Source organism: Monodelphis domestica, chromosome 2, assembly GCF_027887165.1.
Source record: "Monodelphis domestica isolate mMonDom1 chromosome 2, mMonDom1.pri, whole genome shotgun sequence".
NCBI classification, from domain to species: domain Eukaryota; kingdom Metazoa; phylum Chordata; class Mammalia; order Didelphimorphia; family Didelphidae; genus Monodelphis; species Monodelphis domestica.
Window position 1 is genome coordinate 210,728,174 of NC_077228.1, and position 104,461 is coordinate 210,832,634.

Genomic DNA, 104,461 nt, shown 5'->3' on the forward strand with positions numbered 1-104,461 from the left:
CATGCCTGGAATGCACTCTCTCCTTATTTCTAATTTCAAAAGTCTCTCCTTTTTCATGAAGACCCAAGTTGAACATAGTAAATGCTTAATAAATACATACTGCTGGGCAGCTGGGGAATGTTCCAAGCAGGGGAACAACAGGAAGAAGAGCATTTTAAATGTCTTCAGAATTTATTATCACCCATGGATAACCAAGGACATGGAGCTCTCTACACTCAATGTCCAAGAACAGACAGATACTTTAGAAGACACTTTGAACGCTTCTTCCAACTCAGTTGGTAGACTTTGCAGAGCTGTGTAATTGGTTTCCACATGTCACTTCCCTGACATAATTGGAATAAGTAAATAATTCTTACCCCACGGGAAGAAAATTCACAGGATTATTTAGAGCATCAAAGAGAGGGATAAGGCATTAACATTGCTACTAAAAACTGGACAAATGTCTCAGGTGAAAAGCACAGGATTTACTTTTGAGCTTGACTAAATTCTAAAAAACAAAGGCAACACAAAAAGAGATAGGAAACAAAGACTTTGCAGAGCAACATTGCAGAGGAAAGAGAAATAAGAAATCCATTTAAGAGAACAACATAGGGTAATTCGGTGGCTCAGTGGGTAGAGTACCAACTCTGGGGTCAGGAAACTTGAGTTCAAATCTGACTTCAGGCTCTTCCTAGCTATGTGACCCTGGGCATATCACTTATCCCCAATTGCCTAGCCCTTGCTACTCTTCTGTCTTAGAATTGATACTAAGGCAGAAGTCACCTTCTGTTTTTTTTTTAAAGGAACAGCACAATGCCAGCTTAATGATAGAAGATTAATTAATGTAAATCAGTGATGCTCTGACAAGTATCTCTGTATCTGACCTAGATGATTCTATGCAGTTCCAATCTCTCTTGGTTACTCTAGGTTTGAAGGAACACAAGCTACCTAGCAAGAGTTAGTCTTAGAGTGAGAATGTAAATGATGTGGAGGAGAGAATTTGCAAGGCATGCATGCAAGACAGAAAACTGTCAGTCAAAATGAAGATTCCATTGGAATGAGACTGGGAGACAGTTGAAGCCAAGTCAACAGCTGGACTGGATTGAAGGAGGCTTTTTGGCTTTTGGCTTCTGGCTGATGGTGGTGGCTGACGCTGAAGGACTTTTGATTTTTGCTGGCTGGCTGATTTGAAGGCAGAAGGAAGAAGAAAAGACAGTGACTCTGTTTCACAATTGTGACTGATTGCCATTTCCCTCAATATCCTCCAAACACTCTCTATAGAGAATAACGAAATCCTACTCCTCTTACCTGATCCTTCATCCTTGTCCTGTCTTCCCCAAATAAACCCTTATTTGAGAAAAGAAGAGAAAAGAGTATTTCCTCTGAAATCTCATAGCTCACACTGAGTGATCTGAGGGAGAAGAAGAAGGGGGAGGGGAAGCTGAAAGGCTTCTGAAGAGGGAGAAAAACAGGGAGGAGGGTAGGCAAACTTTGATCCATTAGTCATTTAGTATCAATCAATATACATCCCAAAATATCTATTAAAATGAGAACTAAAATGGTCAATATCATGAATCCATGAAACTTTTGCGATCATACATGAAGCTTATCCTTATATGAAACTGTTAGTAGATTTGTCCCAGCTATTACTGCCTCCCCCAATCCACTTCCAAATTCAAAATTACCTTGTATTTATTTATTTTTTAAATCTTTACGTTCTCTTTTACTAAATATTGATTCCAAGACAGACAAGCAATAAGGGTTGGGCAATTGGGATTAAGTGACTTACCCAGGATCACACAGTCAGAAAGTGTCTGAGGTCAGATTTGAACCCAGGATCTCCCATCTCCAATGAACATTTAATAATAATAGTAGCTATCATTAATGTTGCAAAAGGCTATTGCAAATATTGTCTCATTTTATCCTCATAACAATCTTGAGAAGGTAGGTATCATTGTTATTCTTATTTTACATATAGGGAAGTTGAGGCAAACAGGTTAAGTGACTTGTCCAAGGTCACTAACAAGGATCCGTGGCTGAATTTTAACTCAGGTCTTATACTATATTAAATGATCAAAATGAGGATTTCAGAGAATCTTGGGTAGTATGAGCTGACCCAGATTAAAGTAAACTGAACCAGGAGAGTGTTATACAAGGTCAGCAACCCTATAAAGAACAACTTTGGAATGCTTCAGAATGCTATCATAACAGTGATCAACCATATGTGTAGAGGATCTATGGCAAAGCATGTTACCCACCTCCTGACAGAGACAGAATGAGTTTCAGGGTGTAGAAGGAAACAGATTTTTAGACATGGCCTCAGTGTAAGTTTGTTTTATTTGACCATTCTTATTTGTTGCAAAGGTTTCTATTCTTTCTTTCACTTGGTTTTTAATTAAGGAAAGAGGCAGAATTAGCTGTAGTCATGCTTCTCAAAAGAGAGTCACTGAAATATTTATTTTTAAAAATGAACAGAATGGGGGAAGCTAGATGGTTTACTGGATGGAGAACCAGGCTTGGAGTCAAGAGATTCTGGGTTCAAATCTGGCCTCAGATACTTTCTAACAGCGTGATCATGGGCAAGTCACTTAACTCCAATCACCTAGGCTTTAGGGCTCTTTTGCCTTGTAACCAATACTTGGTATTAATTCCAAAACAGAAAGGTAAAGGTATCTTAAAAGCAATTTGCTGTATACTTTTATGAGATGGATATTGATGGTTTCATATTCAATCTTATTTTTGTGTTCTGTTCTAATAAGGAAATTTTTTGATGATTTAAAGTTTATTTTGATTTAAAATTTTTTTATTTCATTTTATTTTCTTTTCAGTTTGTATCTAAGGCAACGAGACATAATGATCAGGATTGAGGTCTCGTGAAGCAGGGGAAAAAGTACTGACTCTGGACTCAGAGGATCTGGGCTCAACACTCAGCCCTACTACATTGTAAAAAGAAATGTTTTTCTTTGGGGCTCTCACTCATGATTAGTGAGGCAAAACTCAGGACAAAGAAAATTAAAGGAGTTTATTAAAAATAAGTCAAGGTAGCAAAATGGTAACAGACTAATTCCTGGGGATTAGCAAGGTTCCAAAGGAGATCAGTTTTTTAAATAAGATAATTTGGATAGGTCCACATAAGTAAAAGAGTTTGGATCAGGTGGACTGTATGTGACAATTCTTATATAAGTGGGGCATGTAAATTGCCTATGTGACAGGTAGGGGGTCGATCTGACTATATGATAGGTATTAGGGAATACTGAGCTGCAGACTGGTGATGCCTTCTCCCCCAACACTCAATGACAAATAGTTCTAGAAATAATGAGTTAACATAACTTTTAATAATAGGACAAGTTACATAACCTCTTTGAGTTATAGTTTCCTTGAGTACAAAAGAAGGTGATTGGGCTAGATTATCCCTAAAGACTCTCTTAAAACTAAACCAACAGTTTTATGATGGCAATTAGATCTCAAATTTGTTTGAGTCTCAAAATTAAAGACTGGTCCTTCTCAGGAATATAAATTCTGAATAAATGTAAAGACAAGACCATATGCCCTTATTCCTTACCCATTAGACTACCTTACCTTATTCTGATGAAAATGATACTAAGTACCCATTAGACTGTCAGTTTCTTTTTTTTTTTAATTTTATTTAATTAGTTAATTTAGAATATTTTTCCATGGTTACAAGAATCATGTTCTTTCCCTCTCCTCCCTCCCCAACCCAATCCCATAGCTAATGTGCAATTCCACTGGGTTTTACATGTGTAATTGATCAAGACCTATTTCTATATTATTGATATTTGCACTAGGTGATCATTTAGAGTCTACATCCCCAATCATATCCCCATCGAGCCATGTGATCAAGCAGTTGTTTTTCTTCAGTGTTTCTATTCCCACAGTTCTTCCTCTGACTGTAGATAGCATTCTTTCTCATAAGACCCTCAGGATTGCCCTGGATCATTGCATTGCTGCTAGTAGAGAAGTCCGTTACATTGAATTGTACCACAGTGTATCAGTCTCTGTGTACAGTGTTCTCCTGGTTCTGCTCCTTTCACTTCCTGGAGATTGTTCCAGTCTCCATGGAATTCCTCCACTTTATTGTTCCTTTTAGCACAATAGTATTCCATCACGATCATATACCACAATTTGTTCAGCCATTCCCCAATTGAAGGGCATCCCCTCATTTTCCAATTCTTTGCCACCACAAAAAGAGTTGCTATAAGTATTTTTGTACAAGTAGCTCTCTTCCCCTTTTTTATGATCTCTTTGGTATACAGACCCAATAATGTTATCACAGGATCAAAGGACACACACGGTTTTATAGCTTTTTGGGCATAGTTCCAAATTACCCTCCAGAAAAATGCTATCATTTTAAGAAAAAAGAAAAGTATATTTTACCCCATGCAGAGATTATAAATATGCCCCTAGCATTGTATGAAAATGATGAAGTTAGAGCTTCTAACCTGCATAAATGAGCCCTCTCTATCACCCCTCCCCCATATATATACACACATGCCACGGTATTCTGCTGGATGAAGCTCAGACAAAAGAACTCAATACCATGCTCCCCACCAGCTTGTCCCAAGACAGCAAAGAAAGGAGCACACCTAAAATAAAGTGCTTTCCACCATTTTGGGGTTTGTAGTTGTACCTCCTCTGCATGTCTTCTGGAATTTGGGGAGAGCTCTGTGCTGTCACCAGTCACTTTGAGCTACGAAATTCAATGGAAAACACTTTTCATAGTCAATTTATGTATTTAATCAATCAGACAATATTTATTAACTGCTTTCTATGTGCTGGGCACTGTTCTAAACTCTGGAGAAACAAAAACAGACAAAGGATAATCCCCACCCTCAAGGCATTTACAATTTGATGGGAGAGACAACATGCAAACAAATATGTAAAAAACAAGGTATTTATAGGATAAGTGGGAAGTAATTAGCAAAGTGAATGTTCTAGAATTAAGAAGAGTTAGGGAAGGCATTCAGCAAAAGAAGGGATTTAAAGGAAACGAGAGAGGTCAGTAGAAAGAGCAGAAGTGGAAGAGCATTCCAGACCTGGGGGACAGCCAGAGAAAATGCCTGGAGGGGAGAAATGGAGAATCTTATGTCTGACACAGTCAGGAGCCCAGTGTCACTGGACGCAAGAGAGCCTGGCACAGAGTGAGATGTAAGAAGCCTGGAAAGGTAGGAAGGGGCTAGGTTATGAAGGGTTCTAAATGCCTTTTTTATTTGATCCTAGAGGCAATAGAGGGTCACTAGAGTTTATTAAGGGCTGATGGTGGTGTGTGGCATGGACCTGATGCAGAGTGAAATAAGCAGAATTGGAGAACATTGTAAACAGTAACAACAATATTGTATGATGATCAACTGTGAAAGGCTTTGCTACTCTCAATAATGCAAAGATCTGGAACAATTCTAAAGGACTTATGTCAGGGAATACTATCCATCCCCAGGAAAGAAGTTGGATCTTGGATGGATGCAGATCAAAGCAGACAATCTTTCACAACAGTATATTTCTAATTTTACTTTGAAGTTTGGGTTTTGTATGAGTGTGCTCTTACAGCAATGACCAATATGGACGTGTATTTTACATGATGATACATGTATACACCAGATCAAATTGCTTATCATCTCTGAATGGGGGAGAGAAAGGATAGAGGGAGATGGTTTAGACCTTATAATTTTGGAAAATATTTGCTGAAAATTATTATTGCATGTAATTGGGAAAATAAAAAATCTTTGGATAAAAATATAAGGTTTTCTCCCAGTTCCCAAAAGTGAATAAAGTTTTATCACATGACAGAAATTGTACTTAATAACAATTGAAGGAGCTTCTGGGTAAACATGGCAGCAGTCTAGATGCAAGACTTGTCCTCTCCTCAGCACCCACCGATATAGATTACCTCAAAAGACCAAAAAAAACAAATTCATAAGAACGAAGGGACTCTACAGTAGGGTGCAGAATTGAAGGTATGTGGGATTTGGGCATTTCCACACTATAAGGGGGTGAAAAGGCTCTCACCAAAACTGCGAGCTGATCTACCCTCCCCCACCCCACCTATGGAGCCAGAGTCAGAGCCAGCTCGTGACAGAATCAGTAAGCGAGGGGCACCTCTAGGTCCTTGGGAGCTGACTAAGACCACCAAAGACCTACCCCTGAGAGCAGCTACACCTGAAACCCCAGCAGGCTGAAGAGCGCAGACTGTAGGCACTTGCAGGAAAATAGCACAGAGAAGGGCAGAAGCTGTGGAGATTTGAGAGCTTGTCTCAGGCAAAATCCTTGCTCCTTAGCTCCATACACAGAGAGCCTGCCAATCTCACTCAGATTTCTGACTAAAAAGAAAAGGAAAAACCTCCACAGTATTGGCAAATTGTGCCCAGTAGCAACAGCCTCCCTCCAAGAAAAACAGATTGAATCTAGAAAATTTTTACAGAGGAAAAACTCAGGCTACAGAGGAAATACAGGAGGAAATTCAAATAAACCCAAAACCTTCCAAAAAATGGAAATTGTCCACAAGCTCTTGAAGAATTTAAATTGGAGCTTATCAAAAAGATGAAAGCCTTCTGGCAAGAAAAGGGGGAAATAATTCAAAGAGAAAATATCAGTTTAAAGGACAAGAACTCAGAATTGGAGAAACAGCTGGAAGCCACAAAAAGCAGGATACAACTAATCGAAAAGGAAAATAAAAAGATAATAGCGGAAAAATAAATTCTTAAAGACCAAAATTAAGCAACTGGAAGACAATGCTCTTTCAAAACAGCAAGAATTAATAAAGCAAAGTCAAAAGACTGACAAAAATAGAACAAAACATAAAATATCTCACTGACAAGATGACAGATCCAGAAAACAGATGACGACAAGTGTTACAATTAAAGTATTGGTTGGTATAAACTGTTACAGATAAAAGAGTGGTTGCCTTATACTGTGACCACAAAGATATGCTTTTTATATTAAAAATAAAATGGTTGCCAGGGGGAAATTCCCAAATATGAAATATACCCAAGTCAGCTGGGTTTTTATGGAGATTTTAATTAATACAAATAGGAATTAATGAAAGAGAGAGCGTAAGAGGAAACAATGAGAAAAGAGATAGGCCAGCCTAGGCTTTTAAGCCTTAAGAGAGAGATCAGTCAGTCTTTTATCAACTCACCACAAGATTTGTCCAAACAAGATTCTAGTGTTCAGAGACCCACCAGTTCAGCTTTGGCAAGCTGCACTAAGTTCGGCCACCAAGCCCTTCAAGGCAGCTCTGGCAAGCTGCCTCTCTCCAATCCAGCTTTTGCAAGCTGACTCTCAGCTGAATCTACCAGCTGAATGATCCCCAGAGCCCTTTCTTAGCTCCTTTTTAAAGCAAATTTTCTCCTATGTCACCTCCCCTAAGTTCTTACATCTACCAATCACAGTAGATGTTTTCCAAAGGACAGACCATTCTTAATTCACACCTGAGTAGACTAAAACCTCTGAGTAAGTTCTCACCTCTTTGCCACTTGCAAGTTTACAAGTTGCCTGACCTTTATAGGTACTTAGCACCCTTTTGTATTAGATTTAAAAATAGGCACAGCTTAAGGACTTTTGCCTTACTATAAGTATGGGTTAAGTATTTTTCATTGTTCAGCAAGGAGTTTACAACTTTATCTTCCCCTAAGGCATGCTTAAGTATGGGTGAAGTAGAGGTCTCACATTCCTGATCAAGTACCTTCATTGTTTAAAATGGGGAATGGTCTTAACCAAGTGTTCTTAAGTAGGGTCTGAGAATTTTTAAGATTCACACAAGACAATTTGAGAATCATTGGTCTACCTGAAAAGCCAGAAATAAACAGAAATCTTGACATCATACTATAAGAAATCATCCAAGAAAACTGCCCTGATGTTCTTAAACAAGGGGGCAAAATAGACATTGAAAGAGATCATAGAACATCCTCTACATTAAATCCTCAAAAGACAACTCCCAGAAATGTAATTGCCAAATTCCAGAGCTTTCAAGCTAAGGAGAAAATTCTACAAGAAGCCAAAAAGAGACAATTCACATACCAAGGAGCACCAATCAGGATCACACAAGACCTGGCAGCTTCCACACTAAAGGACTGCAAGGCTTGGAACATGATATTCAGAAAGGCAAAAGAATTGGGTCTTCAACAAAGGATCACCTATCCATCAAAACTTACTATATACTTCCAGGGAAAAGTATGGGCATTGAACAAAATAGAAGATTTCCAAGTATTTGTAGAAAAAAGACCAGAAATAAGTGGAAAGTTTGATATCCAAAAACAAAGATCAAGAGAAACATGAAAAGATAAATTTGAAAGAGAGGGGGAAAGGGGGGAAAATGTTTTTTTATTCAAACTTTCTTCTTTAAGGGTTATAATTAGACGAAATTTTATATATTAATATATGGAGGAAATGTTATTTGTAACTCTCAAAAATTATATTCACTATTATAGTAATTAGAAAGCTCATTTACAGGAAGAGATTGGGATAATAAGTGCTATAAGGTGATATTAAAGAAATAAAATAAATAGGATAATCTTTATCACACAAAGATACACATAGGAAGGGGAGAGGAAGAATACTCTCATAAGAAGGAGAGGAAGAGAGTGCTAATAGGTAATACTCAAACATTACTCTCAGTGAAATCAATTCGGAGAGGGAAGAACATATAGATCCATTGGGGTCTTGAATTCTATCTTATCCTACAGGGAAAGTGAGAAGGAAAAAATAAGGGGGGGAGGGCCAAGAGTACAAAAAGGGAGGGAAAGAGAGAGGGGAGGGAACTTAACAGACCCTAAAAAACAAGAAGGGAACAAAAAGGGAGAGGCCAGAAAGGGAAGCATATCAAGGGAGGGATTAAGAGGATTGATTAGAAATAAACTACTGGTTTAAAGGGATATAGAAAAAGAAGAAAGGACAGAACTAGGAGAGGATATCAAAATGATGGGGAATACACAAGTGACAATCATAACTTTGAATGTGAATGGGATGAACTCACCCTAAAACACAGATGAATAGGAGAGTGGATTAGAATTCAGAATCCTATGATATGTTGTCTACAATAAACACACCTGAGACGGGTAGATACTCACAAGGTTAGAATCAAAGGTTGGAGCAAGACCTATTGGGCCTCAACTGATAGAAAGAAGGCAGGAGTTGCAGTCACGATATCTGATAAAGCCAAAGTAAAAATAGATCTGATTAAAAGAGATAGGGAAGGTAAATATATCCTGATAAAAGGGAGTATAGACAATGAGGAAATATCAGTAATCAACATATATGCACCAAATGGTATAGCCTGAAAATTTCTAAAGGAGAAACTAGTGGAATTGAAGGAGGAAATACATAGTAAAACTATACTAGTGGGAGACCTGAACCTACCACTATCAAATTTAGATAAATCAAACCAAAAAATAAATAACAAAAAGGTAAAAAATGTGAATGAAATATTAGAAAAATTAGAGTTAATAGATATATGGAGAAAGATAAATAGGGACAAAAAGGAATATACCTTCTTTTCAGCAGCACACAGTACATTCACAAAGATTGACCATGTACTAGGTCAGAAAAAACAGGGCAAACAAATGCAGTAAAGCAGAAAGAATAAATGCAACCTTTTCAGATCATAAGGCAATAAAAATAATGATCAATAAGGTTACATGGAGAGCCAAATCAAAAATTAATTGGAAATTAAATAATATGATTCTCCAAAATTGGCTAGAGAACAAATGATAGAAACAATAATTTCATTGAAGAAAATGACAATGATGAGACATCGTTTCAAAATCTATGGGATGCAGCCAAAGCAGTACTCAGAGGAAAATTTATATCCTTGAGTTCATATATTAACAAATTAGGGAGGGCAGAGGTCAATAAATTGGGCATGCAAATCAAAAAACTTGAAAGTGAACAAATTAAAAATCCCCAGAAGAAAACTAAATTAGAGATCCTAAAAATTAAGGGAGAAATTAATAAAATCAAAAGTGAAAGAGCTATTGAACTAATAAATGAGACTAGAAGCTGGTATTTTGAAAAAAACAAACAAAATAGACAAAGTACTGGTCAATCTAATAAAAAAAGGAAAGAAGAAAACCAAATTAAGAGTATCATAGATGAAAAGGGAGACCTCACCTCCAATGAAGAGGAAATTAAGGCAATCATTAAAAACTATTATGCCCAATTATATGGCAATAAATATGCCAATCTAGGGGATATGGATGAATATTTACAAAAATATTAATTGCCTAGATTAACAGAAGAAGATATAGAATTCTTAAATAGTCCCATATCAGAAAAAGAAATTGAATAAGCCATCAAAGAACTCCCTAAGAAAAAAATACCCAGGGCCTGATGGATTCAAAAGTGAATTATATCAAACATTCAAAGAATAGCTAATCCCGATACCATACAAACTATTTGACATAATAAGTAAAGAGGAAGTTCTACCAAATTCCTTTTATGACAAAAATATGGTACTGATTCCAAAACCAAGCAGGTCAAAAACAGAGAAAGAAAACTACAGACCAATCTCCCTAATGAACATAGATGCAAAAATCTTAAATAGGATACTAGCAAAAAGACTCCAGCAAGCCATCAGGAGGGTTATTCACTATGAGCAGGTGGGATTTATACCAGTAATGCAAGGATGGTTCAATATTAGGGAAAATATCCACATAATTGACCATATCAATAAGCAAACCAACAAAAATCACATGATTATCTCAATAGACAGAAAAAAACACTCATTCCTATTGAAAACACTAGAAAGTATAGGAATAGAAGGATCTTTCCTAAAAATAATAAACAGTATTTATCTAAAACGATCAGCCAACATCATCTGCAATGGGGATAAACTAGATGCATTCCCAATAAGATCAGGAGTGAAACAAGGATGCCCATTATCACCCCTATTATTTAACATTGTACTAGAAACACTAGCAGTAACAATTAGAGAAGAAGAAAAAATTGAAGGCATTAAAATTGGCAATGAGTAGACCAAGCTATCACTCTTTGCAGATGATATGATGGTCTACTTAAAGAACCCTTGAGAATTAAGCAAAAAGCTAGTGGAAAAATCAACAACTTTAGCAAAGTTGCAGGATACAAAATAAACCCACATAAGTCATCAGCATGTCTATATATCTCTAAAACATCTCAGCAGCAAGAATTAGAAAGAGAAATTCCATTTAAAATCACCATAGACAATATAAAATACTTAGGAATCTATCTCCCGAGACAAATACAGGAACTATATGAACACAGCTACAAAACACTTTCCACACAACTAAAACTAGATCTGAGCAATTAGAAAAACATTAATTGCTCATGGGTAGGACAAGCAAACATAATAAAAATGACCATCCTACCCAAACTTATTTACTTATTCAGTGACATACCCATCGAACTACCAAAAAACTTTTTTATTGAATTAGAAAAAACAATTTAAAAAATAACAAAGTTCATTTGGAAGAACAAAAGATCAAGGATATCCAGGGAAACAATGAAAAAAATGTGAAGGAAGGTGGTCTTGCAGTACCAGATCTCAAACTATACTATAAAGCAATGGTCATCAAAACAATATGATACTGGCTAAGAGACAGAAAGGAGGATCAGTGGAATAGACTTGGGGTAAGTGACCTCAGCAAGATAGTCTATGACAAGTCCAAAGATCCCAGCTTTGGGGACAAAAATCCACTATTTGATAAAAACTGCTGGAAAAATTAGAAGACAGTTTGGGAGAGATTAATTTTGGATCAACACCTCACACCCTACACCAAGATAAACTCAGAATGGGTGAATGACTTGAACATAAAGAAGGAAACTATAAGTAAATTATGTGAACACAGAAGAGTATACATGTCAGACCTTTGGGAAAGGAAAGAATTTAAAACCAGGCAAGAGTTAGAAAAAGTAAAAAAATGTAAAATAAATAATTTTGATTACATCAAATTTAAAAGTTTCATACAAACAAAACTAATGCATCCAAAATTAGAAGGGAAGTAACAAATTGGGAAACAATATTCATAACAAAAACCTTTGACAAAGGTCTAATTATTCAAATTTATAAAGAACTTAACTAATAGTACAAAAAATCAAGTCATTCTCCAGTTGACAAATGAGCAAGGGTCATGAATAGGCAATTTCCAGTCAAAGAAATCAAAACTATTAATGAGCACATGAAAAGTGTTCTAAATCTTGTATAATCAGAGAGATACAAATCAAAACAACTCTGAGTTATCACCTCATACCTAGCAGATTGGCTAACATGACAGCAATAGAAAGTAATGAATGCTGGAGAGGATGTGGCAAAGTTGGGACATTAATTCATTGCTGGTGGAGTTGATCCACCAGCATTGATCCAACCATTCTGGAGGGCAATTTGGAACTATGCCCAAAGTGCACTAAAAGACTTTCTGCCCTTTGATCCAGCCAAAACACTGCTGTGTTTGTACCCCAAAGATATAACAAAGAAAAAGACATGTACAAGAATATTCATAGCTGCGCTCTTTGTGGTGGCAAAAAATTGGAAAATGAGGGGATGCCCTTCAATTGGGGAATGGCTGAACAAATTGTGGTATATGTTGGTAATGGAATACTATTGTGCTAAAAGGAATAATAAAGTGGAGGAATTCCATGGAGACTGGAACAACCTCCAGGATGTGATGCAGAGTGAGAGGAACAGAACCAGGAGAACATTGTACACAGAGACTGATACACTGTGGTACAATCGAATGTAATGGACTTCTCCATTAGTGGCAATTCAGTGATCATGAACAACCCAAAGGGATCTATGAGAAAGAGCACTATCCACATTTAGAGGAAAAACTGTGGGAGTAGAAACACGGAAGAAAAACAACTGCTTGATTACATGGGTCAATGGGGATATGACTGGGGATGTAGACTCTAAATGATCACCCTATTGCAAACATCAACAATATGGAAATAGGTTCTGATCAAGGACACATGTAATACCCAGTGGAATTGCGTGTGGAAGGGTGGGGGCATGGGGGCATGGGAGGGAAAAATAGAATATGATTTTTGGAACCAGGGAAAAATGTTTGAAATTGACCAAATAAAATTAAAAAACAAACAATTGAATAGGAAAGAAATTGAGCTAGCTCCAGAATTGAGTCCCAAGATGGAATCAATGTCTTCCCTCAGTTCCCACTACTGCTCCAAACCCCTCATTCTCTCTCAGTCTTTCTTGTTCTCTTCTCCTCTGACAAAACCTGATAAATGTGGCATTCATAATAGTTTTATATTAAGACAAAGAATGTGAACCATATGGTCTTAGGTACAAACTGAGAGCAAAACCGCTCACCGCACAGGTAAATAGGCATGATTGAATAATCCTGCTCAGCACACCACTGCTACTCAGAAATGTGTGGTCTAGACCAGTCTACCAATGTAAAGACCTGCCAGTGAAGACACAAAAGCAAAAACAAAATAAATCTGTCTTAGGGGGGCTTGTATTTTTGTTGGAGTTGAGGACTGGGGAGCCACATATATACAGATAAACCAATGCAAAATATATATAAAAAGGGGAGGGAGGCAGCTAAGTGGCTCAGTTGATAGAGAGCCAGGCCTAGAGACAGGAGGTCCTAGGTTCAAATCTAGCCTCAGACACTTCCTAGCTGTGTGACCCTGGGCAAATTATTTACCCCCCTCCCCCCAGTCCTAACCACTCTTCTGCCTTAGAACCAATACCCAGTATTGATTCTAAGACAGAAGGTAAGGGTTAAAAAAAAAAAGAGTATGTTATTGACCCAGAGTCCCAGATATCTGAAGAAAAAGATTGCCAGGATCATTGATTTAGATGACCTAAAAGTGACCATAGGAGCAGTTAGATAGCAAAGCAAATAGAGAGCCAGGCCTGAAGATGGGAGGATCTGAGTTCAAATCTGATTTCAGACACTTTCTAGCCATGTGACTCTGGGTGAGTCACTTAACTGCATCTACCTAAGAAGATAAGGGTTTAATTTTTTAAAAAAGGAGGAGAAAGAAGGAAAGAAAGGGAAAGAGAGAAAAAAGAGGGAAAGAAAAAAGGAAAGAGAGGGGGGAGAGAGAGAGAGAGAGAGAGAGAGAGAGAGAGAGAGAGAGAGAGAGAGAGAGAGAGAGAGAGAGAGAGAGAGAGAGAGAGAGAGAGATGAAGGGACAAATAGACCACAGACATGACCTAGATCCATTTGCTAATTTGACAGATGAAGAAACTAAGGGCCTTAGCTAAAGCCACACAGATAGAACTAGGATTTGAATCAAGGTCTTATGTCTCAAATCTAGTGTTCTTTTTACTATCATACAAGATAAGGCAAAAAAAGTCAATAGAATAAACTTGGGGATGGTTGGAATAGGAATGTTGGGTTGCTCCCCATTAGAATGTAAACTTTTTAAAGGTAGGGGCTCTTTTAACAATCCCTAAAACATAAGATGGTGCCTGGTACATGTGTGGTTAGTTGTTTTTCAGTCATGAAATTGGGGTTTTCTTAGCAAAGCTACTGGAGTGGTTTGCCATTTCCTTCCCCAACTCATTTAACAGAAGAGGAACTAAGGCAAACAGGGAAGTGACTAGTCCAGGGTCACACAACTAGTTAGTGTCTGAGGCTGGATTGAACTCAAGTCTTCTTGACTCCCAGTCTAGCACTCTATCCACTCTACTACCTAGCTGCCCATCTGGTACATAGTAAACACAATAAGTACTTATTGAGTAATTGATAGAGTTCTTTGGTTCCCAAAGAGTGAGACTCCCAATTAATAGTCTGTGTCCCTAGGATATCCACTAATTTCCCTTCCTTGAAGGGCATTGGGATTCTGAAAGGCTGAAGCATATGCTACCTGACCAGATCATAGAAAAGGATGGCATGGAAAAATGTTTAGAGTAAGACCTTCCCCCTCCCCCTTACTCTATGAGATTAGAGCTGGGAAATGTTTAACAATTGGCTTTCTATATAAAAAATGTAAGCAGGATACTCTTAAATTTAATCTCTGTCATTATCATTGTCTTCATTTCTTACTAAAATCTAGACAATAAACAAAATAATAAATTAAGCCTTGATCTGCAGCTTTCACTGATTTTGAAGGTGCAAATGCTCACCTTTTCACTAAATTTGAAGGTGTAAAAATTTAACAATCAGCTCTCATGAGCCAGAAAGAACTGGTTCCAGCATACCTTTGGGTTGGAATACTAGGAGACTGGTCATGGTGCAGAGGTTTGGGAGGAAGTTTTGCCTGCAGCTATCAACCTGCCTAAGCTTACACACTTTATCAGCTATGTAACCTTGGGTGGTCAGTCACTTAACCTCTGTCTGTCTCAGTTTCCTTATCTGTAAAATGGGAATAATAATAGTACTTAATGCCCAGGGTTGTGAGGATAAAAAGTTGTACATAATACCATCTAAGGCTTTGGGGGCAGCCTATATTTATGTGACTTTAAAAAACTACATAAATACTAGTTATAAAAATGATTATTTACAATCTGAATATGACATGTTATATGAGTTCTCCCATACTAATCCATCCCAGGGAACCAAAATGGACTATAAGAAAGGGAGACCTTGGGCACATTATTGAGTTTCTTTATGCATGAAATGAGGGAGTTGGGTTAGAGGACACCTAATATCCTTTCCTGTTCTGCCTGTTATCCTATGAACCCCAGGTTCCAAGAGGTCAGTTCCCTCCTCCAGTCTGAGTGGCCTGGTTCTGACCACCAATTCAAACCATGGGATGCTTTTTCCTTATAAAGCCTTTCCCTTCATACAGGTATTTGCTGATGCATCCAGACTTGTTTCAGTATATGAAGAACAGCTGAGAACAAATATCAGCCAGAACTGATAGAGCTGTGCTCCTTTCCCATCAGAACTCAGGCTGCCTCTAACAGTATTGGCATTGCCTCTGCTCACAGGTTTTTGCAGTTGAAGATCCTTGATACTATCCACTGGAGCACCTTTCTGCTACTCACTGCAGCAACTGTGTGATCTAGTAAAGCTGACTTGGGGTAGTGGTAGGTAGATCCCCTCTGTGGATACTCTCAGATCTGCCCAGCTGAGAACAGCTGTTCATTCACACCTAGTGGGGGTGAGAGTGCACAGGGGTTGTGTGCTCAGGATAGGAGGAGTTGAAGGGAGGGACCAAGATAAAGACCTTTCATGTCATAAAAGCAGAATCCAGATAGTCATAATCTGAATTCCTTTTCTTCCCTCAACACCCTCTCCACAGGTAAGTGCCTTATGGTTTCATCATGAATATCAACAATTTACTAATCACTACTATGACCCAAAGTAGGAAAAAAAATGCACTTCTACTTCAGCCATGACTTTATTCTAGAGAAGAGGTTGTCAAAACAACTACATAAAGAAGGTCCCAGAGCCATTACACCAAAAATGGAAGAAAATGCTCAGAAATGGTCAGCGTATACTTCTTCATGATCAAGTAAGAGGAAAGAAAATCTTGTGAAAGAAGTGGGACCATGTTCCAAGCCTTCGTAGCTACTCAAACTGCCCTTACCTATCTCAACCTATTAGAAAGGGCTCACTTCTGGCCAAGACAATGGGGACTGAAATTTATGCATCTTTTGAAAAGAAAATTGGAGGGTCTAGTGGGTTCCTGGATTTGAAGGACATGGGCTTATGAATGAAAAATTAATCCTAAGATTTATTGAAGCAAGTACACCTCTTTTCTCTTTTCTTTCCAGAGCACAGGTGCATATCCTTTCCTTGTAAGAGCTTATTTCTAGGTTTGCAACCATAACACAGGGAAATCAATGAGTTGAAAAGTCACACTTCCTGGGGGAGCTGACTGGCTCATTAGACTGAGAGTCATGCCTAGAGATGGAAGGTCCTGAGTTCAAATATGACCTCAGACATTTCTTCCTTTTGTGATCCTAGGCAAGTCACTTAACCCCCATTGCCTAGCTCTTACCACTCTTCTGCCTTGGAACTAATACAGAGTGTTGATTCTAAGATGGAAGGTAAGGGTTTTAAAAAATAAAATATAAAATAGTCACACTTCCACGGTCAGCTTGAGCGCTTGAAGGTGCTGCATCCTTGGAATGGGACTGTCCACAACGGTCTACTTTTCTGCATCCACAACAGAATGAAAGTTTAAAGCTTGGTCCCAGGACCAAAGGCTAGCCTAGGCAGGGTGGGGAGGCATTGACGGGGCGCAATACCAGGAGGAGGCACGAGGGGTCAGCACCTCCCCATGACCCTGAAAGCCCATTCTATTACATCTACTACTAGCCAAGACCTCCGTTTTACAACAATTTCTAACTTCCCGCAAGTAGAGCAGAATGGTGAACCCTTGGGACCTCGGGATCACCCTCGTCCTGAAATCTTGAGGAGACGGGTAAAGACAAACTGTCTGAGGAGGGCAGAGCTGAAAGTGAGCCAGAGATTTACAGGAGAAGGGCATCCCTGAGGGGCACATCAGTAGAGAGGCGAGGAGGAGCTGCAAGGAGGGTGAATCGGCTAAGTTTCCCTTTTACTTGAGCACCTTGCTCCGTAAGAGCATCTGCTCCCGGTGCCCTTAGCCGCAGCCCCAGTGGCTTCCCGCTTCTCTCCTTTGAACCAATGGGCTCACAAGCCTAAGCGTTGGAATGGAGACCCAGGGGTTTGGGAGGCATGGGCAGAGAGTCGAACACCTTCAGACTCAATGCTTCTCTCATCCCTTTCCCAAAAGTCTGCTGAGCCCTCCAGCCTAACTCTCTGGGGTAGGGGTCGGGGAGAAGGGGAAAGGAAATTGTGTTGGGGAGAGGAGGACTAGGGAACAGCCGAGAAGGGGGCGGGGAGTAGAGGTCAGCACGGGAATTCCTCTCCTCCCTGCCCATCTCATACTGACTACTCCTTGAACCTGAGGTCTATCCCAGGAGAACGCAGCGCAGGGAGGCAACGCGATGGAACTCTAGGTCGGTGGGATGCAGGTGACAAACTCGACGTGGTTCTGGCTTTTGCTACTGGTCTCGGCTGTCACTTCGGGGCTGCTGTACTCCTACTCTACCAAGATGTTAACCAACATCAACCTGGGTGAAATCAGGTAAGGAAATCCAAAAAGGGCGTCTCTGGACCTGAGAATGCTTGAACTGCGACTTGTCCCCTCCTTCTTAGCATCCTTCCACCCGGCAGCAGCCTGCCTTCTTCGGGGGACTCCCCTACACCCTAAGTTCTTCTCTTCTTCCTGCTCCAATGCAGGTGGTACCCACTCATCGGACTCTTCCTCAAATTACCTCTCTCCTTCGTAGATCCCAGAGCCTCTTTCAGGGTGAGAGCCAGACCTGAGAAGGATCGTTGGGGGGCATCTACAGGGGTATGTGGGGGGAAGGCGGGGATAGTGTGAGTAGCCTGTGCCAGGGCTAGCAGCATGAGGATGTCCAAGTGAGAGCTGAATGAAAAACATTCCAGGGTTCTAGAATTTTCCCTGACCCCTACCTTTTTTCTATTTTTCCTCAACCTCAACCTCCAAGACTTGCAGGATCATCCAGGACATTGTGCTCTCAAAGTTCTGAATAGCTGCTATCTGAAAGAACCCAGTCCTACCCCATCCCCTCCTTTTCCTCATTTCCTAGACAGCAAGAAATACTCATACCCTGGAAGGAGAAAAAAAGGTAAGACACTCAGGCTTGGGATGAGACCTTTGCTTCCTATATCCTTCAAGATTTCAAGATCCCTGACAGCCAGAGCCCCCCTTTTTTTTTGTAACCCAGTTAGCACATAGCTCTGCACACTGGACCCTGGGTGCTTAACCAATGTTTATTGAATCTTTATCCAAATCTCTAGATTCTCTTAATCAGGGAGGTGGGAACTGCAGGCTGAGCCTCTTTCAAAGTTAGGTTTGTAATAATTCCCCTCAGTACTGATCAGAGGTATTGCTTTGATAATAGCAGGAAAAACTTGAGAGATGAATTAGAATCCCAGTATTTGAGAGTTGGAAGGGACCTCAACAGCCACTGATTTATACATACATGGCTATAACAATATTTGATGAGGTCCCATCCAGTCTCTGATATAAAACTTTCAAGGACAGAGGTATCCACCACACCCTAAAAGCAGCCTATTCTACTTTTAAATGTGCTTTTTTTTTTTCTATTTCCTCTAGGGCCAAAGCAACTAAATCTAAACCCTTTCTTACATGATAAACTTGCTGAATACTTGAAGACAAACTATTATTTCTCTCTTTCCCCTCCGACCACTCCTAGTCCTCTCCAGGCTGAATATGTCTAGTTTCTTCCTCATCTGAAAGAAAAACTAAGTAGTCTTTGACTTGGTACATCTATCAGAAACAAATTTATTAATTAAATTATAAGCATAGATTTGCTTAGAGTAGGGGACATTTTTGTATCACAGACCCTTTTTGGCAGTCTGCTTAAACCTATAAAATACCTTCTAAGAATAATATTCTAACTTTAATTTTTTTAAATTTAATTAATTAATTTAGAATATTTTCCCATGGTTACATGATTCACTCCCCTCTTCCCTCTCCCCTCCCATAGCCAAAGTGCAATTCAACTGGGTTTTACAAGTATCATTGATCAAGACCTACTTCCATATTATTAATATTTGCAATAGAGTGATCATTTAGAGTCTACATCACCAATCATATCCCTATTGAACCATGTAATCAAGGAAAGGTCTTTCTTCTGTGTTTCTATTCCCACAGTTCTTTCTCTGGATGTGGATAGTGTTCTTTCTCATAAGTCCCTCAGAATTGTCCTGAATCATTGCACTGCTGCTAGTAGAGAAGTCCATTACATTTGATTATACCACAGTGTATATCAGTCTCTGTGTACAATATTCTCCTGGTTCTGCTCCTTTTGCTCTGCATCACTTCTTGGAGGTTGTTCCAGTTCACATGGGATTCCTCCCCTTTATTATTCCTTTGAGAACAATAGTATTCTGTCACCAACAGATGCCATAATTTGTTCAGCCATTCCCCAATTGAAGGGCATCCCCTCATTTTCCAATTTTTTTTGCCACCACAAAGAGTGTGACTATGAATATTTGTGTACAAGTCTTTTTCCTTATTATCTCTTTGGGGTATAAACCCAGCAATGCTATGGCTGCATCAAAGGGCAGACAGTCTTTTAGAGCCCTTTGGGCATAGTTCCAAATTGCCCTCCAGAATGGTTGGATCAATTCACAACTGTATCAGCAGTGCATTAATGTCCCAACTTTGCCACATCCCCTCCAGCATTTGTTACTTTCCGTTGCTGTCATGTTAGCCAATCTGCTGGGTATGAGGTGGTACCTCAGAGTTCTTTTGATTTGCATCTCTCTGATTATCAGAGATTTAGAACACTTTTTCATGTGATTATTGATAGTTTTGATTTATTTGACTGAAAACTGCCTATTCATGTCCATTGCCCATTTATCAATTGGATAATGACTTGCTTTTTTTGTACAATTGAGTTAGCTCCTTATAAACTTGAGAAATTAGGCCTATGACAGAGGTTTTGCTATAAAGATTTTTTTCCCCAATTTGTTGCTTCCCTTCTAATTTTGGTTGCACTGATTTTGTTTGTACAAAAACTTTTTAGTTGAATATAATCAAAATTACTCATTTTACACTTTGTAATATTCTCTATCTCTTGCTTGGTCTTAAATTCTTTCCTTCCCCATCTAAAAAGTATACTATTCTATGCTCACCTAAATTATTTATAATTTCCTTCTTCATGTTTAAGTCCTTCACCCATTCTGAATTTATCTTGATATAGGATATGAGATGTTGATCTAGACCTAATCTTTCCCATACTGTTTTCCAATTTTCCCAGCAGTTTTTGTCAAACAGTGAGTTCTTGTCCCAAAAGTTGGGATATTTGGGTTTATTGTATACTAACTTCCTGAGGGCATTTAGCCCCAGGTCTATTCTATTGATCCTCCCTTCTTTCTTTCAGTCAGTATCATATTGTTTTGATGACCACTGCTTTATAGTATAGTTTGAGATCTTGTACTGCAAGGCCACCTTCCTATGCATTTTTTTCATTATTTCCCTTGATATTCTTGATATTTTTGTCTTCCAAATGAACATTATTATAATTTTTTCTAATTCAATAAAAAAGTTTCTTGGTAGTTTGATAGGTATGGCACTGAATAAGTAAATTAATTTGGGTAGGATTGTCATTTTTATTATGTTGGTTTGTCCTACCCAGGAACAATTAATGTTTTTCCAATTGTTTAGATCTAGTTTTAATTGTATGGAAAGTGTTTTGTAGTTGTATTCATATAATTCCTATGTTTGTCTTGGCAAATAGGTTCCTAAATATTTTATATTGTCTAGGTTGATTTTAAATGGAATTTCTCTTCCTAACTCTTGCTGCTGAGTTGTGTTGGAAATATATAGAAATGTTGATGATTTGTGTGGGTTTATTTTGTATCCTGCAACTTTGCTAAAGTTGTTGATTATTTCTACTAGCTTTTTAGTTGATTCTCTAGGAATCTTTAAGTAAACTATCAGATCATCTGCAAAGAGTGATAGCTTGGTCACCTCACTGCCTATTTTAATACCTTCAATTTCTTTTTCTTCTCTAATTGCTGCTGCTAGTGTTTCTAGTACAATGTTAAATGATAGAGGTAATAATAGGTATCCTTGTTTCACTCCTGATCTTATTGGGAAGACTTCTAATTTATCCCCATTGCAGATGATACTTGCTGATGGTTTTAAATATATGTTGTTTATTATTTTAAGGAAAGGTTCATCTATTCCTATACTTTCTAGTGTTTTCAATAGGAATGAATGTCATATTTTGTCAAAGGCTTTTTCTGCTTCTATCGAGACGATCATATGATTCCTGTTGGTTTGGTTGTTGATATGGTCAATTATGTGGATGGTTTTCCTAATATTAAACCATCCTTGCATTCCTGGTATAAATCCCACCTGATCATAGTGAATAATTCTCTTGATCACTTGCTGGAGTCGTTTGCTAGTATTCTGTTTAAGATTTTTACATCTATGTTCATTAAGGAGATTGGTCCACAGTTTTCTTTCTCTGTTTTTGGTCTGCCTGGCTTTGGGATCAATACCATATTTGTGTCATAACAGGGATTTGGTAAAACTTCTTTGCTTATTTTGTCAAATAGTTTGTATAATTTTGGAATTAGTTGTTCTTTAAATGTTTGATAGAATTCACTTGTGAATCCATCTGGCCCTGGGGATTTTTTCTTAGGAAGTTCTTTGATAGCTTGTTTAATTTCGTTTTCTGATGTGGGATTATTTAAATATTCTATTTCTTCTTCTGTTAATCTAGTTAATTTATATTTTTTATAAATATTCATCCATTTCACCTAGATTGCCATATATATTGCCATATAATTAGGGGAAATAGTTCTTAATAATTACCTTAGGGGCAGCTGGGTAGCTCAGTGGATTGAGAGCCAGGCCTAGAGATGGGAGGTCCTATTCAAATCTGGCCTCAGATACTTCTTAGCTGTGTGACCCTGGGCAAGTTACTTAACCCCCATTGCCTAGCCCTTACCATTTTTCTGCCTTAGAACCAATACATACTATTGATTCTAAGATGGAAGGTAAGGGTTTTTTTAAAAATAAAAAATTATAATTATAATCACCTTAATTTCCCCTTCATTAGAGGTTAGGTCACCCTTTTCATCTTTGATACTGTTAATTTTATTTTCTTCTTTCCTTTTTAAAATTAGCTTAACTAGTACTTTGTCTATTTTGTTTTTTCAAAGTACCAGATCCTAGTCTTATTTATTAATTCAATAATTCTTTTACTTTCAATTTTCTTAATTTCTCCTTTGAGTTTTAGAATTTCTAATTTGTTTTTATCTGGGGATTTTAAATTTATTCTCTTTCTAGTTTTTGAGAGTTACAAATATCCTTTTTCCATATAGGAATATAAACAATTTCACATTACTGAAGCCCTTAAAAAAGAATTCCCCCTCTCCCCCTTCTTATTTATCTTTTCATGTTTCTCTTGAATTTTGGATTTGGACATCAATTTTTCCATTTAGTTTTGGTCTTTTCTTTAGGAATACTTGGAAATCCTCTATTTTGTCAAATGCCCACACTTTTCTCTGAAAGTATATAGTCAGTTTTAATGGATAGGTGAACCTTGGTTGTAGACCCAATTTTCTTGCCCTTCTGAATATCATATTCCAAGCCTTGCAGTCCTTTAATGTGGAGGTTTCCAGATCCTGTGTAATCCTTATTGGTGCTCCTTGATATCTGAATTGTCTCTTTCCGGCTTCTTGCAATATTTTCTCCTTAGCTTGGAATCTCTTGAATTTGGCAATTATATTCCTGGGGGTTGTCTTTTGAGGATTTAATGTAGAGAGTGATCTATGGACTCTTTCAATGTCTATTTTGCCCTCTTGTTCAAGAATACCAGGGCAGTTTTCTTGGATAATTTCTTATAGTATGATGTCAAGGCTTCTTTTTTTTCCAGGTTTTCTGGTAGACCAATGATTCTCAAATTGTCTCTCCTAGATCTGTTCTCCAGGACTATTGTCTTCTCAATGAGGTATTTTATGTTTCCTTCTATTTTGTCATTCTTTTTACTTTGCTTTATTAATTCTTGATGTCTTGTGATATCATTAGCTTCTCCTTGCCCAATTCTAGTCTTTAAAGACTGATTTTCAGCTATGATCTTTTGATTTTCCATTTTGGTTTGGTCTATCCTGCTTTTCATGTCTGCCAGCAGGTCAATTCTGGTCTCCAATTTATTTATTACTTTGTGTGATTTCTGTGTTTCTTTTTCCAAGTGGGAAATTCTGTGTTTTAAGCTGTTGTTTTTTTTAACTATTTCCCACTTTTCTTGCCAAGTTTCTTCTATCTTTCTTACTTGGTTCTTGAATTCCTTTTTCAGTTCCTCATGCACTTGTGACCAATTCCCTTTTTTTTTTTGAAAGTTTGGATGTGTTTGCTTGTTTGTCATTTGCTCCTGTCACCTCTGTAGGCTGTTGTTTTTTCCCTATAGAAGTTATCCAGGGTCAGAGGCTTTTTTTGGTAGTTGTAGATTGTAGTTCTTGAGTATTGGTGGCCATTGCTGTGTTAGTTTTTTTCTTCCCTTCCCAGTCAGAAGTCTCTCTGTGTATCAAGCTACAGAACAGTTTTTGCCCTGAGGCTATTTTTCCTGTCTCTGCTGCATCTGCTGTGGGCAGCCCCTCTCTGCCCTATCTCTGTGCCCAAGATCCTCATTCCTCAGGCTCTTTGGGTCCCAAGTCTTGCTGCCCTCAGGGGTAAATCTGTGGTGCCCTCAGCCAGCCCCTGAGAACCTAAAGATTGCCCTGTGCTTACTCTGACTCTGGTGCGGTTGGAGTTTGGTGGAGTGGGGGAGGGGTGATTGGCTCACACTTTGATAGGTCTAATTTTACCCCCTTATAGTATAGAAATGCCCAAATTCTGCCTACCTTCAAGGCTGCACCCTACAGTAGAGCCCCTTCGCTTGTCTGATTTTGATTTTTTGTCCTTTTGAGGCTCTTTATATTGATTCGTTGTGAGAAGACTTGCTTCTACTCTGTGGCCATCTTATACTGGAAATCTCTAAGAACAATATTTTTAAATGAATAAAGTAAAATATATGGAAATATGAAGGAGTTATCAAAATATTTTTATTATTTTTCCATGGTTACATCATTCATGTTTTCTCTTTCCCTTCCTCCCTCTCTCCTCCCCCCTCTCAGAGGTGACATTCTAACCCTAAATTTCACTGGGTTATACATATATCACTTGAACCAATTTCCATATTATTAATTTTTGTGAAAGAGCAATCCTTTAAAACTAAATCCCCAAATATTATACCCATATAAACAAGTGATTCTGGATTTCTACTCCCACAGTTCCTTCCATAGATATGGATAGTATTCTTTCTCATAAGTCCCTCAGAATTGTCCTGGATCATTGCATTACTATTAGTAGCAAAGTCAATCACATTTGATTGTCCCACAATGCTACAGTCTCTGTGTATAATGTTCTCCTGGTTCTGCTTATTTCTTTGTACCTCAGGGCATATCAGAATATTTTTAGAAAAACAAGCAAACATAGATCCCAAGTTAAGAATCCTTGGCTTTGAGAGGAGTGTGTGTTGAGGATAGTTTTCTCCTGGCTTAGAAAATCTCTCTGCTAGAACCTTTATAGTACTTTTGAGACAAAGGCAAGTTCCATTGTGAGATAAAAGTAGACTTACAAAGTTCAGGTTGAGTGTTTTGAAATGTTAATGTTGGAAGGTATACTCTTAAGAAGTTATCTTCCTAGAAAACCAAGTTCTAGTCCACAGTGTAACCCAAGACCAAGGGCTACCTCCTTTGGTTGACAAAAGTGCATTCCCTCTAATCTTAGTTTCAAGGAATTCTAGCCTCTCTCTGAACCTGATCATCTTCTAAAAAGTAAGCCTGGTTATGTTTTATTCAACTGAAACTCAGGATTTTATACTAGAACACTGGAATAATTTTTAAAAAATTATAAAAGATTTAATATGTTCCACACTCATAATGGAGTTATTTCCTGATATAACTAGTCTTAGCTAGCCTGCTTCAAAGTAAGCCCACTCCATATCTGATGACAGGGTGCAAGGAACTAGATGATACTGGGGTACTCCTAGTTTCTAAAGCCTGGATTCTTTCTGTCTTCACCGTCCCTATCATTTCACTTGTGAAGAGTGAATCAAACTATATCTTTGTCTATCAATCAGCAACTTTTAAGTTAATCAATCAGAAACTTAAATACCCCTACTTAGTACCTGACTAGTCACTAAATATGAAAGTTCACAAGTCACTTGCTAAAGTGGGTGACAACTCCAGAAGCCACTGCCCCACCCCTGGGCAGTGCTAGGCAAATTGAAAGACTGTGATTGGTTTCCATTAAGTGGGGAAGGAACAGGAAGTGATGTAGAAAAAGGACTATTAAAAGTCCTGAACTTCCTGTCCAAGGAACTTCTCCTTTGAACTTCTTCCCCTTTGGAGTTTGTCTTTGGGGACTCTGCATGGGTGAGCCTGACTGGTGGAGGAGACTCTTTCCTTGGATCCTGTGGTAGTGAGTGGAGTGGTTCCTTCCTTGGTTCTTCAGTGAGGAGGAGACCCTCTCTGCTTGTTGGCACTTCAGTGGGACATTCCCTTCAGCATGAGTTCTGGTGATATTCTTGGTGGTTTTAGCCTCATGTACACTGAAGGTGCTTGGCAGATTTTTCAATGTCTCCTGGCTCCTCAGATTTTTACTTCCTAATTAGGACTTTGGGTTCTGGTGAGGTTTGCTTTGGGGTTCCTATTTGAGGTCTGGAGACATTAGGATTAAACTCAGGGTATTTTGTAGCTAGGCAGTACTTTCTGCCTCTTTATCTACATTTTCCCACTTTTACTCTTTCCACCTCTTTGTAAATAAAGCTGTTAAAAGTCATTAAGATATATTATTGTTTAAATAGGTAACCACAATATTACTTTAGAATTTTCATATTTAGCATAAAACCTAAATTTTAAATTCTTACATATTCTAGGGATCCCTGACTGTCTATTCTTGCCTTCCTCTTATTGTCTTCAGTTCTTAAACTTCATTGCTTTGCTATCAATGATTGATGAATTCTTTCACTTCCCTTCTTACAGAGTTCTTGTGGCAAGGAGGGTTAGGGTTCCAGGGACTAGACCAGGTGTCTCCATTTTAGCTTCATCTCTCCCTTCATCAGTGCACAGATTGTTCATGGATAGGTTGACAAAGAGCAAAGGGAGGAATCCCTCCCTCTGCCCCCTTGGGAGGCTGGTGAAATCTAGTAATTGAAGAAAACAGGTTAATGAAAATAAAGAACTAGATTTTTTTGCCCTTCAAATTCATGGGACCCCCCCCCTAAAATCTCTTCATGTTATACAGAAATGATGATGAATCTATGACATCATGCCAAAGATAGCACACATGACTCACCTATCCCCCCCCTTCCCCAAAGAGTTCATTACTAGAAAGGCAGAGGGACTCTGGCAGAGCTGTACTACCATCACCTGCACTGAAGACATTTTTCTCTTCACCTGCCCTTCTACCCAGGATCCCAATGGGAGCGCTCTCTCCCTCCCCTGTGTGGAGTAAGGTGGGGAAATGCACCTGGCACTCATGGGGGTAGGTGGGGGGGCAGGGCATGACACTTGGTGTCTTGAGAGAGCAGGAGAGGGGCATGGCAATGGTCTCTAAAAGGTTCACCATCACTGTTATAGAAAAATAGTCTTTCTTCTTAGGGACCTATCAGTCTAAGGAAAGAATACATGCAAATTAATAAGAATAGATGATAATGGGGGCAGCTGGGTGGCTCAGTGGATTGAGAACCAGGCCCAGAGATGGGAGGTCCTGGGTTCAAATGTGGCCTCAGATACTTCCTAGCTGTGTGACCTTGGGCAAGTCACTTGACCCCCATTGCTTAGCCCTCATCACTCTTCTGCCTTGAAACCAATAAACAGTATTGGTTCCAAGACAGAAAGTAAGGGTTTAAAAAATAAAAGGACTAGATGATAAGAAAAACTGTATGTATAACAAATTCAGATCCTTGCTCAGTGTTCTACTGGCATTAATCAACAGATGAAATAACTAAATTCTAGTATTAAATAATAAAAAAGAATAACTGATATTGATATAGGTTTTTATTTTGCAAAGCATTTACATACATATGTATATAATCTTTACACTTTACAACCTTTGGTCACAACCATCCAGTGACTGTTGTCTTCATCCTCATTTCATAGATAAGGCAAGAGAAAAATTAATATAATTACTAAGTATCTAACCCAGAAGACTCCAAGTCCATTCTATTCAGGACCCCAACTCCTTGAATGATGATAGGAGAATTGAATTCAGTTCAACTCAACATTTATTTCCTGCTTTTGCATTCTTGGGATCATAAGCATTTGGGGGCATGGACCAATTGTGCCCAGATGCATACTCTTAGATTTGAGATTCAAAGATGAGCAGTGGCAACCCCTGCAATTGGGCTTATGGTCTACTTGGAGGAAGAGAGAATGAAAACACACATACATGTTGCAACATTCCCTCTTCCTCCTCCCTTAAATGTTAGGAATTTTTCCCCCCCTCAGTATCCTAGGGGTAAGTCTGAAAAAAAAATTAGTATTTCTAAAAGAGGAATGGGAGGAAGGGATGTTAATGTACTCACATACATACCTTTGTGTAAATATAATATAGGGAAGAATGTCATGCAGGCAAAGGAAAGATCCAGACAGAGTGTCCCAGGAGAATTTGAGAGAGGAAAGAACATTTTCATTGAGATAATTGGGGAATGTTTTATGACCCCAGATGGTATTTGATGGAAAGGAAGGATTCTGGCCTGCAGAGATGAGAAAGGACTATAGTCTAGGCAAAGGGAGTAGGAAGGTAGCCAGCTAAGATGGGGTGATAGCTAATATTCCAGTGTGTCTGGACTCAAAAATAAAGGAAGGGGACCACTGTGAAATAAGCCCAATCTGGGAGGTTGGAGCAATATTAGAGTCCCGGGAAGATTTCAGAGAGGAAGTACATTATCCAGCAGAAGAGGAAAAGACTAGTTGGGTGGGACAGAGGGAAGTGGCTGCTCCAGACAAAGGATTGTATTAATATGTGTTAATACATATGGAAGAAAGTCTTAAGACCTTTGAATGAGGGGTGTGATAAATTGGCTTGCCTCTTTGCAATGGAGATTAAAGATGGAATAAGAAATGTGACGAATATGATGACAGAAGTGACCATTTGAAGTGAACCTGAAGGCCAAGTTGGCAGCAACTAATGCCAGGTATAGGGTGAGATCCAAGTCTAGGCAGCAGTAGCTTCTCCTAGAGGCCAAGGTTTGCAGGCATTTGGCCTGGGATTTGCTGCCTGAGGGCAGGGTTGGCAGTGAATCCCAAAGCAAAATCTTAAATGCTGCAGGTGTCTGTAAGAATAATGTCTGCCCACCAGAGTATAAATGAAATGCAAGCTGGCAAAACCATAGGAGTTAAGACTGCTGTCCCCCTCCAACACTATTATCCCTCCTTCACCTTTAGCTGATCATTTCAGCTCCTTTCAGCCCTTTCTCTCGGTTCATTAAAACATTCTTCCCTATTCCTTCCCAGGGGGCACTGCCTTTGTTCTTAAGAAGAATGATCTTATTTCTGATGGACAGATTCCCAAACTTCTATGCTCCAGCTCCAGGAGAGTTCTCTAACAATACAGCCTTTGTTTCTCTGACAATAACCCTTTCATCAGAGCAGCCCTGTCAGGAAAACATTTTTGAGCATGTACCTACAATATATGTATGCTTATTTACTCCTGTATTATATTCATGTGCTACTGTATTCATATTCTATAAATTATTAAACTTACCCACAAGATAATTTGAAAGTACAAGACAAAGATGAAATAAGCCATAGTTTAAAATTTATTTAATTTTGTTAAAAATTTTTATTTTAATACATTTCCATATAAGTTTTCCAATGTCATATGATCCATATCATAGTATATGGCTACTTCTCCGTCTTCCTTTTTTTTCCCATTTTTTTATGTCATGCAAAACACACTTCTGTATAGGTCATTGTCATAAGAGTAGTCACACATAACCAAAACCCCAAAATAAAACCATAAGTACACTGATGAGAAATATGACCCTGATAGATCTTTCTCTGGAAATGGATAGCATTCTCCATAAGAAGTCTTTCAGGATTGTCCCAGATCATTGCATGGCTGAGAGGAGCCAAGTTTTCAGAGATAATCATTGTCTAATATTGCTGTTACTGTATCCCAGTTCTCCCAGGTCTGCTTATTTCTCTTTATCAGTTATCACAAATCTTTCCAGCTTTTTCTAGAATCATTTTGCTTTTCATTTCTTATAGCACAATAGTATTCCATTATCATCCTGTACCACAATTTGTTCAATCATTCCCCAATGGATGGGTCCCTCCTCAATTTCCAATTCCTTGCTACCACAAAAAGAGCAGCTATAAATATTTTTTTTTACATGTAGGTCCTTTCTCCTTTTTTATTATCTCTTTAGGATATAGACCCAGTAGTGGGTAAGGGATAAAATTAATATGGTTTTACAAAATATAAGAGAATGTGGTCACCAATATCATAACTCAAATCAAAATGACTTTTTATTTAGCAGCTTTATTTATAAAATAGAGGGAAAGAGTAGAGAAATGTGAAAGAGGGTAGAGTAAGCAGTCTAGCTTATCACCCTAAATGTTTCTCCAGTGCCTGGCTCAGCTCAGGTTGAGCTAATTAGCCCTCCACCAGAGGGCCCTCAGCTGGATGGCCAGGAAGACCCAGTGGTGAATAACTCCTCCAGAAACTAATCTCTCCAGAAGCCAGGAAAGGAGTCAGCTTTTCACTCACCCATATTGTTGTCCAAAGGGGAAGATCCAAGAGCGGTCTTACCAAATGCTATAGTCCCAGGTCCACACTGGAGAAGGTCCTCCACCAGCCTCCAAAGCCTCAAAAGAGCTCGAAAAACCTCATGACAGGAAGTTTCAGCCACTTTTAAAGACCTTTCTTTGCATCGCTTCCTGTTCCTTCCTCCACCTTAGGGGAACAATTATAGTCTTTAAATTTGCTTAGGACTGCCCAGGGGGATCTTATAATATTCTGTCTCTTATTTAGCTATAAATTCTTCCCTTCTCCAAAGATCTGCCAGGTAAACTACTCTGTGTTCACCTAATTTAGTTATGGTATCACTCTTTATGTCTAAATCATATATCCATTTGGAACATATTTTGGTATAGGGTATGAGATATTGGTCCATACTGTGGGAAGGAAAGAGAGAGAAATGAATTGAAATATAAGTAGGGAGAGGGTTTTGCAGGGGAAGATCTAGCTATATGCCAGGAACCAAATGACAAGGGATTCTGGAACTCAGAGAGAGGATTTGAGGAGTCACCAACTGCTCGTGGGAGCTCTTTGCTTCCTTTTTCCAAAGCTGAATGGAGAAAAAGATATCTAATCTCTGTTGGTTCCTACAGTGATAACAGCTGCAATGAATTTGAAGTGAAGTGTTCCTACCTGCTGAGAAGTACCTGCCTTAATAAGAAGATAATCCTAAAAAGGTCTATGTAGCCCAATCTGATCCAAACACAGTGTTGGTGAGGGCCTGAGGCAAAACTCTGGCCTGGCTCAACTGGGTTGAACTCAGCCATCAAGAGTTCAATCCTGATTATATTTGGAGAACTGTTTCATCTAATAAACCAACCTGGGAGGATTGATTAGATTCAGGTGTAGATAGTAAGGTTTGGGGAATCTTAGCCAGAGATAGGCCAGAGCTTAGGGAACCTCAAGCAAACGAAGCATTTCCTGTTAGGAAAATTTAGAAGGGGAGGCTAGTAAAATTTTCTTAGAGTTAGGGAACCCCTGTTCCTTAATCTTCCTTTCCTAATCCTGTTAATTATAATAAATCCCTTTTTCCTGTTCAAAAACCATTGTCTTGGAGGCCTTAATGCACTGTTAAGGGCAGAAATGGGAGGTTTTATAAAAGGTTGGACTGGATTATTTAAGAATAGGGTCACCAGGAATTTAATTAATTCCAAAGAGATTTAATTTAACAATTTATTTATAAAATATACAAAGAGTGAAAGTAAGAAAAATCAGAGCGAGGATAGGGGAAGATATCTAGCCTATGTACTAAGTATTTTGCTCCAGCCCATGGCTCAACCCAGGCAGGACTAATTAGCCTTTAGATGGAGAGGCCTTGGCTTTGAGCCAAGGACCTGGAGATTCAGGGAGCCTCTCTCAAGAGAGTAGGTCTCTCCTGAGCCTAGTCCCTTCAGAAAATCCAAGGAAAAGAGTCAGCCTTTTTTCACTCCCCATGTGTCAGTCCAAAGGAAGAGATTTAAGAACAGTCACACCAAGTCCAAGGTCTCAGGTTCAGTAAGCAGATTCTTCACCAACCTCAAAATTGAACTCCAAACTACAGAAGAATGAGAGAACTTTCTCACAGGAAGTAACAGCTCCTTTTAAAGAGGCTTCTTTGTGTCACTTCCTGTGCCTTCCTCTACTTTACCCCTATTACAGCTAAAGCTTTGCTTAGGACTGCCCCGAAGGGAGGGGGGCACTTCGGGGGGACAGTCAGTTGATTCTGATTGGTCACCCACTATTGAACAATGGGTCACAGACCTCCCCCACTCAAGTGTGATGATTAAATCTAAAGTGGGGTGATTAAATCTAAAAATGGACAGGGGAGTGTTAATTTCATTTTCACAATTAATCTTCACAGCACACAGGTCCCAGTGAGTGAGGCTATCAGCCTTACTTTACTGAGGGTTACTAAGGAATCAAATAAACCTCAGCATTCCAACTTATTTTTTCAATACCTAGTTTCTGCCATACTGTTTTCCAATTTTCCCACCAATTTTTGTTAAGTAGTGAGTTCTTATCCCAAAGGTGGGAACTTTGGGTTTACCAAACACTAGGTTATTAAGGTAATTTACTCCTATATATTATGTATCTAATCTATTTCATTGACCTACCATTCTATTCATTAACCAATACCAGATTGTTTTGATGATTGCTGCTTTACAGTTTGAGATCTGGTACTGCTAGACCTCCTGCCTCCACTTTTTTTTTTCCATTAGTTCCCTTAATATTCTTCACCTTTTGCTCTTCCAGATGAGTTTCATTATTATTTTTTCTATCTATAGAAAATAATTATTTGGTAGTTTGATTGGTATGGCACTGAATAAATAAATTAATTTAGGTAGAATTGTCACACTTTTTATATTAGCTCAGTCTACCCATGAGCAATTAATATTCTCCCAATTGTTTAGATGTGATTTTATTTGTGTGAAAAGTGTTTTGTAATTGTGATCATATAATTCCTGTGTTTGCCTTGGCAAGTAGATTCCCAGGTATTTTGTATTGTTTAGAGTAATTTTGAATGGAATTTATCGTTCTAAGACTTGCTGCTGGACTTTGTGGTAACATATAGAAATGCTGATAATTTATGTGGATTAATTTGTATCCTGAAACTTTACTAGAATTATTATTTCAACTAGTTTTTTAGTTGATTCTCTATGATTCCCTGAGTATATCATCTGCATAGAGTGATAGTTTAATTTCCTCACTGCCTACTTTAATTTCTTCAATTTCTTTTTTTTTCCTTATTGCTAAAGCTAGGTTACAATATACAAGGAATCACAGATGATGTTCCAAGTATAATATAGGACCAGAATGAGGTCACCTACACTTATAATGGGGAACTCGAGAGAGAGATGTGTGAAGGAGCTAAAGAAATGGAGAGAGGGGAGAGATTGAGCCTCCCCTCTCTTCCTCTTGGGGAAGTCAGCATAAATTGTCTTCTAGAGGATCAGAATATGTCCTTTCAGAGATTGGGTTGAATATGGAGTTTAAAAACTGAAGGAGAGGGTCCTAGAGAATTGACTCACTGCTTCCCCTCTTGATCTTGGCTGTTGTTGAAGGGCAAAGTAATTCTCCTGCCCCTGAATTTCCCAATCTCCCAACTGCCACATTTCTCCCTTTTAGACCTGAGTCACTCTACAGCCTGGTTTGGAGCTAACGCCCCTCCTTGGGGAGAAAGATATAATTTCCCCCAAAGCTTCAGTCCCTTTCAGTGATATTAGAAAGCAGACCTGATCTAAAAGGATAACTTGTTATTCTAGGGGACACACAAGGGAGGGAGAATGGGGTGGTTGAATGAGGAAAATGGGAAGTAGGAATCCCTATGAACTAACAACTGACCTCCCTCCCAAATCCTGAGGGTTCCGGCTGTCTGCCTGACCCTCTTTTGGTCAGTTGTTGAGGTTGTCCTTCCTCGTAATCTAATCTAGTTGTAGAATGAAGTTCAAGGACAATTTTTGGGGAAAGAGAGAATCTCCTTTAGTAGAGGGCTTTCCACAAAGTCCCAATCTACTTTTATCATCTTTAGCTGGAACCAGAGGGATTTGAGGTTTACTGGAAGATGAGCAATGTCCAGAGAGGCTCCCTGTCTCAGAGGTTTCCTCTCAGACCATCCATTCCAGGAGGGCTACCAAGAAGAAGTGAAGTAACTGCTTTGAATCCTCTTAGTTCTTCTGTTCCTTTTTTGGAATCTTGGGTCTTCCTTGCCCTTCCCCAACTTGGGTTGGTCTTTTGCATGCTGGATCTGATTTTTCTCTCTTACACAAGGTGCTGTGATATCCTTAAGTACATTTCTGACTGCTGCTAGTTCAGCTTTTGGGGGAGAACTATATTGTGTGTGTATTAACATGACACAATTGTTCATAGCTGATGATCCACATTGGATTATGGGTCAAAAACTTTCTTCTCATACCTGCTATATTCACTGGTCAAAGTCTCTAATACTGAGGCAAGGAATTAAGGTATCAGAGGCTAAGCTCCAAGCATTATTTAAGGTTATCTTAAAATGGTATCCTGACTTCCCAACACAAATGGGGCCTTACTATGCAAGAATGGGATTTAGTAGGGCAGACTATGAAACAAAGTCATGAAAAGGGACAAAGAGTATCCCTAGCCATTTGGAACATGTAGAAGCTTGTCTGTATGGCATTAACAGAAGAACTAATCTAGAATTCCGTGGTTCAGCCTACCCTCTTATCTAACTTTCCTACTAAAAAGAATAACTCTTACCGTACTCCATTCCTTTTGCTAATCCCTTTACTTCACAGCTCCATACAGGTGGAGCTTCCAGCTGATTCTCATCTTGTGCTTCCCCCCCCCCCCCCCCAACCTTTCACTATTTCTCCTACAACTTTCACTGCTTCAACTGACTCTTCTCTCACGGTTTCTCCTCAATATTGTTCTATTACTTCTCACCCTATTACCCCCTCACACATGATTGCTGCAGTCACACTTGACTCTACCCCTCCCCCAAATTTGGCCATGGATTCCACAGCCACAACTCTGCTTTTACCTCCCCCTCCCCTACTTCACCCAATCTCTCCTATCTCAGCTAATCCGTTTACCATCCAACTTGCTCTCCTTGGACACTTGTTACTTCTTCCCCACCGAAAGCTTCTAAGGCAATCACAGGCAAGCAGGCAATAGCGAGCGCCCCATGTTGGGTGCCAAATATGTAGCTGCCAGCAGCCACAAAATATTATCTTCCTGGGTAAGCACCTGAGAAGGGAAGCTGGAGACTGAGGGAAAATGGGTGAAGATAAGAGATTAGAGATAAGAGAGAGGGAACATGAAGAAGAAAGAAAGACATAAGGATGAAAGGTTCAGCAGCATGAGATTCTGTATGTGCTCCTCTGATGGTGGAAAGAGAGAGCAGGAATGGGGAATGGGAGGTAGTTAATGAACATGAGACATGGCAGAGAATTTAACATTGGCTTGGTTAACAACCACAAAATAAAATAGGTGTAGGCTAAGATAATTGAGGACTTAGCAACCCGCCCAGAGGTCAACTGACTTTTGGACTGGAGACTTAGGGAGTTCCCAAAATGATGACAAGAGGAAATGTAAAAAATGGAGACGAACCCAGGACTCCAGTCCCCAGAAGTCCTTGCTCACTTCCCAGAATGCTTTGTAATTGCACTGAATTCTTACCTGGGCGAGATCACAAATTATTATTTAAAGGATTTCTCTGCCTACTGAGGGTCTTTTCCTGTTTCTGTTTCCAAACAGACACATCTCTCATGATGTAAGTGAAATTGAATTGGGCCTCTTGGCCCTCCTAGACACGTGCTTTTCTTACTTGTATTTTCTTAAGCTCTTAATCTTTAATAAACCTCATAAAAATATAATACTTCTAGCAGAGAGAGACTAACTTCTACCTGCCTCAGTTTCCCCTAAATTTTAATCATAACAGTTGAATTTTAACTGTTACAGAGTGGTCAGCATATCATAAGATCAGTTACACTTTGATACAAGGATTAAGTAATCAATTATGAGAAATATAACCATAAATTTGTAACATGAATACATTGATTATGATAGTCAATTTTTTAATGCATCAGCAATACTTTCAAGATTAGTTCATACCTGGATCCTCATGTTTATCATACTTTTATATTCACAAGATATAATGGGAATTTGGAATACTCATTGCTCCCCTTTGCCACTTCCAGACTTTCCTTCTAATACTCAGCAGCTTTCTCTTCTTTGAGGTTTGCACCATTCAAATTTGTCACCCAGTCAAAATCCTAGTGTCTGTTATCTATTGATGTCAGGACATTTTCCCTTCTTCCCCTATTGAGTTTAATGCTTGACTCACACTTTCTCTTTATTCTCCTAACTTATACAGCCATGCTAGGAGATTTCCACATATACATACTAATTTCCTCTAATACTTTAATTTCCATTTTCTCAATTTACTCAACTCTTATGACCTACTCTTCCACTCCCACCTCATCTTCACAGAAATATAGTCATGCCTTTGATCTTACCATCATCTCCCAGCACCAATGATACACTTCCATGTTTATGAACTCTGAAATTCTTTTACCTCATCATCATATTTTTATTTTCCCATCTTTCTTTCTGCCTTATAACTTCTAACCCTATTTATTATCCTAATCATCTCCTTTAATCACTCTGACACTCAAGTCCTTCCCAACAGGCCATAATTCCTGCTCTGGCCACACTCTCTTCCTATCATAACCTCTTAGAAAACTATTTCAATTCTCCAGTGTCCTCTATCCAAGAGTCTTGTCTCTTCATCCTATAGCCGATCATGTCCAATCCTAATCTTGGATTGCTCCTACCATCTATGGTCTTCACTTCTATTCATCTGAATGGGCTTGAGAAAATTGCTAAACTGATCTGGATCCACTGCAGAGAAATATTACATAATCTCAACTGGGCCTTCATTGGAAATAAGGCAATCCTTTTCTACCTCTCTGACTTGAGTCACTATAATGCTGATCATAGTCATTTTTCCAAATCTTTAATCTCTCTAAGAGAAAAGGATTACCAAAATATTTTAGCAGTTCTTTTTGTAATGGCAAAGAATTGGAAATTGAGGGCTTATTCATCATAATAGATTAATAAATTGTGATATATGATTGTAATGGAATATTATTGCACCATAGGAAATGACTGATGAACAGGATGAGTTCATAAAAACCAGGAAAAGATTTTTATGAACTGATGCAAAGTGAAGTGAGCAGAACTAGGAGAACAGTGTATCCTGTAGCAGAAATATTTTATGATAATCAGCTTTGAAAGACTAAACTATTATTGATAGAGCAAGTTTCCAAGATAACCACAAGGGACTGGTGATGAAAATGTTATCCACAACCCAAGAAGGAATTATTGAAGACTAAGGAAGCTCAAAGCATTTCATTTTCTACCTTATTTCTTCATTGGATTTTAATTGTATGTATGATGTATCTTCTGTCATGGCATGAACAATATGGAAATATACATTGCATGAAAGTACTGTTATAACTTATATCAGACTATTTACCACCTTGGGGAAGGAGGTGGAAAGGAGAGGAGAAAATCTGAATTCTAAAATATCAGAAATCATTTGTCAAAAACTATATCCTAGTGCAAACATCAACAACATGGAAATGGGTTCTGATCAAGGACACAAGTAATACCCAATGAAATTGGGCGTGGGCTGTGGGAAGGGTAGGTAGAGGGGAGGGAGGGAAAGAATGTGATTATTGTAACCAAGGAATAAAGTTCTAAATTAACTAAAAAAAAAAAAACCTCTTTCTACATGTAATGGAAAAAATAAATTTAAAAAATTAAAATATTTTTAAAAATTCAAAGGTATTTTATTTTTCCAGTTACATGTAATAATAAATTTCAACATGTTTTCCAAAATTATAAGATCCAAACCATCTCTTTCCATTCCTTCTCTCTCCCTACTTGGAGAAGGGAAACAATTTGATCTGGACCATACATGTATTATCATGCAAAACACACTTCCATATTGGTCATTGTTGAAAGACCACACTCATACAAAACCCAAACCCCCAAATAAAACTGTAAATACACTGAAAGACAGTATGCTTTGATCTGCATCCATCCAGCTAAATAGTTCTTTCTCTGAAGTGGCTAGCATACACTTCCATAAATCTTTCAGAAATATTCCAGATGATTGCTTTACTGAGAGAAGCCAAATTTTCATAGTTAATCATCATTCAATATTGTGGCTACTGTGCACAGTGTTCTTCTGGTTCTGTTTGTTTTGCTCTGCATCAGTTCATGCAGATCTAAGAAATGTATATATTTTTTAAATCTTTAATCTCTTCTCATATTTTCCAAAGCAAATCTGCTACCTACTCTCTTACCTGATCGTGTAGTTTTATACATCACTGAAAAAAACAATGAAGCCATTTACTGAACTCTCTCTTTTTGCTACTTCTTTATTTCAGGTCACTCAAGTGACCTTTTCCTGCTATTTCCTCTTTGTACATGTCTCATATTAAGAAGTTACCCTTGTTCTCGCCAAGGCTAACCCCACTACATTTCCAAGTGATCTCATTTCATCCTATCTGCTCCAGCAGATTGCTCCCTTCTCTCTTCCCCACTCTCACTAATCTTCAATCTCTCCCTGTCTACTGACCATGCCCCTGCTGACTACAAGCAGGTCTTTCCCTATCCTCAAAAAACCTCTTATTTGAGCTCTCCATTCCCACTAAGTATTGTGTCATTTCTCTTCTGCCCTTTGTGGCTAAACTCCTTGAGAAGGCTATGGACAATAGATTCCTCCACTTCTTCCCCTCTCATTCTTTTCTAAATTCTATATTGGCTTGGCTTTTGACTTCATTATTCAACTGAACCTGCTCTTAGCAAAGCTCCTAATGATCTCCTAATTGACAAATCTAGTTCTCAATCTTCGCCCTTCTTGACCTTTCTGCAGCCTTTGAAAATGTCAATCTTTCTCTTCTTGAAATTCTTTTCTCTCTGGGTTTTGTAACATTGATTTTTCCTGTTTGTTTGTTTTTTAAACTCTTATCTTTTGTCTTAGAATCAATACTGTGCATTGGTTTCCAAGGCAGCAGAGCAGTAGGAACTAGGCAATGGGGGTTCAGAGACTTGCTCAGGGTCACACAACTAGGACATGTCTGAGGTCAAATTTGAACTCAGGACCTTCCATCTCTAAGCCTGCCTCTCAATGCACTGAGCCTCCTCCCTGCCCCCTTTTGGTTAGCTTTTAAAGCTCTTCACAATCTGGTCCCTTCCTACTTTTCCAGGCTTCTTCCAAAGTATTCCCCTCTAAACCCTCCATGGTCTTGCTATATTGACCTGCTTGATGTTTCTTACATCTGATCCATCTCTTATCACCATGCTTTTGTCCTAACTTTCCTCCAACTCTGGAATGCTTTCCCTCCTTACTTCTCTTAGAATCATTTACTTCCTTCACAATTTTGCCTCCATGCCACCTTCTATAGGAATGCTCTCAATAGCTAATGACTTTCCTTCTGGGATTGCCTTGCTACTGTGTATATCTTTTCCATGTGTGTGTATATATATATATATATATATATATATATATATATATATATATATATATGTTTGTACATACAGAAGCATATATTTTTTCTCCCTAATTAGAATTTAAGTTTCTGGGGGCAGAAAATGTTTTTGCTTTTTCTTTGTATCAATACTGCTAAGCACAAGAAAAGCCACAAAAAAGGCTAATAAATTGATTTTTAGATAAAAGAAAATTAGAAGTTCTAATCTTTTCTTCTTCCCATTGCCTAGCCCTTACTGCTCTTCTGCCTTAGAACCAATTCTAAGAGGGAAGGTAAAGGTTTAAAACATAAAATTTAATGAAATTTAAAAATGTATATATACACACATTCATATATATAATTGTATTTTTATTTTAACTATTTCCCAATTGTATTTTTTAAACTTTAAAAAAATTTCAATTACACAAACAATTTTTTGCACTTGTTTTCTGACACTTTGTGATTCAGATTTTTCTCTCTCCTTGTCTCCCCTTTCTTCTCTTTCTCTTCCTCCCCAAGGTGATACATAATCTGATATAGATTATACCAGTGCTTTCATACAATACATATTTCTATAATTCATCATGCTGTGACAGAAGACACATATCACACATAAAATAAAATAAAAACTCAGGAAGGAAATAAAGTGAAAGATAAACATCCTTTCATTTGCAATCAGACTCCAACAGTTCCTTCTTTGTCTATGGATAGTATTTTCTTTCATGAGTCCTTTGGGGTTATCTTGGAACTTTGTTTTGCTGATGATAGTTTAGTCCTTCACAGTTGATCATTGCACAATATTTCTGTTACTGTATATACTGTCCTCCTGGTTCTGCTCATTTCACTTTACATCAGTTCATATAAGTCTCTCCAAGTTTTTCTGAATTCATCCTGTTCATTGTTTCTTATGGTACAATAGTATCCCATTACCACCATATACCACAACTTGTTCATTCATTCCCCAATTGATGGGATGCCTCTTCGGTTCTTTGCCACTACAAAAAGAACTGCTAAAAATATTTTTGTACAGGTAGCTCCTTTCCCCTTATTTCTGATATCTGACAAAAGAAACGTTTAAAAAAAAAAAACATTCAACATCTAGGAACACAAAATTTAATATGCAAACCAAAGAACAAAAGAAAAAAGTAATTGCATACAAAACTAGAAACATTGCCAATTTAGTTTATTTTCATTACATATTAACTTAAACAAGTTACTATATGAGATAATATTTATTAGATACTCAATATAGTGTTTAATACATAGTAGATCCTCCTTCCTTCCTTCCTTCCTTCCTTCCTTCCTTCCTTGCTTCCTTCCTTCCTTCCTTCCTTGCTTCCTTCCCTCCCTCCCTCCCTCCCTCCCTCCCTCCCTCCCTCCCTCCCTCCCTCTCTCTCTCTCTCTCTCTCTCTCTCTCTCTCTCTCTCTCTCTCTCTCTCTCTCTCTCTCTCTCTCTCTCTCTCTCTCTCTCTCTTTCTTTCTTTTTTCATTCTTTCATTCTTTCTTTCCTCTTTTTAAAAACCCTTACCTTCTGACTTGGAATCAATATTGTATGTTAGTTCCAAAGCAGAAGAGTGGTAAGGGCTAGGCAATGGGGGTCAAGTGATTTGTCCAGGGTCACGCAGCTAGAAAGCATCTGAGGCCACATTTGAACTCAGACCTCCTATCTCTGAACCTGGCTCTCAATCCACCCAGCCACCCAGCTGCCCCCTACATAGTAGTGTAAAATTTAAATTAAGATCTAATAATGCCAAGCATTATATTTTATAAGATTTATTAGTAATCACTTGAAGTAGAAGAAATACAAGAACAAAAGTAAAAGATTGAGTAAAGCCACATGAGTAAAATTCTCCTGCCTGGCACGCACCGAATCTCCACCAGGAAAAGAGAGCGAGAGCAGAACTACACAAAACTTATATCTTCCCTACATTAGTTCATTATGTAGATACATAACTGCAATGCTGGGAGAGAGAGTCCTTGGGGAGAAAATTCTAATTACACACACACACAAAATCTTTTTTGCTACTTTATCTCCTTCTGAACTTCTTTCATGTTCATTTAATTTTGTTACTATTACTCTTTTAATTATTTACATAATAGTAGCCAGTGGCATTGAGTTCTAATTTCTTTATTCTGCAGCACTTCACACACGTCTTCTCATATTTCCTCATATTTTTAACATTTGTCATCTCTCAGTTCAATAATGTTCCATTTCATTATAAATCACAGTTTGCTCAGCCAATTGTTAGATGTGTATTGTTTCCAGTTCTTGCTATTACAAATAATGGCACATTATGTCTTTATAGATGTAATGGGGAATTGATGAGGGAAATCTCTGACAAGTCGAGTCCTTCCCACCCTCCATCCATTTTATGAAATTACAGGGTGTGAACTTTTGTCAAGTCAAATAAAAAACTATTAATACTTCCATTCTCTGCATTTTAGACACATGTCTACTGGAAACATTTTTATTTAATTTAACATTGTCCTAAATCCAAGCCATTTCTAGCTTAGAGAGATAAATGTCTAAAATGGCATAATCAAGCCCTCAAAATATCTCTCTCCCCTAAAAGAGTTGATGTAACATTTATAAAGATTTTGGATAAGGAAATGGTCACATATTTGTTGAAATCAAGAAAGAACCACATATATGTTTGCGGTTGTGATTTTTAAAAATTACTCTATTACAGATAAGAATAATATGGAAATAGGTTTTGAGTAATAATACATGTATAACCCAGTGGAATTGTTTGTCAGCTCCAGGAGGGGGAAGGGAAGAGGAGAGGAAGAAAATATGTATCATATAACCATAGAAAAATTTCTAAAAAAACAAATAATGTGGGAGAAAAGAAAGAACCACAAAATGGTAGAAATGGCCATGGCCACTTATAGAGGACCATTTGGAGGAACAAAGCCAGTTGCCCTCTCCCCCAACCTACTTTCTTAAGGATAGCTTAAATAGAACTCTTGCTTTGAAGTAAAAAAGAAGATAGATGTGTGGAGGAAACATTTTGTACTGTAGAGATTTAATTTAACTCTCCCCTGATTGTGAAAAGAAAATTAATTAGCTCTCCCCTGATTGTGAAAAATTAAATTAACTCCCCTGCCCATTTTTAGATTTAATTACCCAAAGTGTAAACACCCTACTTAAAGTTGAGTGGGGAGATCTGCCCATTTTTAGATCTAATCACCAAAAGTGTAAACATCCCACTTAATCATGAAGTGGGGAGGTTTGTGACCCACATGTACAATAGTGGGTGACAAATGAGAAGCAAACTGACTGCCCTGTGGGCTGTCCAAAGCAAAGCTTCAACTGTGATTGGTAGATGTAAAATTAGAGGAAGGCACAGGAAGTGATACAAAAGAGTCTTTAAAAGGGAGTTACAACTTCCTGAGTAGAATTCAACTTGGACTTCATCTTCTTCTGGAGTTCTAAGTATGAGTTGGAGGCTGGTGAAGAATATGCTGAGACCTTTCCTAGTGAGACTGTCCTTAAATCTCTCCCTTTGGACTGACACTTGGTGAGTGAAAAAGCTGACTCCTTTCCTGGATTTTCTGAAGAGACTAGCCTTAGGAAAGACCTTCCTCTTGAGAAAGACTTCCCCAAGTCCTCAGCTTTGCTGAGGTCTAAGGACTAACTCTCCCTGCCTGGGTTGAACCAGGGGCTGGGAATAAATTATTAGTGCTTAGGCTAGATATCTTACCCTAACCTCTCCCTGATATCCTACTTCATTCTTTCTTTATTTTGTAAGTAAATTGTAAATAAATCCTGGCAACCCTATTCTTAAATAATCCAGTCCAACCTTTTTAATAAAATAGCCACTATTTTCCCCCTTACAGTACTGGCCATTTTCAGTTGGATCCTTATACAGTGACTGAACAGGTTTAGAAGAAAAAGTGTGCCCTGACATGAGGGATGAACTCTTAGGCTCTGGGTGATCCAAATAACAAAAGTAGAAGCAGACTGGGACATGTCAATTTGTATTAAACATTAAAAGTACCTATGGGAATAATAATAGATTAATAAACTAATAAAATAAAATGTTATGAGAATAATTATAATAGATAAGTAAACATAAATTATTGTGTCATGATGATTGTAAGGATAATTTTAGGGTTGTGACCTAATCTAAATTAATTTTGGTCACCAGGGAATATCCCAAATAAAATACCCAAGTCAGTTTGGAAATTTATGGTGGTTTAATTAATATAGAGGGAAGGAATTAAGGAGAAGAGAGAGGGGAAAAGTATAGGATTTCTCCCACTTAGCCTGTGCCAGGGGGAGTTCAAAGTCCTCTGCCATGAGGTCTCTGAAGAAGATTAGTGGCTTTTTAAGAGGATAGTGTTTGGAAGGTAAAAGAGAAAGAATCAGCCTAACCTCCCAGAGAGCTCAGTAAAGATGCCTCACCTGAACTAGGCTACTCAGCTTCCTCCAGTATGGTATCAAGGAAAACTCACTGCTAAACCTGGACAATAGCAGCTGCCATGCCAAGATGCTGAAACACTCAGCACGCAGCCACCAGCCACTTCTCCACTGCCAAAGAGGCTGGAGAGAGGAAGTGACACGAAATATACAGGTGGTTTTTACATCACTTTCCTGTGTCTCACATGTACCAATGGTAACTTAAGCTTGACTTAGGACAGCCCAGGGGTCTGTCAGTTGTTTCTGATTTGTCATTTGCTAGCACATGTCTGTCATAGGCCATCCTCCTAAATACTTAATCCTTAAGCTTGGGTGTAGACATTCCTGTTTTTGTTAGACTAAGTAGGGTGGAGTAATCTAAAGTTCACATAATAATAAAACTTGCATTTTAAACCCTAAACTGATCTGGGAAGAACCTAGGCCAAAGTATAGGACAAGTACTTCTGCCTTTTAAAAGAAAAATCCCAAGCTTTTTGTCTTAGTAACAACTCTAAGACCGAAGGGCAAGTGCTAGGCAATTGGGATTAAGTGACTTGCCCAGAGTTACATGGTTAGGAAGTGTTTGAGGTCAAATTCAAACCCAGGTTCTCCCAACTCCAGGCCCGGTGCTGTATTCCCTATACCACCTAACTGCCCCAGTTCTTCTGCCTTTTAGAAAACTTCCAGGATTATTTACTTACAAAAAAGAAGAACATGTATAATAATTAAAATTAAATTATAAGGCTCCTAGTAACTTTAATAACTTTATTACATTAGAGTAGTAATAGTAAAGAGAGGGAAAAGTAGGAAAGAGGCAGAGAGTTACTTAGCTCACTACTCTGTTGGCCTCCATAATGGATTGAAACCAAGCACCAACAAGAGTTCCTCCAGGATCCAAGCTCCAGCCAGAAGATGTAGAAGACCTCCTGGTCTGACTTTATTTTTCCACCCACTAACTCTCACATGTCACATATCAGGAACCAATCATAATTTCTTAATTTCCCTGAGCCACCCAGGGGGACAGTGACTGTGGAATTGGCTTCTTGACTCATCGTTGGTTCTTGGGTTCTCTAACTTCCTTTCTCTGAGGGTCTGTTTCTATATGTACATCTTAGTAGTCTTTAATCTTCAGATCACTGAGAGGTGACATAAAACAAAGCAACATTAATGGAGAGGACAATTCTCTTCCAATATATGGAAATATGTTTTGTATGATAATACATGTATAACCCAGACTGAATTGTTTGCCAGCTCCAGTATGGGGGAAGGAAGGAGGGAGGGAGATAATTTGGATCATATAACTTTGGAAAACTTATGGGGAAATTTGCTATTATATATAATTGGTTAAAAAAATAATTAAAAAGAAAACTTCCCAGGAGATGCTAGATGGCTCAGTAGATTGAGAACCAAGCCTAGAGAACAGAGATTGTGGGTTCAAATCTGATCTCAGATACTTTCTAGCTGTGTGGCCCTGGGCAAGTCACTTCACCCTCATTGCCTGGCCCTTACTGTTCCTCTGCCTTGGAACCAATACACAATATGGATTCCAAGATGGAAGGTGAGGGTTTTTGTTGTTTTTTTCAAAGAAAAGAAAACTTCTTGTACTATCTGCAGCTACAGCATCAAAGTCTCTTACATGTGGAAGGTACTCAATTCATTCCAAATGCATACTCTTCTGCCTGACATTTATAGCCCTTACAATCTAGAATTCAGCTTGTCATTCCAGACTAATCACACGACTTTGTCTCATACATCTATATTTCAGCCAAACTGACCCACTTACATGAAATCTCATCCTTTGCCTTTGTGTCTTTGAAAAAGCTGCCCTTCAAACCTAGGATGCTTTCCCTCCTCATACCTACCTTGCAAAATCCCTTGCTTCTTTCTTTCTCTTTTTTTAATCTTTTACCTTTCATCTTAGAATCAATACTATGTATTGGTTCCAAGGCAGAACAGTGGAAAGGGGTAGGCAATGGCAGTTAATTAGATTTGCCCAGAGTCACACAGCTAGGAAGGGTCTGAGGCCAGATTTGCCTAGCTTCTTTCAAAAGACATCTCAGTTGGACCTCTTACAGGATACCTATCTTGATTCTTTCCCCTCACCCTAATTATTGAGCTTTCTCCCACCAAACCCCCCAAATGACTTATTTACTCTCCGAGACTTTGAGTATGTAACAGGTACCTTTGTGTAAAGGGAACCCCCTCCTTAACTTTAACACTTTCCCCACTTGGACCACACTGTCCACCATGTTGAAGCTTGGATTATGCCAACTTTAGCAATGTGCTGCTCAAGGGTTTTCAGTGGGAGTTGATGAATTCCCTAACTGTTCTTTTTTTTTTTTAAACCCCTTACCTTCCATCTTGGAATTAATACTGTGTATTGGTTCCAAGGTAGAAGAGTAGTAAGGGCTAGGCAATGGGGGCCAAGTAACTTGCCCAGGGTCACACATCTGCCTAATTGGTTTTTGAACCAAAAGTTAGTATATATGTGTAGCCCTCCATCTGAGCTTACTGTCCCCAACTTATATGTATATTGGTGGTCTAGACTTACAGACTATTTCTCTCTTTGTAGTCTTAGGGATAACCTTGAAGGACTGGAGCTTCTAGTAATATAATTCACAATTCACAATCTTGTGTGCTTCCCAGTATCAATCAACTGGTAAACATCTCTCCAATATTAATTAATCAGTTACTTAATAAGCTTTTTTTTTTCAAAAATACATTTACTAAGAAGGTAATACTCACCCCCAGATGAACTCAGCCCATTGAGGGGTTTGGGGGGGGTGTATGTGTGAAATTAGAATCTGTTACCCTCAAAACTACGATTCCCGGGGGCAGCTGGGTAGCTCAGTGGATTGAGAACCAGGCCTAGAGACGGGAGGTCCTAGGTTCAAATCTGGCCTCAGACACTTCCCAACTGTGTGACCCTGGGCAAGTCACTTGACCCCCATTGCCTAGCCCTTACCACTCTTCTGCCTTGGAGCCAATACACAGTATTCACTCCAAGATGGAAGGTAAGGGTTTAAAAAAAAAAAAACAAAATTACGATACCCAGAAAAAACCAAGATTCCCAGAACCTCACTCACTTCCTGTTGTTATGTGCTGATGTAGACAGGATATAAATTGGGTGGAGTTCTGTGTCTAGCTTTTTTTTTTTTCCTTCCTATGGCTGCTTTGGTGGAGCTAGCCTTTTGAGCAGGTAGATTAACTTAGTCACATGGTTCTATTTTGTCAGATAATAAACTTTATAAAAATAACACTTGAAGTAGTGGACATTAATTTAACTCTTACAGGGGCAAGGACTAGGTATCTCAGTAGATTGAGAGCTAGACCTAGAGATGGGGGGTCCTAGGTTCAAATCTGACCTCAGAAACTTCGCACTATGTGACCCTGGGCAAGTCACTTGACCCCCATTGCCTAGTCCTTACCACTCTTCTGCCTTGGAACCAATACACAGTATTGATTCAAAGACGGACGTTAATTTAAAAAAAATGTTTTTAATCTCCTTGCCAGTAGCTTTTATTAGCTTTCACCTTCCTGTGAACTGTGTTTATTGCTCTGTAGATTGCTTTTCTTAGAAATTATGTTTTCATTAAAGGAAGAGTCATTTGAATCTTCAGGTGCTGAGTAGTCTGTTGTACTAGACAGAGAACCATGACCAAGACAAATTGCATTTTGTATCCATCCCATTAAGATTATCTTCTTTGTGGTAGCTAGGTGGTTCAGTGGATAGAAAGCCAAGTCTGGAGATGGGAGGTCTTGGGTTCAAATTTAGCCTTAGACACATCTTAGCTGTGTAATCCTGGGTAAGTCATTTAACTTCCATTGCCTAGCTCTTACAACCTTCTTCTGCCTTGGAACCAATACTAAGATAGAAGATAAGAATTTAAAAAACAAAAATGAACTGAAGAAGGAAATCTACTCCAGAATCTCTGCCAAGAAAATCCCAAAATGGTCACGAAGAGTATGTCAAGACAACAACAACATATTAAGAAAAGACACATTGATTCCTGTGCTTTTTTGTTTTACAGGAATGGATGTTGTATGTCATCAAAACTTTCTTGCCATCTATTGATATAATTTTCCTAACAATGAACCAGTTAAATCTGCATTGCTGGAGGAAGCACCCATATTAAGGAGATGATAGTCATTGAAGTACAGATATCCTTTCTACATCATGACTTTCCCTATCACAGTTTGGATATATCACTGGTGTAAGGATTATTTAGGGTTGTGACCTAATCCAAGTTTGATTTATGGTTGCCAGGGAATATCCCAAATAAAATACCCAAGTCAGTTTGGAACTATATGGTGGTTTAATCAATATATAGGGAAAAAATCAAGGAGAAGAGAGTTGGAAAACTATAGGATTTCTCAGGAAGAAATCAAGAAGAAGAGAGAGGAGAAAGGTATAGGATTTCTCCCTCCTAGCCTGTGCCAGGCAAGTTCAAAGTCCTCCGCCATGAGGTCCTTGAAGATTAGAGGCTTTCTCTAAGAGGATAGTGTTTGGAAGGTAAAGGAGAGAAAAATCAGCCTAAGCTCCAAGAGATCTCAGAGAAGAGCCTTACCTGAACTAGGTTACTAGGCTTCCTCCAGTATGGTATCAAGGAAAACTCACTGCTAAACCCGGACAATAGCTGCCACCATGCCAAGATCCTGACATGCTCAGCAAGCTGCTGCCAGAGCCACCTCTCTGCTGTCCAAGAGGTGAGAGAGAGGAAGTGATGCAAAACATATAGACAGCTTTACATCACTTTCCTGCATCTCACATGTACCAATGATATCTTGGGCTTGCCTTAGGACAGGCCAAGGGTCTGTCAATTGTTTCTGATTTGTCATTTGCTAGCACATGTCTGTCATAGGCCATCCTCATAAATACTTAATCCTTAAGAATGGGTGTAGACATTCCTGATTTTGTTAGACTAAGTAGGGTGGAGTAATCTAAAGTTCACACTGGTCAGCATAAGAAATTAAATGGGAATTTGGGGGAAGTTTTGAGGAAGTTGCAGATGACACAAAGTTTAGAAACTCAGAAATTCATAAAATAGATATATAATATTTTTGATGTGAATATACTTAATATTTTAATACCATAAATATACCCAGTAAATAACCCATAAATGAAAAAGAAAACATGCAGACTTCTTCTACAGCATGATGGGAAGGCCAAAATATTTTACACAGATTTTTCAGACTATGAGGGCACCACATCCCTAACCCTGACAATGTAGAAGGAATACTCCTATCATCTAGGGCATCCAGTGGGAAGAACCTCCAGTTGGACTCCTTATATATTGCAGGGATACTTGGAGAAATTCCAGCCTCTAAGACTAAACTTGATCTTCCAAAGGGGTCCAGAATAGAGGAGTCTCTTATTAGGCATTTATTAAATGCTTGTTCCTTTCCCTTTTCCTTCATGAATAGTAATATTAAGAATACGGCCCTGGGGGCAGCTAGGTGGCTCAGTGGACTGAGAGCCAGACCTAGAGATGGGAGGTCCTAGGTTCAAATCTGGCCTCAGACACTTCCTAGCTATGTGCCTCTGGGCAGGTCATTTATTTAACCCCTATTGCCTAGCCCTTACTACTCTTCTGCCTTGGAACCAATATACAATATTGATTCTAACTTGAAAGGTAAAGGTTAAAAAAAAAAAGAATCAGTCCCATAAGGTTATCTCTAGAACCTGAAGCAGTAGCCACTCTCTGGGAATCCAACCTAGAAGTGCAAATGCAAGTTGAGGAAATAGTCAGAGAGGTACTACAATGGTTTCTTTCTTCACTCATTCTCTGGATCTTCCTCCATTTCTGATACACAAATCCATGAAGTTGAGCTGCAGGGCCATCTCAGTTGACTTGTCATTGGGTCCCCTACCCTGAGTGATCTCCAAAGGGATAGAATTGGTACAAATCAGTTTTCTAATCCTTTTTCAGAGTAAAATTTCTAAGCATTAAAAGTTCTCCACTGTGAATTTATGGATTTTACCTTGTCCATAGGTTATATCTTCTTATCTTGTGGGAATTGACTATAATTTACTTTATAACTAGCACTCTAAATCCAGCTCTCTTATCCATTGCATAACCAAGCTACCTACTAAGGATCCCAATTATTGATGATGAAGGAAGGAACTGTGAGGGGTAATAGAGGTATGGTGGTTTACATTTCATCAGGCTTCTTTGGACTCCAAATCACAGAGATTCTGGGAAGAGGACAACATCATCATCCCCAGCCTTTTAACTGAGTCCCTCTTCTTCCTCTATACGCCATTGTTTGGTGAGCTTGTCAGTTCCTCTCTTTGTAGATGACCCCCAAATCTTTTTAATGAGTCCTAGTCCTCAGCTCCAGTCCCACATTATCAGTTGCATACTGAACATGTTGGGTTCCTGTTTGACCATCCATCCATTCATCCATCTCCATCTCATAGCCTCTTTATTGGATCTAGTTTTTCCTGTGTGCATTGTTAGATCAATGTCCTTTCGGTAATTGTGAGTCTCATTGAAGATGCTCTACAGTGTTCTGGGACTCAAAGTAGTTAGCCAAATGGCAAATGCAAACAGAAACATCTGGAAAACCTCATCATTTGGGGGGAAATCTATCTTGCATTTCCATTCTCGACAATGGTTAAAACCTTTGGCAAGCATAAATCTCTTTGTTTTATGCCTTGTTGATATGGACTTTCATTAGACATTAAACAAAATTAGTGTTACTTCCACGAAGGAATCTTGTAAGAAGGTTGGGAGAATAAGCTGCCACGGGTCTAGGAACTGGAGTGCAGTTTTCTGGCAATTTCACCAAGCCTAGTGAGAAGAGATTTGTTAGATTCAGCTCAAACTGATAGTAGAAGAATCCCAAGCCCTTAATGGCACCCCTAGAACCCTAAAGAGAGATGCATCTCATTCTAGGTGTACCTCTGAGGGGTGAGGATTCTAATGCTATCAACTTGAGCCCCATTTCCTGTATGCTCTCCTCTATATCAAACTCTAGTTACATTCAGTATCTCCCTTATATCATTGATTGACCCAGTGGCTAGCTTCATCACTTTTCTCTCTGGAGGTGGATAGCAGTTTTTCATCATGAGTCCTTTGGAATTGTTTTGGATTATTGTATTGATCAGAGTAGCAAAGTCTTTCACAGTTGATCATCATTACAACATTGTAGTCACTGTGAATAATGAGCTCTCAGTTCCCACACCACTTTGATCAGTTCATAAAGGTCTTGCTATGTTTTTCTGAAATCACCCCCATCTTCATTTTTTTGTAGAACCATAGTATTCCACAATCATATGGCACAACTTTCTCAGCCATTCCCCAACCAATGAGGATTCCTTCATTGCCACCACAAAAAGAGCTGCTATAAACCTTTTTTGTATTTATAGGGCCTTTTCCTTTTTTTTATCTTTTTGGGGTAAACATCTAGTAGGGGCATTGCTGGGTCAAAGGGTATCACACAGCTTTATAGCCCTTTGGTATAATTTTGAATTATTCTCTAGAATAGTTAGACCAGTTCACAACTCCACCAACAATTTATTCATGTACCTATTTTCCCTCATCCATTCTAGCATTTGACATTAAAAAAAATATTTTCCTAATTACATATGAAAACCATTTTTAACATCTATTTTCAGTTCCAAATTTTCTCCTTTCCTCCTCCCCATTGAGAAGGAAAAAATTTTGATAAAGTTTATACATGTGCATGACAGTCATGCAAAACATATTTCCATAATAATTGTAAAAGAAAACACAAAACAAAAAATAACATGAAAAAATAAAGTAGTATGTATCAATCTGCATTCCTCAATTCTTTCTTTGGAGGTGGAGAGCATTTTTCAGTGTAAGTCATTCAGAACTATCTTGGATCTTTGTATTGCTGAGAATAGCTACAAATAGATGTCATTCACAGTTGATCATTTTACAATATTGCTGTTACTGTGTACAGTGTTCTGGTTCTGCTCACTTCACTTTGCATAAGTTCATGTAAGTCTTTCCAGATTTTTCTGAAAGCATCTTGCTCATCATTTCTTATAATTCAATAGTGTTCCATCGCAATCATATTCCACAACTTATTCAGCCTTTCTCCAAATGATGGGCAATCCTTCAGTTTCCAATTCTTTGCCCTGACCAAAAGAACTGCTAGAAATATTTTTGTACATTCAAGACCTTTTCCTTTAAAAAAAAAACTGTTTAGGATACAGACCTACTAATGGTATTGCTAGGTCAAAGGGTTTGTATAGTTCCAAATTCCCCTCCAGAATGTTTGGATTGGTTCACAACTCCTGTAACAGTGCATTAGTGTCCAAATTTTCCCTTTTCCCCTCCAACATTTCATTTCCCTTTTCTGTCACATTAATCTCTCTGCTAGGTATGGGATAGCACTTCAGAGTTGTTTTAGTTTGCATCTCTAACCAATAGTGATTTAGAGCATATGACTATAGATAGCTTTGATTTCTTCATCTGAAAACTGCCCATGCACATTCTTTAGCCAGTTATCAAATGGGGAGTGGCTCTTATTTTTATAAATTTGAATCAATTATATATAAATAAATTTGAGAAATGAGCTCTTTATCAGAGAAACTAGATATAATTTTTAATATATTTTTAATTTTTAATATATTATTTCATTGTTTATGGTACCTTTTAGCAAAATTATCTCTTTAAATTAAATTTAAATTGCTTTTGCTTTAACACTATGTGTCTATTGTAAATAACATTGTTTGATTCTGTTGGGTTGTTGTTGTTTTTAACCCTTGCCTCCTTTCTTAGTACTGATCCCAAGTACTAGTTCCAAGGTAGAAGAGAAGTAAACACTATAGGAGTTTTTATGGTCAAGCTCTTTTTTTATTGTTGTTTGCTCATTTTTTATAGCCTGTTTCTGGACTTTGAATTTTATGTTAAAGTTGAACTCTGTTTAATAGAAGGTAGGGAGGCACTGAGTGAAACTTCAGGCTTTTCTGTGATGCTATTGGGTTTTTTTTTTAATATTTTCCCCTCAATAATAATTTTTAAGCCTTTATTAAAAAAAAAAGTTTGAGCCAATTTTTTACCCTCCCTAAGACAGCAAGTAATCTGATATAGATTTTACTTGTATAATGGTATAAAATCTTTCCACATTACTCATTTTATAAAAAAAGAATTCAAACAAAAGTTTGGAAATAAAGTGAAATATGAAATATGCTGACACTTTTGCAATCATCTCCAAGGCCCATACCTGTTGCTATCACTATATATGTTCTGGGCCAGCCCCAATCCCAGTGACACAGACTTCTTTTGCTAATCTCTCAATTTGTCTTGTTCTCTGACTTTTTGTTGGCTCTACTACCCCAAAATTTGATTTCAGGAGCTATCTGAAAGTTGTTTAGATGGGAATATTGGGACAGTTCAGATGAGTGGCTCCCTCTTCCCCTCAATATCATTTAAACAAATTATATCTATTAGCTTTCCAAAGGAATATTAAAAAGACACAAGAACAGAAGCATTTATTAAATACCAACTGTGCATCAGACACTGTACTCAATGTTTTACAGTTATTATTTCAATTGATTCTTACAAAAACCATGTAAGGTAGGTGCTATTATGATTCTCATTTTATAGGTAAGGAAACTGAGGCAGACAGAGGGTAAGTGATCTGCCCAGGCTCATACAGATAGTAAGTGTCTCAGGTTGGATTGGACACAAGTCTTCCTCACTCTAGGTGAAGTGCTCTATTCACTTCACCACCTATCTACCCTTTATGGCAGAATTTCTTTAACCATTTCTCAACTGATATTTACTCTCTTAGTTTTTAGTTCTTTGCCATTGCAAAAAGAACTGATATAAATATTTTTGTATCACACAGGTTCTTTTCCTCTTTCTTTGCTCTGAGATAAAGACCAAGTAATAGTTATCACTGAGTTAAAGGGTATGTAAAAACTTAATGACTGGGGGCATGATTCCAAATTGCTCTCAAGAATGGCTAGACATTCATTGCTCCATCAAACAATATACCTATTTAGCCAATGTGAAAATATGTTTTGCATGATTTCACATGTATAATTGACATCTAATTTCTTTCCTTCTCATTGGGGGAGAGGATAGAACCATGTTGTTGAACCTATGGCACATGTGCCAGAGTGGGCTGCTCCCCTCCCCCCTCTCCATCATGACTGAGGACATTTCTCTCATCACCTGCCCCTCTGCCCAACAGTCCAATGGAAGCACTTCCTCTCTACCCTGTCAGGGGTAAGGGGGACAGTTTATATGCAGTGTAAGGGTTACAGTCTAGGCACTTGTCTCTAAAAGGTTCACCATCGCTGGTCTAGAGGAAAGGAAAGAATTTGGAACTCAAAAAAAAATGTTAAAGAATATTACAAATTGATGCAGTTGGGTAGCTAAGTGGATTGAGAGCCAGGCCTCAAATCTGGCCTTAGCCACTTCCTCCCTGTGCTGACCCTGGGCAAGTCACTTAACTCCCATTGCCTAGTTCTTACTGCTCTTCTGTCTTGGAACCCAAAACATGATATTGATTCTAAGACAAAAGGTAAGGGTTTATTTTTTTAAAAAGAATATAAAATAAAAAATATTAAAAATAATTTATAAATTGGAAGGAGTACAGAACAATTTATATCTTCTTTTCCTGTGGCCTCTCTACCAATTGTAATTTTCTTTTTTTTTTCTGGCCATTTTGTCAATCTGATGGGAACAAGGTAGAACCTTAGTCACTTTAGTTTGTATTTCTATAATTATTAGCAATTTGGAGCATTTTTTTCTATGCTTATTGACATCTTGGATTTCCTTCTTTGAGAAGTGCTTGTTCATATCCCTTGATCATGACTGACTTGATATCTATTGGAGAAAGGCTCTTATTCTTATAAATTTCCCTATATATCTTGGATATGACCTTTATCAGAGAAACAGAGAAACAAAGAAATTTTTATCAGAGAATTTGCTACAGATTTCCAACCTTCCCCAGTTTCCTATTTCCTTTATCATTTCAACTGCATTTTGTTTGAGCAAACTTCTTAATTTTATGTAATCAAAATTGTCCATTTTATTTTCCGATCTTCCCTTATTTGGTTATGGATTCTTCCCTTACTCATTGATCTGAAAGGCAATTTCTTCCTTACTCCTCTAATTTATGATGTTACCCTGAACATCTAAGTCAGGTGTCCCATCCTTGTTAGTTTAAAGCCCTTTTTGTTCTATTTGCAAGATACCCAGCAATATATTCCTCTCTGCCTTTGTTAGGTATACTTCAGTTCTGGCTGGGAATCTGTCATTTCTGTTTTTGATGTATTTCTGGCCAGATATAGAGTAAATCTAATGAGTGGCAAAATTGCCTACATGGATGAGGCTACAGATTCATCAATACATTACTTTAAACTGAATTTTAAATATTTTGGCTTCTGTGGTTTTATGTATGTAAGAATATTATTCAATATCATATGCTATTTGTTTCTTTAACTGGATTTGTTCAGAACTTTATTAGGTTTACAATAAATGTTTTATACAAAATAATCAGAGGCTTGCTTTTCTCCTGTAACCTAATTGATCTATACCGGGAAGAGAAAAGAGACTGTATGGTATATGAGGGCTCAAATAAATCAAGAGGATTAATAATAACAAAATAATAATAATGTCACATTACACAACAATATCATACCTCATAATAATTATAATATACTACATAATTATAATTATATGTAATGTAATAATTAGCACTGATTTTTAATATTTAATAATGATTATTCATATAATGCTTTAAATTTGGCCAAGCACTTCACACATTATCTCATTTTATGTTCACAACAACCCTGAGAGGTATGATTATGCCCACTTATAGATGAGGCAGGCAGAGGTTAAATGACTTGTTTAATGTCTTGAGGCAGGATGATCAATATTCAGGGCTTACTGACTCTAGCCTGGTCCAGCATTCTATCCATTAGACCACATTGCACAGAGACAGGAGTATGGATCCTTTATCTCTCTGTTTTCTCCCACAGGATGATATCAGTTACCAATTATACTCCCAACCTTGAAGAACACAGCCCTTGGAACAGAAAGGTATGATGGTTAGCCCCTCAGTTGGAGTGTAATGATCTTAGGTTATGGGAAAAAATGGAAAAAATAGGATTAGAGGATGGCCCTAGTGAGATGATACAAATCAAGGAATTTTCCTTTCCTTGTAGCCATGCCCCCTCTGGCACCTGGCGCAGTGCTAAGAAAACAGTGGGCAAACAAATAAGCACTCCAATGATGGGTATTGACCCATAGATTGTCCTAGGTTTAGTCACTTGCTGTCTGCCCCTATTCCCTCATAAGGTAGGCGATTCTATAGTCTGAGTGCCCTTGTATTCCAAGTCCAACTCTAGACACTGTCAGGTAACACAAAGGAAATGATACAGAGTCATCCAAGTCTGTTGGGGTAGGGTAAGACCTAGACATAGTTACAGTATAATATATAAACAAGTCTAAGGTAACAATATTACCCGATAATGTAATCAATCTGATATGGTATGGTAAGGTTGGGAGGCAAGTTACATGCAGAAAGGGTCCTTTTTTCACCACTAGAGTAATCAATAAACATTTACAAAGAGCCTACTATGTGTAAAAGCACTGCAAATGGTTGGGGGCAAATGAGGGAGAGAGAATGTGGTATAAAGTTTAAGGAATAGTTCTTGCTCACTTTACACACAGATAACTATGATACAAATAATGTAAAAGAAATATACTAGACTTTATACTTTACTATCTACTTTACACACAGATAACTATAATACAAATAATGTAAAAGAAGTATATACTAGAGGCCCACAAAAGAGGGTTCAGGGGAAGGCATTGTTAACTTTGGAGAGATCAGGGAAAGCTTTGTTTTTTTGAGGAGGAAATTTTTTTTTAAAGTTAAATCTTGAAGAATGGATAGGATTTCAAAAGTCAGGGAAGAAATGGTAGGAGTAATGGCCAAAAGGGTGGACTCCTAGAGAGCAGAGATGGTTTCTCACTTGTTCTTTGCATCCCCATTACCTAGATCAGTATTTTGCACTTAGTAGGCTGGGTGGGTTGGGAAAACAAAAGCTGAGTCATTTCTCAGAAGGGTTAACAGTAGATCATATAAATGAGAGTTAAAAAAAGGGATTGTAGGGGGCAGCTGGGTAGCTCAGTGGATTGAGAGCCAGGCCTAGAGACAGGAGGTCCTGGGTTCAAATCTGGCCTCAGACACTTCCCAGCTGTGTGACCCTGGGCAAGTCACTTGACCCCCATTGCCCTTACCACTGTTCTGCCTTGAAACCAATACACAGTATTGTAAGGGAGGTGAGGGTTTAAAAAAAGGGGGGGATTGTAGAGGTATTATTAAATTTATAGATGAGATCCAGAAAGATGCATTGCCCAACATACTATACAGAGTTAGTTCCAGCTCCCAAGTTAACATGCCATATCGAATTTCCTAGAAGTGCTAGAAGTTGCCATTCCTGATGGCTCATAAATTCTAGCAGGGCTACATAAGCTTGAATTGTCTCTAAAACCATATGATTAGTAGTGCCTTAGGAGGAGAGATCGGTTATTTTTCTATTCCCTTCTCCCTTTTCCCTAGACAGGGCTACATGGTTCTCCACTGGACTTGTCCCATTCTTAGTCCTGGCCCACATTTTGAGCTATGTCACTTTCTTCCCTACAACACTAGCCCTGCAATCTCTCAGTGGCCCATGCTGTTCAAAAACACGATCATTTCAAGAATAAATTTAACTTCAGCATCCCAGTGCTGCTATGGGACAGGCTTTTCTCCAGGGAGCTCTGGAACCAACTGGATCAACGGGATCCTCCCTATGGCTGGCAGGGACTTTCCTATGAAGGTAATTTTGCTGCTGTCCCTCAACCTTCCATTTGCTTCCATTCAACTCTCACCTCATTCCCAGTTCTCTTAGTAGGATTCCTCTCATCTATTTCCTTTCCATCCAAAAGCTAAGACACATCCCTAGAGAGCCACAGTCCTCTGTCCAAAAATTCAGACACTAGCTGAGCATTTCTTTCCTTGGCATACCCCTTCACCCCTAAGTTCCGTCCTGTAAGTGAATAATCTTATAAAACCAAAACCCCAAAACATAAACCCAAATAAATAATTGAAAAATTGTGTACTTTCATCTGTAATCTGACTCCAAAAGTTCTTTCTCTAGAGGTAGATAGCGTTCTTTGTCCTAAGTTCCTTAGAATTGTCCTGGATCAGGGGCAGCTGGGTAGCTCAGTGGATGGAGAGCCAGGCCTATAGATGGGAGGTCCTGGGTTCAAATCTGACCTCACTTAACCCCCATTGCCTAGCCCTTACCACTCTTCTGCCTTGGAACCAATACATTGATTGTATTGATTCTAAGGTGGAAGGTGAGGTTTTTTTTTGTTTTGTTTTTTAATTGTCCTGGATCTTACAAAGAACTCTTGTTAGAGTCACGGTTCCCCTACCCCTCTGCCCTTGGGTGCTATGGTCCCAGTCTGGGAAAGCTCAGGAACCTGGAGGCTTATTCCTAGTAAAAGGTTTGAGCTGTTATAATGGAGTATCTTATTTTTTCCTACACAAAAGGCAAACATGCCAGTGACCTCAAACTTGCCTTGTTTATTATTCTTGCTACCATCATTGTCATAACTCTTAGCCCAAAAGTCCTACCTGATAGAGCTCGCCCCAATCCATATCCCTTTTGTCTCTCTTTTACCTACCCCCATCACCGGTAACTATTGCAGGAGAAAAGGGTGACCAGAGATGCTGGGGTTTGGATGGAGCAATTTTTGAAAGATCAAATAGAACAAATCTCCTGTCTGGGCTTTGGATTGTGGCTGTTCTCCTGTTCCTCTTGGAAAATCCAAGAAATGCAGGTTTTTCCAAATATCACTAAGAAGAAACAAGCCTTTTGCCCTTTAGACTGATTAACTAATCTCAGTAGAGGATCACGGGCAGTGGCAATGAAGCAAAGTATGGCAAAGGGTCCTCATTTCTGATCTTTATTGTTAAAAATTATCATTATTGTTATTTTGCAAGTTTGTTTTCCTACAATATATGTGCTTTCCTTTTGTCTAGCAAAGGATCCCTAGACCCTGGCCATTCTTGATTCTTTAAAATAATTTTTTTTTAACCCTTTACCTTTTGTCTTGGTATCGATATTAAGTATCAGTTCCAAAGCAGAAGAGTGGTAAGGACTAGATGATTGGGGTTAAATGACTTGCCCAAGGTCACACAGCTAGGAAGTGTCTGAAGCCACATCTTTCTGACTACCGGTCTGACTCTGAGCCATCTCTCTGTTCTCATTCTGGATTTTTAAAAGGTTCAAGGGTGATGAGGAACCAAGATACAAGTTATCCTAATATCTTCCCTTCCAAGTCTAAATGCCTTTTTTCCCTACCCCCAGACCCCAGTCCAAATGGTCCATTGTTCCTATACCATGTCTTTGCTAATGTTTCTTTGGGGAAAAGGTCTGAGGGAGAATGATGAGCTTGTAACATGCCTCCCTCCCACCAACCCCTGATTTCCATCTCACAGTGATAGTTTCCACCTTGAACCTCCTGAACACCCCAACCAATGCTCACCTGTTTGAACACACCATGAAACAACATAAGAGTTGCATTCGATGTGCTGTTGTGGGCAATGGTGGCATCCTCAATGGGTCCCGTCAAGGTCAAGAGATTGATTCCCATGACTTCATTTTCAGGTATATATGAGAGTCCAGTCAGGAGAGAGGGCTAATGAAAAGTAGGGGAGTAGGGGGCAGCTGGGTGGCTCAGTGGATGGAAAGCCAGGCCTAGAGATGGGAGGTCCTAGGTTCAAATCTGGCCTCAGACATTTCCCAGCTATGTGACCCTGGGCAAGTCACTTAACCCCCATTGCCTCGCCCTTACCACTCTTCTGCCTTGGAACCAATATGCAGCATTGACTCCAAGATGGAAGGTAAGGGTTTAAAAAAAAAAGTAGGGGAGTGAAGGATGAAGTGAAGGAGGGCAGATAAAAAAGAGAAAGATTATCTGGTCATGGGGAGAAGGGTTGAGAGCAGATTAATTCCTCTGAATAGAGTACTTCCCTGGTGTCTGTAGTCCTTTCTTAGAGATGAGGATAAAATAGAGTGCTTAACTTTGAGGATGTCCCAATCCAATGGGAGGGAGAACATGCTCATAGGATTTATGTATCAAGTCATGATAATTAATAGGGTAAAAATTAGGTGTCTAAGTACCAAAAGTACATGGATAAAGCAGCAGAGATAGGAAGTTGTTTTCTTAATTTTTTTTTAAATTACCTTCCATCTTAGAATTAATACTGTGTTGGCAGGAGAGCAGTAAGGGTTGGGGGATGGGGGTTAAGTGACTTGCCCAGGGTCACACAGCTAGGAAGTGTCTGAGATCAGAGTTGATCCCAAGACCTCCTGTCTCCTCTCAATCCTCTGAGCCACCCAGCTGCCCATTTTCTTAATTTTGAAGGAGAGGAGGAAAATGGACTGACTGGCAGAGAGAAAGCTGTGGGGCTATTTAGATAAAAGGGAGTCACTTAAAGGGAGTAAGGAATCTGTGTTGGGGACTAATGAGAAATGAAGTTGGTATAATTGGAAATTCCTTTTTCTCTTAGGGTCAATGGGGCTGTCATCAAAGGCTATGAGAAGGATGTGGGCACCAAGACCTCATTCTATGTTTTCTCTGTGAACACAATGAAGAACTCTCTGATTTCTTACAGGAAACTGGGCTTCACTTCAGTGCCCCAAGGCAAAGTGGGTGTTCTCCATGGGAGCTGAGACTCCGATTTGTACAACACAGGATCCTGAAGTTTAGACAACGGGTTACCCCCATATAACTAGAATTCTTTGCACAAATGAAAGGCACCAATGGACTTCAGTCCCCAGTTCTGAGCTTCCCAGGAAATTCTTGACCCACAACACAGAACAAGGCTTCTTACTATGTGGTTATATTTCCGAAGGTCCTTAGAAAAATACTGCATCTTTATTTTCATTCATCTTTGGCTTCCTTTGTAATCTGTATTTAATTTTATCCATTTTAAATTTTCTGAGAAGGGTTGCAGCTAGTTGGTTATTTCAGGGGGTGTATAAACTTGGAAAGGAAAAAATAAGACTTGACAAGACTGTTAAAGGATCCATGACACACACACACGAATTTAAGAACCCTTGGCATAAAACTAGACGTTTGGAGGAGATTCCCCATTGCCTCAGGTCAGACCCTCTCCCTCAGATTACAGGTGGGAGGTGAAGGTCCGCTGGGGTGTGGAGGAAGGGTGCAGTACTTTGTGGCTTATCTCACAGGCCTAGGATCTCCCAATAGATTTTTGTTTTTTGCTTTTGCCACTTGAGGAACTTATAGCTGGGAGTCCTCAATTGTGCAGGTCAACCAGACTGGTGGCCAAGTCTCAAGCCTCAATCCTCAATCCAGGGCCTCTTTCTGGGCCCTGGAGATGATCAACTATATCAAAAGTACTTAGTACATCTCCATGGAATGGGAGTTAGGGGACTGGAAAGCCATTCTCCAGTAGGCCATCCTAGGTTTAAAAAGGAAGTATCTGGGCTAGATATACAACCTAAATTTCTGGCTCAGCTATTTCTATTACTTTGGCAGGACTTGCGCTATATCTTCATTCCCTCAAATAACCGGGACTATCTCATGCTAAGATCAGCCATTCTAGGTATGCCTGTCCCTGAAGGCCGTGACAAAGGAGATCAGTAAGTAGACGAAATGGGATTGGGGAAGTGAGAGGGGGCAGGATACAGGAAAAGGAGGGGCCAGGGAGTTGGAATAGTAATATTATATAGCGTAATTTGCCTCACAAACATCCTAATACTCAAGGGGTCCATTGGTGGGATAAGATGGGTAGAGCCCAGGGAATAGAGTTTCTCCAAGCAGGGTTGGCAAATTCCCAAGGCAAGAGTTTAAGAACTTACACTCTTCATTCCTATGATGTAATACCACTTTGGAAAAGTGCAAGTAACATTTCTTTTTTTTTTCCTTTTTTTTTAAACCCTTACCTTCCATCTTGGAATCAATACTGTGTATTGGCTCCAAGGCAAAAGAGTGGTAAGGGCCAGGCAATGGGGTCAAGTGACTTGCCCAGGGTCATACAGCTGGGAAGTGTCTGAGGTCAAATATGAACCCAGGACCTCCCATCTCTAGGCCTGGCTCTTAATCCACTGAGCCACCCAGCTGCCCCCGCAAGTAACATTTCTACATTTCTGCCATGTTTCTTCTGGTAACCAATAATCCTTTCTAATTGTGAACCTATAGGAATGACCAAGAGCTACTCAAGGGATGGTTAGCAAGGTTCAGTTTTGTATGGACCAGGTAGGAAATTATTCCTTTTTCTGAAGGATCTCTCAGAAACTAACCTAGCTGCCTTATATATGTATATCTCTAAACACACACAAAGGTCTTTCAATAGTGGGGTGGCTAGGGCCTTGGCTAGGAAAGTTATTCTCAATAGTTACGAGGGCCTCGTCTCTCTCACCTAACAGGAATTTTTTTATAATAACCAGGAGAGCAGACTGCTTACTGCTCATGCCTTCTGTGAAATACAGGAAAGACTAAGAAAATGCTTGTTTTCCTAGGTCTTAATTTGAACCTCTCTACCTTCTTTTCTTTCTAGACCAAGCAGCGTCTTTGCTCCCAAATGAATCTTTTCCCATGACGTTCCATATGCTTGAAATAATTTCCTTGCTCTTCAGGGTTTCCCTTAATCACTATCTAACCTTACTTAGTCCCACACCAATACAAAAGTAAATAACTGATTAAAATGAACAATTCTAAGCCCTAATCATTTATACTCACTCCTACAAAAAAGGAGGGAGATTTGGGAGTTGGCCTTCCTCTCAACCCCTCACAAGCTTGGGCCAGTGCCCTAGACTCTGCAAGCACTCAATAATTACTTGATGATGGTGATAGTGATAACAATGACTTTTGTGACCCGGGAGGGGTTTGGGCTCCTAAGAAAGGTTCACTCAAAGGCAAGGTTTAATAAGATAGATAGAAGCCTCCCCAACACCAATGAACTCCCCCTCCCAATCCCCCAATCCTTCCCCTACCCAATCCCCCTCCCAATCCCGTTCGGGTCACTTTTCTCCAAACCAGCCTCATGCAACACCTAGAGGATCTAGCCATACCCGAACTCCAAACCAAACTCCCCCCATTTCTCCTTCTACACCCTCTTCTCGAGTTCCATCCCAAACTCCTGGTGTAGTACCCCTTTCTCCCTCCCAACCTACTTCACGGGCTCCTTCCCAAACTCTCACCCCACCTCTGAGCCAATCTCCCTTCCAAACTCGCCCATCCTCCAGGGGTCTCTCTCAGACTCCCACTCCACCTCCCTCCAAATCTCCTTCTCAATCCTCTCAAGCCAGTCTCGCTGCTGCTGCTGCTGCTCCCTCTGTAGTATGGCCTACTCGGACTCGCTCTCCTCTTGTCCCTTCTCATATCGCTCCCTACGTCTCACAGCTCCTGAACCCCAACCCCTATTTCCAGCCCCCTACCATTCCTATCCCTTACAATCCTTGTTTTCCCTGTAACTTTCCTTGCACTCCTTCTAAAACCAAAACTCCAGAATCTCTATATTATCCGATCTTTCCGGCCCCTCCTCGTCTCCCTCCTCTAAATCTCAGTTACCCGCCCTCTCATGGTCTGTTCACACCTCCTTGTTCTGTAACTCACCAACCTCCTTTGGACTGCTTCACTCTAACAAAACCCTATCAAGCTCCTACCATAATACCTGCGACTTTCTATACCCCTTTCTCACGAACCCATCCTCATCCCCGAAGTCATCTTCGTCGTCGTCAAACTAGCCTTGCCCCTCTAACATCATCGTCTCCACCTCATTTTGATTTTAATCGTGCTGTACATTTCTTTCGTGACTGAACTCCTAGACCACAGGCCTATTTTGGACCAGAAGCCGCTGCAAGTAAATTCAAGCTGTTACATCCAGATTTCATCAACTACCTGAAAGAGAGGTATGGAGGGTGGCCAGGGCCTTGGCTCTTTTCAATGCTCAAATCCACTCCCTGACCTTTGCCTCCATCTCTCTCAATACTTTCCTTCACCACTGGATAGTCATTACTTCACCTGAACACTAGCAACCCCTTGCCCCATCCCTCTCTATACTTCCTGTATCCGATTCCTCTCCTGTCCTTAGCCTCACCATCTGCAAGGTTTGAGTCACCTGTTCCTTTCACAGATGATCAGAGCTGAAGCAGGAAGGGATCTCAGAAGTCATTTTAGTCCAATCCTCTCATTTTGCAGATGACAACATTGAGAGCTCAGAAGAGATCTGAATCTAGATATTCTAAGTCTGGAGCTAATACTTTTTCTGCTGGACCATGTGCCATCTGATCTCTCCTGGTCTGGCAGCAAAAGATAATTTTAGGGTTGGGCTCAAACCTGTTAATAATGGGTTTCTTATGGGATTCCCTTAGTTGTGGAGTAATGGCAAAGGGAGGGGAAGGAAGAGGAAGTGATTGAATTGGGCTGGTTTATACAGCAGCGGCTTCTAATTATGTCCATTAACATTGAGGGGGTACAAGCATGAGTTGGGCTGCCAGTGTTCCTACTATTATCCCATCCTCCCAACTGTTAGTTTTTATTTCACTTCACAATATTTATATTTGGATTCCCATAAGGATATGACTAATAAAAGTCTGCATTCCAGAAGACATTGAGGAAAAATTTCCTATCTTGTGCTAATTGTCACAAAAAATATTATACATAGCCAGAGTTTAACTGTCAGAGGCCTATGACTGAATGGACTGAATTTTGTATGTGAAATTTTTTTGCCTTCAGTTTTCTGAAATCCAAACTCATCCATACAAAGAGGGGGCACCTCTATATACCTACCACTGGGGCTCTTATGTTGCTGACAGCTTTGCATACCTGTGACCAGGTAAGAAATACCATCTCCTACTAATGAAGCCAAGCTATGCTTAGTCTGCGACCATCAGTGAACCTAATTTTATTCCCACCATCTCAGGACATTGCTGTGAAGCAATAACTATCTTCTAATCACTTTTTTTTAAAGGGGGCCTTGTCAATACTAATGCTATGGGGCCCAAAGCCTCATGCTACAGCTATAGTTTTAGCAGACACCTGAGAATAGGTCCACCCCAACTTGTATCTCATTCTCAACATATCAGGTGTCATCTGTTTATTTGTATATTAGCATATCACTTATTACACAATACTTAGAGGGTGATATGAGTTACAATAAGTCACAACCTCTCTGATGAATTTTATAGTCATCCCCACCATAATTCCCCCTCTTCTTGACATTTAATCTTTCCTTATCTACTGGATCCTTTCCTGCTGTCTACAATCATGACCAAATTTAATTTTCACTTTCTCAACCCCTACAAATCTGGCTTGGAACCTCCTAAAACTTCTTTCCAAAACTACAAATAGTTCATGACTACCAAATCTAATGACTTCATCCTTACTACCTTCCTTGACTTCTCTACCACAACTGACACCATTAACCTTCATAGAGACTCTCCTGGTTCTGTCTGGCCACTCTTTTTGGTTATCTTTGCTAAGTCAATTCTAGGTGTATCCCCAAAAGCTCTGGTATAGAGCTTCTCTTAACACTCCCAAACAAATCAGCTCACATAGCTTCAATTACCTTGATGTAGTCCTAGCCCCTCTCCCTTGAATTGCCTATTGGACATTTTAAACTCAATTACACCCAAAACAGAATTCTAATCCTTTTCCTATTAATGTTTTGGGCATCACTATACTTCGATTCAGGTTCCCATCCTGTCATCCTTTGCTGCTTTTTTAGTAGTCTTAGTTGTCCAAGTCTTCATGACTCCAATTGGAGTTTTCTTGGCAAAAATCCCAGTGGTTTGCCATTTCCTTTTCCAACTCATCTTAAACAGATGCTGAAAATGAGGCAAACTGGGTTAAATGACTTTGTCAATGTCTAAAGCTAGATTTGAATTCAGGAAGACTCATTTTCCTGACTCCAGACCCAGCATTCTAAATTACTTACCACTCAATCGCCTATGATTCTAATTCACCCAGATATCTACTCAGTCACTGTCATGTTTTTACCTCCACACAGCCACACACAGCCCTTATCCCTTTTCTTTGCTCTAAAACAAGCATTTTATTTGGCCTCTGTCACATCTAACCCCATTTCCAAACAATTTTCTGCATTGCTGCCACCCCCCCCCAACTCCAGCAGTTCCCTATCTATGACCAAATATAATGTCTAACTACTCATAATTAGGCAAGGATCTTGCATCTCCCTAATTCAGACCATTGCACTGCCTACCCTTCAGACCTGGAATGAAACTTCCTCATCCTTGCCCCTTGGACATCCTGTTCTCTTTTTGCCCACTTGAAGCACCTTCATGAAGCCTTACTCCAACTGCCTATATACACCCTGCCTTCACATCCAAGCCAGTTTGGGTACAAAACTTTTAAAATTATCATATACATCCAGCATCTACTCCTATGTATGTGTTGTCTTCCTTCAGAAATTAAGATCCTTGAGATTAGTTCTTTTTTTTAAATAAATTCTTTATAAGCCAGGGACTCATCTTCCTTTCTTTCACAGAATGAATACATTTAGTGGGAATAAATGCTATGAATTTAACTTTTCCTGTGCAGGTCAGCGCTTACGGGTTTATGACGAGCAATTACTTCAATTTTTCTGATCATTATTATGAACACAAGAAGAAGCCTGTGGTGTTTTACATGAATCACGACATGCCCATGGAAGCCATCCTGTGGAGGAATTTGCACAATGCAGGCATCATGCATCTATATCAGCGCTGAATCCAAAGCAAAGCAAAACCAAGCCAAGCCATAATTACACAGCCAAACTCAGCATTTCTTTATGAAGTCACTCCCAAGTTCTGAGCTCTAAGGCCCTGCCCTTGATTAAGAATTAACAGATGCTTTCCAGAAGCATTATCTTGAAACTGAAAATGCTCAGCCCTACAATGGAGATGAAAAATATATAACTTGAAACCAGGGTTAGGGGCCATAGTGGCTTGCTGCTGCTATCTCCCAGACTCCTGCATTTTGCCGCAGGGAGCAGGCATCACTAATTTGGAAATCACAAAACAAAACTTCAATCACACCCTCTTTTACCCCTCAATACCCTACAATAGTGCAAAAACCACCAAAAAAATTTCTTAAACACAAAACGTGAAACTCTGCCCAGAGACAACAGAAAAGCAGTATCAGAAGAACAATTCAAGAACCATTCAGTAAGATAATAACAGCAGGTCTCTGAGAACAAGATCAATTCCTGCAACTTAATTTTCTGTCCAATAGGGAGGGGAGGGGAGGCACTCCCACCTGATGAATGGGTGGATAATTGAATGTAATTTGAAACATTTTCCAACTCTGTATGATTACATAAATATTAAATGACCTTTTTCTTTTGTCTTTTTTACTATGGTGTTAGAAAGCAGAGAAGCTGGTAGAGAAGGGAGAGGGTGGAAGTTCAGAAGTGTGGAAATTGTAACTAGGATCCAAGAACCCTTTCAAGTTTAACTGAATTTGAAGGATGGTCAATTAAGATAACTGCCTGCCAATCCTGTTGCATAGAGCATTCATTCATTTGGAAGGCAGAACTGTAAGATTTCCAATAACTGATTACTAAGAAGCACATTTAAAAGTCTATGATGAACTAATAGCTTCTCAGGCTAACCTAAAAGGTGTACAGTTACAAATCTTATTGAACCTTCTGAATAATGTTAATATTCACTATTAGCAAAAGATGTGTTTCAATTAAAAACCTTTAGGCACTCACTTAATAATGCTAATTAAGAAAGATATTTTCTGCTGGGAGGCATCAGGCCACTTGACAGTCGTACATGGTAGCTAAGGAGGCCACAGAGTGGACCTTGGAAAGGCAATTGCCCACTCAGTCCCCCTAGCATGACCTCTCTCATTAACATCCCTTACCTAAGGAATTGACATGATTACTATTCCCCCTAGTCTCATAAGGAATAATGCCAAGAGCAAAATACCTGTACCCTAAATCCCCAAAACATCAGACCCATAAACCCAACCCCAAAAGACTATCCTGGGTTAACTTTTACTTGGACACATAATGTTCAGTAAAACCGCAGCTACAGGCCAAGTCCAGAACTTCAGCACTCACAGAAACCTATTCTCATGAAGGCAGCATACAAATCAATCACAAAGGCCCATACAATATGTACACTAAGCTTCAACATGCCTCAGTGACTTCACAAACCAGTAACTCAGAAACTCCCTAGTAAACTCTGAAAAATGACTATTAAATTTGAATTGTGTTCCCAGTACCTCTCAACTTCAATGGTATGATTGTTGATTTGTCTTTAAGAACTTCTGATTACTTCTAATAAGTAAATTTCCTTGATTGTAAGTTCAAAAACTCACAGGGTAATGAGAAAACTAAGCCACCTGTGATGAAATGATTCCTCGAGTGAAACCTTTATTCTGTCAAGAATCTGCAATCACAATACAAGAATATAGAATGTTAATCAAGTGATTTGTTAAAAGTTAATGTATTACTTCTCCAATTATCTCAATTTAGACATGTGTGTTAGGTAATGTATCTGTGTGCCAAGAAAATGGATATAAAAGTAAACATCAAGCCTGGGGATGACAGAGCAGCTATCAGATGCAAAGCATTCCCATAAAGATACAGCTGTTTCCCGTGTTATTTATTGACTGATCGTTCACCACCTGTCAGGAACCCCTGGAGTCGCGAGTGAGGCTGGATCTTGCCTGTGACAGTTTTCAAATCATTTTATTTTTAAAAAATGTAAAGACAACTTGCATAGAATATAGAAATCTAATGATTGTTGGTCACACACAGCTTCAGTAGTAGATAACACCTGTCAAAGGAAAAAAATGACAAGTCAAGTAGCAGTCAATTAAACTGTCACCACATAGAAAATTAGTTAGGAAGGTTCCTAACCCCTGCTCAGGTTAACAACAGGATGGTTCCATACAGTATCTATAAGGGTACATAGAGAAGCAAAGGCTTATACTTTGGATAGGGCATGACCCTTCAAGTAGATTACAGGGTGTAAAGGAGAACTGAACTTCATAAGACCAAAGTCTGAGCTATGGCCTTACCATCTCATAATTATGTAACCTTGGACAAGCCATTGTATCAGAAAGATAGCTCACTTTACTGTGAAGAGACTCAAAAGCTCATCCCACATTAAAGAGCTTTCCCTTAACTATTTTCACTAAGAGCTGTTATCTTCATAATCACCTTGGTTTTAATGTGTAGGTTTTTATTACTTTGCAGATCAGTTCTAAACCATCACTGAACCTTTAACCTAACCAAATGAAGCCATTTTATTCTCTTCCAGTTATCACCCTGCCATTTCAATTTTATTTCAACCTGTAAATTAAAGGGATAAGCTCTCATGTCCACAAAACCATAATCCATAAATGAACATGTCCTAGTGGCTGAGCCAAAAATATATCCACTATAAAATGCCCATACACATTCTTTTGTTTCAGTGGAAAAGAAATGCAGTCATTCTGTATCCAAGTTCAAGATATGCGTTTCAATGTAGAAAAGCCAGGAAGCTCTCAAACACCACTCCTACCCCACAATGGCCTTGCTCTCCCCTACAATTCTAAGAAAAGTGTCTGAAAGACCACCATGTGCAATTAGTGCTATTTAAAAGGACCCTAAGCCAAATAGCTTAACAACTGGCACAGGTGCACCATCATGTCAAGGTGCTGATTTCAAGGGAGGTAAACAAAAAGATTAGTGGCTGGAGGTGAAAATATTTAAACAAAAACTTGGCATTTAAGTTTAGAGAATGTTTTCCATATATTGTATTAACTCCTATATATTAGGGAGAATCATTGTATTTGTGTCTGGGATTTGTCTGGGTCAGAGATACAACCTAGTCTGATGTTTCACATTTTCTTTGTCCTTGGGAATCACAAAAGATGTCTTACTTTTAAACAGAATTAGGTTAAGAGATGAAGGGGAGAAAGGACTTTTTCCTGCCTATGTGACCTGTGCACCTATGGGGATAGGGCAGGGTAGATAAGCTGACCAACCACTCATTAATTAGCTATCACCAATTAAGGATTTCTTGGGATGTTCCAAGGGAGGGACTGAATAATAAGCTCCTAAAAATACACTTATTAAGCAGCCTGACCCAGCTCAGTCATGCCTGATCTGGAGTCATGCTATATCACTTTATTGGATTATAATGTTGGCTTAACCAATAAACCTGATATAATCAATATTTATATTCTAACCAAAAAAATCTTAATTTTAACGAAGTCATCCCTAGTAAAAATTATTTGACCAATATCTTCATTAGATTTTGGTACTTTTAAGTAGAAAGTGCCAGACAGCCCTTTTTGGATTTTATTTTCAAGAAAACAGGCATTACAGGCATGTCCTGAAAAACATGACAAAATTTAATCAGAATGGTAGAATAAGGTAAAGCTTAAAGTGAAACAGAAAAGTGGTTTCCTAAGGTTAGCTTTAGAAGTGTGTGCTAAGCTTGAGTGAGGGCTCAAGAAGCTAACTCCAAACTTTTAGTTTTAAGATCTCAGATGAACTTGCTTTTAAAAACAGTTCAGATTATATAACCCAGCTCTCCTAGAGGTACCGAGAAATGAAAAAAAATACTAAACTTTACCTAACACAAAGCATATTGAGGGAACATCCAATGAAACTAAACTAAACTAAACTACAGGTCTTAGAGCTAAAGTGTAAAAGCTTACATAAAATCAGGAATGTGTTTTTTTCCCTCTCTCCCATGTTCCAAGAAGTAGGACATTAACTTAATGCCTATTCATGAATAAGGGTGCTAATATCTTCCCATTTCATTAGTTTACCTATCTCCACTCCACCCAAACTGGGACTATTATCAACCTGCCAATTACCTGAGACCTCTCCTATCCAACTTTTGAATACAGCTAACTCAAAAGCTATCTACTACTACCATAAAGTCCTGATTCATTCAGATAGGAAGGCCTTCCACCTCTGAACTTTATCTAGTATTTAACTGTCCCTCTTATTAAACACCATGACAAAGACCCATGTCTCACTTCACCTTCTGTCTGGGACCAATCAATGTTCTATACATGTTTCATGTCTGTTGAAATGACTAGTGACCCCAGAGAAAGATTCACTGGAGTCAAATGCAGATCAAAGAATACCATTTCTCACTTTAGTTTATATTAGGGTTTTGGTTTTATATGATTACCTCTTAAAACATGATCACAGCATTTAAGTATGTTTTACATAATACACATATTATCTGGATCAAATGGCCTACCATCTCCAGGAGGGGACAAGGAAGAGAGAGAACCCCATAGTTGAAGCTTTTGGGACATATGGTGGGAAAAGGCAAAGCTTGCCATCTTTCTCCATGCAGAGGGATCATTCATTAACTTCCACTGGGCTGGAGTCCTAGGTGCTGGGCCTTTTGTTCAGGACCCACAAGTGTGGAAAGAGAATAAGAAGTTCAAATAAAAGATGGATCAACATAAGGTAGGAGATAAAAGAGTCTGATCCCTACAATCCAAATAATCAATGCTCCTAGAAAGGAAAAAGTGACCTTTCTGCTCAGTCATTGGCTTCCAAATGTTAGCATCTATGACACAAAGGAACAGCCATAGGAGGATGACCTACAAGCAGATTGACCTCTTCGCATGCATGCATGCACGAAGCCAAACATTCAACTCCTGTGCTCACTGAAACAGCAAAACCAACCAGATTTTCAAGAGTAAGCTTTCACAGAATCATTGCACCAGTTTTAGAGATAGGGATCTTAGAGGTTAGTCCAACTTCCCAACCACTGAGAAATCCTTTTAATAACACATCCCTGACAGGCCATGAACTTTATAAATAGTAAATAGTGCTAATGCTCTGGAGCTCACTACCTCTAGCCTACACCATTGTTAGAGAACTATTAATCATAAACATCTTTTTGTTTAACTTAACTAAATTTGGATCTGTGAACCTTTTGCTCCTTTCCAAAAGTGAAGTTTGAAATGCTTTGCTCTAAGACAGTTCTTATCCCTTTTACAAAGCCCAATTCATTCCTGTCCATCATACCCTCACTTATATTGAATACTTAGCAACATTAAAATGATTCAGTTAGATCTTATAATCTCAGAAAATATATGCTGAAATTATTACATGTAATTGAAAAAAGAAACTATCTTTGAAAAAAAAAGTTGAATTAAAAAAAAATACTAGTGAATGAGTAAATACAATTTTAGCCTACTGAATGGTGTAAGTACTTAAAAGATGATTTTTAAAAAAACTTTAGGGGTTTTCTTTAGCTGATTACAGCCTCTGCAATGACATTCCATGGGGTATTTGTTCAGTTATTCACAAAAATAATCAACAACTACTTTCCAATCAGGCTGAAGAACAGGAGAATGGAACTAAAAAGAAAAAAAAAACCTCGAAACTGGGAACGGGGGCTAAAAGTTCAAGATTCTAGGATGTACATTTGAATTGGGCTTCCTTATTTAGTATAGGGTTTGGTTACAGGGCATTAAATTACAATGGGAACAAGTGATGTACAGAGTGAACAAGAATCCTTCCCAAAAAGGTAAATTCCATAGTTAACACCATTACATGTAAATAGACCACTGGCATACTAAGCCTCAGAAGTGATTTGCTTTCCCCTCAGTTAAGTTTTCAGACAGGGATAACAAAACATCATTGGCTTTTGGAGCTTCTTGGAAACATTTAAGTAGCTTTGAGGTAAATCATAAGTCCAATGTACTAGAAAAATTCACTAATACACAAAAGGGCTTTACTAATTATCAGTAGAGCACCAAGTTTCAATATTTTCCAACAGTGTTTACCTGCTTTAGGGTAGAAACAAGTTTTCTACTTCTCTTCTAGTATAAATATGCTTCTACTATCAGTGATATTCTAGTCTTCCAACTACAGGAGTAAAAAGGATCCTCAAACCACATGTTTCTGTTCCTTATCAGCTCAGGCAGACTGCACCCTACAAAAAAAATTAAGACCATAAATACTTACATATGGTAACTCCCAAACAGGTAATATTGCATTCTTTTAAAACAGTATTTTAAAAGCAAGCCAAGCTTCAGGAAGTTTCCTCCACATTTTTTTTTCAGACAGGGATAACTTATCATCACCAGCTCAGCTCTCATCAACCCATCAACCTCTAGTACAGAGATTCTAAAATATTAGTCTGTGAACTTGCTCTTAGTTTGATCACTTTCAGCAGAATTGGATTCCTTTGTAATTCTATGTATTTGGAAACATTTTTTCTGAGACCATTGTCCTGACTGCCAAAAGTGGTCGATTATACACAAAAGGATAAAACCTCCTCCTCTAGAACAAAAACGCTTTTGATATATTGCCAAGGACCCTTTTTTCAACATACCACATTGCATTTTCTTCAAAATAACACTATTAAGGTAAGTAGATGTAAGTACCAAGTATTTATTATTCACTCTATAGATGAAAAAAACAGGATTTGCTCTCACAAGTTTTAATGTTAATCTAGTGTGTCCCAGGAATATACTAGAATCTTCCCCTTGAAAGTATTCTGTAATGTATGTATGACCATAGTTTTCTGGATCTTTTATTGACAACTAGCAAACAGCTTGTTGCCAATTAACTATTCAATGCAATCCTCTAAGCATGTAAAGAGGCATTTAAAGGATTCATGCCTGACCACCCAAAAATAGGCAAGTAAATGAGCTGAGTTACAAATACCTCAGAAAATAGCACCAAAAAAGACAAGTACAATTGTTGAGAAAACACTAAGGAAATTATTTCCTGTTTATGTTGCAATATATATGAAAAGAAAAAAAGAGGAATGGCAATTCCTGTTGTCTACCTGGCAAAAGAGGATGGGATTTCAGTCTGCAAGAGAAGGGTACTAGATGTTTAACTCTTTTTTTCTACACAAAATCAGAGGTGGAATAGACTCAGAAAACATCAAGCAGGAGCTTTTATTTACAAGTGAAATAACAGGTTGAGAAAGGATGTGACTTAGCTAATGTAACAAAACTCATGGGAGAACAAGACTAGAAAAACCTAGGGCTTCCAATTCATTCCACACTGCCCTTGTGACCATTAGCCATTTTTAAGTTTCCCAAAGAATCAAAATTCTTGGGAACTGGTAAATAACAATATCAATGCTTAAAGGAACCCACCCCATACTTCAAGATAACTTTAAAAACTTACTCTGTTAAGGTGGAAGTTGGAAGATCACAATCTTAAAACATTTCCAAGAAATGAAAGCCTTTTTCCAAGGTCCAAAAACAGACAGCACCTGGCACCCCAAAAGATATATAAGAATTTACAAATAACTTCAAGATGTGTTTAATTTTTTAATTAAGTTTGCAGAGCTGAGCCTCAGCAAATCAAAATCCACACAAAAGATGTTCAGACAGGGATAACTTTCTATCATCATTAGCTCAGCTCTCACAAAAACTTCTAAATCCCTGCCAAACCAAGCAAGGTTTTCCAAGTGCTCTCCTAATTTTTAGAGGAAGAGACAAAACACTACCATAGGCCCTAAGAAATTCCTGGTCCTCTTCAATGGCAAGAATCATTATGATCAGGGGGCAGAAGGTAAGGGTTTTAAAAATAATAATCATGATCAAAATTTTAGAGCAAGAAGTAAACTTAAGACATGTAGTCTTAACTTCTCTCATTTTACAGATCAGGAAATTGAGGGGTAGAAAAATTAAATAACTAATGCAAGGTTCACACAAATATAAGCCAAGATATTAACATGCGTGTTTTCATTCCAAATATATCCCTTTTTACTGTTCTTGTTGTCACACAAGATCTTCCAACAATTTTTGATAGTTTTTCCTTTTGTTTGAGGGTAAGCAAAAGGAAGATGTCAAATTTCTAATTAAAATACCAGAATATTTGTTGGTTTTCTCAGAAGGTCAAGTATATGAGCAAAGTTTCTGAGCTATGTCTCCCCAACTTCTAAACAGCATTCTGGACACATTTGGTGTCTGCTGGTTAGCTGAATGAATCCTTGACTCAGACACAAGTACGGTAATATGGTTAAGAGGGCTGGACTCTTAAATCATGAAAACTTGGATCTTAATCAGCTCAAGGACCCAAGGACAAGCACAATTTACATTCCAGCCTTCAGTTTCCTTATCTCTAAATCCAAAGGACTTTTGTGCTCATTGAATTCGAAAACCCTCTAAATATTTAACCCTATGTTCCCTATATATTCTTATTTCAATTAAATTCCATCACCATCAAAAAAGCCAATACTACCGTTTTCAGCTCTTCCATTTCTCAGTTTCAAAGGCCATTCTCTTCTAACATCAACTCAGCCTCCGCTTTCCCAAAGCAAATGAAGCCTGTGGACAACAAGTAAATCAATAGGTTAGTGGTTGGGGTGGGCTTGGGGTTGGGCCAAGAAAGACCATCTCGGGTCTCTAAAGCAAACTGAGCTCGGGCTCCGGAAAAAGGTGCAGATAAATGGAGGTCATGGGGCCTGAAAGGGTTATCAAGCATTTATTAGGAGCCACCCACCCATCCACTTCCGAGGCATTGCACTAAGGGCGGTGAACAAAAACAGAAAAGCAGTCCCTGACCTAAAGAAGCTAACAAGCTAAACGAATAAAGTTGAGGATAATTTTTAAATAGCCCTAAATGTGCATTTGGGGCGCGGCCGGTAGAAAAACTGAGTCTGGCGATGGGGAATCGCCTAGTCTGTGTGGGGAAATCACAAAGGATCGGAAGCCTTAAATTTTCTTTTTAATTTTCTTTTAAAAATGGGCCTCCCCCAGCCTTACTTCGGCTTTCTGCTAGACGCCTGATCCTATCATACCCACCATGACCCACCGCCTAGATCTCCTCGCTCTGGTAAGCCACGAGGAAGGAGCCATCGTTGTGCCACCCCGCTCAGAAAAGGGCCGGAAACCGAAAGGATGTACTCTTCTCGAGATCTCGTATGTCTTTGCCGCCTGTCTCGAGGCTGAACTGTCGCGATGCTGGCAAAGGGCTATGGGAGATGTAGTCCGGAAAGACGCGTCGCTGGCGAGAGGAGGATGCTCTTTTTCTAGGGCGTGTGTCTACTTCCCTTTCGGGGAAGTGCTGGAGAAATACGTAGTATGTAGGGAAAGATCCACTGTGTTTCCTGTAGGACCCAGAGGGTGTGACTTCCAAACCTATTCACCCTGTGTGATCTTTAGCCATGTTTTCGCGTACACTATGGTTAATCTCCGCACCTCTGTCTGCCTCAGTTTATAAAATATGGATGATAACCTCCGAGGGTTGTTGTGAAAATGAAATTAGATATGTACTAAGCACTTTGAAAACTCTAAAGGACTACGAATGCCAACAATTATTATTGTTTTATAAAGAATAGCTATTATTATTATTAATAATAGCTAATACTTGGTGTTTTATGTTTTGAAACTCTATAAACATCTCATTTAATAACCCTCATGAATGGGTGATATTATTTTCCTCTTTAATTTTTTAAATGTATTTATTTAGGGCAGGTTGGTAGTACAATGGATAGAGAGCCAGGCCAAGAGACAAGAGGTCCTAAGTTCAAATGTGATCTCAAAACACTTCCTAGTTGTGTGACCCTGGGCAAGTCACTTAACCCCCAATGCCTAAGCCTTGGATCCAATACACAGTGTTGATTCTAAGATAGAAAGTAAGGATGTAACAAAAAAAAAAACAAAGAAAAACCAGTAGATGACCATTACTTTTTATTCTTGGATAGTACCCCCAATAAGGTATCAATGGTACAATGTCCCTCTACCCACAACTATTTCTTTGATCATGATTTCTTGATATAATTTCCCATATAATATCAGAGAGATCTAGTAAATCTTCAAACAATATGCATTTCAATAGAGAAAATCTTGTTTATAAGACACCTTAGACAGTTGTACTCTAGCAGTACTGGTTCATCTTTTCTGGTTTTATATTTCCTTGCTACCTTTTACATTGTTTCTTCTATACAATTCATCACTCTTAACACGTTGCAGCCTATTGATACCTGCCAAATATTTCTCCATGGCTTTTTTGTAAGACACACACTTGATTTATTGGAGATAGCATTCCAAAATTTGTTTCTGTAGAGCATCACTGGAATAATATTGGTGATTTAATATATGGGGTTTTGTTGTACAGAGAAGTCTGGGAATTTTTCTCAGTTTCCTAAATGTATACTGCTGTCTTCCTCCTACTCAATTTTGGGCCTACCATCTGCAGTAGCTGACCTGATGGACTGATTCAGTGAGTTTTCAATCCAACTGCATATTATAATCTAGACCAGTGGTTCTCAAAAAGTGGTCCAAGGATAGATCTTCAAGGTCAAGATTATTTTCACAATTATACAAAGATATCCAAATCTCTAGCATAGCAAGTATCAATTAACATAATCCACAGAAACATAAGCTTTTTGTAGGCAGTCTTCAATAATTTCTATTTCATTTATTGTTTTTAAAAATCCTTACCTTTTGTCCTAGAATCAGGTTCCAAGGTAGAAGAAGAGTAAGGCCTAGGCAATTTTACCAGCACACTCCTGTAAGAGACCACAGTTCCTTCAGAATCCCATTGCCTTTAAGGAACAAAGAGGGAAGAACTAAAGATAAACTTAGAGAATGGTGTGCTTAGGTGCTATTTTGTTTGCTTTAAGAAAGTAAAGAGGAAGGCAGCTAGGTGGCTTGTCCAGGGTCACAAACTAGGAAGTATCTCAGGCCATATTTTAACCCATGACCTCATCTCCAGCCCTGACTATCCACTGAGCCACTTGGCTGCCCCAGTCCTTATAATTTTCAAGAGTATAAAGGAATCCCGAGACCCATAAGTCAGAAAATCTCTCATCTAGAAAATAGACACTGATTGTCCTGTGTAGATTGTTACAAATTCTTTTGAGTGATTACAAATCTCATTTACAAAATTCTGAACATTATCACATTACCACAAAGCAGAGCATCCTTAGGACCTTATCATCCGTAGGGAATCTCTCTTCATTTTGGACACCTTGCCATACATCCTTCATTATAGTGGCCAACACCATGGTGAGTGCATGTGTCTTTCTATTTTATACCTTATTTGACAATAATCAGAAGTTTACAAATATATTCTATTTTAAAATGTTCTAAATGCCTCTTGATTAGAGAAATGCAAATTAAAACAACACTGAGGTACCAAATCACACCTATCAGATTGGCCAACTTGACAGTAAAGGAAAGTAGTAAATGTTGTAGGGGAGTGTGGCAAAATTGGGACACTAATGCATTGTTGGTGAAGTGAACTGATCCAACTATTCTGGAGGGCAATTTGGAACTATATCAAAGGGTTATAAAAATGTGCCTTTGATCCAGTAATGCCACTGCTGAATCTGTATCCCAAAGAGATAATAAAAAAGGGGAAAGGACCTACTTGTACAAAAATATTTATAGTTGCTCTTTTTGTGGTGTCAAAGAATTGGAATTGAGGAGATGTCCATTCATTGGGGAAGTGCTAAACAAATTGTGGTACATGTTGATGAGGAATACAATTATGCTATAAGAAATGATAAGCAAAATGATTTCAGAAAAAGCTGGAAAGATCTGTGGGAACTGATTCAGAGTGAAATAAGCAGAACCAGGAGAACACTGTACACAATAACAGCAATATTGGATGATGATTATCTGTGAAAACTTGACTTCTCTCAGCAATACAATGATCTGGGACAATTCTGAAAGACCTATGATAGGGAATGCTTTCCACCTCCAGAGAAAAAAACTGTTGGAGTCATCTTTCACATCATTGTATCTTTGGTTTTAATTTGGAGTTTTGGTTATGTATGAGTGTGGTCTTACAACAATGACTAATATGGAAGTGTGTATTGCAAGGCCATAAAAAAAAGAAAAAAAGAAAAGAAATTCTATTTCGGACCATCTTTTTTAACTCCATATAAATCTTTACATTTCATGTGTTGCTTATAAACAATTGTTAGTTACACTTCCAATACGTTCTGTCAGCCTCTCTCATTTTATTAGTTAGTCATATCTCCACATTCATAATTATGAATCTGGCCTCAGACATTTCCTATGTGATTCTGGGCAAGTCCCTTAACTTCAGTTGCCTAGTCCTTACCACTCTCCTGCCTTGGAAAGATACTTAGCATGTTTTCTAAGACAGAAGGGGAGGGTTTTGTTTTGTTTTGTTTACAACTGCCATTTCTGCTTGCCTAAGGCTATATAGATGGGAAAAGGCAGTCAGAATTTAAATCTAAATCCTCTAACTCCAGTTTTAATGCTCCATCATCTCCACCCTAGTATCTCCCAGTTAAGGGTATTTTCTCCCTATCTATCATCACACTATTAGACTGCACTGTATATTATTCCCTAGGTTCCTGTCATTTCCAATTCACTCAGTTCTTTCTTATTGCTCAAAATCAAACTCAGAATAGATATGCCTTTGTTTCTCAGAAATTGGAGTTTTAGATGTACTCCATTCTACTTAGTCTTTAGAATTTTAGCAACCAGGAATGTATACACCCCCACTTAAGGATTAACTGTGGGGGAGGATGGTCTATGACCCAAGTGTGTTAGCAAGTGACAAATCAGAAACAACTGACTGACCCCTTGTCCTTTCTAAACCCTTACCTTCTGTTTTAGAATTGATAGTAAGTATTGGTTCCAAGGCAGAAGTGCAATAAGGGCTAGGCAATGGGGATTAAGATCAATACATAGTATTGATTCTAAAATGGAAAGTAAGGGTTTAAAAAAAATGTCCACCAAGCCATTAGTGGTGCCCCATCCACACCCACCCCCCCACCCCATTTGATTGTAATCCCATCTCATTTTCAAAATAGTAGCCTCCAAGCAATGGCAAGCAAGATTTTGACTAATTCCCATGCAAAATGGGCAGATTAAAAGCCTTTGAGTGGGGCAGCCAGATGACCCAGTGGATTAAAAGCCAAGCCTAGAAAGGGGCCATCAAATGTGACCTCAAATACTTCCTAGCTGTGTGATCCTATTCGCCTCACTTAATCCCATTGCCTAATCCTTACCACTCTTCTGCCTTGGAACTAATATTCAGTATTGAGTCTAAAATGAAAGGTAAGAATTTTTTTTTTAAGCCATTGAGCAATGGATACAGATATAGATACAATAAAGAAGTAACATTTTCTAGTTATATCATAGAACATGCTCTGAATTGACCTTCCTGTGTCCAGCAGACCAACTGCATGCTTCAGGACCTACTTAAAGCTATGTAGTGACTCCAGTGATGGGAAGACATGGCATTTTGGTAAGACTTGACAGACTAAGGTAGGGGGAAATGGTGCCTCAGAATACAAAGAAGAGACAGCTTCCAGCTCATCCTCCTCAATTTTGGCTCTCAGATGGCATCACACAAATTTGGTACTTTAAAGGGGGTGGCAAAAGGCTAGCCTTCCTTGATCTCAGCATCACAGCAACTGTGCTAACTAACATAACATCTAATGCAAGGGGACTCAAACTAGGAGAGCTTGCACTTAGGTCTCTGATTTCCTTTTCCTATTTTGAGTTTTCTTTCATGATTAGGTAAACAACGTGCAACCTGGAGATGGACATGCCTGCTGATCAAGAGGTTCAGAGGTCTGCATGTGTAGCAGCAGCACTGACCACCAGAACAGCAATGACTGATTGCAAGGGAAACTTCTATTTCAGAGAGCATGGCCACTGATAGGAAAACTGGCCAAGCCTGACCATTTTCCCAGCAGTCATGTAAAAGCAGTTGGTTGGACAGTGATGAGCCAAGGTGAAATGTAAAATGCCTAATTAACGGTCCTACCAACTGCATTATGATGAGGTTGCAGCATCAGACTCCCAGCAGATTATAACAGATTGAGTTATAGCATCCTGTTTTAAATTGTTTGTTTTTGTTAAATACACACTTGTGAGAGTCCTAGGTTGGGTATTTCTTGTGGCATGTAAGAATAAATTGCCTGTCCCATAACTGATTTGTGTTATACATTAAATATCTTTCTATTCCCCTTTTGTGGGGAGATGCCAAAATGGAGTATTTAATGAGCCAACAACTGTGAAGAAATGGGAACCTACCCCATCTCATTAGAGACAGATCCCCGCCCCCCCCCTCCCCCCCCCCCCCCCCCCGGGCTGAATTTAGCCCAACCCACATGCCTGGATGCAGGACAAGGACCAGGCTCAGCCTCAGCCCCTAGAGTAACCCAGCAATGCTTTCTCACACTTAGATAAGGAAGGAGAGCAAGAAAGGCATCATAATAGAAAAGACAGTATCATTTAGACAGAACTTACTGCTTGGAAAGGCGGAGAAAAAATTACTGAATAGACAGTAATTATGAAAGACAGAGACACCAAGTTTTCCAGGATATCCCTACCAATTATTGATTCCTTTCTCCCCACCCCACCCCAACTTCATATAAACATAGAAGATAAGGGGGTGAGAACATAGAAGGAGAATTCATGTTTTAATTTAAGTGTAAAGAAGAGTTTATTTACCCTCACTGTTACCCCTTTATAGGGTGTAAAGAAATCTCTAATCAAGTTTGATGAAATTAGAAAGACAGCTTGCCATTGCCAACTGGCAGCCCAATTAATGAGGGAAGAGGGGAGGAGAGAGGAAGCCTTTAAAAAGCTAACCAGCCAGTTCTGGGGACTGGCAGGAAGCTCTGACAGGAAATTACTCTTCTTCATAGCTGACTTTCCTCTAGGTCAGGGGTTCTTAACCTTTTTTTTTTTTGTGCCATGGTCCTCTCTGGCAGGATGATGCAGTCAGTGGGCTCCTCAGAATCACATCTTTAAATACTTAAAGAGAAATACATAGGATTACAAGGAGATCAGTTATATAGAAATAAAGCTTTATCAAAATCAATTTTTTTTTAAAGGACTCAGATCAGGGGCAGCTAGGTGGCACAATGGGTTGAGAGCCAGGCTCAGAGATGGGAGGTCCTGGGTTCAAATTTGACCTCAGATACTTCCTAGTTGTGTGACCCTGGGCAAGTCACTTAATCCTCATTGCCTAGCCCTTACCAGTCTTCTTCCTTGGAACTAATACTTACTATTGATTCTAAGACAGAAGGGAAGGGTTTAAAAAATAAAATAAAAAGGGACCCAGGTAAGGGATTCCAGCTTTAGACTACCAGAGGATCACATCCAATAAAGCTCTTCCTCCTATAATTTGTCTTCAGAACTGGCAAGTTAGTTTTTAAAAGGCCATGAAGTAAACTGTCCTAATTTCATCAGGCTTCATTAGATAGTTCATACTTGTATAAAGAAGACAGAAAGCAAAGAATGTAAACCTTTCTTTGTTGTTCAGTGTTTCAATCATGCACAATTCTCGTGACACTGTTTCATGTTTTCTTAGGAAAGATACTGGAGTGGTTTGGCCATTTGCTCCTCCTGTTCATTTTACAGATGAGGAAACTGAGGCCCACAGGGTTAAATGACTTGCCCAAGGACACACAGCTAGTGTCTGAGGTCACATTTGAACTGTGAATTTTAAAATCTCCATCTTGGTCTAGCATCCAAAAAATCGTGCACACCCACACTACACGGGCATGTGCTAGTCAATGACAAATCAGAAATAACTAACTGCCCACCTGGGCTGTCCTAAGCCAAGCTATAGCCACCATTGGCACTTGTGAGGCACAGGAAGTGAGGTAGGGAACAGCCTCTGGAATTCGCTGACTTCCTGTGGAGAGAGCTAGACGGGAGTTCAGGTTAGAAACTTGATTTTTTCACTATAAAAGAACTCAGGTCCACCTGACTCCAGGTCTAACCCTCCATCCACTGCACCACTTAGCTGCCCCCAATAAAACTTCTTTATAATTCATCTAAAACCGTAACACTTTTTTCCCCCTCTCTGTTATCTGCCCCCTCATTTTCTGTGGTTGCATCATCTGGGGAGAGTTAGGGTGGAATAGGGTGGAAGGAGTCGAAAATCAATTGAGAAAACTGCCCTGATCAACTCCCAATCATTATACTTTCAAAACTTTAAATCTGAGCCACAGGCCACATTTACTAAAAGGAATTTTATTATAAGACACGAAGCACTGGATGCCCCAGTAATTATAACAGCGACATTGAACTTGGATTCAAAAGGAGGCTGTGTATTCACTGAAATGGGGAAAATTATATGCTAGCTCATCAGAACCTCTTTTCTATTTGTAATCTTCCCCAATAAGCATGTTTTTCTGTCTCAGTGATTTCAGAGCTCATTTTTGCTAAAATAACTGTCCTTGGAGACAGAGGGCTGATCTATTATCCTTCCTATATAGAAGAGCAAAGTAGATTTGGACAAATGTTGAAATTGACATCTGTAAAGCAAGCAACAAAGCTCTTTTGGGAATTTTTAAAAGACTGCTCACTCCCCTTTTTTTCTTCAAGTTCCAAACTTGTGCTACCTTTCCTTCATATTTATTTTTTTAAGTCAAAGGAAAAATTACATTAAAGCAAGTAAATGTCATAGTCTTGAGCTTATATTCACAAAATCATAGAATAAGAGCTGCAAGGTGCCTTAAGAATAATTTTGTGCAAACCACTCTCTCTCTTTTTTTTAATCTTTCATGTTCCATCTTAGAATCAATGCTATTATTGGTTCCAAGGCAGAAAAGTGGTAAGGACTAGGCAAAGGGGGTTAAGTGATTTGACCAGTCACCAGTTAGAAGTGTCCACCCAGCTGCTCCTCCAAGTAGGCTTTTGAACAAACCAGTATGCACACAGATACATCCAAGATCTCATTGGTGATGAAGATTACAAACCATCCATGCCTATCTATCCTATGCAGATCTTGTCTGCCCATAAGTCTGCCACAGGGAATCTTCCCAACATTCTGGAGACCTAGATTTCTCCTGATATCACAAGGGTACTAGTTGAGTGCTCTGGCTGGCTATTTTCCCTTACCCTTGTTACTTGACCCAGGCTATCTTTTTATCCTAACATCTAGGTGGCACAGTGGATAAAGAGCTGGACTTGGAGTTCAAATGTGACTTAAGACACTCATTAGTTTTGTGACCCTGGGTAAGTCACATAAACTTTTTCAGCCTGAATTTCCTTATCTATAAAATGGGAATGATAATAATAATACCTTGAGTCAGGTAGGTGGTATGGTGAGTAGAGTACAGGACCTGGAGTCAGGACAGACATCTTCCTGAGTTCAAATCTGACCTTAGACATTTACTGTGTGACCCTGGCCAATCCACTTAACCTTGTTAGCCTAAGTTTTCCTCATCCATAAAATGAACTGGAGAAGGTCATGACAAACCACTCTACTATCTCTGCCAAGAAAATCCCAAATGGAGTCACAAAGAGTTGGACATGACTGAAAAACGACTGAACAAAAATCATAATGCCTACTCTCCAGGATAGCTGTAAGGATGAGATAAAATTTATGAAACACTTTGCAAACCTTAAAATGCTATATAAATGTTTGCTGTTATTATTCATGATTTCTTTTACCCCTCTTTTTCTTCAGAGTTTTTCATTGATTCTATGTTCAAGCCTGTTCACATCTACCATGTGCCTTTCCATTGCCCTCTGTCCTCTGTCTAATACTCATTTGTCAATTTTTAGAATGGTTGTATTTCCTATCTCTGCCATATCGCAAAATTAATGTAATTTTGTATTAACAGAATGAGCTTTTGCTTTCATGGGAAGCTTAGCATTATTATATGAGCTTTATAATTTCCTGAAAGCCTACTCTTTTCCTCCCTTTCAACTCTGAGTCTAGTTCATTGTCTATCTGGACTGTTTGCCCCAGATTTATATATACTGTTGGATGAATTCTATAGGGTGTCTATCCAAATGCATATTGGAATTTAGGCAATAAGAGACAACTAAGTAGCACAAAGAATACAACATCCGGCCTGGAGATGGGAAGACCTGGGCTCAAATCTGGCCTTAGACACTTTCTAGCTGTGTGACTTTGGGCAAGTCACTTACTTGCCTAGTGCTTCCCTCTTTTCTCTCTTGGAACCAAAACTTAGTATTGATTGTATTGATTCTAAGACAGAAGGTAAGCATTAAAAATAAAAAGAAAGAAAGCAATCTAGGCAATAGACATTTTTTCATACACTTGGACTTTTCTGTGGACACTCTGGCCAAACTCCTTTGAGTGATTACATTTCTCTTCCAGGAAAATCTACAGTGCTCTAGGACTTTATTCAACCAGGACAATGTCATTCTCACATAGGAGCACCTGGAAGATCTTACCCTCTACAAGTTGAATTCTGTACTGGGTTTCTCCCATGGACACTTGTTTTTTTTTTTAAACCTTACCTTCTGTCTTATGATCTATGCTGTTTGTTGGTGCCAAGAGAGAATTGCTGTAAGGGCTAGGCAATGGGGGCTAAGTGACTTGACCAGGGTCACACAGCTAGGAAGTGTCTGAGGCCAGATTTGAATCTATGACTGTCTCCAGCCTGGCTCCCTATCCACTTAAGTCACCTAACTATGAATATCTTTGATAAATATATATATCATTCTCTTTAATGCCTTGCCTGATGTGTACTATCAGGAGATCATTAAACCAGGTTGTTCAATGTTGTCATAGCTTCCAAAGAATCTTGAAGGATGTCAGTGACTGGATGGGAGTTACTTTATTATAAAGAGCCTATAAGATGGCTTTGTTCTAACCAAATCAAATGCCTTTTCATAGTCCACAACCATTATGCATAATAGGATCTTTTATTTTCTATAGGTTTTAGAAATGTTTAAAATGTGGATCATGGATGAATAACTCTTGTAGCTACTATTTTTTTAAATTAAACCCTTACCTTCCATGTTGGAGCCAATACACAGTATTGACTCCAAGGCAGGAGAGTGGTAAGGGCTAGGCAATGGGGGTCAAGTGACTTGCCTAGGGTCACACAGCTGGGAAGTGTCTGAGGTCACATTTGAACCTAGGGCCTCCCATCTCTAGGCCTGGTTCTCAATCCACTGAGCTACCCAGCTGCCCCTCTTGTAGCTACTATTAAAAAATTTTACCTTCTCTCTTGGAATCAATACTGAATATCAATTCAAGCATAAGAGTGGTAAGGGCTAGGTAATGGGGGTTAAGTGACTTGTCCAATGTCACACAAGCTCAGAGGTGTCTGAGGCCAGATTTGAACCCAGGAACTCCCATCTCCAAGCCTGCCACTGTAGGGTCCGGGTTTTCGCCCACCACCATGGAAGACCAATAGACAATGCAATTAGCAAGAGGGTCGTTTATTGAACTGGTGTACACCAGGGGAACTCCGCCAAACGAGTGAGTTCCCCCTTGTAGTCTGGGGATGTTGGGGTATATATACCCTCCAGCACGTATGGCCCCCCTAGTCCTCATCTGGTACATACCATTGTTGGAATGTTGCCGGCAGTTATGGCCCCTAAGTTCTTATCTGGTACCTGCTGCTGGGACCTTTGACATATTAACTTCCAAGGCCTGGCAATTTCCTGCTCAGGCCTCCCTCACCACTATGTCACCTAGTTGCCCTTATAGCCACTATTAGTACCATTATTGAAGATGTTCTCAATTTGTGTATATAAATGACTCATACTTTTGTATAAAGGGAGTAGACACAGATAGGTTGGTAGCTGGCATTTTCTTCATTATCTTTTTGGTGTTCAGAAGGTTCAAGATTTTTTTCCATACTCTTCCTCTCCTTCAAATTTCATGTTCTCTTTAGTGACGATTCTGACTGTTCTTTAAGCACAGTCAGGACTTTGATGTTGAGATATTTTGTCATGATTTCTTTAAACATTTTTCCCCCTCCATTGCTCTTCTCCAAGTTCAGGTTCTATGTTGGGATGAAATGGGACACTTTTGAATCACTGAACATTTAGCAAAAGGATGTTTACTTTCCCTACCTAACACAGCAAGGACATATAGCAAAGATACATCATCTCCAGACAGCCCCCTTTTCTCCATCTGGAAACAACTGATCAGCCAGTCACTGGAATACAGAGATTCTCTTGGTCTCCAATATCCACTAAGTCTAAGAGATACTTAGCCCACATGGGTTGGGCTTTTTATTGGTTTTAGGCCAGGAAACTGTGTCAAAGAAGCTGGGGTCTATCCCAGTGCCTGAGAGGAGGAAATGTCACTAAAGACATCATTAGAGAAGCTGGAGTCAAAGGAGGTTGTGCGGGAATTATTTGTGAGGGAAAAAGCTGTGCCACAGCAAGAGTAGCTGCTCTTCTAGAACACTTGCTTATCCAGCCTAAACCCTGTGGCAGTGATGGCAAACCCTTTAGAGACTGAGTGACAAGCTGGTGCCCTCCCCTCTCCCCACCCCACTACAGAGTGCTCTCCCCACCCCATCACCAAGTGCCTGCATACCCCACCTCCCACCACCCCCAGGGGAGGGAGGAAGTGCTTCCATTGGCTGCTGGGCAGGGGGTGTGGATGCAAAAAATATCATCAGGCACAATGGAGAGGGGGGAGGGGAGCAACTCCACCTGAATCCCTCTGCCTTTCTAGTAACTAACTCTGGCAGGGGAGGGACAGCCAAGTGCTCACAGAGAGTGCTCTGTGTGCCATCTTCGACACCCATGTCATAGGTTTGCCATCACTGACCAATGGTTTACCACTTTAATTTTTCACTAAGCTATAAGAAATGATGAAAGGATGATTTCAAAGGATCCAGGAAGATTTGTATGAATCAATTCAGGATAAAGTGAGGAGAATCAGTAGGACAAATTATATCAGAATAATATTCTAAAAATGAGCAACTTTTAAAAAGATTTAATTTGTTTGTTACATTGAATTTCCTAGGTATCTCCCACCCTCCTTCCCATCCCCACACTAGAGAAGGCATCATTTGACAAAAAGGTATGTTATGTATCTAGGAAAGATATGATATGTATATATAAAACTATGGCTTGCTTGTTTTTATTTATCAGCACTTTCTCTGAAGTTGGGAATACATAAATTATTCTTCAAACAATATTTCTGTTGCTATATATAATGTTCTCTTGATTCTACATGTTTCATTCATTTTTTTAAAAACCCTTACCTCCTGTCTTAGAATCTATATTAAGTGTTGGTACCAAGATAGAAGAGAGTTAGGGATTAGGCAATTGGGGTTAAGTGACTTTCCCAAGGTCACACAGTGAAGAAGTGTTTGAGGTTAGATTTAAACCCAGGACTTCCCATCTCTAGGTCTGACTTTTTATCCACTGAATTAATTACCTAAGTGCCCCTACTCAGCTCATTCGCTCATAACTTCATGTAGAACTTTCCACATATTTCTAAAATTAACCTGTTCATTTCTTAGAGCACAGCAGTATTCCATTAAAATCATATACCACAAGTTGTTTAACCAATCTCCAATTAATAAGCATCTCCTCAATTTCCAATTCTTTGCCTCCACAAAGAGAGCTGCTATAACTATTTTATAACAAATAGGTTCTTTTGTTTTTCTTTTGATCATCTTAGGAAATAAACCAAATAGGTTTATTTTATTTATTTTTATTTACTGGGTCAAAAGATGTACACAATTTCATAACTCCTTGAGCACAATTCCAGATTGTTCTCCAAAAGTGTTGGATCTCAGCAATACCACTGCTGGGTTTGTACCCCAAAGAGATAATAAGGAAAAATACCTTTACAAAAATATTCATAGCTTCATTCTTTGTAGTGGCAAAAAAAAATTGGAAAATGAGGAGGTGTCCCTTGATTGGGGAATGGCTGAACAAATTGTGGTATCTAATGGTGATGGAATACTATTGTGCTGTAAAGAATGATGAACTGGAGGAATTCCATGTGAATTGGAAAGACCTCCAGTAATTGATGCAGAGTGAAAGTAGAACCAGGAGAGCATTGTACACAGAGACTGATACATTATGGCACAATCCAATGTAATCAACTTTTCTACTAGCAGCAATGCAATGATCCAGGACAATTCAGAGGAACTTATGAGAAAGAACACTATCCATATCCAGAGAAAGAACTGTGGGAGTAGAAACACAGAAGAAAAACATAGGATCTATTATGTGGTTCAATGGGGATAAGATTGGGGATTTTGACCTTAAATGATCATTCTATTACAAATATCAATAATATGGGAATAGGTTTTGAACAATGATACAGGTATAACCCAGTGGAATTGCCTGTTTGCTCAGGGAGGGGGGAGGGAAAAAACATGAATCATGTAAGCATGGAAAAATATTCTTAATCATTTTTTAATGGGTTGGATCACTTCACAGTTCCATCAACAGCTTCCACCTCCAACATTTGTCATGTTGCCCTTTAATCATTTTAGCCAATCTGATAGGTTTAACATGATATCTGACTGAATTTGATTTTCATTTCTCTAATCAGTAATGATTTAGAATACTTTTTCATATAGTAATATAGAACTTTTTTTTCTTAATCCAAAAATTGAGCAACTTTGAAACTTAAGACCTCTGATTAATGCAATGACCAACCACAATTCCAGAAGACAAGTAATGAATGCCACCCACCTCCTGATAGAGAGCTGCAAGATGCCAAATGAGACACAGATTTTGGATTTCTTGACAATGCATCTTTGTTACAAGGATTTTATTTTCCTTTTTTTTTCTTTCTCAAAGGGAAGGGGGAATGAGAGGGAAAGAGAGAAAATAAATGCTTGTTAGTTGAAAAGAAATTTTAATTGAAAATTTAAAAAAAATGTATTAGTTACTACCTTAGAAATTACATTCCTGCCTGTGGTCAAATAATATGCAGAGACTACATTCCAGATTGAAAAATAAATTTATTGACTAAGCTAGCAATAATCAATAAATTAATGATCTAAGGTTCCTTTGGGAGGTCAGAGACAAGGAATGCAGGGTCTCTGATTATTTAAATACAGTTCTGATAGATCATTATTCAGTCTTCTCCTGGACATCAAAAGTAATCTCTAATTGGTGGTTATCTAATGAGGCGGTGGGCTACTATTTTCGGCCCTGCCTGATTCCTTCACAGTGGTGAAGGGAGTCATGACTACACATAAAAGTCTAATAGCCCTTGGTGATCTAGATGGGATGAACAAGTTAGGGCTGGTTAAGTTTTTGACTTTCAAGGAACAGCTAAGTGGCTCAGTGGATAGGGTACCATGGTGACCTAGAGTTGGGAGGACTTAGGTTCAAATCTGGCCTCAGATACTTCCAAGCTGTGTGACCCTGGGAAAATCAATTACTTCAGTTACTTAATCACTTTTTTGCCTTAGAAGCAATGTTTAGTATCAATTCTGAGAGGTAGGGCTTAAAAAAAGTTTTTTTGTTACCTCCATAGATCAAATGCTTCTTTTTTCAATGGAGAAGACCAAGGACAGAAGTCTGTCATCTCTAGGAATATCTGGCTCAGGTCAGCTCTGTTTATGGAGAAGATATAATTCAAATTCTCAATTTGAGAGGAATGTATTTTAATTTAGAAGCTGCAACAGGCAAGGAATGAAAGGACATTTCTAGGGCTGTGAAAAAGTTCTTTTGAACTTAGGAAAAGCAATGTTACAGGATAATATTAAAAAACAGGAGCAGCCAAGTAAGACAGTGGGTAGAGCACCAGTCCTGGAGGCAGGATGACCTAGGTTCAAATCTGGCCTCAGCCATTTCCTAGTTATAGGACCCTGAGTGAGTCACTTAACCCCAAGCCCTTGCTGCTCTTTTGTCTTAGAATTCATAATAAGATAGAAGGGAATAGTTTTTTTTTAATGTTTTTTATTTTTTGTAAATTTTTAATTTAATTTTTAAAATATTTAGTTATTTGCTTGTTTGTTTTAAAACCCTTACCTTCCACCTTAGAATTAATACTGTGTATTGCTTCCAAGGCAGAAGAGTGGTAAGGGCTAGGCAATGGGGGTTAAGTGACTTGCCCAGGGCCATACAGCTAGGAAGTATCTGAGGTCAAATTTGAACCTAGGACTTCCTGGTTCTCAATCCACTGAACCACCCAACTGTCCCCTAATTTTTTATTTTAAAATGTTTTTCCATGGATACATGATTCGTGTTCTCTCCCTCCCATCTTCTCCCCTCCTCCCAGAGCTGATAAGCAATTCTACTGGATTACACATGTATAACTTGATATCTATTTCCATATTATTAAAGTTTTTTTAAAAATCAAATGATATAATATTGAAAATAATTTTCCTCATAACCTATGAATTTTCATTCACCCTTGCCGTTCAGTTTCTTTGTTACTTTTCCAGGGAGTCTTACCATCAGTACAGAAATTCTTAAGATCTTTTTATTCATTCTTTATACATTTCATTTGCTACAATCTCAGCTGGGCACTAATTGCTCCTTAATACTATTCAATTCTTGATTGCTTTTCTCCATCCCTACAGTGACTGATCCATGAACTTTTAATAATAACTAATAATAACATCTAGCATTTATAGAATACTTTAAGGTTTGCAGAGTCCTTTACAAATATTATCTCATATGATCCTTGCAACTACCATGAAGGGTAGGTATTATTAGTATTATTATTATTATTATTAACCCTTCCCCTCCCTTCCATCTTAGAATCAAAACTATGTATTGGTTCCAAGACAGAAGAGTGGTAAGGACTAGGCAATGGGGATTAAGTGAATTGCCCAGGCTCACACAGCTAGGAAGTGTCTGAGGTCACATTTGAACCCAGGACCTCCTGTCTCTGGGCTTGGATCTCAATCCCCTGAGCCACCCAGCTGCTCCCATTAGTATTTTTTTTTAAACCGTTACCTTCTGTCTTAGCATCAATTCTATTAAAACTAGTACTATCATCTCTGAGGAAACTAAGGTAGTCAGAGGATAAATGATTTACCTAGGGTCATGTACCTCATTGCTGGGAGCCATCAAACCCACACTGTCTGACATGGTCACATGTGAAAACTGGGGGCTGCCCGGCGGCCCCCAGGAAGGATGGAAACCCCCCCCCAGTGAATCTTCTATTATTAACACCCCTTTATTATAAGAATTGTTATGATTATTACCCTTACCTAGACCCTGGAAAAAAGGATGAAAGCAAAATGCCTGCAGGATTGAAATAGATGTCCCACTTCATCCCCCTAGAATAATACCAAGAAATGCTACTTACAAAATAAAACTTAAGGACTCCTATGCAACCATTTAGATAAAGGATCATAGATGAGACTCCTCTTTTAGGCATAAAACTTCTAATAAAACTGTGCTTGGATTCCCCACCCCCATGTACAGGCCAGTGACAAGCTTCCCTGAGCTGGTATATTAATTGCCTCTCAAGGAGAGGCTAGTACGTTCTATTCCACTCATTTGTTTTGAACTATTGGCTAGGCAACATGCCATGGATACCTTAGTGAAATATTAGAAAAATGAAAGCCTGATATTGGAAAAATACTTAAAACTGGGCTATGTTTTTTCTACCCTCTGACCCCACACTTGGTGACAATATTTTGTTGATTATTTCCTTAGAAATCCTGATGGATTATGTATTTGATTAAAGTAATGAGTCATCACTCTTAGCTTACCTGAATGTCTGAGCACCTCACAGGTTAATGAGAACTGACCTCTGGCTATCCTGCCTATGATGAGAAAACATCCATCTTTTGTAAAGCTTTGTGTTTGTTGTTAGAATGTATAGAAACAAGTATATATAGGGTAATTACAGAATGTTAATCAAATGATTTGTTAAAACTTAATGTATAGCTTATCCAATTATCTGTAAGGAAACATGTATATTGAAAAATGAAACATATTTGAGACTGAATTTGAATTCAGCTCTTCCCCATTCTAGGTCCAGTGCTCTATCTACTTCACCACCTCCCTAACTGACTTTCCTTTTTTCCTAAACTAATAACTGGACCAAGTATCCTTCCACCCTTCCCTCTCATATTTACAGCAGAAGATCTAACCTTGTACTTCCATGAGAAATATAGTAATCTAGTGGGAACTCCTATGGTTTTCCACTTCTGTTCCTCAAATCTCAACAACAGTCTCTTTCTTCTTCTCTCTGGTCAGAGAAGTGGAAGTATCCATATTATTTTATCTGCCTCCTGGATCACCTGCTGTCTGACCTCTTCCAGGAATCTGCTTCAGCAATCATCCTTTCTCTCATGCTTCTTCTATCTCCCTCTTGCCACTGGCTCTTTACTATTTGGTAACAAGCATTCTCAGGTCTCCCTAAATCTTTAAAAAAAGGTTTTCTTCGACACTTCAAACTCACTACTAGATTTACTTAAGAAAGAAAGAATTTCTTGGCCATAATAATTCTGGAAACCTAATATATAACAGACTTAAAATCTGCATTGGTGGAGAGAATCCATATCCTGTTAAAATAATAATAAAAATAACAACAATCATAATATCTGTTATCTATTTGGCACTTAAAGGTTTGCAAAACACTTACATATATTATCTCATTTGATCTTTACAAGAACCCTATAAGGTAGGTGCTCTTATTATTTCCATTTTACATATGAGGAGACTATGATGGAGAGAAAACTGTGATTCTCACAAGGTTACCTAGCTACTAAATACTAGCCCAAGGAAGATTTTATTTATTTTTAAAAATAATTTCATTTTATTACAATTCAAATATGTCTTATTATATAGAAATGTAACTGCAGATTTCCAGGTAAACATAGCAGCAGTGTAGACCTAGGACTCTTCCTCTCCACACCACCTACTGATAAAGACTACCTCAAAAAGCCAAAAAAAAAATTCATATGGATGAAGGAACTCTATAGTAGGGCACAGCATTTAAGGTACATGGGATTTGGGCATCTCCACACTATAAGTGGGTGAAATAGCTTCCACCAAAACACAAGCTGATCAACCCTCCCCCAACCCACCTATGGAGCCAGAGTCAGAGGCACTGTTCTAGAATCAGTGAGTGAGTGAGGGGCACCTCTAGAATGAGTGAGGGGTACCTCTAGGTCCTTAGCAGCTAAGACCATCAAAGATCTACCCCTGAGAGCAGCTAAACCTGAGACTCCAGCAAGATGAAGAGCACAGACCTAGGGCACCCATTTGTACATAGTGCAGAGAAGGTCTGTAAACAGTAGAGGCTGCAGAGACTTGAGAGGTGGCCTTAGGCAAAATCCATGCTTCTTAGCTCCATACAGAGAGAGCCTGCCCTGCTCACTCTGTCAGACTTCTGACTGTAAAGGAAAGGAAAAAACACCATAGTTATGGCAAATAATGCCCACAAAACACAACTTCCCAACACCAAGAAAAACAAGAAGAAGGCATTGACCCTGGATACTGTTTATGGAGGAAAAATCAAGACTACAGAGGAAATAGCAGAAGAGGACATACAAATAAATGCATCCAAGCCTTCCCCCCCCAAAAAAAAAGGAAATTGGCCACAAGCTCTTGAAGAATTTAAATCGGAATTTATCAAGAAGATGGAAGGATTTTGACAAGAAAAGTGGGAAATAGTTCAAAAAGAAAATAAGTCTAAAGGACAGGAACTCCCAATTGGCGAAACAGCTGGAAGCCACAAAAAGCAGTATAGACCAAACTGAAAAGGAAAATCAAAAGATTAAAATGGAAAACCAGTCCTTAAAGACCAGATTTAGGCAATTGGAAGCCAATGATCTTGCAAAACAGCAAGAATTAATAAAGCAAAGGCAAAAGCCTGACAAAATAGGAGAAAACATAAAATATCTCACTGATAAGATGATAGATCACAAAAACCAGTCTCAAAGAGACTATATGGAGAAAAATAAATAGCAACAAAAAGGAAAACACCTTTTCAGCAGCACATAGTACATTCACAAAGATTGACCATGTACCAGGGCATAAAAACATGGCAAACAAGTGCAAAAAAGCATAAATAATAAATGTATAATAGACGTCCAGTGGCTGTTACAAAAAGAATTTTCCTTAGTGGGTTTGGGCTCGAGAAGGAGCAAGGAGTCTGAGAAAATGGGTGATAAATAAGAGACACAGACAAGTCAATTTTTAGTAAGGGATGGCATGAATCCCTGATGACATTCTCCTTGGAAAGATATTAAAGGAAAATGTGAGAAGTAATGGAACACGTGGAAACACGAGTTCCTAGATAGAAAATAGGATAAAAGTATCAAGTGTGAGAATGAAAAGTCCAAGAGAGAAAATCAATGGACTGCTTCCCAAATTTATTTCAGTGTGGATTGGAAGGTGCTCAATGAATATGTAACAAAGCATAGTTAATTCACATTGGATGGGATGGCAATGATGACACCTTTTGGGCGTGTTGACTTCAACCTGCGCTTTTACAAAGGAATTTGACTCAGCACCAAATGTTAATGAGTTTGCCTTGAACAAAGGCAGCATGACTAGGTCAAGAATCTGCCCACAAATATCAGAGTTTAACCCTGTGTCTGATGACATAATATCTGTATCTCATTTATATTTCTTAGATGTGAATATGCTTGGAATACTACAAAATATAACCTTTTCAGATCATAATGCAAAAAAATTATAATTAGTAAGGGTACATGGATAGGCAAATCAAAAATTGATTGAAAATTAAATAATAAGATTCTCCAAAATCAATTAGTTAAAGAACAAATCATAGAAACAATTAATAATTTCATTGAAGAAAACGACAATGATGAGACATTCTTTCAAAATCTATGGGATGCAGCCAAAGCAGTACTCAGGGGGAAATTTATATCCTTGAGTTCATATGTTAACAAATTAGGGAGGGCAGAGGTCAATGAATTGGGCATGTGAATCAAAAAACTTGAAAGTGAACAAATTAAAAATCCCCAAATGAAAACTAAATTAGAGATCCTAAAAATTAAAGGAGAAATTAATAAAATCAAAAGTGAAAGAACCATTGAATTAATAAATAAAACTAGAGGCTGGTATTTTGAAAACAAAAAACAAAAAACAAACAAAATACACAAAGTACTGGTCAATCTAATTTAAAAAAAGGAAAGAAAACCAAATTAACAGTATTAAAGATGAAAAGGGTGACCTAACCTCTAATGAAGAGGAAATTAATGCAATCATTAAAAACTATTTTGCCCAATTATATGGCAACAAATATGGCAATCTAGGTGATATTAATGAATATTTACAAAAATATAAATGGCCTAAATTAACAGAATATATATATATAACAGAAGAAGAATATTTAAATAATCCTGTATCAGAAAAAGAAATTGAACAAGCCATCAAAGTACTCCCTAAGAAAAGATCCCCAGGGCCTGATGAATTCACAAGTGAATTCTATCAAACATTCAAAGAACAACTAATCCCAATACAATACAAACTATTTGACATAATAAGCAAAGAAGTTCTATCAAATTCCTTTTATGACACAAATATGGTACTGATTCCAAAGTCAGGCAGGTCAAAAACAGAGAAAGAAAACTGTGGACCAATCTCCTTCATGAAAATAGATTTTAAAATCTTAGGTAGAATACTAGAAAAAGGACTCCAGCAAGTGATCATGATGGTTATTCATTATGATCAGGTGGAATGCAAGGATGGTTCATCAGGAAAACCATCCACGTAATTGACCATATCAACAAGCAAACCAACAAAAATTACATGATGATCTCAATAGATGCAGAAAAAAGTCTTTGACAAAATACAACACTCATTCCTATTGAAAACACTAGAAACTATAGGAATAGAAGGACCTTTCCTAAGAATAATAAACAGTATATATCTAAAACCATCAGCAAGTAGCATCTGCAATAGGAATAAATTAGAAGCCTTCCCAATAAGATCATGAGTGAAACAAGGATGCCCATTATCAACTCTATTATTTAACATTGTGCTAGAAAGACTAGCAGTAGCAATTAGAGAAGAAAAAGAAATTGAAGGTGTAAAAATTAAAATTAATCTCAAATAATAAAATATTATGTTTTAGGAGATTTATTAATGATCATTAGAAATCAAGGAATAAAGAAGATACAAAATAAAGACCATGTACCCATGGCTGATAAGCCATTTCAAAATCCCCAAGCTTAGCTTACCACCACCACCATGCTGGCTGCAAGCCCAAGAAAGAGGCCCAAGAGGACTGCCCACTCGCTAATATCCTCTCTCTACAGGAAGTATGTAACATCAGGAAGTCAGTGAGCTCCTGGGAAATGTAGTTCTTTTTTAGGGTAACAGATTTTCAATTATACAAAGGTATTAAAATTGGCAATGAGGAGACCAAGCTCTTTGCAGATGACATGATGGTCAACTTAAAGAATCCTAGAGAATCAACTAAAAAGCTAGTGAAAATAATAAACAATTTTAGTGAAGTTGCATGATACAAAAATAAACCCACATGACTTCATCAGCATTTCTATATATTTTCAATACATCTCAGCAGCAAGAATTAGAAAGAGAAATTCCATTTAAAATCACCCTAGACAATATAAAATACTTAGGAATCTATCTGTGTAAAGGGTGAAATGATGGTTGAGATTGAAAAAAATCTAAATTTAAGTGGTCACTAAGGGAAATCCCAAATAATAAAATACCCAAGTCAGTTGCCAAATTTTATGATGATTTAATTGACATAGCAGAGAAGATTTTAAGAAGAAGGAGGAAGGAAGGGGCTAGTACAGGGCAGGAAGATAGGAGATCTAGAAAGTAAGGTTTTGAGTGTGAAGGAGGAAAGAATCGGCCTGACCTCCAAAGAGGCTTAGCTAAATGCAGGAACCTGAAATCAGCTCCAGGACAAAACTCACCACCCAACACTCCAAGATGTCGGAACACTTAGCACGCTGCCAGCCAGACTCGTCTCTCCAGGGAAAGAGGAGGGGTCAGGAAGTGCCGTGCCTTATATGGACATTTTTACATCATTTTTCTGCGTCTCATCTGTACCAATGAGGACTTAGTTTGACTTAGGACAGCCAAGAGGTCTGTCCTTTTTTTTGCACATGTCTGTTGAAAGCCATCTCCTCAGATAATTAAATCTTGAGTCTGATGCAGACCTTCAAAATCTTGTTAAACTGAGTAGGGTGAAGAATATAGAGTTTCTAAGACCTGATTCTGTTATTCCAAGTATCTCCATTGTTAATGATCAGGAAATAGCTAAATCACATCTTCTAAAGAATGGTCTGATTAGGGTGGAATAGTTTTGAAATTCACATCTGCTGAGACAAACACAGGAACTATATGAACACAACTGCAAAACACTTTGCACACTATTTAAACTAGATCTAAATAATTGGAAAAAACATTAATTGCTCATGGTTAGGCGGCGCTAACATAATAAAAATGACAATCTTACTCAACCTTATTTACTTATTTAGTGCCATCCCCATCAAACTACCAAAAAACTTTTTTAATTAATTAGAAAAAAACATAACAAAGTTCATTTGGAAGAACAAAAGATCAAGGATATCCAAGGAAATAATGAAAATAATGTAAAGGAAGGTGGCCTAGCAGTACCAGATATCAAACTATACTATAAAGCGGTGGTCATCAAAACAATATGGTACTGGCTAAGAGATAGAAAGGAGGATCCAGCCATAGCCCTGCTAGATTTGTACCCCAAAGAGATAATAAGGAAAAATACTTGCACAAGAATAGCTGCGCTCTTTGTGGTGGCAAAAAATTGGAAAATGAGGGGCTGCCCTCCAGTTGGGGAATGGCTGAACAAATTGTGGTATATGTTGGTGATGGAATACTATTGTGCTCAAAGGAATAATGAACTGGAGGAATTCCATGTGAACTGCAATGACCTTCAGGAATTGATGCAGAGTGAAAGGAACAGAACCAGGAGAACATTGTACACAGAGACTGATACACCGTGATACAATTGAATGTAATGGACATCTCTTATAGTAACAATGCAATCATCCAGAACAATTCGGAGGGATTTATGAGAAAGAACACTATCCACATCCAAAGAAAGAACTGTGGGAGTAGAAACAGAAGAAAAAGAACTGCTTGATCACAAGGGTCGATGGGGATATGATTGGGGATATAGACTCTAAATGATCACCCTAATGCAAACATCAACAATATGGAAATAAGTTTGATCAAAGACACATGTAAAACCCAGTGGGATTGAGCTTTGACCACGGGAGGGGGTGGATGCAGTGGAGGGAAAAAACATGACTCTTGTAACCAAGGAAAAATATTTTAAATTGACTAATTAAGTAAAATTAAAAAAAAAAAAGAAATGTAACTGCAGAAAATCTTAGACTCATAATTTTTTTCTAAAATAGCAAATGCTCATAAAAATTTAGTATATCTCTGAAGCAAATTCTAACAAGCAAAAAAAAAAGCCAGCAACTGTGCACACAGTTTTTAATCTAAATGTATATATATTTTTTTAATCAATTTTTTTGCCATGGATCAAACCCTGGGTAACTTCAGAAATCCCTTTTGCCTGACAATTTGTTCTAGAATGGACTCTTATCTGACATGACAAGTTCACATGTACTAAGGCAGTTTTTAAAACTCAGTTCTTCCTGATTCCCAGTCCTATATAATATCCACTACATCATCTATCACCATCAGATCACTGAATTATTTAAAGTAAAGTTTGGGGCAGCTAGGTGGGTCAGTGGATAGAGCCAAGCCTGGAGATGGAAGGTCCTGGGTTTAACTCTGACCTCAGACACTTCCTAGCTGTGTGACCCTGGGCAAGTCACTTAACCCCTATTGCCTACCCCTTACTGCTCTTCTGCTTTGGAGCCAATACTTAGTATTGATTCTAAGGTAGAAGGTAAGGGTTTAAAAATAATAAATAAAAAATAAAATTCAAACTCTGCTGTCAAGGCTCTGTACCATTTGGTGCCACCAACCTCTCTTCTCTCACATGAATTCCCCAAGTCCTCCAGTCATATTCAACCATTTTCTGCTCCCTGAAAATAGTTGGGTAATTGGGGAAGGAAATGGAATCCATTACAGTGTAGTCAGCATCACAGGGTACATGACTGTTGTTCTATGTGCTTACTATAGTGAGAAGAAAAGCCTTTTCAGTGACTCCAGAGCTGAAATTGAGGGTGCATACAAAAGGCCAGCCAAATTGTTCTTCCCTGCAGCTTGGCAGCCAGTAGATAGAGCACTGGGCTGGGAATCAGAAAGACTCAGCTTCCTGAGTTCTAATCTAGTTTCAGACACTTCCTAGCTGAGTGACCCTGGGCAAGTCACTTAATGCTGTTTGCCTCAAGTTTCCTCATTTATAAAACGATCTAGAGAAGGAACTAGAAAACCATTTCAGTGTTTCTGCCAAGAAAGCCCTAAATGGGTCACAAAGGGTAGGACAAGCCTCAAAAACAACTGAAAAGGGTAAGAACTCTTAGTCCAGGGGAAGAGATATAGAGTCCCAGTGGCCTTTTCTTCCCACCTGGACCCATCTATGGCTTTGAACATTGGCACTTTGGTTTCTTTTCTTTTTTTGTGTTTATTGAATGAAAATGGAATAGACTAGTCTTTGACCTAACCCTAACCCTTTGGAAACCAAAAGGTCGGAGAAGCCATCAGAAGGGCCAGCTAGGTGGCTCAGTGGATAGAGCACCAGCCCTAGAGAAAGGAGATCCTGGGTTCAAATTTGACCTTAGATGCTTTCTAGCTGGGCAAGTCACTTGGCCCCCATTGTCTAGACTTTATTGTTCTACCTTGGAATTGATTCTAAGACAGAAGGTAAGGGTTTTACACAAAAGAAAGAAATGTCATTAGAAGTTTAGAAAGCAGAATCCCATACCAGAATTTGCCAGCAAGGCACTTAATAAATATTGATCTATTGATTGAGAGCACATTTAGAAGTGAACTTGGTGGGATGAATATTTTTAGGAGTTATACTATTTTTTTTTAAACCCTTACCTTCCATCTTGGAGTCAATACTGTGTATTGGCTCCAAGGCAGAAGAGTGGTAAGGGCTAGGCAATGGACAAGGGGGTCAAGTGACTTGCCCAGGGTCACACAGCTGGGAAGTGTCTGAGATCAGATTTGAACCTAGGACCTCCCATCTCTAGGCCTGGCTCTCAATCCACTGAGCTATCCAGCTGCCCCCTATACTATTTTTTTTAACCCTTACCTATTGTCTTGGAATTGATAGTGTCTTTTCCCAAAGCAGAAGAGCTGTAAGGGCTAGGCAATTGAGGTTAAGTGACTTGCCCAGGGTCACACAGTGAGTAAGTATCTGAGGACACATTTGAATTCAAGAACTCTTTTGTTAAATCCTTACTTTCCATCTTAGATTCAACACTGTGTATTGGTTCTAAGGCAGAAATGGTAAGGGCTAGGCAATGGGAGTGTAATATAATGGGGAAAAGGGGAGAATGGGAATGGATCCTCTTCCTTTTAAGACAGTGACAGAGTGAGGAGGTGATGTTGATAAACCAAGGGAGAGAAAGAGGATGGGTTTGTCTTTATCCCCTAAGCTCTCCCTGACAAACCTCCCCCCCACCCCCCACCCCCCATGGCAGCCTTAACTCTCAACTACTGGGTTCTCTGAGGATCTTGTTTGAAGAGGCTTGTGGTGATAAGCCTCTTTCTTCTGGGGAGAGAAATGCCACTTCTCTCCCCCTCAATCTCAGGCTTCCCTCTAGTAAAGGCTGGAGTCAGTCTCTGGGTCCTATTAACTGAATTTATTTGAGGGAAACAGAAAAAGGGACTGGGCAGATGAAAGAGTAGGAAATTAAGGTTCAAGAGGGGAAGAGGAAGAAGGGGTCCTTAGCTGTCTAATACCCTTCCCCCCCAAAGTCAGGCAGATCAGGTCTATGTCAAGCGGAACCCCTTGGGGTCAGGGCAAGTATCCCCAAGCTCAAGGATCAAAGAGTTTGGTGGAGATCTTCTTTATGGACAGCTTATATATCAAGTCCTGTCCACTTGTTTGTCTTCTTGGGAGGATTTTGGGGTCAGGAATCACAAGGAGAAAGATGGATGAGTTGGGGATTTAGCTGGAGCCTACTTCTCTGGTGTGTGTCCAGACAAAGTCTCTCTCCAACTGCCTGGATCAGCTCACACTCCTGCCTCTCTCTCCAAAGTTCTGTGTTCTTTTTTTGTCCATCCCCCACTGCGGTAGAATCCTGCAGCTCTTCCAAGTTTATTTTCCTTCCAAGATCTCAAACCTTCTCTTACAGGGGTTAAGTGACTTGCCCAGGATCATACAGCTAGGAAATATCTGAGGTCAAATTTTAACCCAGGACCTCCCATCTCTAGACCTAGCTCTCAATCCACTGAGCCACCTAGCTGCCCCCAGGATCATTTTATTATATTATATTTTATTTTTAAGTATTTTTCCATGATTGCATGATTCATGTTCTTTCCTTCCCCTTTTCCCTCCCCCATCCCAGAGCCAACAAGCAATTCCACTAAGTTATACATGTATTATTGCCAGGAGTCATTTTAATAAGAGTAGTCACTCTTCCTAGAGATCAAGGTATTAAAAGGAAAATGAGTCTTGGGGTTTTTTTTGGGGGGGGGAAGAGTGTGGTTTTACTTGTGTTCTTGCTATATGTTCTGGGTAAATAATGTTTTATAAAAGCTGCTATAAATGAACAACAAAAAGATTAATTGTTTATCAATGATATCAAAGAGTTAAATAATGCTGAGAAAGTAATCATGGATTAGTGCTATTGGGGTGAGGGGAAACAACAGAATGAGAGCTCAAGGTATTAGGTAAACCTAATAATAATAATAATAAGGTATTAGGGAACCCTAATGCCTCCTCAAAGGTACCGCTAACACCCAAGGAAGCCACATACGCCCTGGGGACCTCACCTGCTAGGGTATGGATTTGTTGTTCAGGCATTTTTAAGACATCGCAGACTCTTCATGACTTCATTTGAAGTTTTCTTGGCAAAGATACTGGAATGGTTGGAGAAGAGGATTCATGGGTTACATAGAAGAGTTTTACTAGAAGAGCATAGTTAGAGAGATAGTGGAGACCTTCCAGGTCATCTAGTTCATCTCCCTCTTTTCATAGTTGGAAAACATAGTTGGAGAGAGACCCACACCTTTGGATTTAACATAATGTATATAACTCCAAATCCATCCAGCATTCTTTCTACATCATTTTATCTAAGGGTATTTAACTTCAAATTTCAGGGAAGAATTCATCTAGTATGAGAGATATTTGAGTAATGAAACTTTCCTGTAGCCCCTGAAATATCAATCAAATTAATTGTTTCCTATATATCTTGGATATCCCCCAAGGTTATTCCCCAAACGTGACACTGGAAACAGAAAAAATTGTTCAGTATATTTTGTTGTTGTTTAGTCATTTTTCAATTATGTCCAATTAAAAAAATTTTTTTGTTCCAATTTTTAAAAATATTTTTCAGTTATACGTAGAAACAATTTTGGACAAAAATTTTTTTTTTACATTCTAGAATTCAGATTTTCTTCCTCCTCACACTACCATGTCTGACTCTTTATGACCTCATTTGGAATTTTTTTGGCAGAGATCCTCGGCAGTTTTACATTTCCTTCTCCAGCTTATTTTATAGATGAGGAAACTGAGGCCATCAGGGTTAAATGACTTGTCCAGGGTCACACAACTAGTAAATTGGCCAAAGCCAAATTTGAATTCAGAATGATTTTGGCTCAAGATCAGATGCCATCTTCTATGCCAACTAATTCCCCTCTATTTTATATATATATATATATATATAGTTATAGTTATAGTTATAGTTATATAGGTATTTAACTTAGCATGATTTAATTGACATCTTTCCATATTAGACCCACTAATTTTCCCATTATTCCAAACAACTGTATAAGAGTAACTTTGAAGGGGACTGCTTTAGAAATCATTGTACCCAAACTGCTCATCTTATTTAAATATAAGGAAAGTATGATTCTCATTCCAAAAATCCCACCATATTAGTGCATGTAGCTCTGTGCAGCTCTTCCATCTAATATTGTCTCATATCTCTGTCCTGTCTTTCTTAATCAGCTGCAAGCATCTCAATAGCAAGGATAAACAGGCACATCCTGCCTAATATCATTAATTGGTTCCCGGAAAACATGACTGTAGGTGAAACAGAATTATAGGGAGCAATCCGTTTCATAGGTTATGAACGAGCAGTTAGCCAAATGATATTAAAGAAGAGCTTTTGTGAATTCATGGTAGGGCTTGCATATTAGGTCTTCATCATGCTCTTGTTGTTGATCAGTATTTTAGTCATGTCTGACTCTCTGTGACTCCATTTGGGAGTTTCTTGGCAAAGATACTGGTGTAGTTTGTCATTTTTCTTCTCCAGCTCATTTGACAGATGAGGAAATGGAGACCAACAGGATTAAGTGACTTGGCTAGGGTCACAAAACTAGAATGTGTCTGAGGTTGGATTTGAACTCAAGTCTTCCTGACTCCAGGCCAGGCACTCTACTGCGCTACCTAGCTGCTGTCTTAATAGAACTAAATCACCATGCTAATTAGAAACAATGGGGAGATTTATACAGGCAACTCCTATGCAATTTATCTTGGAGAGTTGCTTGAAGAACTGAGAGTTTAAGTGACTTGAGATCATAAAACTAGTTTGTATCAGATATAGGAATTGACTGAATCATATCTTCCTGAATCCAGGGCCAGTCTTCTAGCTAAGAAGTTATGTTGGCTTCAATACAGAAGGGATCAGATTTCCTACAGCTCTTTCCATTTCAGATATTCTGTCTTGGCTTTATAAACTACTGAAATGCCTCCAGTTTCTTCATAAATAGTAACTAAAGAAATCAAATCAATAAATATTACAATAGAATTATACATGTCAGAAGAGATGGAAATTCCCAGGTCCCGCCCCCCCCCAAAAATTCAGAATTGCTCCCAAAAATGAGTGAGCTTTGAAGGCATATAGTAAGGAAATATATGATGTTTGGCATGGTGCAGACAACAGAGAAAATCTTCCAACACCATACTTCTTGGGTTAAAATACTCCTTTGCTCTCCCTTCCCCAATTTTGGCAGCAGGACAAAGTTGATCTGGCTTCCAAGGATGTGCTAAGACGATGAGTATTTTTAGGCACTAGTATAGGTAATTATTTTGCTTGTAGTTCAAAGCTGTGTTTCTTTTCTTGCCATTTTAT

General features: G+C 38.7%; 1 protein-coding gene, 2 long non-coding RNA genes and 2 other non-coding genes across 6 annotated transcripts; 2 read left to right on the forward strand and 3 right to left on the reverse strand.

Annotated features, from left to right (window-relative positions):
- Positions 1–16,214: 16,214 nt before the first annotated feature.
- Positions 16,215–67,016, forward strand: ST6GALNAC2 (ST6 N-acetylgalactosaminide alpha-2,6-sialyltransferase 2). The gene is made up of 10 exons (XM_007482583.3): positions 16,215–16,392; positions 17,817–17,994; positions 55,634–55,694; positions 57,313–57,481; positions 59,152–59,320; positions 60,226–60,364; positions 61,221–61,324; positions 63,512–63,595; positions 64,422–64,521; positions 66,246–67,016. Exons 2-10 carry the CDS (start codon positions 17,876–17,878, stop codon positions 66,411–66,413), a joined length of 1,113 nt encoding a protein of 370 aa, XP_007482645.1. The 5' UTR covers positions 16,215–16,392; positions 17,817–17,875; the 3' UTR covers positions 66,414–67,016.
- On the reverse strand, positions 55,486–76,250 carry LOC103095274 (uncharacterized). 2 transcript variants are annotated; one of them, XR_462179.2, is made up of 7 exons: positions 75,435–75,819; positions 74,872–74,957; positions 73,810–73,897; positions 72,450–72,598; positions 70,904–71,050; positions 62,424–68,473; positions 55,486–55,680 (listed from the first exon to the last, which is right to left on the reverse strand). It is a non-coding gene; the product is annotated as an uncharacterized LOC103095274 (long non-coding RNA). The 2 variants fall into 2 exon arrangements; XR_462177.2 differs by lacking the exon at positions 70,904–71,050 and having other exon boundaries at positions 75,435–76,250.
- Positions 72,691–72,757, reverse strand: LOC130457760 (small nucleolar RNA R38). The gene has a single exon (XR_008917034.1). It is a non-coding gene; the product is annotated as a small nucleolar RNA R38 (small nucleolar RNA).
- LOC130457759 (small nucleolar RNA R38) lies at positions 73,974–74,046 on the reverse strand. Its single transcript, XR_008917033.1, has one exon. It is a non-coding gene; the product is annotated as a small nucleolar RNA R38 (small nucleolar RNA).
- Positions 76,251–82,243: 5,993 nt separating the features above from the next.
- Positions 82,244–87,387, forward strand: LOC130457248 (uncharacterized). The gene is made up of 3 exons (XR_008916408.1): positions 82,244–82,297; positions 83,524–83,597; positions 87,331–87,387. It is a non-coding gene; the product is annotated as an uncharacterized LOC130457248 (long non-coding RNA).
- The last annotated feature ends 17,074 nt before the right edge of the window (positions 87,388–104,461 follow it).

Excerpts from the sequence above, each read along its gene's own strand:
- ST6GALNAC2 (XM_007482583.3), top strand. The coding sequence starts at position 17,876 with ATGCAGGTGACAAACTCGACGTGGTTCTGGCTTTTGCTACTGGTCTCG. Across the intron at positions 57,482-59,151 it reads GCAGGGACTTTCCTATGAAG|TGATAGTTTCCACCTTGAAC; the intron begins GTAATTTTGCTG and ends TCCATCTCACAG. Across the intron at positions 60,365-61,220 it reads CTTCAGTGCCCCAAGGCAAA|GACTTGCGCTATATCTTCAT; the intron begins GTGGGTGTTCTC and ends TTACTTTGGCAG.